Raw genomic sequence first — 140,840 nt, 5'->3', positions numbered from 1 at the left:
GGATATGGACCGCGGTCCGCCATTTGAGTAGCCCTGCTATACTCTAAGAAAGGGACGTTGATGGGATTTGTTCACTGTAATAAAGTGGGGTCCGTAAAAAAAGTCGTTTAACCTTTCCTTGCAAAAACTTTTGGGGACTTGCCTTGACTCGAACCACTAATGACTTGACTTGACTTGAGACTCGACTAAAAGGACTTGTTACCCAACCCTGGGGCAGGGCCCTGTAGAGTAGAAACATGTGTTGGTACAAGACATTTTCTGGGCCCCTACTTAAACACTAGTCAGAACTAGAATGGCCACATCAAAAGTAAGAGAAAATGTAAGTACGTTACGCAGCCAAAATCATCAAAAAGTACGCTACGCGACCCCATTCTTATACCGTACTGGTTATAACAGTGGTTCTCAAACTTTTTTGACCGCGATCCAAATCTGAGCTTTATGAACATCTTGCGACCCAAGCCTCAAACAACAAAAAATTATTTTTGTATTTTTGTATGAATTGTTATCAACGCTAACTGTTACTTTCCAAGTTCAGTTTCGTATGATTAACCTCCTATCATTCCCCGTGCTAACGTGTTACAATCGCCGTGTGCGTAATAGAAAATTGGAAGGCTATTGTCTGCATGTTATAATCTGATTGGTTCATTTTGCTGTATAGCGTTGTCGAGTGAGGCTGTTTTGGCTACGGTGCTATCAAAACTCTCAGAAAACCATTTACTTATGCTGCACTACTCCAAGGTTACTAAGATAAAGCCACATAAAATTCCTATGATACTGTAGCGGTTGCGACATAGTTTGTGCAAACTTTGCAATATTTGTTTACCAAAATAGCTCGGTTTTGACTCGCTAGCTCAAAAGCTGCGAGGAAGTTAAAATGTATAGCAACCAAATCTCACTGTATTGACAAATCGTGTTCGGACTTTGTAATATTTCCTGTCGCAGTTAATTAAGATGCAGATGAAACTTTGTGATCTGGTGTTTGCCAGCTTTTGCCGTATGTTTTGTCTCGTGGCTTGATTGGACACTGCTTTGTGTGGGAATTTGTGCAAGAGTCAATCGCAAGAGCACATGTGTACGATTTAACGTCTTTATCCGTAGTATATATAAAACCGCACTCGTTCATTTCGCTCTCTTGTCTCTTTTCTATCCCTTTCCCTTCTCCTGTAAACAAACGAACCGAAGTGCAAGACACGTGTGTGGAGTTTCCAGGACTCCGGTCCTGACAAGCTCAGGAGCTTGGGAGGTTAAGGACGGTGGTATAGGCTACCTTTCTAATTTGTAGTGACGCGGTTGTAACCTTGAGACTCATCAGCGAACATTTGTAGTGACTCGGTTTATAGCTTGTACCGAGACAACTCATATTGATCACTACAATACAATAATTCAGTCAGGACTGAGAATTAAAAATACTTGAAAATTGAAATGAACAAAGTTCGTTTGGGCAGAATTGAATCACCACAGAGCGACCCATTTTGTGACCCTGCGCGACCCATGTTTGGGTCGCGACCCATACTTTGAGAACCACTGGGTTATAAAATAAGTTTTGATGAAAAAGTCTTTTTGGGATCGTTTCCATTTGCAAAAAAAATTGAAATTTTTCAAAACTTGCTATCTGTTGATCACATGATCTTATTTCAGTGTCATTGCACCAAAACAGTAGTCAAAAAAGTCGATGACGTCACTGCTTTATATTTTGTGCTTACGTGGGTTATCGCTGTGTAAAAAGTGGGTTACAAGGACCTTATTGATGCAGTGCACCGACTGAACTCCCCTCTCGTGGGGTCTTGACACAAATGCGCAGGTTGGTAGCTTGTTGCGTTGATTGGTTTTTCGGATGAATTGCCTGTGACATGCCGAATAACCATTTTTAACTCTGATTGGGTACTGTTTTGTAATCCTTATCATAGTCTGATTATGTAAGCTGTTTGTGACATTTTTCTCCCCATTTTATCTTAATTGTTTACACAGACATCTTATATTGTCGTCAAAATGGGGGATTTTTTTACAACAACACGCCGTTCATCACATTTTCCAAGCGATTGTTGTTTTTATTAGACTTTGTTACGAACTGTCTAAAGTTAATACACTGTGTAAAAGATATGTGTTTCTCAAAACCTCTTTGTAGTTTGGAAGTGCGAACACTTAAGTTAAGCTTTAAACTCTACAGTTTCAGGCTAACTACTATATTCTGGCTTGTTGTTTTAAAACATTTCAAAAAAACTTAAACTAAAAATGACATATTTTATTATCACATAGAATCACAGACATTGTAGATGATGGCAGCTGTTTATCAGATGTATTTAAGAACAGTTGTTAATCAAATTGCAAATCAAAAGAGTTTAACTCGACAGGTCTGTATTGCTGTTTCACAACAGTCCGATAACTTCACTGCCCAAAACCGACTAGATCTGCATCAAATTAAAAGCAATAGGCATTATGCTGACGATGCAAAGTCCAGACTTAAACCTCAAGTTACTCTTTCAACCAAAAGAAACTTACAGGAAGTATGAAAGTTAAACTTTTAAATGTTCAATGAATGCTTAGCTAAACAAGTAGAAACTAAAACCTAAATTACCCTAATTACTTTGCTAGTATATGTACAAAACAAACAAAAAAGTGTGATTAAATGAAACCATTTTTGATGGTTTGCATTTCTGCAGTACCCTTGTAGTTTCATGTTTAACAGCATGAATTTTTTCAATGAACATGAAATATGAAATCAATGAATATGCATGTTTAGACCAAAAAATGAAGGTGTTAATCCTTGTATCAGAAAATAAAAAGGTGGTAAATCCCTTTGTTTTACAGAAAAAAATTGATCCCGATTTAGAAAATAATAAAATAGAAGGAGACCAAGACAAGGTATGCGGCTAAGAAATGAATGATTACATGACTTGTATGTATAAATTCGCTGCATTTTAACATGTTTGATGCAATAAAAATACCACAGCAATGTTGAAAATAAATACACAATTATATACCATGTTCATATTTGTAAAAACCATAGACAGAAGTTCTGGTTAGTTGCATGGAAAAATTGGAATGGTCAAGTTGTAAAACTAGTGCCAATTTAGAACAATAAAAAGCAAAGTTCTAATAGGTAATGGCACTTAGTATGTCTAAATTAGAATGGATTTGAAGAAAGGAAAGTTACTGTTGCCCTAAATCTACAATAAGGCTTTTTCCTATTTTTGTGGTTGGATCTTAAAAAGTTTATATTGGCCTATTCAGACAAACATGTTAATTTGAAACACTATATACGGATCTGTTCATAAGTTTATAGGTTGCCGAAACATTTGAAGTATAAAGCATGTCGCATTTTACGTTTATTTGGGCCATTATTTTCTCCATTAAACATGTTAATGTTAAATGATTTTTGCACCAGCGCTAAATTGTTGCACATACTAATATAGTCTGCCTAAGTGCTTTGTAAAGTTAGTTAAGATAAACTATAAGTATTAAAAAGGTTTTAAACATATACAATCTTAGGATGAAATGACCAAAAGCAAAGAGCAGACTCAGCAAACTCGCAAGGTATGTAGAAGAATTGTCTAGTATTTATAATATTACTCAAAAATTTTCAAACATAATTGCATCATCTGTAGTTACATATATTTGATTTTTAGGCCAATCCTAAAAACAAGACAAAAACTTATGACAAGCTGATTGAGGTAAATATGTTTTGTGTCCATATATAATTAGTTCTTATTAAATATGTTGCTGTCTTCATATAAACTTTAGTTTGCAAAAACAATCATATGTGTAGATCAAATGATGTGTATAAATTTAAAAATGGTAAACAGGATATATGAAGAATATATAAATTAGAAGTATTTTAGAAGGCCACCTTTTCAGTTAAATACAGTTCTGTTTTCACGTTAAACTCAAAAATGATGCAGAATGTGGGCAAAGAAATCTACCCCAAAGCAGAACAATCGAAAGCAAGAAGCACAATGAAATCTGAAATTATGTCCAGAATATCTAAAATTGAACACTCAAAAGCATCGAGTACCACCAGTTTTGTTGAGTAAGTTTTATTTTATGCAATACCTGTGTACTTTGTCAAGAAGTATGTTATAGATGAATACTTTTCGGGTATAAGTACCATCTAAAATTCAAAGCCTGCTTTACTCACACATAACTTGGAGTGTTACTTTAACCATGTGCGTTTGCAAAAAAGTCTGAAATACTATAATTAGGATGCAGTGGCAGGCACTAAGTAGGTTGTAGACCAAATAAGCATGTAATAATAGATGTAGCTGCATATGTTGTTTGTTTTGTTGCCAGTTGTGTTTATACCTATATCCCTATTGGTTGCCCTAGAATGCTACATGCCTCGAATAACTTGGAAAGTTACTACAATATTTAATAAACCTTTTATATTGCTGAATGTAGTGTTGTTGCCAGGTATATTTCATAAACTTTTTTTTGACTCAACCGGCAAACATATTTAAATGTTGGTGTTTGGTAAAGTTTCAAATTCACTTTTCTCCACTAATTGAAGCTTAAACTTGCACTTACTAGCATAAAATATCAACAACAAAACTACATGTGTAAGGGGTCTAAGTTTTGCAATAAACCACAAAGGTAACCATGGCAACAAGTTTAGAAAGATAAAAAAATTCTTTGTTTACCAGCTTGTATCAATCTCCAGCAGTGATTACCAAACAGTGGTATGCAAAGCCTTTGCAGGATTACACAAACTTTGTTCAGTTTACAAAACTTATGTCAAAAATAAATATGTTGTGCATTATAGTGTCATAATTAGTTTTATTTTAAGCAATACATAAACTTCTTACATGCAAAAAGTTTTGGAATCACTGATTTATGACATGTATAATCTATATTTTTAGATCCATGTTTGAAAACACTACGTACAAACCATCTCCAATGCAGGGGGAACAGAAACGCACAACAAATCAAACCAGGTTATTTTATTCATGACCTGTCTTGTCAGTTGCACTTATTCAAACTAAAAATTTTGTAATGGTAACTTTACTGTATGGCACCATTTTTCACTTGGGTTGATAATTTATTGATATTTATTGATGATTTACTGATATTATGGATTCCCTGAAGCTGTCCAAGCCCAGTTATTCGAAACAATTTGTTAATGCAAAATATCTTCTTAATTGGTCAGTATCTGTTAAAGATTAAATTCCCAGAAGATTGAAGGTATGCCCCTTTTTTAGCAGTGTTGTTGCTAGATATATTTCATAAACTTTCCATTTTGCTTTACTGACAAATATAGGTAACTTGAATGTTTGAGTTTTATGTACTACAATATATATTTTCAGATCCATGTTTGAAAACACTGCTTACAAATCATCTCAAATGCAGGAAGAACAGAAACGCACAGCAAATCTAACCAGGTAATTATATACATGTCCAACCATGTGTAATGTTAACTTTACTGCATGATTCCACTTTTTACTTCGGTTGCTAATTTACTGATATTACAGGTGCCCTGAATCTGTCCAAGGCCTATTAATCGAAGAATGATTTGTTAAAAATGACATTGCTGCAAAACATCTTCTTTTTTTCCAGTGTCTGTAATACTGTCTGTTTTTGTTTTTGGAAATTTTTTTAACTGTTTTTAAACTGGCCTTGGACAGCCGTAATGAAGTCAATGCTAGAAAATAAATTCTCAGATGATTGGAAGTATTACCACCCTTTTTTCTACTTTTGTGAATATAGGACAATATAATGGAAAAAAATGTATCAAACATTTTAAAGTTTGGGTTGATGCTTTCTACTAATTTGTCCTTAAAAATCTAAAAATAATTGCACCATTATTACCAAAACCAATTTACAGAAGTGACCCATTCGTTTTTGCTTGCAAAAATTATGTGGTGTGTTTAGTAAATTGTTAAATAGGATGTAGAATGTAAAAATGGAAATATACAGAAAAGCCACTTTTCTAGTTTTAGTAAGTTTGGTTGTACTTGTACTGTATATAATGTAAGTTTGGCAATGTTCGCCTCACAATTTATAACCTAAAATAGAACTTTTAGGATTTAAAGTTTTCCCATATTACGCAAATATTTAATGACCAGTCAAAAACTTTTTATTAGTGCTATTTAACAATACTTTTTTATATTTTAGACCAGGTCCCATGCAACAGAATGCAGTGGATGCATCAGAAGAAAAAACATTCAAGTAAACAATTCATTCAGTAAACTTTTAAGTTTAAAAACTGAGTAGTCAACTACATGGCATTTAGCTTGTTTAAGATTTAATAATCTGGCAAATATATTTAATACTAGCTAAACTATACTAGCTAATTTCAGCACTACCCACTGACATGCCTAAATTAATAACATTTCATCCTTTAAGCAGAAAAAAATAATACCAAGTTCTTTTAACATTTTTAATATGAAACAGTAATTATGGGTCCCCTTTCCTGAAGGTCAACTTGTAGGCAATACAACACAGTTAAGAATTTTTCGTCATAACGTATCTTCGTTATTTTTGACAAATCAATTCAAGAATTAGTACTTAAGTCATGTATAAATTAGGCAAAACGGTATTGTTGAACACTAAGGACTACATGCTGTTAAAAACAGTGTCAAAAGGCCATTAAACGGTCGTTTTTGCGAAACAAAGTTAAGTGAAAAACGAGTTGTTATGTATACCTTTGTAGCAAACGACTTTTTTTATTTAGTTCCTAATGTAACAGTTAAGGCTTTCTAGTAAAATTTGTGTTTAAAAACAGAACTTGAATGACAATATCAAGGTCAAAGCAAGAGATTAAATTGAAAGTATTTTCACCGATTTTTTGTAATTATATGACAATAATGATACAAAAAGAATACGGACGAAAACATTTAAAGTTAAGTTGACGCTTTGTGAAAAATTTGTCCTTAAGAATCTAAAAATAACCGCAACGTAAGTTTACCGTAAATACGCACAAACACGCGGGCGGGGACCCATTCGTTTATATAAATTGTGTGTAGTATAGTAGATAAAATTGTGTGTAGTATAGTAAATTGATAAATATCGTATAGAATATATAAAATGGAAGTATATCAGAATGCCACTTTTCTAGTATTTTTTTACTATTTCCGCAAATAAATTGAAGTATTTTTTTACCACAATCTAAGTAACTAAAGTCATAATAAACTATACCCAAACCAAAATCTTATGTTTTACAGATTTGACTTGGAGTCTGCTGGAAGGTTGGACGTCTTTCCTAAAAGGTCTGCTTTAAAGGAATCACCATCAATGGTATGTGATTTTATCTAAGTAGGATTTTTAAATCACTTCTTTTAACATGAGTGTGGGTATAAGCATTTCAGCCATGGTACCAAGACTCTTTAAACCTGTGTGCAGCTAATCTCTATGGTTGCATGTAACTCACAGGGTTTTTGCTTTTCTGTGTTTAGGATGAGATAGTGAAAAATGTTTTTGTTTTTGCCGGCATTAAATTTTCTGTTTTACGTCTTGCAAATATCTAATTCTAAAGTGCGTTATGAAGATTAAAGAGCACTGCTGTAGATAATTAAAGTCATTTGGACATTTTAAGATATCCAGAAAACCTTGGTTTAACATGGTTCGGTTAATCTGGATCTTCGCCTAATTCGGATCATACTTTAGGTGTTTGTAATGTGGTAAGGCTTTAAATAAGTGGTTCTCAAACTTTTTTATTGTCGGGGCTAAATGGTATTTTTTAAGTGTGTAGGGAGCCGCAAAAAAACGAAACCTTGAGAAAATCACTAAAGAAGATGACTTTGAAAGCTAAAATAGCAATGTTTGGTGGTTTTCTGAGGTCTGTTGCGAGCCGCAAAATAAGTAGTTTGGAGCCGCATGCGGCCCCGAAAACCGAGTTTGAGAACCACTGCTTTAAATGATCAACATTGGTTAATCTGTATCTTCAGCTACTCCGGATAGCTTTTTTGATCCAAACAGGTCCAGATTAACCGACGTTTACTGTACATTGCTTAGCACAGTGGATTTGACATTAAAAAAATTGCAGTATCAATTGTTTCCCTTTTATTGCCAATTTTCATTGAACGATGAAATTAACCCATTTGTGTGTTTTAGCCAGTACCATCTGACACGGAAAAGTGGACAGCACTAGACTGGTTTAATAAATATCAAGATGATGTAAGAGCGAAGCTAGTTAAAGACAAAGAGATAACAAATCAATTTCAGGAATATATTCAGCTGACAAATGAAGGAAAATTATGGACATTTCCAATTAACAATGAAGAGGGTAACTGAAACTTTTACTTTGATGATATTTCTTTATTGCTTAAAGCAGCACCATCTGTGTGGGTGCACCATGAACCCCAGGGTGTGATAACCCATTTTTTCAAAGATTCGGTTTAGGCTGATTACTTTGTTGCGCCAGAGTTGTAAGTCGGACCGGGCTTTTCGGGCCGGGTTCGGGCATAGCTTTCTTGAAAAAAACGGGCCTGAATTTACACTCCTATTGTGAAACAGCTCTAAACGCCTTGTTTAAGTCCAAATTGTTTATTGTGTTTGTTGTCTTGGTCTTTCCTAGGGCTTTAATGTCTGGGCATATTAATGAAACTTTCGGACTTAAACAGGCTTCTCAAAAACAAATCGCGTTGGGGCGGGTTTCGGGCTTGTACTTTCGGGTTCGGGCTCCAGTTTCAGGCCCGTTTATAGCTCTGTGTTGCCGTCTGGCCGAAATCGAATCTTTTACGAACACAAATTTAAAGCACATGGCGTGTCTTTTTTGGTTAATAAGGTAAATACCTGTACACCCTTTCAACTACGCCCTAACTAAAGTCACGTAAACTATTATGACTTGTGAAAATTATCGTTTTTCGCACTCATGATAAAAATGAAACATAAATATTCTGTTGTGTAGCACCACAGTCTGCCTGGTAGAAAAACGTTTTTATGTCAAACGCGTAGTGTACGACTATGCGTGAGATCATAAATGATTCGGTTAATTCGGTGCATCATTTAAAATAGCTTTTGTTCCCTTGAAAAGTGGTTTTGTTGCTCAGCCTTGTCATTTTATGTCTGTAAACTGGCAAAACTAAATCAACGTTAATTGTTACCTCAGTCACACGGGCACAGAAACTCCAGCATTGGTTATACAAAGAGTACATAATAGAAAAAAAATTAGGACTACTGCTTCAATGGATTATTGTGGCTTTTGAGTTAAAAAATACAATACTTGAGTAGTGCTGTAAACACTTACTGAATCTAATAATTGATGCATTTTATGAACCATTTTACCCGCATTGAATGAAAGATCTGTTTTTGCTGCTTTATTGTCCTAATGTGTGTTCTAAATAGATATTATGACAAATTTGAAACGTTTCTTGCAATTTGGAATTGAAAAAATAGCATTCTAAATAATTACAGAAGAATCGATTTAATCACATTATCAATTTGCCAAGTTTATTGTGCAATTACCCAGAAGATTTTCTTAACAAATGGCTGCCGATGAAATGTACGACCCCCAATGCGATTAACCAAATTTGATATTTGTTTTGCAATCAGGAATGGAAAAGGAGCAAGAGGTCCCATTTTATTCCCATGTCTTTCTGGAAGACCGGCTAGAGGATTGGTGTCCGAAATCCGGCCCTTTGCGACTCTTCATGAACGCAGTGACCATGTCCCTTTCTCTCAACGGAGACTTAACGTTGGAAGAAAAGCACGAACACATAGACTGGTTTAGACAGTATTTTGAAGAAAAAATGAAAGTTTTGCAACACTTGGGCATAGTTGCTACTTAATTGTCAAAAACATTGATTGTGTTTCTGTAACGTTAATAAAAATAATAGATGCTGAAAAGACTGTCGTATTATTTGCATGATAGGTGTTATGAAACATGTTTGCATTTCGATTTTAACAGCAAACACATTCTTTACAAAAGAGAGACATCACATTGGTATCGTGGTAAATAATCTTTCCACAGTTGACTCATAGGGCTTAAAAAGTTGATACTGTTCCGGTTGTTGTTACATATCAAAACACGTTGTTATGGGGATCCCCTTCCCTAAATGGGTACAGTTATTGCCTTTTGTCTGTATTTTTCTGTCTAAATTTGGTTTGTTCCATGCGCTTGGTTAAGAAAGGGTACTTCAAACCTATTCAAATGTACATAGATGCTAGTCCAAATTTGTTAACCTCTTCTGGCAAATTTTTTTATTTCGGCGTCCCGAACCGGAGTTGAACCCCATATTTTGTATGGCGTTGGACCCGAACCGGAACCGAACGAGTAAAAAAATGCAGCCTGTATTAGTTTATTGATTTTTCCTACACAACAACTTATACAGTTTTATTTTATTCTCAACTCAGTAAAGAAACTACATAACTATGCGCCTAAGTAGTTTCTACAGTAATACAAAATAAAACCACATAAATATGCGCTTATAAGCAGCCTCTACCATCAGTATTATTATCAAAAAACAAGCTACGCTTCCAAAAATTTAAATTTGGAACTTCTACGCGTACGCCTGCGAAAAATTTAAAATCAGTTAGTCGCCTGGTAGTCACGCACCGCGTGTTGTCTGATTGGTCAAAGACAAGGTGTCCTCTGATTGGTTTGGATTAGTAAAGCGGCGGTTAAGAGGAGACCTGTGATTGGTTGAAAAAGCCCCATATGCGAAATAGATTACATTTTGGAAATAAGCGAACCGGAACCGAACCAGTAAAAAATCTAGTCTGTTACATATATTTTTTGAAACAGCGCTCTGAAGAATACGCGAGATAACACTTATTGGGCGTGTCAAAAATAACAGTGCAAGAGCAAAATGCTTTTGGAGTTTGATAAGGCGAGGTAGATGGTGGGTAGAATTAAATTAAAATGAATACAAATTTGAACCGGTTTAAAAACCGCAAACCAGTTCAGACCGGAACAAAACCCGAACCCGAAAATATACATGTTTAAAAACCTGAACCGAACCCGAACCCTTAAAAACAAAACGAAGTGAACCCGAACCGAACCTGAACCCATATGACAAGCGGTTCGACTCTCTGCTATATTCTACCCAAAACTATCCTTTCCAGAATTGGATTGATTTAATGTTTCAAGTTGTTGCATTTTTATATGAACCTACAGGAGGTAAGAAAATTTGCGTCATATAATATATACGGTTTAACGGAAGGTCATATACTACCTACTAGGCTATATTTGTCGTGTCAAGGCTGTTTTTTTTTTCAGTCAGTGCATCGGGGCCAGTGAGAGTTTGAGGGCCCCATAAATTACAGTATTTACGCGATTGTAAGCCGCGGCTTATATTGTTTTTTTAGCCGCCGTTTGTGCGGCTTATAATCGAGGGCGACTTACAATCGAGGGCGGCTTAGGCTACATTTTAATTTTATACTGAAATTATTTCTACACTCCAACATTTTAAATTATTTGGGGTTGAAAACATGTATGCGTGTACAGATTATACGTCGATATACGTTCTGTTGGGTACAGTTATTAACGTAACTAACAGATATGGGCAAATAGTCATACCATATAACAACAGAAAGATGTATTAAGAAACAATCGTATCTAAAATTTCAGCGTTACAATCGAGGGCGGCTTGCATTATTTTTTTAACACCTCAACATGCGGCTTACAATCGAGGTCGGCTTATAAACGAGAGCGGCTTACAATCGAGTAAATACGGTATAGCATTTTGGTTTTCTGTTTGTGAAAAAAACTAATATTAGAAAAGTTTATTAGATGCGATGCCTAGTCCCAGCGCATTGTTTTCCTTCCCAGTAGCACCGATATTTATTACGACAGTGTAAAAGTCTCTTTGAACGGGCGTACCAAATTTACGAATAATGCAGTAGTTCTCAAACTGTGCGTCGCGACGCCCTGGTGCGTTGTTTCAAATTTCCAAGGGCGTCGCAGAATAGTTCCGTTTTGTGACTTTTTGTTCTTGTATCAATAAACACAACTTTAAAAATAAGTTTCCGTAATAAATGTTATTTGCTGGTGCGTCGCAAGTCCAGAAAACTTTTCCAGGGGCGTCGCAACACAAAAAAGTTTGAGAACCACTGCAATAATGTATTGTTTTTGTGCTGAATCACAAAAAAATGCTGATTCATCACAATTTTTTAAAAACGTGACGATAAAAAAGCAGAACTCAGTTGTCACTTGGCGGGGGAAACTAGCTTTTGCGAAAATAAGTGCTATTGTGATGTTTGTAACAACAATAGTCATTATTCTTGTACAAAGTACCACTTGTAAATGCGCAAGCTTTTTGAAAAATTGGTTTGCACTTTTCACCAGGTGGCCATTTTTGCATGCTTGGTTATGTTATGTCCATAAAAGTTATATATAGCCCTATATAATTTACTTAGTATAGCATTTCGTAACTATTATAATAGTTACGAAATGCTATACTAAGTAAATACTATAATAGTGATTTAAATAATAATATGATAAATTAAGTGAAATTTGTAAGTGCACAAACAAAAAAGGATTAAACGCTTTAGCTGTATACTTTCTGTTCTTGGTTTGATTGATGCAACTATAATTTCTGCAGAAAGTTAACTGTGGTATATAAAAGATGTAGTAATTATAGAAGAAACACTACAGTACCATAAATACTGAAGCATAAAATTACCAGTGTGCATATTCTGACATCTTGGGTGTGCAGTCAGAAGCATATGTCGGATATGTCCCATTTGTGCACATTCTCTAAGTCCATGTGAAAGATCAATTATAGCGGGAAAAGTGCAAGTGAAAAACAAGACCAGGCACTTTATGCAAAATTTCCACATGCAAAAAAATGGTGTGCAAAAAAACAACAACTTGCAGGTACAACTGCCATACTTTTTAGACTGGTCAAATTACAGCTCCTGTTGTGTTGCATGATAATTGATAACATATATTTGATTACTTTGTCTGACATTCATGATTTTGACAGAATGTTATTTATATTTTTGTACATAACTGGGAATAGAAAATGATTTCAAAGTAACAGAATCAGTCTAAGAATTTTTATGAAAGATATATATTTCACCTAACTAGTATTTTTGTACATTGTATTACTTTTAACAAAATCATTTTGCAGGGGATTACTTACAGAATTCAAATTTAGAATAGTGTCTGTGATAAAATATGCCCCGTGGTTATGCTCACGGAACATCATTCAGAAAGTTTGGTGGTCCAGAAAAGCGTCTTAACCTGCTTCGGACCCTAGTTAATGTGCTCATTAAGCATGAGCGAATAGAGACAACCTTCGCTAAGGCACACGAAGCACAGAAGTATACAAACAGACTGATTGAAATTGCTAAGCGTGGAACAGATGATGCTTATTCAAGAGACATGATCAAATTTTGGGCACCTCGCGAAGAAATTCAAAGCAAATTGTTAAATGACTTGGTACCAAGATTTAAGGAAAACAAAAGTGACTTCACAAGGCTAGCTGTTTTGTCCAAACAATACTGCGCAGAACCACGTCAGTCATTTCACAGATATGCTGTTTTGGAATTAAAAGGAAACCCTTTGCCACCATTGCCTATTCAAGAAAAGAACCCACATACCTTGCAAAATGTTCTCATTGCTGCTGCACAAGAAGAAATGTTCAACAAAAAAGAAAGCTAATTTTGATCCAAATTACTTTTCATAGTTGTCATCGCAATGTAATTCATTATCATCTTAAAAAACTCTATGTTAGCAAAAAGCTGTTTATGTAGAGCTTCCACATGGTTTTAAACTTGTTAGCAGTAAATTTTTCTTCTATTTTGCATAAATCGGGTAATTGAACATGATTGCTTTTATAGTGTATTGTTCCTGGCTAAACTGACATTTTTTGTTTTGACAGGTTGCTTGTTAATTAACCCTTAAACATGTTTATTTTTGAGATATAAACTGTTGAGACATGGAAGAACATTGGAAACTACCTTACACCAAAGAGTTGGAAGATGCTATTTCAGCAAATGAAGTCTGTGTAGTTGGCGTGTTTGGAAAAAGTACTTGGGGTCACACTTCAAAAGGATGCGTTATCAACAACCTAACAAATTCAGCATCCTTCAATCCCCATTATCCAGATTATTTAAGGAAAAACGGAGTTTATCATACACCCAATGTGGAGACTCTTATTCCCAATATTGAATGCAGCTTTGACCAACAGAAAAAGGTTTTATTTTTGCATCTAACAACAACCTATGATACAGCAGAACTGGTCAGAGCTTGTGCTATGATGAGAAACCACCTCGACAACCACAGTGACTTTCATGACTTTTGGAAAAATCAAGAGGTTGAAATTGCTTTTTCACTCTTATACCTTTTCTCTGTGTGTCATGTTTTGATTTTAGTCCACCCAGTATCAATTTTTGACATCAGCTATGACAAACTGTTTCACCATATGACCAATTTAAGAACCAAAGTACTTCCACATATAAAAGATGTCCTAAAAGGATGCTCAGTTGGTCGAGATTGGTGGGTCAATGGACGGCCCTGCCCCCCAAGACTATTGTTTGTTATGCAGAGGTGCCATTTATCAAATCTACAAGTGGAAAGTTCCGGTGCAGAACATTCAACAAAGAAAAAGAAACCCCCATTGAAAAGGCTACAACACACAATAGAGGATCAAATATACAAAATTCTAAGAAACAGTAGAGTTTTAACTAACAGTGCTGTTAATTGTCTTTTCACTGTGCCACCTAACCAGGCATTTGTTCATATTATGACAGAGCAGTTTGAAAAAGTCAAAACAGAAGAAGATCCTATTCGAAGCATGCTAAAACTGCTTCGAAGCTCTTGTGAAACTCATCGTGATCCAACTGCTCGCTCCAGAGCATATCGCTTGCTTACAAATCCTCCAACACAATGGAGAGATGAGGAAGAAGATGAAATTGAAGATGCTTCCAACCCACTGTGGGCCTTTTTATCACAGCACACTGACTTGCTTTTAAGTAAAAAGGGTTTCAAAGATAGTGTGGGTAGAAATGCGTTGCCTACACATTTTGAAGTACCAAGCCTGAAGCAATGGTTGAAAGTGGCTAACAACTTGTATGATTTGTTTTTCATGAAGGTCAAAAAAGTAGAGACTGTTGATGAAACTAAACCTGACATTAATGAGAAAATTTTGGAGATGCGACAGGAACTACATGCTCAAATTGATCCAGAATCCCGGTTTAGTGAGGCAAGATGTAGTAAGTTGGTTTCCTTGGCCAGTGCAGCTTACCAAAGCAATTTACCAATGCACTACACCAGCAAAGTTCACAACAACCAATTGGGACAAGCACTTTCTACCTATGCTCTGCATGCAAGAGGCCCTGCCCGGGATAAGTATGAGGCTTGTGTGCAGGCAGAGTGTGAGGCATTTTGGAATGATGGTCGTCGATTGTGTGAGGTGCATTCTCTAACAGGCCGCCATTGTGTTCATCGCTTTCACGATCTACCCACAGATGGGAAATCGCAGCCTGATGCAAACCCGCCAAAAATGGCCCACTCTTCAAGGTCTCGTACTATTGCTGCAAGCAGTTGTGGCCGAATTCAGGGTCCCAGGGATGACCCATTTACGCTACAGGAGGCAAACTATGACTTCTACTTAAGGATGGATGTTCAGGCTCTCCCAGTTATCTCAGATGCAGACACTTTTAAGTTTCCTGTTCATGAAAGAAATGACAAACAGTCTATGGTTTCCCCAGAGCTACATTGCCTTGTTGAGCAGCTGCATTTAGGTTCTGATTCCAGCTCCAGCGAAAAGGATGTAGCTGCGAGAATTCGCCATAGAACTGTAAGTGGGGAAAGTGACTGCCAGACTTCAACACAGGAAAGTGATTCGGAAGAGCAACTTGATGAAGCCAAGCCATTGCCTGCTGACGACAGACAACGAACAACATCTGCCAACTATGAGTTTAGTTTAAATTCTGAGACAATGCCTGAGGTACAAAGCGTGGATTATGCTGATGATATGCCACAAAAACTGACTTACACAGAAGGGATGATGCATTCAGGGCTTGCTGAGGACATTTTGCCTCTTTTCTCATCATGGAGTCTTGTTCGCTTGGGGGCATTTTCATCCTACATTCCTGCTCATGGTTTAGAAATGCCAGGGTTTTTGCCAGGAACAAGTTTTTTAGTGCCATGGGACATTTCATTACAAGGTGAAGACACTGGTGCCACCCACTGGCCAGTCCCAGGCGAAGCTCGTAAACTGTCATTAAAAGAGACTAAACTAATGCAACAGGATATGACCAAAGCATATGTGGGATATGAATATGAGACTCCAAGAGGACAAAGATTTATCTGCTCTGCTCCAGACAAGGCAGTAAAAACAAGCGGCAATGGAATTGTTAGGGACCCCATACAACCGCTCCTGGATATGGACATGCCTCTTTATTGTACAAGCCCAGTATCAGCAAGATCTGGAAAACCATTACTCGGACAATTAATGAGAGTATATGTCGCCACACCACCTGAAAGTAATGCAAATATCACCCTCAAACCTAAAGTGGTTCCAGGCCCTTCACCAACTCCAACATTTTCTCCAAGTCAGAATGAAATTGTTTTGCGACCTAATTCGTTGTGGGTGCTCCGCTTTCCGTATGTCTATGTTAGTGATTCTGGTCCACATTTGCAACCCAAAGATTTAAGCCAACTCAGTGCATGGAGAGTTCTCAAAATGATATCAGTTGACATTGATCATTAAATTTGCTAGTTTTTTTATTATTATTTCCCAATGATATGATAATAGTTTAAATGAGAAAACCAAAATGAAATTAAGAAATCCTGATAGAACAGTAAACCATGGTTAATCCGGACCTATTTGGACAAAAAATTTGCTTGTTAGGCAAAGATCAGGACTAACTGATGTCGATTAGTTAAAGCCTTACCACATTACAAATCGTTTGTACCTCAAGTTTTGTCCGAATTAGGCAAAGATCTGGTTTAACCAAGGTTTACTGTAGTTGCCTACTTTTTTCAATTTACGGTTCCAAACAAAATTATATTTGCTCTGTTGTCAATCGATGTTAATTCTAGGTATACCTTGGTTTGGTGTTAAATTTATTGTGTTTTGTTGTCTAGCAAGAGAAAGTGTTTATAAAGGTAGGCCTCAATATGGCTGAATGTTTAGCATTTGTGTCGCAAAAGATGAGCCGGGTTCGATGGCAACCTGTAACGTCGAGTTTGCAGAAACCTGACACTTTTGTCAGTGGAAGTTATGATGACACAGTAAGTACAGTATATTTTTTTGATTACACAAACTGGCAGTGTTTCGCAAGCGGGAGGAATTTACTTTAAATAATTTGTACATGTGGTTTGTAAATAAACACTTCAGCTCTGGGAATATAAGCTGTGAAGTTGATAAAATAACCATGTTTAAATAATCTTTGTACGGTTTACTGTGAAGTCTATTGGGGAGGAACGAAAATGTTTTGAATTGTTAAGGAAGGAATTTGTCGATAAAGGCTGGGAACCACTGGTTTATCCAACAAACAGTGTTGAAATATTTTTGTTATATTTGCAAAGTAAAGAATTTGTTAGTTACATATCATGTTACAAAATTGCATCAATGTTAAGCATACAAAACTCACCTAAAAACAGCTTTACACATGTTATTGTTTTATTAGGCAAATCTAGGCAACCAATTAGTTGTTAAAATTGATGTAATTGTTTTAGCCAAATATTTGTGATCATGAATAAAACTCCTGTGGACAGTTTCATATTCTGTACATGCACCAAAAGGCTTCAATTTGTACAAAATGTTTTGCTTTATATTTTATCCCAAACTTTACAATGGCACAGTGGTATGGTAACTGACAAGCTGTAAAATTTCAAGGCAGTTTGTTATATCTGTTCATAGTTTTAAATGGGACAAATATCGTTGTAATGGATGTAATGTTTATCTGAAGTCAGCTGCACTTGTCTCTGCAACAATATTGTTTGAAATCAGGTAAACAACATATCTGTGTGGGGAGTCGGTCACATGACACGCACCAGCAACCAACAAGCTGACAATTATATGGATGATATTGAAAGCAGTCAACCAAAGAAACTTCTGGAATGCCAAACCAAAGGTCTGTTGTGTAAACTTGATACAGGACATTGAAAAAAAAAATGATGTTTTGTTTCCATAGGAAGCGTTGCTGGCATGGAATATGTTGATCAAAAAAGTGTTGCTGTTGGATTAAGCTCAGGAACTGTTTCTCTTTTTAAGTACAATGTTGAAATGCAGGTAAGGTTGCCATGGTAACCATGTGGTTACTTATTTGTTAAACAAATTCTTTCATACAAACACATTTTGTTTAGTGATGAATAGTCTTTTTCTTGAGAAAAACAAACATGATTTTTTAATTGAAACCAATAACTTGGAGAAACAAACTTGCTATACTAAATAAATTGCCATGATATTTTGTACAGAGCCTTGCTATGCAACAGATGTGGCCCACACTTCATTCACTTAGTGGAGTTACTGATGTAGCAGCTAAAAACCCTGATCTAGCATCAGTTGGAGAGGACGGAACAATTAATATGATGAGAGTTGACTGCAAACAGCCATTGAGATGCATGGGTAAATTGTAAATATTTTGTCTAGGTTAAACAGCACTGTTTTTCAGTTAAAGTATATTACTGCAAAAAAGAACATGTCATGACCATAATTTAAACCAGTGGTTTTGGGGAAGAATTCCTACCAAGGGAGACTTGTTGGGAAGAATTTACTAATTTTTACACAGGGTTTGTAAATGGACACTTAAGCTCTGGTGATATTGCCAGTGAAGTTCACAAAGGACCAATTTTGTTGAGCATTTTCTATGTAGTGTATTAGGAAGGAAGGAAAATGTTGCAAATTGTTAACGATGGTATTTGTCGTAAAAGGTTGGGAACCAGTGATTAATACCATAACTGCAAATACTTCTAAAATCACAAGTTTTACAAAATTACTTATTATTTTATTTGTTTATAGTTGGAGTGGATAGCAGTCCAATCACATCTGTGCACATGGTAACAAGCACAGAAGTTTGTACAACAAACATGGCAGGACAGTTGCGAATGTACGATGCCCGCTCGCCAAGCGACTCACCCTCTCGCATAATGATATCAAGTGAAACTTTAGTGGGTTTATGTTCAGTTGATCACCATCCAACACAGGGTCACATATTAGCCACTGGTGGAGCTGACGGATGTGTTGTCTTATTCGATGCCAGAAAAGAATGCACACCTGTTTCTAAACTACAGATTCATGAACAAGATGGTAAGTCATATTTATTTTCTCACTGAAGGACTTCATTCAGTGTATTCAGTGTCATAAACAAGCCTAATTCACAAGTCATTTTGTCAAGTCAGTCATTCAAATAAGGAACTATAGGACAAGTCAATTTTTTGCAGTAATGTTGATGCTGCATGTGCTGTTGCAGCCAGTTAGGTCAAGTACAATTTTTTTCAAAGAATTTTTTTAAGTTTACTAAGGGAAAAAATCAAACATGTTGTGAATAAACTTAACCTTATATTGTATGGTAGAAAAAAAAACTGTAGTAAAATTGCACCAAAGCAATCATTAAACCTGTAAATCATTGTTAAAACTTATGCCATGTTGCTCTTTGTGTTAAATCAACTCAAGAGTTATTGTAACACTGGTAATAATTATGGGCCCTCTTTCCTGAAGTTTCATATAGTTTTTTATGGGCCCTCTTTCCCGAAGTTTCATATAGTTTTTTGTCTGTGTTTTTTTTTCTGTCTAACGCTGTTTTTTTAACCATTTGGTCAAGAAAAGTTCTTCCAACTTAATCAAATTTACACATGTGATAGTTAGTTATCCGAAACTGACCCTCCTAGTTCGATGGCCAAGCCGTTCACTCACAGGTCTCCAAAATCTAAAATTTTAAAAATTTCTGTTTTTACTAAACTACCTAATCAAAGAGTTTTATACTTTTCTAGGTCTCCAAAATCTAAAATTTTAAAAATTTCTGTTTTTACTAAACTACCTAATCAAAGAGTTTTATACTTTTCTGGTTGGAGGTTGGTACATTATAAATCATTTCATTTTTCAAACTTGTTTTTTAGTTTGGGAGCTTCGATTCCATAAAACATCCCCAGAACATCTCTTTACCTGTTCACAAGACGGTACTGTGCGCAGATTGGACACAACTTTTGACACAAAGACATTATCAAGCGAATTAAGTGGCACTTCGCCCATAGAAGTTTCAGAATTACTTCCGGAATGTGGAACATCTATAAATTCTCTAGATCCAAGTGGAAATCTTTTACTTTGCTCCAGTGATGCTGAAGCTATTTATATAATTGACAATGCAGTATGATAACTCAAGTTATGTTGGAAGAAGTCATAAAATCGAAAGAAACCCATGGTAGTTGGTAGCGACCATGAGATGTGCTAAGAATCACATTCTTACATAGCTTGATGAGTTTTGGGCTGTTGGAAAAGTGTTTTGTTTGTTCGTTATTAAAATAACGTTGCTTACTATGTGGCGAAGTACGTCTAACGTCAGTATTCTCGCTTACAGCGTTTGAGCAAGGCATTTTTCCGCGTTTTCGAATTGCAAACTGCCTTTTTCAAATTGCCTGTTTAACTTACAATACAACATCCCAAGTTCGGTTGTATGACTGCTGACTACAAATTAGAGACAAAAAGCAGCATTTGGCCCTGGGGTGGGCAACCTGCGGCCCGCGGGCCACATGCGGCCCTTGATTAAAGATTGTGCGGCCCGCAGAGACACTTGGATTTCAAATGTACTGGCAAACGAGTCCAATTATTATGTATTTTTGAGCAGATTAGTGCGCCTGGTGCTATTTTTCTGTGACCTGACAATATGCTGCGAGAATCAAATGCGAATCATACTTGTAGTAAGGCATTTTTGGTATGCAACGAAGTAAAATCACCTTGTGTCATATAAAGGTGCGGCCCACCATCAAATTTTTGCAATTGCATTTGGCCCCACAGTGACAAAGGTTGCCCACCCCTGATTTGGCCTATATCGAACAGTGATACTAATCGTTAAACGTCGGGGTCACCAACTAATTGACCGCAAAGCAAAAGTGAGACTAAGTTTAAACTTTTAACGATCTGTGTGGTGTTCAGCATGATTACATATATTGCATGTAGGCTAAAGCAGTGCTTGTCAACCTTTTTTTGAAACGGTACACACTTTTAACGTTTACTCAAAAATTTGTACATCCCAGTCAAAAAAAGAATAAGGATGTATACAATGTAAATCCTTTAACATCATTTTATGGCAAACTCAGTGAAAACTGTAAGTTGTAATTCACTTTATACTGCAAAAAGAACCATCACCAAAGTGTACCATGTGCTACACACTCCTGCCAGCCTGGTTTAAAACGTAAACCTACCTGTTGTGATACCTGGTCATAGATGTGTCTATTGATCTGGTACACCCTTTAAAAATTATGGTACACCCTTTGCTGTTCGGCGTACGCTACACCCGGTTGAAAAGCACTGCAATCAACTCATGCTTGCAAACACTTGTCAACCAAAATTTGTCACAAATACAGCAATATGACGTCACACAGCCTTTACCCAATAATCGGTTTCATGGTAACTTTCAACTTTTTGAGCATTTTTCGTCAAAAGCGAAATGAAAACCGGTTGTGCATTTACATGCTCTGACAAAATGGCAAGTTTATATCCCTATTGGAAAAAATGTGGCAACGAGGAAGGAATTTTCATTCCTGTACGTACCGTGGAGATGCAGAAAGAGAGGTAAGAGATAGAAAAATGTGTATTATTGGTTATTGCATGTTTTTATCTGCAACTGTGCTTTTTACAGGTGCCTTGACCTGAGAGTTTGGTCATTTTCGATGCAGGTAATAAGGGTTTAATGTCATAACTGCTGCTTGATTGACCTATTACATAAAAACTATATGTCTACCAACACGTTATTGTTTTCAAGTTAATATTAATCACACCAGTACAGCTTGTAGAAAAATAATTATAACTAACCGATGTATTTCCACAAACAGGATTGTGGATCAGTTGTTAAACGAATTTTCAACTTTCCTGTTTCGCTGAACTCCTCTATAATTGGTATGTTTTCTTATGAAAATTTACGTAAGACTTACCTCGTGGTATGCCAAAATCAATCAACGTTTCACTCTGTACGTAGAAACCAATTTGGAGAATTCCAAACACGCAGTTGGACGTAGTCCTTTATCATCTCCCGAAAAGATAAACATAAAAGGTACCACACAAACATAATAATATTATCAAACAAGCGCATCAGATCCCGATTTTAACAATAAAAAAATTCAATTCGAAAATATTTTGTTTTTAACAGGTGGCATCATAGCAAGTCATCATCTTGGATGCTGGTTCTTAAGACAGACGGTTGACAACAGATATATAAAGTTGCACCCTAGAGATGTAGTGCTGTTCCAAACAGGGCGCCCAGTTCGCCCGCTTTCAGCTCACATTGAATCCGGTGTTTACGGGAAAGATATTGCTGCAGTTTGGAAACTTGTTTTGGCAGCTCGAACCTCTTCCTTAGTAAAACCGGAATGGGTGAAAAATATGTGTTCAATTCTTTTAAATGACACGGGATGGATGCAGGTCGATAACTTACTTCGTAGCAATGCAAAGCAGTTTAAAAATTACTCCACAACTGTTATTGTAAGAGATTCGACTACCCAAACCCCGGCATTGAAACCTCAAAGACGTAAACTTCAACAAAGTGAAGTTGTTCAAGTTACTGCTATACCCTTACCAGCAAGTCAACCGTATCGAAGAGTTCGAAGGTGGCCTGATCCCTGGAAACCATACGCTGCTACGACCAAAACATCCACCAGCTTGAGAACAGAAATGCAATGTGTTCAAGAATGCCATGAGCACAATCAATCTACAATCACTGACCCAGATGTATTAAGAGGTGCAACCGTAGTGTCATGGGACACATCACACTTGACTGAAAGTGGTCAAACTGACAGAGCGTCACCCATGCACCGTGATCAAGCGATATCTTTAAATTCTGCTGTGATTTCATCTGTTGTTGACCTTGCAAAGAAATCAAACATAAACAGATTTCAATATGGCCCACGTTTGGTCTTACCATTTGCATGTAATGAGGTTGAAGATAGAGGCACAGTGCGGAATTCCAGCACCCAAACTCCGCCACCAAAACCACCCAGAAGAAAGCTATTGGAACAAAACTTAAAAACTGCAGAGGTTTTTGTTTTTGCAGCGACTCCTCCTGCAAGTCTGGCAGTCACGCCTCGACCTCGTAGAAGGAAAAATAGATTGAATAGTCGAGATAGATCAAGAATAGAAATTAATGATCAAGCGACAAAACAAAATACGGCAAGTCAAATATACTATGCTGATACTACGGGAAAACCGGAAACTGAAAATGCATTGAAGCAATCAACAAAAGTAAAAGAAGAATTTCCAACAGAGGTGCAAAACGAGGATCAATCGAGTTGGCCCGTTGTACAGCAGACATCCGTAGATTCCGAACATCAGACAAATAAATTCAAACCAACTGTTCCTCTGAAAGATAAAGTCCTTGCTATTGAGCATACAAACGAGAAACCCACAAAAATTGTCAAAAAAGAGTCGAAGGGCAACCACGAGAAAGGTTCTCTAATTCAATCAATGGACGTTTCTTCCGAGCTGGCTCACAATGACACACTGAGGGGTGTTTCAGACAGTACAAAGCCTAAACGTAAAAAACGAAAGCGATTTAGAATTAATTGTTGTGTATCGTAAACGGATTCAACGGACATTGTTCGTCATAGGCTGCCTTTACGAGTTAGAATGCTCTGGTCCAAGTCAACCATATTTTTGGCAAACACTAACTTACAATTTCCAAACAAGGAAACAAATGTTTTTTGTTGTCATATTTTCACGATTGCTCTTTTGTGCCCCTTTTTGCTTTTTGAATCATTGTTTATCGTATGTATTTGTATCGCAATAAAAATACACATAGGGTTTGTGTAAAATTTCTTGTTAATATTTGACCGAGATCCAAAATATGCGCAGTATTTACTCGCATCTAATTCGCATAATTTTGAGTCTTGTTGCTAGATATATCATTTGTAATGCTAAATAACTTTGTAATGCGAAATATCAACTTGCCAAATGTAGTGTCAAAAAATGGTAAATTGGCAAAAGTGCTGTGAAATCATTATCTTTTAAGAGTTAACGGTGATACTTATATGTAAGGTATTGATATTTTAGGTTAAGAGTAGTTGTCCTTTGCGATAAATGAAATAGGCTGATAGAAAATGCCATGTAGGCTATGCCATTGTTCCTTCAGGACGAGGACGTAAAAAATAAATTTGAAAATTCGTTTCTGGTTCAGTCATCGATTAAAACAGAGCGAAACAAATGGTAAAACGAAAGGGGATACGGTTATGCAATATACAACACAACAGTCATATTTTTCAGCCGGTTTTGTTACAAAAAGTTTATTGACAGTAACCAGTAGGCTAGCCTAATGCTGACCGTTTCGCGGATCTTATACAATTTCGTGAGACGGTTGAACCGGTGCGAACCGGCTGAATCCAATCACTGGTTGTAACGCGACAAGTGGTAGTGGTCTTGCTTCCTTTCAGAGCAGGGGTTCCCAACCAGGGGTACTCGTACCCCTTGGGGGTACGAGATTGAACATCAAGGGGTACGAAGATCCTTGGGCCACAGAGCACCATTTCAAAAAGATTTTACAGTACAGTTTTATTTTGGAATTGTAAATGATATTATTACTGTCTTATTTGCTTTGAAAAAAAAACCAATTATCTTTAAATAATTGTTTCAAAACAAGCCTCATTGTCTCATAACAATGCAACAAATATCTCACTGAGAAGTGACAAACAAAATAACTGACATTTAATTTCTTTTTTGATTTTTGCATTTTTGTGTGAAATACCGCTTTAACGTTTAATTGAGCTATAAGATCAATTTGATTTAGCAATATATATCTGAAAAAATCCATCAGAAATTTTTGGGGGGTACGAAGAAGGCTCTGACCTGCCAAAGGGGTACGAGCAGCAAAAAAGGTTGGGAACCCCTGTTTCAGAGATAAGGAGACGTTGACATTTTTGCAAATGGTTATAAAGTTAAGATTTCACTGCATTTGTATGAAACACAAACTTAATCATGGTTCAACAGAATTAGCCTCACGCTGGGATGTTCGATACTGTTGCTTCATAATAAATCGTTCTGTATTTTTGCCCATGTTTGTTAGTCAAGTCGATAACTGTACCCAACAGAACGTATATCGACGTATAATCTGGACGTGCAAAAGAGCTTCAAACGCGAAATAACGGTAAATAGTAAATATGGTAATGTTTTGTTGCATGACAAACCAGTTGTCAGTATTTGACACGATTAGGTTGAAGGGATCAAGGTTGAATATAAGGTTATAAGCCCTAATTAGGAACTGAGAAAGGTGAAGGACTTTCCGACTTTCTGCCAATGACGCAGATGAGGAAGCGACGTGACGACAAATAAACTTCTATATTTTGATTTCTATGACATGACGTTGTGAGTTGTGACCTCAGTTTCGCGGACGGTTGTAAACAAACTTGTAAAACAAGTAAAAAGGCTATATTATACGGAATTTCTGATTGTTTAAATTATTAACATGTTAAATGTAAAGGCATGGCATTGATTAGTAAACAAACTGTTAAAAAATTATTTTTAATAAAGATTTGTATGAATGTTTTTAGTTTTTTATTTATTGCAAAATCTATAGCTAAAATCTTTTGTCAGCAATGTCAGCTGGTCAGGTAGTAAAAAAGGTTTCGCGCAAAGTATTTTTAAAGCTGCTTTATAAACTGGACTAAATATTTACCCTAAAGGTATTTAATGCCCCAAACCTAAAACAGTGTCATTTGCTTGTAGATAATAACTGTTAATGTCCGAAATAAAAAAATTATAAATAAAATTTATGTATGTGTAATTGTGTTTTTAGATCTTTATCATCAAAACCTCTGTTGTGTACATAAATGTGTATTATAGTGTGTAAATATTGCTATGCATTTTAATAAAACCCAACAAAAATCGCTGAGAATCGGAAACGAACAGAATGATGGGTCGGAGATACAAGCAGCACAAAAATGAGATGGAGTTTAACTTTAATTTTAGGTATATGTTTGTTTAGACTGTAGATTAGCTCTTCCGGCAGTTTTTATTTTAATATGCCAACATTTCGATTTCCCATACGAAACACCTTCATCAGGGTAATGACAAAAAAGTGCAAACACAAGTTATTATAAAGCGAAAGAGGTGGCGAAACACACACACAAAATAGGCGATGGTAAAAAATGCAGTCCGCACTAATGGTCGAGTGCCCAACATGATGAACGTTAAAACGGACGTTCTAATGCCGATAACTTATTCGTCGCTTTTGCACCATTGAGCTAGGTGTTATCACTTGACCATTGGTGTGCACTGCGTTTTTTACCACCGCCTATTTTGTGTGTGTGTTTCGCCGCCCTTTTCGCTTTATCATAACTTGTGTTTGCAATTTACGTCATTACCATTTATGTCATTGAAGGTGTTTCTTATGGGACATCAAAACGTTGGCATGTTAGAATAAAAACTGCCGGAAGAGCTAAAATTTTGTTGATAAATTTAAGAAACATTAGCTCAACAAAAGGTTGTGTTTTAAAAATAGGGGAATGTAAAAATTTTACTGGACAAAAAAATACTTACATGGACTTACGTTGCCATTTACTGTACCTTATTTTGCTTGTATCCAGAATTCTTAGTTATTTTTTTGTGGCTGATCCATACATATTTTTTTGTTTTAGTGTAACTGTTCGAAGTGATGGAATAAAACATGAGCAATTAGACTTCCCGGTGAATGGTAAGTTCTGCAATATATCAAGAACGGTAGATTAAATTTTACAACTCAACAATTCTCTGTATTCCAGAAAATGCTAAAAGAGAAGTGTATCGTATAGCTTCGTTCAAGAAATGTCAAAAGAAAATGCCAGCTATTCAACTTGCCCTCGCTGGTTTTTATTATATAAGCCCTGGGGACAGGGTCCAGTGTTTTAGGTATGTATACATATGTTAACCTTTACAAACTTTGTTGTAGTCACAAACTAGGGTCCTTCTCAAGAAATTCTCGTAGAATCTCAAAAAATACTGGCGAGAAATTATGTCACATATCATAAACAAAAAGTAAATGCGATAACTCTTATTATGTGTATTTTTTATTTCAACTCCATCTAAAGCACACTGTGCACATTACTTTCTTCCTTTGCTCCCAAATCGGATATTTACGCCTGTAAACTTTCACCTTTTCTAAGTAGTAGTTAGTTGCGTTATATATATCACATGGACCTACTGTCGCTTCAGTTTACTAGGGAACCCCTACTCTTTTGCTGGTTTTCTAGCAAACCGCAATCATTAACAGAAATAAAAAAGTGTACAATCTGAATTTTTTGTTTGTTTTTGTTAGAAAATCTGCTTAAATGAAAATTTTGAGGCTCTTGAGATTTTTGAGAAATGGGTTTTTAATTTCTCATTTCTCAAGAAACTAGAAAGTTAGAAAATAGAGGAACCCTAACACAAACAATTTTTTTTTTGTTAAGCTGTGCAATGGTTGTGGAAGACTTCCAGATTGTAGACAGTCCCCTCTCTATGAAATGGCACAAACCAAGTTGTTTATTTATTGGTGGTGGTGGAAACTCTGGAAACATCTCACTTAGTAAGTTTGAAACCAAACAAATAAAATTAAAGTAGTGTGTTGTTGTATTTGTGTCTACAAAACCTTTTCATAACATCACTAAATTGCTTTGGCCATCCACTGCACGACCTTATGTTTAGGGCAGTCAAGTTGTACATACCCATTGTTTTTTGCAATTATGATAACAGTTTGCACATACCTACTGCTTGTTTAGTGGTTAGTACTAGTAAGGCTGTGTGAGTCTATTAGCAGAAAACTAATCTAATTTCTAACAGACTTGTCATTGCCCAGAAATAAACATAATAGTCACACACAGAAAAATGAAAATGTTGGAAATGATATTGCAGCAGTTGTTTTGGCAAATAATTTGAATTTAAAACAAAACAGCATAAATTAACCACTTGCGGTCACAACAAAGACTGTTCCACTTACGTCAGCAACTTTCGTGTCGTAACTACGGAATATATGTTGCCACATGTTTGGCGTGTGAAGAACAATATGTCGGCCAAACTAAAAATAAGTTTTCGACCCGATGGAATTCACATCGAGCTGTTTGGCGGACGTCCGACATAAGTGTAGGGGGTGACCGCGCGGCCCTTCTTCAGCACTACCACAATAAACATTTCCGACTTTTCCAAAAAAAGTTAGGTATTGCACAATGCTATAATGTGGTTTTTGTAGAGGAACCTCGGACTGAAAATTTGGACGTTTGTGAAAACAAATGGCTAATTTTAACGGGCGCCACAATAAATGTTCAAGCTATGGTCCTTCCTGCGGTTTGTTGACTGCAATCGCTTTGTTGCTACAATCGTGTTTGTTTTTTCGTTTTGCGCCCTTATCTTTTCCTCGCCTTTTTTCGTGGTTTTAATCAGCGCCATACCTGCCGGTCTGCATTTGCAGTCCTGTAAGACAGAGGAAAGGCTTTTTGTGGTTGGTCTGGGTGTGCGTGCTGTTTGTATTTTTGTTTGTTTGTAAAACATAGCGACAGATTTAGTGGTTTTTCACACTGAATTTTCTTCATAAATTAACCACATGACAAAAAACAGCATAATGCAATGAGCAAATCTGACTTTAGGCAATTATAGCACGTTAATAAATCAGACAGGGTAATCAACAACAAAAAAACAATCATTCAGGGTAATCAATAAGAAGAAATGGTTTATAATTATGGGTCCCCTTCCCTGTAGGGGACACATATTGATTTTACTTGAATTGTTTGTTTGTTTTTCTTTTTTTTCTTCCTTTTTTTTCTTCCCAAAGTTTGTCCGACTCGTTTTTCCATCAAATGTTTGATGGATTTGGCTGAAATTTACACAGATGGTAGATATAGTTATGTAGATGTGCATCCCACTTTGTTTTTGTTGATAACCCCAGTATTTACCCCGCTCACCCCCTAAAATGGGTGTTTTTACCCAAAGTTTGTCCGACTTGTTTTTCCATCAAATGTTTGATGGATTTGGCTGAAATTTACACAGATGGTAGATATATTCATGTAGATGTGCATTCCACTTTGTTTTTGTTGATAACTCCAGTATTTACCCCGCTAGCCCCCTAAAATGGGTGAGTTTTTAAACAGTGTCAGAATTGGCTGAAATTTGGGTTTCTTGTATAGTATACCATTTATAGGTGTCGATTGTTGTGTTCAACCCTGTAGTCCTAACATTTACCCCACAAGCCCCTAAAGTGTAAAACGTATTTGTATGTTACTGGGCACCACAAACGAAAGATTTCTTTGGAGCAATAGTGTTACAAGGGCAACCAGTTGTATGTTGCTCGTTGGTGGGTTGCTTGGTGGTCGTTTTTGCGCCATGGCAGTTAGGGGCTTGTTAACAGCCCTATGACGTCAGAAACATTAACGGTTGTTGCTCAAAACACCTCTAGTGGTCGAAATTTTAAACATTGGTGGATTTGGCTGAAATTTTGCAGTACTATTGATTGAGTCATTGTGGTTTTTATATATTTTTTAGTTTGTGTGTCGCACCCAATTAGTTACCCTACTAGCCCCCTAAAATGGGTCAGTTTTTTAAAACGTTAAATAGGACATACTTCAAACAATATCTGGGGTGAATCTAATTTTATAGTTTGTATTCTACATAGTATTATTATTTAAGCCCAGTGCCGATCACTGTGTTTTACCTTACAACACCCGACTTTCTCATGGTTATCTCTTGAATTGCATTATTTTCAACTTTGCATGTGTGGGGACCCATGAGTTTTTGCCTGCAGAAACGACTTAAAGTTATAAAAGACGATGGCTAATATGGGACCCAATACAAAATAAGCATAGGAAATATATTTATGTTTTAAAATAGGTTATAGTGTATATGCAAGGGCAATATGTGCTAAGCCACCCTTCTAGTTGCTTTATTAGTTTACTTTTTGTTGCCTTCGCATCTGAATGAAAACCTGTCAAGTTATCAATCTTTATCACAAGCGCTGATTTAAGACCCATCTGCTTCTGATTGTAGAAAGTCCTGTGTTGAAAAATAGGCACCCAATGTATTGTAGATTTAAAAATATATACAAGTTTTATCTATGGTATATATATATGTAGATAATTTGCAGATTTTTTTTCAGATGAAAGCTCTTCAATTTCACTCCCATCATCCAGTGAAAGTGCATCATCTTCAGAGTTACAAAAAATTAAATCCAATGAGGTAGAAGTTTTCTTGTAACTTAATCATTAAATTGGGAGTTTTCTGTAATTCTCTTGGATATGAGGAAAAAGTTATATACTGCAGAAAAACGATGTTGACTTTGAGTAAATGCCTGTGCCAAAACTAAAATGGGCTTGTTTTACTTTGTGATAAATGTTTTATTTTAACAGAAGCAAAAAAAAATGGTTAATAAGATTTGCATTTTTTTTGCAGGCAAAGAAATATTTGCTGATAGAATGGATTTCTGAAATTCACAAAATTTTATTGTCTTCTCTAAATTTGTACAAAGAAATCGATCGAAGGTAAAAATTCACTTTTTAATAAACCAGTATTGTCTTTACTATTTGCAATATTTTAACTTTAAAGTTATGATTTTTTTAGGCTATGTTTCAGAATGGGTCACATATTGTTTACATAAATTGTTGCTGCGAAGCATAATACATAGACTAAATAATTCTTTCAAATGTATTATTTTAACTATTGTTTCGTCACTGTGGGTCACCTTCATTAGGATAATTACCCATGCCATCAAGCATTGAAAGATAATTAACCTGCTAAAGCCTAAATAGGACATTGAAACCACCATTTAACAAACACATTTGTCATACTATTTAGTTTAAATATTGTTATTTTTTCTCTTTGCTTCAAAATATGTAACATGACAAGAGTTTTTTTAAATTTCTTTAAATTGGACACTTAACGTTGCAGGCTGACAATTTTTAGCAACTATTGGACACTGTCACAAATGATGTTTTTAACAGTCGTTTGTAATTTAGACAAACCTTTACATCTGATTGGAACTTTTACCATGAGGTTTCATTCACAAACTCTGTAGCCCATTATGGCTTTTACTATCTGGGCAATGGCAGCAAGACCCAGTGCATCTCTTGTGGTGTAATTTGCCAGTTTTGGTCCACTGAAGTTGATGCAAATGAGGTGCATAGGAATGCTCAACCAATCTGCAGGTACTTTTCATTTTTTTGCTAAACCCAAGTTAATTTTTAGCTGGCCAAACCTCTAGTTCAGTGTTTCCCTATGGGTTACAACCCAAAGTTTGGTCACCTGTTTTTGAAACAAGGCATTTACATCCTAAATCTGTTTTGTAGGATTTTATGAACTGCTGCATCATAATAATTTCAGTGCATGTTTCTTTTACATGATAATGGTTGATTTTAATCAGATTGCATACATTATTTGTCAACTAAAGTGTTGTTTGGCAGATAATTCATAGAATCTGATCTAAAGACCAAATAGGAATTTTGGTTAACAAAAAAATAATGTCTGCTTGACTCTCCCAAACTAGCATAGTAATTTTCAATAAAACCCAAGTTGGGAAACCACTGCTCTAGTTTGTTTCCAATATTTGATATTTTCTTGTTTATCAGACTATTCTTTATATGAAAAGTAGAATTTTAAATACCTGCAGCAATAACTAATCCATCTCAATTTTAAACTAACTTTAAATCACATTTGTTTGCGAAATTTATTTATGATTTATCAAAAAAGTTTGATTGTATTGACATACTTACTTAACCCAATATCTAAATCCAAAAGTGTTTTTTATGTATTTTAATTGCATCACTTACATTACAGTTTATTAAAAATACTTTGTAGGTTGTTAAACAACGAAGACACAAGCAACATTCCTATCACTGATGCTTCCACTAATGACCGGTTTGTGTGAAATAGTTTTTTTGTAGGCTTCAAAAACTTGAGAATAAAATCAGCTTTGAATTGCCTCATTGTTCTACCAAGTTATAGCAAGGCTTTGGAGCACTATACACAGATTTGTTTATCAGTTTATTAAGGAGAATAACGACCCAAATAGCAAGGCTGTTCTAAAAATACATTTTCGATTGATGGGTAATTTTAAATGCAGTAAACAGAAAATGAATAGGGCTTAAGAGTACGAAAGGTTACAGAATGATGATTAATAACCATTTAACACAAGGGGACTTTTTATCCAGCTCACACAATAGCATATGAAATTCCTTTGTAGTTTATAGGAAAGCATTTGGAAAACACTCAGGACACCAATTTTTCTCAGTATTTTGTAAAAATAATTAAAACTTATTCAATATTACAGTATTTAAAGCCAGTGCTTTTGATATTTTAGTGATTTGTATGGACCACCACCATCAGGAAATGAAAGATATGTTAAAATGGGAATACCTGAGCTTTACCCAGCATCTGCTAAAGTCAACATCAGGTAAACAATTGTTTTTTTCAGCGAAGTTGGACAAAACGAAAATTTCATAAATTTTACATTTGGAGTCACTCAAACTCTTTTTTTTGCTAGTATTGCTAAATCCTGATTATGTTGTGGTTATAATGTATGGTCATCGGCGCTGCGTTTTACAAAAATGCAAGGTGGAAACATTAAATTTAGCTAAACTTGACGTCACTGAAGCAAAGAATGACAAGAATGCTTTTACTGAAATAACCATTTATAACCACACATTTGCATTGTTATGGTCATTGATTTACTGGAAATAATCGTCATTGAATTACTGGAAAACAACAGTGTGATTTGCGTCATAAGCAATATTAAGGCACTAGCCAAAGCAAGTTGCCTTTTTAAAGGCATGTTTTGTTGCCAAGATTTTACAAATTTTCGAACAAAATTATACAAACTAACCAAAATATCTTCTATAACCGCCACCAGGCTTAAAAACCCAAGGTGACCCCACCACCAGCCTGTCACCATCTACTTGGCGCCTACGTATATGTTGTTGTAAGGTGTAGGTAGCCTGTTTTCTATAATACCTGTTTTACTGTATTACTCCACAGGAAACAGACTGCTGCGTCATCCCATGATGATATCCAAATTAATATGATGATGTCGGCAAATATCCCAGGGCCAAGCAGGGCATCGAGAGAAAATACATTTGTAAAGACTGCACTATCTTCTGGTCCCATCAGTTCCTACTTAAGTACAGTCAGTTTTCCCCAAGCAGAGGTTACAGCAAGATCTACAACACAGAACAAGCCATCGGAAATTGATTCTGAATTTAACAAGTTAGAGATATCAAGTTCTATTAGTGATAGAGGTTACTTGGGTGGGTTAAAAGGCAGTGAAGAATATTCTTCTTCTAGCAGTTCAGTTTTAGAACCTGAAATATCTTTGGAATCTCTAGGAACTGTCCTTACAAAAAAAGACCAAACCTTTGGTAAACAAATACAAAAATCCCAACCTACTAAACCAAAGGTTTTGAATCTACCAAGTTACCCACCTTTGAAGACCAAGGACAGAATGACACCCCAAGAGAGCACTGATAAAGCACCATCTAATTCTCTAATGCAGTCATTTCTTGGACAAACTGCTGCTAAAACTGCTAGCGTTGTAGTCCCTAAAATGATTGTAAGCAATGTTCCTGTAACAGAAGGGATACAAGGTTATAAAATTTCGAAATCTGTACCGGTCTCTCCTGTTCGAGGCTTTCGCCCAATCAAGCCCTCTGGCAGTGAGGTGCAAACCACCATTAGTAACTACCCAAAACGATCTTTTTCAACAGTTTTCACTCAACCACTCAGTACACCCCATATTTTATCTCCCAATATTACCAGTTATACTGCAAACGCTGGTGGCTTGCAGCTTATTTCACCAACTGTCCAAAAAGTACATCCACTTGATCTCTCAGAACACTCGGGCTTGGGACAACTTGGCATATCGTCCAGTTTAGGCCAGACTCCCATCTTAAATCAACCACAATCGTCGACCTTTGCCCCTAAAATAATCAGTCCAGGGCCATCTACTACAGGACAAGGATTATTTGAACAAGCTGCACAAAGCAGTGTTTCATCCGGCAATGACCCATATGCATTATCTGTTAGCCAACCACCAAAGCTTAAGAAAATCATTCCAGGCCAAACGTCAAAGCCCAAATTATCAGAGTCAACACTTAATGAAGTAATAGATTTCCTTGATCCATACAAATCCAGTGAACATGTAGGTTCATCTCAAAGAGATATTAATTTCACCCGAACCAAGACCCCTGAGTTGGATGTTGGAAATTATATAATGGAACCAGAGAAGTCTTTGCTCAAAGAAATATATCCATGTTCGTCTCCTCTTCATCCTGATAGGTGCACAATGAATATTCGTGTAGACACTTTTCCGCCAACTTTTCCTGTGTATGCCAGTTGTGCAAGTATATCTGACATCGCTGAAGCTGGATTTTTCTCAATAGGTGAGTTCTTGTACAATAAATCCATGCCCTAAAGATTGTGTTTTTAACAAAGAAGTGGTCCACAAAATATGTATTGTTTACCATGCAATTGTGCTGGCACTAAAATGCCTTTGGTTTTCTAGTCATAACTTGGACTGGGTTTGGTTAATGGTGTTTACAACCTTAACCAAGCACTAGCTTAAAATCCGGTCATTATCCATGTTGCTGTGCCTCCAAAAAAATCAGTAGTAAATGTTCATGGGTCTCTTTCCATGACGCTTTCAGGTTTTATTCAATTCTATTAATTTGTCCTATTGAATCTAAAGATATTCGCACTGTATTAGTACTGTTTCTAATTTGCATACACCTGTTTAAATATATGGTAGGTCAAATGGTGCATATAGTAATGTTTAAAAATGATGTTAAACATATACAATGGCAATGTAAAGAAAAGCCACATTTCTAGTTTTTTTTGTATAAACTCCTTGTATATTTAGGAAGCCATGATGAAATATGTTGTTGGTATTGTGGAATGTCAGCAGCTGGTTGGTGTACAAGTTTGGATCCGTGGGTAAAACACTGTCTTGAGTCGCCAAGCTGTGAGTTCTTGTTAAGAAACAGGGGAAAAGAATTTGTGAAAAATGTGTGTAAGGATCCTACATGGCTCAGTGCTAATCGATCCAAACATCATGTAAAGCAATATGCTCCACCCACTGTTCGGACCAATTTAAGTGATGGCGAATATAGGTAGGTTTGCTGAAAACCAAGGTTTGTTATCTGTACATCTGTTTTACAAATTTAAATATATTTTGTGACTAACATTGCCTTTTTTGTACCTCATTTTTTACTTTTTGCTTTGAATTTAAGAACTGTTTAGTTCTTAAAAGGACGGTCAGTGAAGCACAATGTGCCCATGTAGTAACATAGTTAAGGGCACCTATGCATATCAAAGACTGTAATACATAAAGTATCAGTACACATAACTGCCAATTTGATCAAATGTAATCATCAAATTTGGTAAAATGGGTATGGGTTTAAAATGGGTTTAAGGTTGGCATTCACCTATAATTAAGCAACTTGATAAACCATGATTTTTTTACAATGCTCCATGTAAGTTTGTATGACATGTTTGAAAGGGACAGAATAGATTTTAGGTCTATTTTTTCATTGTTAAAATTACCTTTTTTTCTTTTAAAGGTTAATTTTAGCTGAAAGTCTACAAACGGACTTGGTCAGAAATTTGCTTTCAATGGGATTCGAAAACAAAGTTATTATTCAGTTGATGAAAGAACGTGTAATGAGATTAGGAGAAGGTTACACTGAAATCGAGGATGCTTTGGATGACTTGGAACGATTGGATCCAGATCTTATGGACTTAATTACTGATGTAGAAGAAATGTTGTGTAAGTGCCTTAAGTTGATTTGAGCCCAAGTCTGTCTGAGATGTTACAATTTGTAAGGAAGGTTGTTATACAGTTAAAAAATAAATAAATAAAATATATTCTGCCCGCAAATCTACTCTTTGAAATTCTTTGACTGCACTCACCAAAAATATTACATAATATAACTCTCACTCAACCAAAAGTTAAGTTTGTTTGTTACCCTTGCAAAAACTGTTTTTGACACATTGGCCTGTCCGGAAAATATCACTATTCAACTCCATGATATAAAAAACACCTATGACTCCACACATTTAAAAGATGTGACCCCTAGGACTCTGGAGTCAACTCTATTTGTAAGACCCGCTGTTATTTATGTGATTTGGGAGTCTGAAATTATCTCAAACTTAGTTTCCTAATACCTACACAAAACATCATCTAACTTGATTTTGTTTAGATTCTAGGGCCACCTTGAATAATCCCACTGACGTTCCCCCATTTGTGTTATACTCACTTCACAGTGGGTCAAACTCTTCAATACTCCTGCCACATAACAGTTCATAATAGGGCACAGGTACAAGGGCATTTAATCATGATCCACCAATTGGGCCCTCCACTGTTTTGTACTCAACATTTTTAGGTTGCGCAGATATTTCCAACCTGGTGATTGTTCGGTGCAATTGCGCTATGTGTTTTTTCACCAAGCAAAATAAACTCAATTTAATTTATTGTTTGTGTAATATATGTAATATCACACTTTTCACCTATATTGCTATGTGTAGTACCTAGACCAGCCACACCAGAACCTGTGAGGGAACCAGTTGTAGAAGAACCAACCGAGCCTGAACCAGAAACCAGCGAACCATCTCACACTGAACCAGAACCTCAGCCGCATCACTCAAGAATGGAAAGCCCCTGGAGGTCACGGTTGAGCGAGCAGGAGGAGAAGGACATGCGCAGAGAGCTGAAGAGGCTGAAAGAGGAAAAAAGATGCAAAGTGTGTCTCGATCGTGATTCGTGTATGATCTTTACCCCTTGTGGTCACATATGTGCGTGTGCTGACTGCACGAAGTCGTTGCGAAAGTGTCCCATATGTAGGCAACGTATTGAGAGGTCGTACCATACTTACTCGTCGTAATGTTCTCTGTTATTGAGGTTAACTTTAGGATGTTCTGTGTTGCTTTAGCTTTAGATATGTCGTTTTATTATTGTTTGTAAATCTATTGATTACTAAAACCTTTGAAGTATTTCAAGGCACAGAGGTGCAGCAAAAAGCTGATGATTCCTTGAGAAATCGATAACAAATTAGTGCACGCGTAAATATTAGGACTGAATAAATTGTGATTTTTTTGCTTGAATTGTATTAGCAGTATCATGCTTTTTCAGTTTAGTACTTGTAATCTTGTTTTACGCGAAATTTAAAGTCGTTTAATTGGGCTTATCTGATTTTGTATACCAGTCTTAATAGCATTATTTTATGAGAAAAAATGTTCTTCAGATGCTGTTCCTACTGTTTTCTATTGGTTTAACATGCTATTTTTACCAAAAAATCTCTTTTGCACTGTTTGTGGATGTTTCAATCTTACCATTTTCTCATTTAGGTGTTTTTTTACTTGATTATTCTTGTCATGTGCCGTTGATTTTTACATTTGAAGTTTTTATACTTGATTTTGTCTCTTCAAATTGTTTCAACCTGATTCTGTTCAAATTGTTTCAACCTGAGTCGTGAAATGCTAGAAAGGTATTGCATTCACGACTGTCTTTTTCTTTGCTATGTTATAAGAAAAGCGTTTTTTCAACGGATTGGACCTGTGTCGACAACCGAAGATGTCCAGCCGCTGGCGCTCGGCGCAAGGGCAAGAGAAGGCCCCCTTTGGGATTTCAATGTACCTCAAATTTAACATATTTGGTCGAAAAACCTGACGAATGAAAAATGATCATGTTCAAAGTCAGGCGCAAAATGTGGTGCATTGCAGGAATAGAAATGTAGATTTTTTTTTCTTGTGATAAGTTTTGATGATACGGATAAAATCATCACGAGTTGGGTTGCGTCTTTGCGACCCCTCAAAAAGTGCTTCGAGAGTCGAGACCCATTGTGGGGTCGCGACCCCCAGGTTGAGAAACACTGATATAGAGCAATCCTGGATCATACGGTCCTGCTGTGCCGCCAAGTTTATCACGTGATTAATCTGATCTTAATAAATGGTCTGGATGCCGTCGGCTTTGTTAAACTTTTAAATTTATCAAAAGGTCCATTTGGTAGCAGCTCACCATGCTTTGCATTTAAGTTACGCTAAGTTCAACCTCGCTTACATGTAGTGAGTTTTGTTTCTATGAGATAGCTACACGCGCCAAGATTAAACCGGTGTAGCTGCAGCTCGTTTAATCATGATCCACCAATTGTGCCCTCATTTTTTTTGGGTCCCACAACGTCTTAACGTTGCGCAGCTATTTCCGGCTTGGTGATTGTTCAGTGCAATTGTGTCGCTACGTGTTCTTACACCAAGCGAAATGAACTCAACTCAACCGAAATTTTAGGCGTTTGGCGTTGCCAGGTGAAGCAAAGTGACAAAGCCCACATTTTTGAACCCATAACTCGGCGATTGAAAGGTCTAACCCAGGGGTGGGGAACCTGCGGCCTAAAGGCATGCGACCTTTTGGGGCAGTAAGTACGGCCTTCGATATCAAAATCTCTTTAAAGACCTTGACATAGCACGCTGCATCAGACGCAAAGAAATATGCGGAAATGCTATTTCATGCACCTTTATTTCCTTTCTTAGATTACTATAAGACAGTAGTTCTCAAACTGTGCGTCGCGACGCCCTGGTGCGCCGTTTCAATTTTCCAAGAGCGTCGCAGAATAGTTCCGTTTCGTTGCTTTTTGCGGTTGTATCAATAAACACAACTTTAAAAATAAGTTTCCTCATTAACTTTTATTTGCTGGTGCGTCGCAAGACCAGAAACCTTTCCAGAGGAGTCGCAACAAAAAAAAGTTTGAGAACCACTGCTATAAGAGCCTCTGGCTCAACAATCTTTTTGTGGCAATTAACCAATTGTTTGCGCATAATGCAATATTTTAGATTTGTCTGTGATGTAACAAACTTCTCTTAGAATATAGATCATTAATAAGCTTAAAAACAATTCTGTTGGTGAAATAAATCCTGAATGTGGTAGTGGGTAATTTATAGTGATGTACCGAATCGGCTAAATTTCGATTCGGCCGAAACCGAATATTCGGCGGTTTTGCCGAATAAATTCGGCCGAATCATTTATGACGTCACGCGAAGTCGTACGCTACGCGTTTGAAGTGAAAAAAATGTTTAGGCTATCTACCAGGCAGCCAGTGCAAAATAGTTGTGTTTCGTCCTTATTTCAGTTCTGTGGGGTTTAAAATTGCCTTAAGCATGATTGGCAACCTGCCAATGAATTACTAATTTTTTTTACTACCGTGGGAAAAACGATAATGTGTTGAAAAAGATTAACATTGACGCAATTTTCGTTATGTTTGGGCTTTTGAAAGATTGCGTGGACCTTAATAAGCAGAAAAGACACGTAAAATTTGTGTTCGTAAAAGATTCGGTTTCGGCCGAATCGCAACAAATTATTCGACCGAAACCGAATCTTTGCAAAAATTATCGATTCGGCCGAATAAATTCGGCAAACCGAATATTCGGTACATCTCTAGTAATTTATGTAGGTTCAACATTGCATTCAGCTTGAACGGTGCTATTCGGAGAGATCACGAAGCGAACAGTAAGTAAATCAAATGTTTGGAAACCAAAACCTGAGAAATAGTCGATGCGTCCTAGACGAATTTCGACACGACTTTGGGCGGCCTTTATGAATCAAAAGGTTCCCCACCCCTGGTCTAACCAGTACCACACTGCCACGCACTTAACAAACTCTGCTCTTTGGCCTCGCTTAGTGGTCGGAAAGCACTGGTTGTTTAAAGAGATCAGTGCCGGAAACCAGAGGTGTACGGAGTCAAAATTTTTAGACTCCGACTCCAATCTGACTCCGTAAAAATTAACTCCGACTCCAGTCCTGCTCCTGATAAAAGACCTAAAATCGGACTCCGACTCCTGATAATACTCCGGTGTCACGAACGATTCCTGTTCCTACATTTTAAGTTAATATTACCAATAACACCTGAAAATAAATGATTATTTAAACTGAACAGAACAAGGAATAAAACTAGTTGCAAAGGTAATTGAAGGTAAAAATCATTGTGGTAGTATCCATAGGCGTCGATTTAGGGGTGACATGTCTCCCCTCCTGAAAAAACAGGGGTGACAACATATGTATTGTCTCCCCTGTTTTTGTTTGAAATAAAGTATTGCCAGAAAGACCACATACACGTCTATACCGTAAAGTAGTTGAAACCGGCTGTTTGTAAGATTGAAGGTCACAATCAATGACAAACGCAAGTGTCTCGTGGTTTGTTACGCAACGTAACAATGGTTGCACTAACAATCGGCATTGTTATGTGATTGTTTTATTCCCAGTACTGGCTGGTTGTTCAAGTATCTTATATTTGCTTTATGTTAACTGCAGGAATGACTAGTCAAACAAATATTATAGGCATTTTTGCAGCCAAAACGCAAGCAACCCTCGAATAAGACGTTGCCAGTTTAATGTTGAGTTGTTTAAAATTCGTCACATACAATGTAAATGAACATCTTGAACAATGTTTAATTAATTCCTGTGGCAACTTCACTATCTGTCTGTGCGGAAGTTTGCTATATCTGCAAACTTTGTTTCGTTTGTTTAACCCAGGGGTCACCAAACTACGGCCCACATTTTTTTGGATTCATAGGATTACAACGCCCAAAATAGACCACAACCAATTTGTTACGTCACAGACGAGACTACAAGTGTTAATTGTGCGCGAACAATTGCATTCTTTTGTTACTTGTGACGTAATATACGAGCATTGCTCGTTAGTTGATGCTAACTATACAATTTAACAGTCGGATCACCAGATTTTAAATGGGATTGTAGAAAGACCAAATTTTGGCCCACCTATGAAAATCGCATCGCGGGCTAAGTATGGAAAGACGGCGCTAGAACATGTTAACTATGCGGCTCGCGCGAATCGTTATTAAAGTTATCCGGCCCGCAGTGTAAAACGTTTAGTGACCCCTGGTTTAACCGAATAAGGGTCATAACTTAGATCGTGCGCTCGCCAGGACAACGGAGCAGTTAACGCAACTGCATTGTGTTCCTAAGATTGTGGGTTTGAACGGCTGATGGATGTTTCCAAAACATGGAAAGGTCTCCCCTAAAATTTTGCAAATAATTAAAAAATCGACGCCTATGGTAGTATCCAAGCAAAACAAAACAGTTATGACAAAAAACTTTTTTTCTTTTAAGTTATTAATAACAAAAAGACCTGAAAACAAATAAACATTGAAACTAAAAGGAACTGAATAGAAAGAATAAGTAACGCTCTTTGCAATATGTTTCGCAATTGAAAGTAGAAAAACCCATCCAGTATTGAGAAAAATAAAACATTCCTGACAAAAATCCTGGTTCAGTGTAAATGGTAAGTAAACATTGGCAGTAGCAATGACAAGACAGTGCATTCACTGCTTTGTAAGACATTCATGGAAAAAAACATACATAAGGAGGATAATGAAAAAACTTACTGGGGTAGCATTTTCATTTACGATACTGTTTTACAGACACATTAAACTACTTTAGGCACTTATTTTTCAATGCATAGGTCTTTTCCAGCACTATTTAATACTATTAATGCCACTCAGGATGAAAGTTAATTTGATCTTTTTTTGCATATAGTGTTTCCACAAAAACTAAAAGAACGTTCACTTGATGCACGAGATAAGCCATGTATTTAATATATATATATATATTTTAAAGCCTATGTAGAGGCAAACTTTGATGCTACACTGTACACTGACACTCCAAACTGCAGTCAAAACAATTGTGTGAATGTGAAAGCAATGTATTTGTAATGCGTTAGCAAGGTTTAAGTTCAAATACATATATCCTATGAGGGCAAACAAAAACATTAAAAAGATAAGCAGAACCTTAGTTATTTGTTTTAGCAAGACGTTGATGAAAGTAAAATAGAATCCGGCTCCGGCTCCGGCTCCTGCTCCGGCTAATTTAAAATGACGCAAACTCCGGCTCCGGATAGACTCCGGCAAATTTTGGCAAACTCCGGCTCCGGACACTCCGGTACTCCGGTTCGTGTACACCTCTGCCGGAAACCACCGGGCGATGCAGGTCCGTGAGGTGTTCGTTAGCGGACCGTAAAGTTTTTCTGGTTGAATGCTTTGCAACATGTTTGTAGAACTCCTTGCATACGGTCGTGTTGCCAAGTCGAAACATATAACTTATATGATCTGTAATAAATTTATATTGCTAAACAAAAGGCCGGCACACGATAGAATTTTAGTTTAAAAACTGTCCGCAATGCAAGAAAGGTTCCTGACCCCTGGTCTAACCGACAACATGTTTGTACGAATCTAACAATTTAATTAAATGCCAGTTTCTGCGCAACTGTTTTTTCATTTTAGTTTTTGTTATCTCTTTGTCTGTACTTCTTGTGTGAATAAAAGAAAATGTTTGTCGAATCGTGGCACATCGAAATAAGATGTCAGAATTCTTGAAACAGTGTGTCGTTAATCCAAGCCAAGAGTTGAAGTTGAAAGGTCACAAAGCTAAGCGGTTCTCAGGTCCGTGTGTTGTGTGCCTTTGGTTTATCGTTTTAACTCTGTGTTAATCGCGAAAACTAACCATGAATTAGTTACGAAAATCAGTCTAGATCCACCAAAAGGCGACGAAACAATTACTTTCTGGATTAGACGTTGGTAAGTGTTTTGTTTTTATACTTGACAGGTGCAACCGCGTTGTAATTTTGCAGCCTATGTCTGCGGGTTTGTAAACAGCGTATGGCTCGATGCTATTAAGTATAAAGCTGTTCTATGATGTGAACTTTTATCACCTTGGCATTTTCAACAAGATTTTGTTTTTCCAGACACCCAATCAGCACCATGGAAGCTGTCAAATCATTTAATGAAGAGGTATGCTTTAGAATTAAAAGAAACAAATTTCAAGGCAAAAAACCAATCGTTTGTTAAATTTCTGTATTTATCTAGCTTTCTGGCATCTATGAAACGAAGCCCCCAATCTCAAGGGCCAAAATGACAACCTTGACAAAGAAGGCAATCAAGGGAATAAAGTTTTATAAACACATTGTGCAAAGTGTTGAAAAATTTATCCAAAAGGTACGTGAAAGTGGCATGTAGTATTTATTGAATTGTTTGATGACCCTTGCAAACAATGTTGCCAGATTTTTTTCATCAAACCATTTATTTGGAGCTGTATGGTGTTAAGATGTTTTTAATTGTTAATTTACACTCACCAATTATTACTACATGTTATAAATATGCATTGTAACAAAGACTGTTTATAAATATAACTTGTGTTTCTTACAGTGTCGACCAGAGTATAAAGTGCCTGGTCTTTATGTGGTCGATTCAGTTGTCCGCCAGTCCCGACATCAGTTTGGTCCAGAAAAAGATGTGTTCATGCCTAGACTATGCAAAAACATTCTCACCACATTTCAACACATCTACAAGTGCCCATCAGAAGATAAGGTAAATCTGCAAACAATGATTTCTTTAACCCAGTCTGCGAAATATGACATTTCCAGATGAGATCTGAGACCTGCAGACACTATGTCTTGTGTGCACTTTTTGCTAATTTTTGGAGTAAAAAAGGGCATGCAAAATTTGTCTTTCAAAAACCACTTAGGCGTGCATCTGCTATACTATGCAGACCACCATTTCCTTTATTCTGTTTTTTTTTCAAGATTAGATACTAAATTTTCACATGTAAGTCAAGAAGTTGACCTTCTACATTAATAAAACATTATCCCAAATTTCCAGCTAGCTAATTGGCTGCACAAAAAGGTGTATATTTTAAACTTTAAATGTTTTTCAGCCTCGCGTTTTGCGAGTTTTAAACTTGTGGCAGAAGAACAATGTATTTCCACCTGAGATTGTTCAACAACTTATGGTGATGGGAGGAGCACCTACTCCTGGAGGATCTGCTGGTGCCTCTGGTGTAACCAGTGTTAAAGTAGAGGTAAACACTATAGATAGGGAAGTGTTCTATTCATTCTACTACTTATCACACAATTTATGCTAATTTTGATTGCCCTGGGAATCTATACATATTTTATAAATTTTGTAATAGTTGCTGCAATGTCAGACATTTGATACTGATCTGGTGTGAACTGCTCCTAGTTAACATTTTTCACTGCATTATTAAAGAAAACAATCAATAGAAGTTTGTCAATCATGGTATGTAAGTTTGAATCTTACCATGGGCTAGATTTTTGTAGCCCACTTTATGCCACATAGGAATGCTGGGTGACAGGCTGATTCAGTATAACGCCTTCAGTGGGCCTGGCATACTGTGATTTATATATGAGCATGATTGTTGGTCTGCATGGACACTTTAGGCTGATCCCAGTTATAATTTAGGTGCATCTTGACTGGTTAAAAGTAGTTTGTTAGGTTTCTTTGAAAAAGCTACAATTATTTGCTCAGTTCATGAATTTTCATAGTTTACCCTAAATATTGTAAACAAAACATATTTTTGACTGAAATTTCTTTTTTTAATGTTACAGAAACCAGGAGGTGCAGATGCTGCTAACCTGACTAACATTCTTGCAAACCTGATTGCCAATCCTGATTCAAGTAAAGTTCAGAGTCTAGCTGGTCTTCTGTCTTCTTCGCAGCAAAACCAACTCCAAGACCTCCTTCATCAAGTTAAAGGCTCGGAACAGGTAAATTTGGCCTGGTAAATAATTGTTGAGGACTTGTTGAATTCTGTCATATTTCTTTGCAGCTGGAAATTAAAGAAGAAATTGTCGAGGAGTACATAGATGAGGTGTGATTACTTTACACCTTGCAGTTTTTGTGTGACTAATAGTAACAAATATGGGCACAATTTGTGGTTTACTGTGATAGGGGGCTTGGGAAAAAAAGGGTAACAGACATTATGTTGTCAGGAGATACACGGTTTTACTTTTTAAGTGCACATTAGTGTCTCACTTAAAGAAAGAATACTTTTACAGTGCATAAACAAGCTGCTGCTTTTAGCCTGTAATTTGTTTCGATGTTTTTTTTACAAATATATTTTTTTTACATATTGTGTGTACATATGTTTTTTGGAAACTTTTGTTTTTGCATCTATTGTTAAAAGAGAATATACAAGTATGTTTTTTGCAGGTTGAAATTAAGGAAGAAGTAATAGAGGAATACGTTCTACCTGAGGTATGTCCTGATTTTTTTGTTACATCTTACTTAATTTAATGTTTGTGCACATGATGATGAAAGCTTTCATATGACATTGTTTTGGATGATGCTTTTGTATTAGCTGCTGAATGTGCAATAAGGCTCTTCGTAGTCTAATTTTCAGTTTTATCCCAACATTTGGTCATACATTTATTTCTACTTACACTGTGCTTTTGTAGCTAAAATTCATTTAATTATCAACATATGAACTACAAAATTTGCAACAGCTCCTTGTTAGAATTATTAAATTTTTAAACAATTTATGAATATCAATGCAGTGAATGCATATCCAACGGCCATTGCCAAAAATACTTTGCCAATTCGAAAAATATAGAATATGCCAAAAAATTTATCCAACCCTTTTCTGGCAATTAATTGTGGTTAAAAAATAAGATGTAGACAGTGCACAATGTTTCGACCTATTGGTCTCATCATTACAACTGGTGGTGAGAGATCAGAAAATTAACTTTGAAACAAAACTGCAATTTCTCCGATGAACAGGCAAACAATATTCAATCTGGGACTGACAAAATAAAACAGGAAGCAACATTTCACCCACACATCCAATCTACATCGCGACACCTTCCTTTCTTACAATCACAGGCAAGTTAAACAAGAATTATTTATTGTTTCCCAATGATGATGCTAAGATAGGGACAACTGATCCATCTTGATTATTTATCTTTTCTGAGGGAATTAGTACCACAACTTAACTGTTCGTATATGACTTATACATACAACTTGAATTTATATTGTTTCTTGTCACAGAACATGGCAATGCATGATCAGAAGCCTGCGTTTAACAGAGCTGTGTTGGATTTTGATTATAGCGATGACGAACAGACACCACCAAATCATAATGCACAGCAGCAGCATAAACCTGGAATGTATGTAAAATTACCTTACTTGCATTGCAACAATTAACATAATATTAACAAGAGTTATTCTCCCCCTCATTTTTTAATGTTTGGTCCATTAGTTAGCGTAAAAAATAATACTGGTTCATAAAAAAATTATTGTATAAATACTGGCATAATCTATTTCGATAAAGTGTTATCTGTCAAGTTCACCCTAGTATAATGAGTTCACCCAAGTTTTTACTAAAATGTAGTTATTTTCAGTGATCCAGCCTTGCTTGCAAAACTCCCCACTCCTGACCAGATTCAACAACTGACGATCGGGAATGGAGTGTTGCAACAAAGGATGGATCCTGAGATGGAAAGAAGAAGAAGATTGGAAGAAGAACAGGAAAACTTCAACAAACAAATTCAAGAGTAAGTTCTTGCATTACGAACTAGAGAAAACTTTTTGTTGTATTTGCCACTCAGGTGATCTTGCCGAGCTATTCTTGTGGTTGCACACATTAGTGATGTCACAATCAGTTGAATTTAATATTATGTCCGCTACCTTGCATTTTTGTAAAACTCTGTGCCTATGTGTGTATCTATAAATATTTTGGCCTAAAATAACATAACTAATACTAATGTTGCACAATAAATCATGCAACTGCAATAAATAATGCAGCAACAAAAACAAATATACTATAACATTACAACTTTTTTGTTGTATATCTTCAGTAGAGAAAATATGTAAACTCACCTATATTTTAGCTATCTTTTCAAACAAAAAACTTATTGTTTAGGATGTCAACTACTATGAGGGACAGGAGTGAGAGTTCACAAAGAAGTGCCCACAAACGACGCCGAAGTCGTTCAAGGTGCAGTTTTTCCCAAATCCAAATTGCACCTAACAATTTTAAAAACAAGTTATCAGTTTATAATGCCGTGTTTTATTTCCTTGTTTAGTTACAAATTTTTTTTCCACTAAAAACAGTGGCAAAAAATATGACAAATTAGGCAATGATCAACTATTATTATTTTCCCCTAAACTCTAAATTAGCCAACATGAGAATTAAACAAGCAAATTCCCTTTAGTGACTTTGCCCACACAAAAACAATTAACCTGATAGCATTTCATTCTAGACATGGTTGCTTCAAAACTCATTAAACCCAAATCTTACTCTATACTGATATAGGAAAAAGAATTGTTTCATAACAAATAAACTTTCGAAAACCTAGTTTCAACTCAATATCACATAAGACCATTTATACACATAAGTGCAGATGAAACACAGCATACAGACAAACTTACTACCTAGCTCCGACATAACTAAAAATAAACTTGGTATATGGTTGAAAAATTATTGTGAAGGTTATTGCTTTTCAGATCAAAAGAGCGACGACATCGACACAGACGTTCACATTCAAAAGAACGTGGGCATCGATCCAGGAGATCAAGATCTCGGTCCCGTGATCGAAGTAGGAAATCACAAAGGTCGCGCTCACAATCACGTGAGCGTAGAAGAGAAAATGACAAGGGTTTTCCACCACAGAAGTTTGGCTGCATCAGTGGTAAATTCATCTTTAACATTCTGACGAAACAAAACACAGAAAATTTTAGAAAATTTGCAATAAACAATAAACAAAAAGTGTCTTACGTCATAACCAATCTATCTTGCTGTTTTGCCAACATGCTAAGACGGTGGTTCCAAAACTTTTTTCTTTTAAGGCGCATTTTAGAAAAGAAAAAAATTATTTGGCGCACTTTGAACATTTGAATAAAAATATATTGGAATTTTTTTTATTTCAGTTTAAAATGGCACAGCAAATTAGCTGACAAAGGCACTAACTATGAGGTCATAAAGCCACTATACAGGTCACTCTCATAGTTAATTAGCCTAGTGGAACATCTTAAAGACGTGGTGCATGTTGGCCTAGTGGTCTAAGCACCTGGTACTACTACTCTACTTGATTGATTTTAATTTCAATATTTTTTGCGGCACACCTAATGACATCTCGCGGGACACCAGTGTGCCGTGGCGCATAGTTTGGGAACCACTGTGCTAAGAGGAGTCTTAGTGTCGAAATGAATGGTTTCATTCAAGTTCACTTCCTTTTAGGGATGCGCCGAGCCGCGCCAGAACCCGAGTACTCGGTACCGAGCATCGCTGTTTTTAATGCTCGGTGCTCGGCCGAGCAGTTGCACAATCTGACCCAAACGTTAAATTTGCATATTCATGCACTGCTAACATATGTAACTAGTGTTCTAAAGGGTGTCTTTAAACAAAAACGAATGATTTTTCAAATGGACTAGATGGTGGAAAACGCGTACTTTATGGGCATGTACAGCTTAATAAAACACCGCCGGTGACGTAAGAGGCCTTGTAGAGCTAAAACGTAGAAAGGGGATTTTTTTGTGACGTCATAGTGCACCGAGCGTGCTCGGTCGAGCACCGAGCATTAAAGTGAGATGCTCGGTGCTCGACCAAACAGAACATTTGCAGTTTTGGCACATCCCTACTTCCTTTAGTTGTTTTTTGCACATCATGATGAAAGTTTTGATATGACAGTATATTGGATGAATCTTTGTATTAGCTGCTGAATGTGCAAATTCAAAATATTCCCAAGATATGTTTCAGCATACCATGCCACTTTACTCAAGTAAGACTGTATATGTATTTGTCTTTCAGTGTGCACAACCACTTTGTGGATTGGCAACATTTCGTCGAAAGTTATGCAACATGAACTGCAAGCGTTGGTAGAAGAACATGGAAAAGTTGAATCAATTAATGTAAGTTGAAATTTGGTGACTTATTTCGCACCGGGCAAAGTGTGCTTAACGAAACATTGTTAAAAAAGACTGGAAAAAGAAAAAAATGTACAGTAAACCCCAGTTAAACCAGATTTTTTAGCCAAATAATTTTTTAGGTTTGTTGAAGATCTGGATTAACCGATGTCATTTAGTTCAAGCATTGGCATATTACATATCATACCTAGACTTTCCCATGAATTAGGTGAAGTTTGAGATTGACCAAATGTGGTTTAACTGACGCTTACTGTACTTATAGCATAAAATTGTTGTTGTGAATTAGGAAGCTTATTGCGATATTTTTTAGATGATTCCACCAAGAGGATGTGCATACATATGCATGAAAGAAAGAGCAGAAGCATCGAAAGCACTTTACAAAATTCGACATGTTCGACTTGCTGGAAAGGTGACCATAAATCTTAGCACCTAAATGTTGTTGATAAAATGTCAACTTGATCCAGAATGGTTTCCAAGCTCTTAAAACATGTGCACCATTCATAAAATCTGTATAGTTTACCACTTTAAAACAGAAAAGCAATAAAACTGATCAAAACAACAAGATAGGAAGTTAACATATGACAAACACTAAGCCAACAATTGAAAAAAAACTACAGGAAGACACAGCTCCAATGCTATCATCTGTCCCATAGCACTGTAAAAAATGTTTCTCTGTGGATAAAAATAGCTATGACACATTAAACCACACTGCCCAATTCAAAACTGATCACTAATTTTACTATTTTTGCTCTTTAAGTAGCATATTGCATTTAATCTAGCATACCATCTAAATACCTTGCATACAACTATTACCGCAGGTTATGAATTACGGAGAATATGCAATATCTAAAACAAGCTGTATACATGTTCGTTGTTATCAAACCTAAAAACTTAAAAAATATGTATGCACTCAAGTTTTACCTTTTTTTGTAAGAGATAAGTGGACTCTTTGTGATTTAACATATTTTATTTGCAGTCATTAAAATGCGATTGGGCACCAAGCAAAGAGATGCCAGAGGAGCAGAAAGCAACGTGGGTGAAGGAACATGGTGTCAATTATGTCCCGGTGTCACCTGACCCAAACCAGCTAAGACAATTAACAACATGGGGCTTTCTGGACCCTGATTCGGTTCCTTTGAATAAGAAAGGTTGGTTATGTCTTATATATATGAATTTGTCTATTTTTTTGGATTTTTAGTCAGTGTGTTATGATGAGACTAAGATAGGGACATATGAATGTCACTGATTATTTATCCATCTCTGAACACACTAAAAAAACTATTTTATTACAAGGACTATGAATCAATTGTGGTTTATCACCAGTTAAATTGAAATCCAAAACTATTTAAATTAAGTGTGTTTGGTGGTAGCAAATTGCAAGAAATACTGCAAATGTTATGTTTGGTCTCTGGTTAGCACACTCTGTGCATTGTGATCAAACATTTCCAATTCCATGTTAGTTTAGCTTTCCAAGTTGCCTTACATCACAAGGGGCGTATTTATCTGTACTGGTCCCAAAAGTACACATTTTTCCACCATCTAATGCATTTATTAAAACAGTCATTTTTGTTCTTGAATACCCTTTTGAACACTAGTTTCATATGTTAGCAGGGCATGAATATGCAAATTTAATGCTCGTGTCAGTTTGTGCAACTGCTCGACCAAGCCAAGAGCATCAAAAACAGCAATGCTCGGTACCAAGTACTCTTTTTTTTCAGCTCAGCCCATCCCTAGTAAATTGTTAATTAGGATTTTGTTGAAAAAATACACATAAGTTGGTAACGTTGTTGTTTTCCCAGATGAGCTGGCAAGAATTACCAACCCCAATGAAGCTATGCCAAGCACAGAACCTCAGGCGGCCATCCACCCAATGGCCCAAATGTTGGGTCAACCAGGTCAACCACCCCAAATGGGCTTTGGGGTTATTCCAAATATGCAGGGAATGCAGATGGCCCCACGCCCACAGATGCCGATGTTAGTACGGCCAGGATTTCAGATGGCTGGTATGACTCCATTTGGTGGTATGTAGAAGTTAAAATGTTTTTGAAAATCGATTTGTGTATAAAGTAGAGGCTCGTCAAGCCAGACAGTATGTGTCAAAAAGTCGCTCCATTGATTCTTAATAAAACTGTCCGGAAGATAAATTCTACCAAAAGATAAACATTTTGTTTTGGTATTTACAGTAATTTTAAGCTGTCGCAGCCTGTGCGTAAATTGTGTTTGGTAATGAGTAAAAACTGAAAAACTGATATAGTTATGCCATGTAAAGTAGCAAAACCTTCTAAAGTGGCAAAAGAAACCAACACAAGGAAAAACTTGATACCAAGACCAATCTTTACAATATAATTCTTGCCCCTGTTTAATTTTTCATATCACAAAATTAACCAGCGAAAGTAAAGACTGAAAAAAATAATACAGATTTGACATGCAACGGTGCTTGTGATTCAAATTTTGGCTGGTTCTCCACTGGGGTGTGTACCACAGGTAGTGATGGGACGAGTACCCGGTACTCGGTATCGAACGATTTTAGTGGTATCGAAATATTTAACCTGTGGTCCACAGTGCTGAATGTCGTATATGCCATTTACACTAATGCAATCTTCATTTTCCAGTCCCTCGTAGCATGGCACTTTCTCAACCCACCAACATTCAGCAAGCCAGGCCTGAGTTAAAAGAACCTGGTGAAACCACACCTACAAGGGATGAACAAATGGAAGACCGACCTCCTCAAACTATCCAACCTCAGTTCCAATCCCCATTTGGCGGTGTTTCCGTTGCTCAACGATTTCCTGGGCAAATGCCAGTTCATATTCGCATGATGCCAGGTAGGTTCAAAAAGTTTTTGGTTGTTTAAGCATGGAAAAGAAATCTTTTTTTACTGATTTCTGCAACATAGTATACAGTAAGCCTCGGTTAAACTGGGTTTTGTTAATCCGGATTTTTGCCTAATTCAGGCAAGCCTCTCAGTACAAATGATTTGCTATGTGAGAAAGGTTTAACTTATGGACATTGGTTAATCTGAATCTTTGCCTAATCTGGACAGATTTGATTAACTAGGTTGTACTACAACAGCGTTCTTATAATCCCTTTAAATTTAACTTTGCAAAGTTAGGTATCACTTTCCCCCAAAAAATTCCAAACATGAAAAAACGACCTGAATGCCTTGCTGTAACAATGTTCCACTTCTGTATGCATAATTTATAAGCGGCTACACCATAAAATAAGTCACATACTTGGCATATTGATTTCTGTCAGGCATGATGCAACCTCGCATGGGAGTTATGCCAATCAGAATGGGAGTTCCCATGCAACTGAGACCAGGATTCCACCCAGCTATGGGAGCAAGGTATTTGTTTTAATATACAACATTTGTTTACATAAAAAAAGTACAACGTAAAAAGCCAATGGATGTTTCGATTTATCGGTACAATCTAGTTTTTACACTTGTTGTGAAAGGCCATCCTTGACATTTTTGTATTTTTCCTTTTCAGAATGCCTTTGGCTGGTGGACCCGGTATGGTCCCAAATGCAATACATCCTCAACTGCGACAAGTTACACAGGTAAATATCACAATCATACGTAATCCTTGTTTCAACCTAAAATGTAACACTTTTATGTCAATATAAATCCAACGCTTAAATATGCCTGTAGCTGAGATCATTTTACATTTCCATTTCTGTAAGATTTAGAACAGTGGTTCTCATACTGTGGTACCCGTACCACTATTGATATGCTGAATTTTTTTAGGTGGTACGCAAGCAGCTTACTGTCGTACTTAATTCAAATCATATCAATAATTGCATCTGACTGAACTGCTAGTCTGGTCGAGAAAAATGGGCCTTAATGGTCTACCTATTTAAACTAGGTTTAGGTGGTACATAGCGAAAAAGAAAAGTCAGGTGGTACGTGCTCCATAAAAGGTTGAGAACCACGGATTTACAATAATAAATTAGTCTGTTTTTTAGCTTTCCAAGAGCAGGATTTTGAACACTAAATTAAACTTTATTTTACAGCTTCCCCAGCAGACTCCGGTATCAGGCATACCGGGTGGAATGCACTTGAGAATGGCTCCTCCTCCCACTGAGTTGCCACAACAACAACCAATAACTATTCCACCACCAATTATTCCCAACCAGAATGATGGCGAAAGAGAAGTTGCCCAAGAAAGGTTGGTTCGGCTTGGAAATGGTTATCACACCTTTTTTGACAAAAATGGTTGAAACTCACAGCACCATTCTTTGAGAAATACATTACATTAAGTGTGGTGTACGAAAAAAATTTCAAACTGCACATTTTTGGTCCAATTGCAACAATGATGAAACTATCTAACATGAACCACCGTGAGTGTTTGATCGATAGGACTGAGTTGCAAAACTACAATGACCGAAATATGTATGTGTTATATTGGGATATGTGATCTAGAGATAGACCGATCAACCCCGATATTCGGCATATTGCCGATTATTATCAGTATCGCCCCTTTTTTCATCGGTATGTCGATAAACAGTATACGTTTGGAACTATGTTTTTTTGCTCATCTCTACTGTGTCTCGCTTTAAGTATTACCACTGATCGGTGTCAAGGAAATCAACGTTCAAAGCTTTGATGCTCTGGCACGACTTGGGTTGGTTCCGTTTTACACAGTTACGTTCGTTTTTACACATAGCGAAGCACGTCCTTTCAATTACAATTATTTGTTACTTTGTTGTACAATCACCCAACGTTGGCGCTTTAAACAAGTTTTTTGACGTGTATAAGGTACAAATTTAGGCTTTTTACTGCAAATAAAGTATCAGTTATCGGCCTACTTTAGTACAGGTAATCGGTATCGGCCTTAAAAACAAATCTGTCTATCTGTAAAGTAAGGACATGTAAATAAAAGTTACATTACACAAATGTATTTTACAGACCTATTGACATGCCCAACCCCCGAGAACGTTCTCGAAGCCGTGAACGCGAAGATCGAAATTCCCGTCGTCCTGACGACTTCCCACACCCACGTGATGTACCCCCTAAAGACTTCGACCGTGCACCCCCTAACTTTGACCGACAACGAAGCTTCGAAGCCGAAGGTGGAAATTTTGACCGCGGTCGGCCTCCCATGAACCGTGACAGAGGGTACGACCGTGACCGTGAGCGGAACCACGATCGTGATCGAAACATGGGCCGTGATAGGGGCAGGGACAGAAGTGATGACCGGCCTAGGGGTTATGGCCGCTTCCCTAGGGACCGTGAAATGGGCCGTGGACCACCAAGGGATTTTGACCGTGGACCAAGAGACCGCGGAAGGTATGTGTCTGTTCGTAAGTTGGTATCATGACGACTTTAATTTAACGTAAAAATACGTTTGTATCTTGTTGATAATAATAGCTGTGGAAAACTTTAACATTTTGGCATGCAAAGAAAATTGATTATACGTAATACGCATATTAATATTATACAAACAGTAACCTAACAAGCCAAGTGGCAGTTTTAAATGTATCAAACTTAAAAAAAGGCAAGACAAAAAATAGTTGACAAGTTCGCGTAAAATGCGACGGCACCATTTTACGGCCACCGTAGTTATTTTGAGACTGTAAAATATAAATACAAAGAAAGACAAATCATGAATTAAAGTACTTTGTTTTCAATGCAGGGATTTTGACCGGGATCGTAGAATGCCACCACGAGACTTTGAACGACGCGACAGGGGTGATCGTGGCCCCCCACCATGGGGTTTTCGGGGTCGTGATGATAGGGGAAGACGTGGAGGTTTTGACCGAGGTTTCTCTGGTGGGTTTTTGTGGACAAAATTTCGTTTGGATAAACAACTGATTTTTTTACGTAACTGTTGAAATAGGGTCGGTGTAGCTTTGTTGCTACAGAAAAACGACAGGTTGTAAATATAGAACAAAGGAATAAAAGCAGGTTTCATGTCAAAACCACCATTGGCACCATTTTATGGGCGATTTTAAAAGCGTAACAAATTACAAATGTGACAAGTTTTGCGAGCTAGAAGATACACGTTTGGTCCGTCTTGTACTTTATCTCAATACTTCAGTTGTTGATCAGCAGCAAGTAAAATGAGGTGCTCTGCAAAAAAAAATTTTTTGAAGTAGATTTTACGCTTGTGGCATACAAGTAGACCATGGTAAAACCAGGCAATGTTTTACTGTGGGGAACATGTGATGCAAAAGTATCGAAAGGTTTCTGTGTGCAAACTGTAATGAAGTTTTGCCAGCCCAAACCTCTAACAGTAGACCAAAGCCTTTTTTCTGATGCGACCAAGTATTGTTCTGAGAACGCATATGTTGCCAGTGAACTACAAGCCGAGACTTCCCAAGTACTTTGTACAGTGCATTTCCAATTTTCATGTTGTTTACTTGAAAATTCTATACTCTTAATAGCGATAACCGTACGTTACAAATATCTCCAGTTCTAAGCTTTGTTAAATATACATCATAGGGCGACGTACCTGTGGTTACGTTCAACTTGTGAGGCGTAATTTCGGAAACCGACTAGGGAAACATTCAAACGTTTGCATCCTATACCGGGATCTTGTGCAACGCCATATCTTTCTGACACTATGAAAGGCCACAAAAGCCTAGTACTAAACGCTTCAAAATTTCAGCATGGTTTTTTGACACGAACTCACAATAGCATCTTTTGTAGGTCGTGGAGGCCCTAGAGGTCAATGGGGCCGTGAAGAGCGTCGCAGATCGCCCGTTCTTGATCCAGAAGAAGAGGAATACCAACGCAAAAGACAGGAGACTTTGCGGAAAAGGAGAGATAATGAAGAAGTGGATTATGTGGCGGAGGAAGTTGACCTTTCGTCTTTCGGTCTACCTAGCGGTTTTGGGGACAGTTTACCGTCAGAAGGTTAGTGCTTTTGTGGCTGTCTTGGATTCTATGAGATGTGACGAAGTGTCAATTTAGTTTATACTGAATTCTAATCTTATTAAAGCACTTTGGCTAGTGTGATTTAGGCATGTACCTAAATTTTCATGCATGATAAAACTGGGCAATGTATTAACCTAAATTATACAGAATCAACCTATTCAAGCGCTTTGTCCAGTGTGATTTGGACATTTAATTATTCATCATAACAAAACTGTCTTTTGCAACTGATCTCTGAAAACATTACAGCTAACAACATGCGCAATTGTATCTTTGTTTTCGATTTGAAAGTTATCTTGTGTGTTTGTTGTCTCACGTTTTTTACTTTTTGTTTTTAGATGTACCACCTACAAGCCCAAACGTAGAGCACAAAAACGTAAGTTGTATCATTGTAGTATATCCTTTCCACCTTTTGTCCTATGTTTTTCAAAGTTGGTAAAATAATGAAGTTTTTTTCAAGTAAACTGAAACTAGTGCATTTCTTTTTACAGCGCGATTTGCCAGAAGAAAACTTCGAACCACCGCCGCAACGGAGAGAGTAAGTATAATCCTGATAGTTTTTCGAAAGATTAAGGTGATTATTTACTGGAAATGGCATACAAGTAGACCACGGTGAAACCTGCCAATGTTTTACTGTGGGGAACATGTGATGCAAAAATATCTTACTGGTTTCTGTGTGCAAAACCGTACTGACATTTTGCCAGCCCAAACCATTCACAGATTAGCGTAACAACCCGGTTTTAAGTTCCAAAATAACTTGGTGGAAAAACAGCTTGAAAAACGTACAAAAAAACTATTTTACCTACAAAAAAGTCATTTAACAAAGCTCACCATTAACATTCTTGGATATTATTTGTTCACACCAGATCGTTCTCTCCTAATCGTGAAATAAAGCGGGAAATAAAGGAAGAATACAATCCTGAAATCAAGTTAGAGCCCGAATCCTGTAATGAGGAACATACATCACAAGAGTCCGCCGATGGTAAGTGTAAATAAAACGACCAGGAAATGCTGGTGTCAAGGATTTGTTCAACTAGTTTGTGCGGTTAATTTCAATGCGACCACGACAAGCATCGGTCACTGCTGCAAATATTACATATGATTATTGTTCACGCAACATAGTTTATTTTAACCATACACATAATTTACGGCCCTGGCTTACTAAGTTGATCGTCCAAATAGAGGATTTCAAAGAATATTTTCCGAGCTATCACAAATATAGAATAGGAAATGATGATGCCATTTTTTACTGGATCAAGTATACTGAGAGCTTTAATTACAACGCTGTCATGGTGTTGTGCTTTTGACGATGTGTTAATCTAAGCTTGTTTTGAAACTGCTTCAGATCACTACGTCCCTGAGATCAAGGAGGAACTGAATGAGCTGAGTCACCAGCCGGATGACGATCAGCTGAATCACGAAGTCGCACTTAGCCCAAAGCGGGAATACGTAGCAATAAAAAACAGTCCTGGAACACCCACAGTGGATGAACATGCAAAACTCGATGTACCAAGTGAAGACTCTTTTAATGCGCCAACAGATATAAAAGGCGAATTTTCGGAATCCATAAACGATCATCCCGAAGATCCGCCGCAAGAATGCAGCTAAAATGTCCGCAAGTTTTTATTATTCCATAGTCCTTTGTTACTGCCAAGTGCTATTTTGGCATTGTTTTCTTACAATAAATTAAAAATCAGGCTACCTCAGTTTGAGTGTTTTATTCACTACAAACTTCAAACTAGAAAAGAATATAGGTACCACAAGATCTTGCTGGAATGCCTGTTTGTGCCGTTTGGTAATAATTATTGAACATTTATTTAATAGAGCGTGCTCGGCAAATGGCTTGAGTGAAGACGATATGGATCACCAAAAAGTCCAAACAAATCGTTTGGCAACTAAACTGTGTGCTCTGCAAATGGCTAGAGCGAAGACGCAAAAAACTATTTGATTTCAAGCGTAAGCCCAACAAAGTGTTGGTGAAGACTTCGCTTAAAAGCCCAGGCAAATGGTCTGGCAATATTCTGCATGTACATTTGTATATATTTGCAATCTCGTTCAACCTTGCTTGTTTATAATATTCGTTAAGTGGTGTAGTGTACCATGAACCATATTCAAGCATATTGACACAAACTACTCGAAGCATTTGAAAGCATGATCTTCAACTATTGATCAATGCGACCAAATCAAATGCAAATTTATATCCACCGTGTATCGCTCCTGGTTTAAAAATCTCAAGGCATTGGGGAGTTCAAAAGGTGTACCTTCTTTGCATGTGTTTCGTGGATTTTGAGACGACATAATTCTACAGCTTTGCAATAAACGGTTTCTGGTGTAGCCTGTTGTAAAGAAAACAACCTTGCTGTAAAATTGGAAATTGGTTAACATGGAATATGAATGAATTGTAAAATTCCTTGCTTTCTTAGTTCAAGCGCGGTATGAATGACAAAGCTTGTGTCCGAGTCAAAGTCTGATAAACTTGTCACAAAAAATGTGGCCTAAAACAGTGATCCGAAACTGGTGAGCTACAGAGTTACAGATACCAGGCCTAAAGTAGTCAAACATTGGTTAGATTCCTTAGCTGCAATTCTGTAGATATTCGAATGATTCATAGTTGCGAAGTGTTGGACCTACATAAACGACGTACAACAATGCCCTACAACACGTGGAAGCATTTGCTAGGGCAATGGGTAAAAGGTAGACCAGACCAAAGAAAAATTTGGACCAGTGGCGCTGTGGATATGTGGTATTTTTGAAAACAATAAAATCATTATTTAAAGGTAGAAACATGATTTTCATTTTAAACTACCTTTAAACCACACGTCCCCATCCTCCCGGAAGAGGAATGGAAGCAAGATGAACTTTACATTCATCAACCCCATGTAAATCCTATCAAACTCATTGTTAGATAACAAATTATACATCATCTGAAAGGTATTTAAAATATCTTTCGTTTGGTGTAAGTTTCATACACGAGCAAAGATGTTAAGACAGCGAAAACGCAGGAAAACTGACAAAAAATCCTCCTCATCAATGATCGGAGCAGGAAAAGACCACCTATACCTCCATTTTTATCATAAAATACAACATATCCACAGCGCTACAAGGCGACACTGGTCCAAGTTTTTCTTTGGTCTGGTCTGGTCTACCTTTTACCCATTGCCATTTGCTAGTGAATTTCAAAAAGGAACCTGAATCAGGAATTGTAATTGAATTACAGCATGAGTATTTCCAAATACCAATTTGTCATACAAGAATTTTACCGGATACTTACTTGCACAGCAAAAAAATGACGCTTTGCAATGTAAACAATAGCTTTTACTAGCTCTACAAACCAACGTTAACTCCACGGCACGTTTATTTACGATACCGCAACCGCGCTAAATTTTTATTTTTAAATAGCAGCAATAAAGCATAGGTATGTGTGTGGTAGTCCAGGAATACGGCAGTGGTACAGTTTACACATTAATATCATACCTTTCCCAAATGATGGCAAACAATATTGCTTTTCAACGACAAACATGGGGCAAACTCCAAACTACGTGTTTTGTTGATAAGTCCCAAATATGGCAGCAAAAATCGCGGGAAGTTTAATTCACTTGGATTCATGTGCTCAAAATCTTATCAACCAAACAAGCACGATTCTGCCCCGAATCAATGAAATGATTTAAAAAATATTTTCAAATAAATGCAACAGTTTTCTTAACCATGTTTTGTTCTTTGATTGATAAAGTTGTCTTTGAACGCAGTTTACACTCACGTTTGGAACAAAATAGAAGTGGTAAAATATGTTATAGTTTTAGTTTTTTAGTGTTTTAAATGTAGTTTTCAGTCTAAAAGTTACAGATTATGCTGCTCCTATGTCTGCTGCAGCTGATTTAACTCAATTTAAAATCTTGTTTTGTAAAAATTGTGAATTATTACGTCAAACACCATACACGCGGGACTTCGGGTCAAAGGTGAGTATTTCGGAAGTCAACCACGTTGAGCTGCAGTTCAGAAAAAACTGGAAACAGGAAAGCGAGGTATTTGCAGTTCGTCATTTTAGTCTATAACCCAGTCATATTGGTCAACATGAATAAGATCTATATCGGAAACTTGCCGCAAGACATCGAACAACAGTCACTCTGCGACGCATTTATGGAGCATTGTAACGTAGAACTGACCGGCGTGGTTGTCAACCAAAAAGGCTTTGCATTCGCCGATTGCAAAGATCCAGTTGCCGCGGACCGCGCAATCGAGCATATGAACGGCTTTGCGTTTAACGGGGGCAAAGAAATGAGTGTGGAGCATTCGGTTCCACGCGGCTCTCGCAGCAGAAAGGTTCAGGTCCGCCACATTCCATCGCATCTTAACTGGGAAGAGCTTGACAAGCTACTTGCCGAGTTTGGAACCGTTGACAACTGTGAGCAGGTCTCCACAGAATCTGATACAGCCACTGTAAAGGTTACCTACAGCACGCGTGCGGAGGCTCAAGCAGCAATCCGTGATCTCAATGGAAAATCTGTTGAGGGAAGCATTCTGAAAGTCACTCTGCTACCGGATTCATATGATGCCATTCGTCAAAATAGAGGAGCACGCTTTAGCAATGGTGGCAATTTTCACAACGGCCCATTTAATAACAACCAAAATTATGCCAACCGACCAAAAAGTGTCCCAGAGTTACCCACACGAATGTTAGTTCCCAGCCAGTTAGTGGGAGCTATTATTGGAAAGGGTGGTGAATCTATTCGGGCAATCACACAGAAAACACATGCGCGAATCGACGTCCACCGCAAGGACAACCCTGGTGCTACAGAAAAGGCTATAACCATTAATGGATCCACTGAAGCATGTGGAGCTGCTGTTGCTGCTATTTTGGAAATAGTTCGTGAAGAGGATCGCAATGCCAGAATGGCTGCTGGAACATGGGATGATAATGAAATTCCATTGAAAATTCTAGCTCACAACTCTTTAATTGGTCGCTTGATAGGCAAAGAAGGTCGCAACCTCAAAGCAATTCAAGAAAAAGTTGATGCTAAAATTGCTATCTCCAATAGTATGGCTGACATGCAACAATACAACGTGGAGCGTACCATTGCGATTTATGGTGACAATGAAAAATGTGCTGCTGCAGAAGTGCTGCTTATGGAAAAACTCCGATCCTGCTATGAAAATGACATGATGGCTGCTTACCAGCAACCCCAACATTACCCAGGCTTGAACATGAACCAACTTAACATGTTTCCTGGGCTCCATGGAGGTTATCCACAACGCGATCCTATTTATGGCATGAACAACAACTACATGAATGCCCCAGGATACCGCAATACTCCAGGGTTTAATGGTGAAGGTAGAGGACAGGAAAGTGAAACCTGTACCCTGTATATTCCATCTGAATCTGTTGGGGCCATGATTGGAACCAAAGGCAGCCACATTCGCAATATCTCCCGCATTGCTAATGCTTCGATCAAAATTGTTCCACCAGAGGAGGGTGATGATGAAAAACAAAGAAGAGTTACCATCATGGGAAATCCGGAGGGCCAGTGGAAGTCACAGTTCTGCATTTTTGACAAATTGAAGCAGGAAGGTTTTTTTAATGAGCAAGATGAAAAGCTTACTTCAGAGATGACCATTCCAGCATCGATAGTTGGACGAGTCATTGGCAAAGGAGGCAATAATGTGCGTGAGTTGCAACGGCTCACCAGCTCTGAGGTTGTGATACCTCGTCAAAGTGAAACAGAAGGCTTGGAGGAGGTTCCAGTCAAAATAGTTGGTCATTTCTTTGCAATTCAGTCAGCGCAGCGCAAAATTCGTGAGCTTCTGGTCAAAGCAAAAGAGGCTGAAAGAGTTGGAAAAATGCGACCCAACAACATCGCACCACCCCCTGTCACCAATTAAAGAAATGGACACAACCACAACTGCTTGTACAAAAACAACCTTGAACAATTTGATGTGTATCTTAGTTACTAACTGTCCCACATGCCATTAATTTAGTCACATAACCACATTTGTTAGCTCGGACCAGTAAAAGCTTGTGTCACAAGGAGCTGTTAACTTGCCGGTTATGTTCTAGTGCTTCTCGGTGTACCCTGTCAGAATATCAAACAAATTTGCATGCATTGCTGTCAAACGTAATTATCTGTGTATTACCAGCACACTTGATCGGACTTTAACAACTGGCGATGGTTTATTTTGCATGAAATGAAGTATGGTCAGCGCAACATCACTGAAAATGCTGCTATTTTTCACTTTGTGGGTTTCAAAAGTTCCTTTCCGTCAAAATTACATGTAAAATAATTGGTGAGTATTGGCCATTGTTTGAGGTAAAGCATAAGAAAGTCTCTTATGTTCTACCTCTTTCGTATAAGTTTTTACTTCTTTTAATATTCCTTTACGGGGGGGTTGTAACTTTGCAGTTGTAGCTTTTTTTCTCTTTTTTTTATTTTTTATGTTTTGAAGCTAGTGGTTTTCATGCTGCCAGTGGACTCTTTGTGTGCCTGTTTGTCTTTTGCCAAAATTACATCATGGCAATGTTTCGTTTTCATAATAATCGACTCAGTTCCCTTAGTTTCGATCGAACTTTAAGCCCACAAGTGGTGACAATGCAACCGAGCGAGACTGATCCATCAAGCGACCAAGCACAGTTGTTGCCATGTGCTCCACATTTTGAAATGAAGATCTTTGACAAAGCATTTTCTGACCATATGTTTCAAAGGTGTCACTTGTTTCACACACACACCAAAATTTGTGGTGACTGTTTTGCGTGCTTCGTAACTTTGTTTTGTGTGTTTTCAACAAAAACGTTCATTAAAATGTTTCTTTCTGCTTTTGTTTCCTGTTTTTGGCTTTCTGCAGCTTTGATATATTTGGTTAAGATCTCAAAAATCAGCGAATAGTTTCAAACTTCAGTATGAGTTCTAATTGGGATTGTTGTGTTGTATGTGTTCATAGATGTAGGCTGTTAGTATAATACTGGGTAATATCAAGTATGCAAAAACAAAGAAAAGGTTGCACAAGTCACCAAACGCCGCAAATAAAGATTTAAAAGCAGGTGATTTTTGCCATGATTATTGAATTAATCATTCTTAAACATGTGAGTATTAACCAAAGTTTAAAGAAAAATTGTAGTACTTATTGCATGCACTCAGCCAAACTCAACATTAACAATAACAACATTGGCAGCTTGAATAATTGCTTCAAACTATATCTAAATTTCATCATATCAAACCATAATAAGCCCTTTCCTTCACTTTTTTGAGCAAAATTTAACAATTTGTTAAATGAAAACAATTTCTAGTAACTCTCAATTTTGAGACGACATGCTGTTGTCAATGTTTTCCACTCCAGACACTGCCTGATAATTTTGTTTGACTTTATACTAGCAGGGAGATAATATCAGACTTTTATAAGTAGTGTATTGTGTTACAAGGCCCCAATAAAACCGCAAGATAAGGTTTTGTGATTATGCTTAAAACAGGATTTGACTAGGCGATAAATAGCTTAAAAAAAACCTTAAAAAGCATTTCACGTAAAGCTAAGTATTTTTGCCCATCACTTTGTACACAACTATCACATATTACATTACTGTAGACATTGTAAAGAGCAAGCTATGTCATCCAATGCTCTTCTTAACTGGACTGGATCAAGTGATGAAGATGACAATGAAGGTGGTGCTGTACTCATGTCATCATTGCATGAGTATGATGTTGATGAAGATGATACAAGTCAACTGTTGAACTATAGAGTTGAAAATCGAACACGGTATTTTTTGCATTCATTCTTAAACTTATCAAAGCGTGTAGATTTGTGTTCATTTGCCATCGTGGGGAGTAGCATTCACTGTGTCTCTGTAATGTTATTTATGTCTTAATCAATGCATATTGAGTTGTTTGTATGTATAATGAGGTAACAAACTAAAACTATTGAACACTATATATGGATCTGTTTATCATTTGATGATGAAAATAATAGGCAAATAGATGTAAAAAGCGACATGCTTTATTGTTCAAACATTTTATGTGACTCACATGGATATAAACGGGTGTAATTAATGTGGCCCTTCATATCACTGATAATGGCATGAACATTTGCCGAAAGAATGAAACATCTCACTTTTTACTTATGTTTGGGCCATTACTTCCATTAAAATAAAATTAATTTCTTAAATACCATCACCATAACTCACTAATATAATGGATATGTTTGTATTAGGTAATATTCTCTTTCAAAATCCTTTCCAACCCAAGGTGCTGTGCATAACTACCAATCTGTTGTGGTATTGTAAGTTGTTAAACCAAGCGAAGGATGAGACACATGGCTACACACATGGGTTGCCACCCTTAGCAAACAAGCACTGATAGTCTACTCTAGGTTACCATGTGTTTGCCATGCGTTGACAAACCAGCTAACCTGTAATAGTATCAGGTCAAATAGTGTGAAAGTTTGCTGACTAAAATATTTTTGATGTGAGTTAAAGAGACTTTGATATTGCTGAAATATTGTAATGTTAAATGCTGATCATTTGTGTGTTAGTGCATTTTACAGTGCTTAGACTCCAATCTAGTAAGAATGAATTGTATATCGAAAAAGGTTGCATAGGAAATGCCCTTTGTTCTCTGTGTGATTTAAACCTTTGCGGTAGCAAATTTTGTCAGTCCATACATTTGTACAATTTGACTAGATATGGATTTAAGGCAACGTTTTTTTCGGTAAGCTGCACTGTGTTATCAAAGAAAAAATATGAACAGAAAAAAAACATTTTCTAGAAGCAATTTGTTAAATTAAAGATTAGAGGAATTAAGTGTTTGATTTAAGCATAAATTACCATAGTTTTACAAGTGTGTTAGTTGTATTTTCAAATTATGCTTAAGTAATCATTGAAAATATTTCGTTCTTAGCGGAACATAATCAGTTGCTCATATTCTTTATCCAGAAATCGGAATCCTATTCCACTTTCCTCATCAGCTTTGGAGAGGATTAAGGAAGAAAAAAAGTACAAATATTCTCTTGTTTCTGTTCTCATAATTGGGGTGTGTTTGCTTCTCATGGTTAATATAGGTCTTGGTTATAGAAAATGTGAAGGTAAGGCTTTTATCACAACTACTGTTATGTGTTGAGTTTTGTAAAAAAAGCTATTTTTTTCTAACTTCATGTAAAACTATACTTGATGTATTGGTTCTGAGAATTTCATAGACATATTTTTTGAAGAAAATTACAAATATATAGGAGGCATTGCATGTTTGCTTAAATTGCTTACAAAGGTAGAAAAGATGCAAGTACTCATAGCCAATAGATTTGTTCTTCATTTACATTTTTTCTTTATTCTCTTGGCTCCTATGCCTTAACTATCGTTTTGTCTAGATTTGACCAAAATTGCTTTATTCCCCATATATTTTTGCTGTTGGCACACACAGTGGTAAAGACAAAGTAAAGACACTTTTTGAATTTGACTACAAACCTGTTTCCATAGATAAACACAAACACATTTTGTGTTAGTATATATACATTTGTTATAGACAGCAAGAAAGCATGCTACTTACAGTTCTAATAAGCCATCCATTTCAATCATATAAATGTCTTTAATGACGAATATAACAGCCCAAATAGACGTAAAAAGCAAAATGCTTCATTATTCAAACATTTTGGTAAATGCTCATGCCATCATGATATGAAGGGCCACATCAGCCGTTTATAACCACAACGTTTAAACGGTAAGCATGGCGCTTATAAAAGTCCATTTGGGCCATTATATCCATCATGAAACTTGTTAATAGATCCGTGTATAGTGTTTCAAAATACAAATGTACTTTTAACTGTAAGTTTATTTTTATTATAAGGTCAAGATGGAACATCAAAGCATAAAGTTTTGAAACCAAAACCTCAAGCTACTGTTTGTCGAGACAACATCACCAAAGTGATATTTCCATGGCAACAGTACAGGTCAGAAAAAGTTATCTATGTCGAGATCTGCCTAAAATTTTTACATCCCAGTGGATTTAATTTCTACAATAAAAGATCATTCCTAATTTTGTTGCCACTCTTGGTTTGTCAGCTATTCCATCTTAATCAAATTCTAAGGAAAAAAATCAATACCCAGAGTCTGGCTGTTGCAAATGGGTTTACCTCTGCATTAGTTGCTAGAAAATCATTTTTTGTGTAAATAACACGGGATTGGTGCCTAATACATTTAAAGCAATAATTTATATCTTAAATTATTTCTTTTGAAACTGTTTACCAATTTTCCTTTTTAAGCACATACATTCTAAACAAAGCTTACTTTAAAATGTTGCAGAGTAAAAACACACCTTTTTGATACAGAAAGGAAGAAATAATTGTGTTTTTATCTAATAAAAATTGTCACTTCTTGTCTTTACAGATTGCCTTCAGCAATAAAACCACATGTTTACAGTATATTTCTGCATCCAAATTTGACAACATTTGACTGCACTGGTCACATCAATATCACCTTTGAAGTCCAAGAAGAAACCAACCATATTATTTTTCATTCTGGAGCAAAACTACAACTATTTGACATTTATATTGTCTTGCCAAACAAAAAACATATAAAACCAACAAGCAAGCTTTATTGTGAAAAAAATGAAATGGTGGCCCTGAAATTTTCCAATTCTCTTGCTAAACGTTCCCATTATTTATTACACATCAAGTTTTCATATAAGCTGGACTTTTCACTGAAAGGGTTTTATCTCAGTCGATACAAGAAATCCAATGGAAAGGAAATGGTTATTGCAACAACCCAATTTGAAACTGTTGATGCAAGAAAGGCTTTTCCTTGTTTTGATGAACCAATATTTAAGGTATGTATTGTGTTTAAACAACTGATACACAGACAAAGTTATCAGTCGGCACAATTTTCTATTTTGTTTTGTGATTTTTTTTATTTATCCTATTTTACCCATAGTTTAAAGGGTAACATTTATTAGTTTGCATAGTTAAAAGGTGTTTTAACATATATATATAATAATTCTTTTTAAATCATATAGCAGAGTAGATTTTGTAATAATCATGGCTTGTTTTGCCATCATGCTCTGGCAAAAATTATCGAACCACACCCCTTAAGTTTCCTAATGCAGTATAACGTCACTAGCTCAGGACATCAATAATTCACGATGTGGTCATGGCTGCTAAGCTTTAGTTGTATTATTCTTTATGCACTAAAACACCTTCCTTGGAACAAAAGCCCTAAACATGACTTTATAGGCACATCAGTTTTTCTATTTTTGTTGTTTAATAATGTTTGACTTTTACTGCATTTTAAACAACACAAAACACTCACTAAACCAGTGCTTGTGAACCTTTTTTTTAAATCGTACACCCTTTTAACGTTTACTCAGACCTTGTACACACCCAAAACTGTAACTTGTTCTTAACTTTTTAATGCAAAAATAACCATGACTAACAAGAGAAGAATTAAATTATGTCGTCCCAAATGGAATTTAGTAATCTACTGACTATGTACACTTGAGATACAGTTGTACCATGTATTGTACACTCTGCTCTAAAACACAAATCTGCCTGTTGTGATACTTCATCATATAGGTGTATTACATATGCCTATATGGTACACCCCAGTACACCCCATCACAGTGGTACACCCTTTAAAAATTATGGTACACCCTGGGGTGTATGATATAGCCGGTTGAAAGGCACTGCACTAAACTACCTAATAAAAGTTATGTTTCTACTGGAAAGACAGGGACACAGGTTATGTTTGTTGAATGTCTCTTTAACTTTTAGTTAAGTATCTGATGCTATCGCTTTGTTTTGTGAGTATCTCTACAATAACATTATTTTTCTGTCGGTTTAAAATGTGCTTTCGGTTTAAAAGTTTAGTCTATTCATTTTATGACAATCATGAAAAACCACAAAAAACAGAATCAGTTAATCCGTATCTTTGTCTAATTTTGACAAAACTTGAGGTACAAATGATTTGTAATGTGGGAAGGCTTTAACTTTTCAAAATCGGTTAATCGAGGCTTATGCCTAATCTGGACAACTTTTTTGGTTCAAACGTGTCCAGGTTAACTGAGATTTACTGTATATCTTTTTTTACTGAAAATTGAACTGAAATTAATTACCGTACTAATTTATAATACAAAATTTTTCAGGTGAATGTATCTTTACAAATGGTGAGAGATAAGCATTACCAAACACTTTTCAACATGCCTTTAAAATCTACTGCTTCCATCAGCAACAATCTTGAGATAGATGACTTTTATGCAACCCCTAAAATGAGTTCCTATCTTATTGCATTCATTGTTTCGGACTTCCAGAGCGTTACAAACTCCACGCCAAGCGGGATAAAGGTAAATTGATGAATTATGAATGAGTCTCCAGGGCATGCATTGATGGGTACATTGCATGGAAAATTGTTTCAAAAATGTAAAATGAAAAGAAAAAGGGTAGAAAAGTTTTATCTGCAAACCCTAAAAGTGTTCTTTAGACCAGTGGTTCCCAACCTGGGGTCCGCGGACCCCCAATGGGTCCGTGAGATGGTTTTAGGGGGTCCGTGGAAGCAAACATTAGTAGTACCATTAACCAACAGTAAAATATTTGTAAGTTTTTAAACCATTTCTGCAATCCTGCATATGAGTGCAGATTGTTTATTAAACCTTTGTATCAGGAAATATTACATTTTTGTGATTGTTATCTCCATTGTGACATCACAACACACATCAACAATGAATTTTATAGTGCTTTGTTTCATGTTTTGTACACTAGAAAATTTATCTCTTTGTTGGATTGACTTCTACAGTACATAATGTCATTGAGACTGTGAAGGTTGATTTAAATGCTGCCTAAAAACGATAATATATGTATAATACAAGAAACAAAGAAAGACTTCCGGTAAAATACATTGGGGGTCCGCAGGCGTATAAAATTTACAAAAGGGGTCCGTGACTACAAAAAGGTTGGGAACCACTGCTTTAGACTGTTCAATGTTAATTTACAACAGCAATAAAAACCATGTTTTCTAAACAAACGCTCACAAGTTCCCAAATTTGAATGCATTTTTCTGTGTGTTTTAGTGCTTTATCATACTAATAAGATTTTACTTAAACCTGTACTAATAGGTATCTGTCTATGCATCTGCTGACAAAATGGGACAGCTAGATTTTGCACTGAAAACGGCTGTAAATGTGTTGGACTTTTATGAAAAGTTTTTCAAAATACCTTTTCCTCTTGAGAAAATGGATCTAGTTGCAATACCGGACTTTGCTGCAGGTGGTGAAAATGCATATCTTTGCTTTTGTTACATATTTCCAACATAATAATATATTTTCTCTGTAAATACTGCATAAAAAATGTAAATACTTTATGAGTATATCACAAATTTGGAAACATTTGTTTCAAGGCTGAAATCAGCTAGCTTTAGTATAAAAAACATATATATTTCCATTATGCAAGCATCTTTAGTGTCTTATTCAAATAGAATCATTTAAGTAGATATTTTAATGTATCAGAAATGGATCAATTTGATTTCACTGCTAAATAAGTTTCATTTTGTTCAAAGATTTTGTAAATACATCCTAATTGAACTGTAATCTAGCAGTTAACTTTATGTTTTTATACAATAGGTGCAATGGAGAACTGGGGTCTTATAACATACAGGGAAACAGCAATTTTATATGACCCCATTACATCAGGAATTTCTGATAAGGAGTGGGTTGCTATAGTGATTGCACATGAAATATCTCATCAGTGGTTTGGAAACTTAGTTACCATGGAATGGTGGAACGACCTCTGGTTAAATGAAGGTGACTCATTTTTATGTTTAATCACAACCTAAATGATTTTATACCTACAATTATGGTTAAAACTTAAGCAATCATTGAAAATGTTTTGTTCTTACTGGAACACAACAATTGCTTGTATTTTTTATCCAGAAATCAGAAACCCATTACAGTATTTTCAAAGCAGTGTTTTTATTTGCTTTGTATATAACAGTGGCTTTTACTTAACCTCATACTGATCATGTACCTACTCATAACTCTTCCTATTGCCGTGTACCACCCAAAAATTCTGTTTAGATGGGTATAACAAGAGCTAGGCCTAATCTTCTTCACTAAGCTTGCATATTCTGAAATGAGACATCCAGAGGAATGCACAAGACACTAGTTGCATTTCATAATCTGACTTAAATTAAGTATAGTGGAAAGCTACTTGCATACCACTATAAAACTCCAGTTTACCACTAAGAGAGATCCCGGTATACACAAACCTCAAAACCTGGGGTGTGCAACATTTTTTGTCGTTGGGCTATTTAACCAATTTCAGACATCAAGCGAGGACCACACAATTTTTTTTCATGTGCACAATAAATTTGAGATTCTTCCCAAGATTCAATACATTTATTTTCTAAAACATACAGTTTCACCGCAACACTGGCTTTCACAACAAAATAATTGTTCACTAGCCAAAGGGAATTACTGCGCCACATTCGGTAAAGTACTTGCAAACTGCTGTATAGCCCACCGGTTGCAAAACCCTTTTTTAGCTTATACTTGTTACATATAGTATAGCAACTTAAAAGATTTACCAAAAACTAGTGGAAGATTTTGCTGAATTCCCAGAGGAAATGAATTCCCATTTTTTCTCTGAATCAATGTGTTGGTGAGGACCACACTAAATAGCTTGGTGGCCCGGATTGTAGTCCATGGGCTGCATGTTGCACACCTCTGCTCTAAACTGACACTTTAACCACTATGTGTACTGTTGGATGTACATGCTGTGGTTCACATATAAGTTTATGTGCAGTGAGAGATTTTATTGTTAGCTGGTAATGTACAAGCATTGCCCAGATCTGTTTACATCAAACATTTGAATATATAAGTGCCAATGTGTTTACCCCATATTGTAATGTTCAATTTGTGTTTAAGTGCTCAACAACTCTAGTAATATTAAAACTGTGTAACCCTGCACAAAAATTAGCAACCAAATGTTACCTTCTAGGTTTCGCCACATATATGGAGTATTTTGGCACCAATGGAATTTATCCACGGTGGAACATTATGAGCGAATTTCCAGTGAAAGAAATCTATGCAGCAATGGGCACGGATGTTTCTCGTTATACCCACCCAATTTCTGTTACGGTTGACAGTTCTGAAGAGACTCGAGAAATCTTTGATGTGATTTCATATGAGAAAGGTATTTTTGTGAAAATTTACAGACAAATGTTTTGTTTAGGGCACCTAATTTTTTTTTCTATAATTGCATACCACCTAAACCCTGTTTAGGTTGGTAGACCAAGAAATAGGCTTATACCTTTTGAATATGATAGCATATTTCTAAAACCAGCAAGGTTAGCAATTCCAAAGGAATGTCCAATACACAAGTTTCATACAAAATAAGGGCTGATCAGTGGGTTGCAATTTTTGAACTTACCTGAATTAGAAACATGCTTGCAGAAAGCTCTTTGCATACCACCTTGCACTAGTCCAGAGATGGAGAACCACTGACCCGCGGGTCACAAAGTGGCCTGCCACATGAACTTTAGCAGGGTTCCTGCGGGTATGGAAAACCTGGAAAAGTTATGAAATTTAGAAAAGTTTTGAAAAAACCCTTTTGCAAAAGTCCTTGTATGGAATTTGGCACCTGTTTTATCGTGAAAATGCCAGATAGAGATAGGAATTTCAAATTACGCAACATTTGCATATTTGTTGCAAGTCAAGCATATTATGGTAAATTGGCAGCATATAGCAAAGCCTTTTTACGAGTTTTACGATGGGAATTGCTAGATTTAAAAAAAATAAGGTTGTGGAAATTTGGGTGTTTTTTCTTGAAAAGTTTTGGAAAAGTCATGGAATTTATAAATGAAAATTGCACGGGAACCCTGTTTTAGTGACCCACTTTTAGTTTCAAAAATTTATACTGATTACTATAGGTAGGGTTACCAGACTTCCAAGATTAAAAAGCAACACAACAGTTAACTGCAAGCCCTTTGCCAGATTGTGTATTGTCTTAAAACACAGATTGTTGAGTCAATTTTGAGGCAACAGATATGTTTATTTAAACATACAACTTGAAATGATTTGTTTTACCTTTGTTGACGCTGTTCAGTTCCACATATTCAGCGAATCCTTGTTTTAAGCTGAAAACTACCTAGGATTGCAAAACTTGCAGAGAAGATGCAGCAACAAGCTTCTCATTGACATTGACATTTAATAAAATATGTGACCCACTTTGTTTTTGTTTTCCGAGTTATGATCTCATGTATGACCCATTCAACTAAAAAGGTTCGCCATCCCTGCAGTAGTGGTTAGCGTACCACAGGTTAAGAACTACTGTTTTAGGGCAACTAAAACTTTGCCTAAATACCATAAACAGACCAATTTGGTTAATTGCATGACCGATTTTGCCGTTTCATGAGGTCAACCGGATTATGTGATGAACTGAGCAATTTTTTTAAAATAGTAGCCACAGTCTGAATTTCCTATGCTATTAAACGGATTTTGCAATTAACATGATCTATAATTTATAGCAGTAAACAATGTATTATTTGATACAGTAATTTTGTACAGTTTGGTTATCATCTAGGGCAGGGGTGCATGACCTTTTTTGACTCAAGGCCGACATTTGAGGTATTCAAACTTTCGGGATCTACCATTCCAATACAAATTATTTATGTGCTGATAGCAAAGCATAACTTGCATTTGTTCCACCCCAGTTTTACGTTTTTGTCATGGTTTGGGTATGATTTTTTTTACATTGCAATGAGCATTATTCGTAAGCTTGATCCAAAACTGATCTTTAAAATACAGTATTAAGAAAAAAAATGGAGGAAAACACCTATTTAAATTTGAAAAAAGAGCAACTACCAGTACAGAACAAAGTAAAAATTACCACTGTAACTATTACTTTTGTGACATAACAATGCACCAGAGTATTTGTGGTGTGAACATATCCGGATATTTTAATGATTAATTCTTACAATAAGATCACCCATGCACAGCAACATTCTTTAAAACCATGATACAAAACAACTATATATTTTATATTATATTATTGTATTATATCTGCATTCCTCACGATCGACTTGATATGAGTCCGAGGTTGAGCACCTCTGATCTATGGTATTAGGACAAAAACTTCCAAATACAGTGTTGGGACAAACTCAAACAAGTCCTGGTGTTTGACAAAGTTATATCACTTTTTACAGGTGGCAGCTTAATATCAATGATGAGTGATTTTTTCGGTGAAGCATTTTTCCAGGGAGTGACAGCATATTTGAATGCACATGCTTATGGAAATGCGGGAAACCAAGACCTGATTGCATCTGTTGCCAATGCAGCTGCCAATTCCAAAGTTAATGTCCAGGTATGTACAAGTACAGTGTACATTCTAACCAGCAAAACAAATGTTTGAAATATGATAGTCTTGTCTGAAAAACTGTAAACAATATTATTCTTTGCTGTTTTAAACTCTTTTGCAATTTTAATTATTCATATCATAGTATGTCAGGCTTTTTGAAGGCAATAAACTGAGTGTGCATGAACTTTACTGGGCTGATTTCATTATGAATAGTCATCTTAACAAAAGTGTCTGATTCTTATGCAAGTTTGTTTTGTGGAGAAAAATGTTAAGCTTATTTTGATTTATATCAGAAGGTTATTCTATCACTTGACTGTTGTAGGCAATGATGGACACATGGACAATTCAACCAGGCTTCCCTGTGGTAACAGTGACATCTAGTGGACATGGAAAGGTAGCAATATGCTTTGTTTTATGAAAGATTTTTGTTTTGGCTTATACCGTTATACCCAAAATTTAATCCTGTATCTGGGAACAACAATATTATTAAAAAACTAAAATTTATCTAAGCCTGGTTTCCACAAATCTTGAGGACCTTTACTTGCTACCTATTTTAGGAAAGCAGTTCTGTCCAAACTGGAAAACAAAGTTTAATGATAGCTGCCAAAATAGCCGTTGTAGATGTCATTAGACTCATGAACAGATATCATGTTCCAAGTGACTTTCTGGCAGTCTTAAAAATTGACAGTATGCACTTGTTTTTTAGGTAACAGTTTCACAAAAGAGATTTTTGTACACAATTGGGACAAATGAACAGCAGAGCAAAGAAATGTGGCAAATTCCCTTGTCTTACATTTCAGACAAAAATACAAATGATGTTGGCCACTTTGTGCTGGACAAGAAGTTAGACTCTATTGAAGTGGATTTCAAATCATGGATAAAATTTAATCATAACGAAACTGGCTACTACCTGGTAAGTAACTGAATCTTGACTCTACTGCTCAAATGTTTTAGGAGCCTAAAATGCCGTATGGTTGGCACAACCACTTTGTATTCACAAGGTTGTGAGTTTTAATCCCATCTTGAACACTTGTTACTTTCTTGAGCAGAAAGCCTAATCGGCATTGCTCCATATCAGAGCAGCCTGATAGGTTGAACTAAATTCGAGTCCCGAAGTCCAAAAATTTAAATACAAAATAATTTAAAAGACTTGCACAAAAACAACGAGATCGTTGCACTCATTGTGAACAAAACAGTCAGACATTGCCCACTCAACGAGAATAAAATAAACTATGGTGTCAATAACATTTTTCTAACACGCTTAGGGTTTGTGGCCAAATAGGAGAGTTTTCTGTTATTTTGTTGACCAATGTTTGAACAATTTGTACGTCAAAACTGATTTTTTATAGCATTTGGAGAGTTTCTTTGTGGATCGATGAAAATGAAGTTATTTTACCCATGTATACAAAAAATTTAAAACCAAAGCACTAACGTATAGGCAAATATGGAAATGAATCCTGATTAGTGTTTTTCCTAATATGTTCATACACTAAAAACAATAACACAAAGACAAATTTGTGCTCATTGTATATTACAGGTGACATATGATAAGAAGCTATGGAAAAGCCTAACTCAGCAGCTCAAATCAGATCCCACTGTTTTCACACCAAATGACAGAGTAGGGCTGCTGGGTGATTCCTTTGCTGCAGCTCACAGTGGACAACTCACTTATGATGAGTTGTTTGATCTTGTTCAGTTTGTCAGGGGTGAATCCGAGTATGTGGTTCTGTATAAAGCATTGGGAAGCCTAACATACATCAAGGATACACTCAAGTGAGTATGGAAAATACAGGTCTTGACTAACAAGATCTGCAAACTTTACAAAGAAGTTTTTGATGCTAGTTTCTTATTTAACAAATTTGTCGTTCAACTGGTGTGATGCTAAACAAATACTAATTGTTTTTCAAAAGCTTGTAGTTTTGCTGATGAATGACAAATTTGTTAAATATGCAACGTGTTGGATGAAATGCCTGTTCAGTATTTGATAGTTTCTTACTCTAAAAAATATGAAATCTTAATGATGTACTTTTAAAAATTTTTGTATTTTTTAGCATATCTAGTATGTATATTTTAAACACACCACCATTTAGCTTTTTGTTTGATTGTCACTGTACGATAAATTGCAGTTTGGAGTTTCAATGTTATACTTGTTATTTCATCCTTGAAATTTTGTCCAAGGAATTGATGATTGTTTTCGTGTGTTAGGTTTCATTTAGATGAATCATCTCACTCTTTGATGAAATCATTTCTAATATATTTACTGCAACCAATATATGACAAAATTGCTTGGAAAGATGCATCCAAACTGACTAGAGAGGAAAATAAACTAAAAACCATGATAACTGATGATATGTGCAAGTATGAAAATAGCGTACAATTTTGTTTAATATTTGTTCTTGTTTGAGCGGTTTGCAACCCACCAAGGCACAGAAGCTATCCTACTACTGTGTGACAAAGGATAGTGTTGCGAAGAAATTGCAAATGAAAAAACATATATTTTACTTGTTCCACGTTTAATTTAAGTTACTTTGGTTTATTTCTTTTGAGTAAATTTTATAGGTGATTAGTACAAACTTAAGACATTATTTTTTTACAAACCCATACAAACCCTTAGTATAAACAGAGCAATAAGAATTTTTATTGTAGTTGTGCCATATAATTAGCATCAAGTGTCTAAAAATGTTTGGAACAAACTTTTTTTTCATACCACACAAATATTTTTAAATAATAATTTTTGTGATATCTTGAAATTTTTGAGATGACATATACCTGATAAGTATTTTTGTCGCATTTTTCTCCATAACTGAATAAGCTTTTCTAAAATGTCGCTGTGAAAGTGAAAACTAGTGTGTCTTTTTCAGCTGAGATTATTTGCCTATTTGACTAAAAATTCCGTTTTGGTCCAAAATTTTGAAGCAAGTTTGATTTTTTTTACAGCCCGAATTGTCACATTGCAAACTAAACAACATTAACATGTTAACAATTTGTCATGAAATTATTGATACACAACACGTTTAAGCCATTTCCAATATGAAAACAAAGTTACAAAGTAGATGTCCTTGTTACCAAAACAGGTGACCCAACTTTGTGCTTTGCACCATAATTTTTAATAAAGATTTGAATCGCATGCTGCAGTAAGAGAAAAAACTGCATTCAGATTGCAATGTGACATATTAGCTTAACTCAGATTAACTGTTTGTTTTAATTCCTGTTTTGCAGAAATGAACACCAGCCTTGTATTGTTAAGGCACTTCAATTGTTTGATACTTGGAAACAAAATCACACAGCTGTTTCTCCAAATGATTTGGAGACTATATTCTATGCAGGTTCTGTTACTTAAATACTGTTGTTATTTGATACTTTTTTCCAATTATGAAAAGAAAGTATATTTAATGTATACATAAAAAACCAGCAACTATTTTAAAAATACCTAATGTTTAATTTTTTGTGCCTACTTCTGACCATTTTTAAAATAGATTTGTTTTTTTCCAGCTGTGGCCCATGGGCCTTCGGCCAATTGGAATTATTTGTGGAACTTGTATGTGAACTCAACCAACCCTGGTTTAAAACGCAAAATTCTTGGCGCTTTGACTTCATCAAATGAAGTTGATCATGTGCTTTCTCTGCAGGGTGAAACTCTTACAACAACCAATATCAGAAGTCAAGTGAGTGAGACATGCCATGTATTTTGTTGTTGAAAAGGGGCAATTGGCTACAAATAACAAATATTTTCAAGAAAACTGTTTTCTATTTATTTGGCAATTTTTGCTATCTGTATATGCCGTAAAACATTTTTAACAACCAACTATTTCTAAGCTGAAGTAAAGGCTGAAACACTTTTGTTATGTAAGGAATCTCATGTAGACAATAGAATGTAAAAAATAATGATTTTTGCTTTGAATCATTTGAATATTTAGACTGTTTCATAAAAAACATGTACAAACCATAAATCTAAAGTAAATGTCATGACAATTTTGTTGGCTGTCTTAGTGTCTTTACGTAATATGTTTTTTTTCCCTTTTAATAAATGTAGTGATAATTCATATATTTTTTCAGGACAGTGACAAAGCTTTAGCAGGCCTTGCCCAGAACTTGGTTGGTTCGGCTTTAACTTGGAAGTTTGTCAGGCAAAATTGGGATGAACTTTTAAAGTTAAATCCTGTTTCAAGCTACAACATGCAACGCATAATTAAAAGTTGCCTACGTAAGCAGAGTTGTTTCATTTGTTTGCAATGTTTTATGAGTTTGGTGAAAAGGGCAACAATTTTTTTCAGCAAAAAATTTTGTTTCTACTATTTTTATAAAAACCTAATGTGCCTAATAAAGGCCTTCAACAATTTTAATTACCATGTAAAAATGGCCTTTTTCAATTAAGTTAAATTGTCTTTAAGTATCATCATATTATTTGCTTTTTTATTTGCAGGTACATTAACAGATGAAAATGACATTTCAGCAGCCAAAGGCTTCTTTAAAGCTCAAGGCATCAGTGATATGAAATTTGTTAAAAGGGATTTGGAATCCGTTCAAATAAATATTCACTGGCTTCAGAACTATCACAGCCCTGTTAAATCTTGGCTTGGGTCCAACAAGCATCAATGGCAAAATACTGCATAATTGCTGTTGGTATATTTTTTGTTTGTCAAGTCTAATCTGGGCAAATTTTTAGGTCCAAATGGGTCAGCATTAAATGAGGTTTGCTGCATATACTAAAAATTCTGTTTGTTTAGTTGCGTTTTTTTGCGGTTCAATCCATCCATGGTATATTGTACATTGCATACATATTGATTTTGGTTGTGGCTGGATAAAATTGTTGTGTTTTAGAGTATTGCTTTTGTGCAACCACCAGTGGCAATGACTTAAAATTGTTACTGGTTTTGAAAAATTATTCAACTGTTTAGAATTACTTGGATTCTCTTTGTTTGTAGTACATGTTTTTTGTGACAAAAAACCTTCCATTGTGTCGCACATTTAAAATGTTATTCCATAATTATGTTGTACCTTTTGAACCACTTTGCATGTATTCTGTCCTGTATTAATGATGTATTTCTATTTTGTACATTTTTGCACAGATTCTGTTTTTTCAAAATGTAGGATTTTTTAACATTATAATTTATGAAATAATGCTGCCTTTATTCTTTATTGAGTATTGTCAATTTTCATACACAATCTCTTCACTTGTGTTGTGTCTTAAATGTACAAATGCTTTTTGTGGGAAGTGTCAGCCTTACAAATTGAAGCAATTTCTACTTTATACAACAAGTTAGTGCAATTCACCTGTTTGCATTCCATGTTTGTATTCTGCACTAAAGGTAAAGTTACTACCACCTCTTTACAATGTTACCAACTGCGTGGTAGGGTAGAAAACAGTAAATAATGCAACATGTTAAAATGTAGAGAAAGGTGCAAACAAAAGATAAAGAGTACACCAGTATAACAATACAATAAATTTATTAAACTGACAGTGACAATAAATTTATTAAAATATTTAAAAAAATGATAGACAATAAATCATAAATATTTTGTTTCTATGTACAAACACTCTGCAAATTATTCTTGAAAACTGCGCTTTATTGCGATTTGTGGGTGATTTTGGCGCAGGGAGTTAACTATTTCTTCTGGAAAAGCATAGCAAAATGATAGGTCAATGAAGTGGAGATCTGGACATTTGTAGATTAGGTTTTCTATAGCAAGACGAGTGACAAGTCTTGTGCCCAGTATATCCAATTGTCTGAAGAAACAGTATTTGTTTTAATGGAATACAGGTGAACAAATTTTAAAGAACTTTAGATAAATTTATAATGTCAATGATTTTTTAAGCATCACGGTATGCCAGGCCCATTTAAGGCGTCATACCGAATCAGTGGGTCAACAAGGCGTCATACCGAATCAGTGGGTCAACAATAGACTAGAAAAATCTAGCTTGAGTTAAAATTCAAACCAATGATAATAGTCTTTCCGGGACTCGCGTTCTACCAACTGAGCTACAAAGGCTTAGCCTTGACCCTGTCGAAAGTTGAGCACAAGCACCAATGATATGCTGCACATGTCAGCTTCATAGTAGGCTTCAGGGCTGATAGCAGTTCAGAATTTATGTTTATCTGGACTGTTTTTTGAGCATATGACATTATATATGCAGTCTGTGAGACTACCACATACATCTCTCCTTAAAAGGATTAAAATCCTGCAACTAATATTACACTTGCGCTTTTTACAAATTTTTAGTTAAAAAATCATGTTAATCCTCCCAAAACTTAAAGTTGAGATGCATAGTTTAAAGGTCCGTGGCCAAATGTTGTCAAAATATTTAAGGTCCGTGGTCAAATACTGTGAAATAATTATTGTTTTAAATACCTGAGTTTTCTGCAATGCTTAGCAAGAAGATTAATTTCATTGTCAGATATTGTTCGATTTGCTGTCACAAACAGTTTCTTTAGGTTTGGTGAGTTTCGGGCAAGACTGGCAAAACACCCTGAGCTGCTCTGGAGAGTTCCACACCTGAAAGTTACACAAATATTGCCAAAACTTTTTGCAATGATACGTAACTTATCACTGTGTAGATGGCTTACATAAAGGTACCAAAAATACTTTGTTAAGTTTAATGATTAAAATAACAGCATAAAAAGTGGCATGCTTAATTTTTTCAACTGTTTCGATAAATGTTTCAACTGTTTCCATCATTACATCACTGATTTTCATTAAACTCATTAAACTTCATCATAAAACTTATGAACATATCCGTATATAGTGCTTCATTAAAAATTACTGTTGTTATTTTCTGTCAAACACCCAAGAGAAATGTTAAATGTACTAAGATGTATTGGCATCTTTTCAAAAGATAACAAAAACACCACAAAGTGTTGAAATGTAAAGAAAGTAAATTTTACCACCCAAGATCCAGTTCTTCAAGACATTTGCAGTTTGACGTAAGGGCATTGAGGCCGATGCTGGTTAGACTTTTTGCTCTCCATGTGTCTAGGGAACGTATTTGCTTACAATGTATAGATAACTCCTGAAGAACTCTAAAAACAAAAGAAACATTGATTGTATTTTCTTCAAAAACATGGTGTTTTGTCAAAATTAGAGCCAATGAGAATTATTTTACTCCATCGAAAATGACGGCAATCTTTTATACTACATTTTAGTGTAATGTAATATAAAAGGTAAGTATGCGACTCGAGTGTTTATAAACGGGTGTAACTAATGTTGCACGTCATCAGGCCCTTCACATCACGAATGATGCATAAACATTTGTTGAAATGTTTGAAGAATAAAGCATGTCGCTTTTTACGCCTATTTGGGTCATTATTTTCTTATTCGGTTGAGTATAGTATATAAGTCTCAGCTAAAACTGTATTATAATGAAAAAGGCCAATATAACTGTAACTCTATGGTCTTATGCAGTGGTGGGATTCAAATTTTTTGTCAGCCAGTTCTATCACAAAAGTCATATTTTTCAGCCGGTTCTGTGACAAAAAGTACATTGACAGTAACCAGTAATGCTAACCGGTTCGCTGATCTCATAAAATTTTGTGAGACGGTTGTATAAAACCAGCTGAATCCCACCACTGGTCTTGTGTACCCAGATAGAAAGCCAGGGCCTCTCAGGACAAAAATAACTGCTTTAAAATTCAAAATTTCCATGATAACTAAGCTTTTTAATGCATTGCCAACCTGTCATAATCAGTTATCATAGGACAACTTCCAATATTTAGATGTCGCAATTCTGGATTTGCATGAATGATGCAAATTATTCCCGCATCATCTACCTAAAAAAGAAAAAATGCAATTTTAACCAAGCAGTTGATAAAATTGAATATTTATGAATCAAATAGGAATTTTGCACACCTTTGTTCTGTACACATTCAGTGTTTGGAGATTTTGCATCTTGTGTAACATTCTTAGTGCCTGTGGAGTCAGTTTGTCACATGATTCAATGTTCAAATACTGAAGCATTGGGGCTACTCGCGTTAAAGTAGCCAAGACATGGTCGGTCAGGCAAAAAGACGAACCAAGATCGAGGAATGAAAGGCTTTTGAAGTTGCAAGAATGAAAAAATAGGTCTAACTGCAACGGAGCTATAATATCACCTCCCCCTAACCATTTCATATTAAGAGTTTTTAGTACTGGTGGACCTGGGTTAATTTCTTCATCACCGCATCGCACTTGTATACTTTCAAGTGCTCTTTCATTGATCATGTGCCAATATGGTTGAAGATCTAGGTGTACCAATTGGTTGGGATTATAACTGTGCTCTTTAAAGAGGTGACAAACACGAGCAGCACGGCAAAAGTCTGGGAATGGAAGATAATTGAATATTTTGCTTAAAATCTCTGGTGGTAAAAGACTAAAATATCCATCAGGGTATAAGTTAGTTTCAAGTTGGGTTTCCGAAACATCATTGCCACTTGAAACTTGTGTTACTGGCCCATCAACGCTTGTAGATTTGTAGTCAACTTTTGATTCAAGATAAGCAAGATCTTCAGTGCTGGATGAAGGTGCAATGGAGTCGGATTGGGCAATTGAAAGCAGTTGAAGTTCCTCCAAGGGTGGATCAACAGAGGATGATGCATTGTATGAAAGGGTTCCTGAACACATAAAAAAACGTAACTTAGGTATGTAACATCAAAGTTTTCAAAAACAGGTAAAACAAGAGGATTGGGTAACTTTGACATGTATTTTTTGGCCATTTCAACACCTTACCAAGGTGCACATGTTTTTTGTCGAAACATGCATCAAAAACCCAACAAACATATTTTATAATCAAATCACCAAATTGCAGGTGCAACCAATTGTTAAGCGCATGCTCTCAATCACATATACTATATTTGACAAACTTAAAAAGCACAAAAAACTATGTCATGTTTTATTGTTAGGACTATGTCATGTTTTTATTGGTATGTTGTTGAAAATTAAATCATATCCTTCATCTAAATCACAACTGCACAATGGTGATTTAATTACTTTGGGACATCGCCTTTTGCCGAAATTCCATAGGTGTGGGAAGGCCTGTAAGGTACACATTTTAAAGTTATCAAAATCATGTTCATCCAAACTCTATTTTTTTGTTAAAACAATTTGTAAAACTGACCGGTCAATTCAACTGCATCAAGCTCTGTGTAGTAATCAAGGTGGGAGTGCGAGAATTCCAAACGAATTATCCTGCTTCTTTTATTGATTTCCCTTAATATAGGTGCAAACATCCGAGCTTCTCTGGGTAAATTTTGTTGTGGGTTAGTATTTTCCCAAAGAACTTCCCAACTTGTGAAGCCGTACACTGGAATTGGAACTGCCTTGCCACATATATCTGGGTCAACTCCATCTTGATTGTCGTTACTAAAAATTAAGGTTTGTTTTGCATAGGAGCTTTCTACAGGGAATATTTGGCGAGCCTGCAGGTTTAGCGGTGGCATGTGTCTGTTTGAGTTGAGTTTTTTTTTTTTTTTCGTTTGGTGAAAGACAACATAACACTAAAACAATCACCAAGTCAGGAATAGCTGCCCACTGTTAAAAAAGTGGATGGCACAATTGGTGGATAATGGCTGAATGTGCTACAGCGAAAATTGGGTTTATGTCTTAAATGAAACGCCTTAAAAACCATTTTCGTAATACTTTTGTATAGCCATTTTTTCGTAATACTTTTGTTTCGCCATATTTGTTTGTAATTATGTATAGTTTGTGTACTTGTTCTTTCGTTTCAGCATTACTTAAAACATTTTTCTCAGTGTTGATAAAAATGGGGTCGCATGCAAATTCTGATTTCATTTTCCCTTAAATTGGGGTCGCCTATAAAAAAGGTTGAAGACCACTGTGCTACAGGTACATCATATTATAAAGCAATTAAAGCATCCAAGAAAGTGTGTGTGGCGCACAGTGAGTATGTAGGTGTATGTATTGTGTGCCTAATAGCCATACAATTGATCTGTTAAATAATAATTGTACAAAATGATAACACATGCAAAATTTTGTTCGTGATAACAAGTAGCTATAGGCAATTCTCTACTTATTGGAATAGCAGGTAAATAAGAAACTGCATGCTTAGAAAATTAAGATAAAAACAGGTACAGACATTTTCCCCTAAATATATACATGTGCAAGGCAGGCTTGGATACACATTGGGATGTGATGAAACAGAAGATAAAAGTACCGTATTTTACGGACCATAAAACCCGATTATAAGGCGCACTGTCAATAAATTGCTTCGATTAGTTTTTTGTTCATACATAAGGCGCACCGGGCTGTAGAACGCAACGTATTTTAAGGAGTATGGGTTATAAAAGTTTACTTGTTACGTAATAAATGTAAGCAAGTCACAATAGTACAATGAGCAAAAGAAGTGAATATCACAGTTGCTAGTTGCTTTTACCGTAGTTTGTTGTGTAAGACGGTGGTTTATTTATGTAATAATTGTATCGGTACTGGAGTGTAGGCAATAAAGCACTACTTGATCCATACATTAGGCGCACCGGCTTATAAGGCGCACGATCAATTTATGAGGGAAAAAAAGGATTTAAATTGCGCCTTATGGTCCGTAAAAGAGCAACACTTCCAAATATTTTGAACACAGCTAAAACCTAATGCATGTGCATTTTTATGTTACAGCTCGTTGTGGTGTGTAGTAATCATGACTACAACAGGAAATGCATTACGTATCTATGACTTCCCATACGCTTCAGTGGAGGTTGATGACAACATAAAAACAAAAGCATTATCTGCAATTCTCATAACCAAGAACACTAAAGCACCACCTCTGCAATTATTTTATTCTACAGTCAGCAACCAAGCTTAACACGCAAGGTTATTATTCATAACACCGAACTTTAGTGATTCAGAATTTCATGTTTATGTACATTTTAATCATATGTGTTTGTTATGATGTGATAAACCGAATACAGCCTTCACGTAAAAATTATGTTTGCTTTCTGAATACTGCTTACATTATCTCATACACACCTCAATAAACACAAAATGTTGATGTTCAAAGTCATTATAGTTTTGCTATAAATATAAAATTGGCATGTGGCGTTCAAAACTTTGTCAAGTTGTTGCTATTATTCTTACCCTGGTGTTTTCTGATTAGGAAATTCTTGGCACAATGCCAGGATTCGCACCAAAGCTCCTGGATTGTAGGTTTCATAAATCGCTATGGACCAAGGGTAAACAGCTTTGTCAAAGACAACATCAATGTAGTCTTGGCTTTGAAACTTTAAAGACCTGAATGGGAGATAAAATAATTAATGAAAATAAAAATAAATGCTTAAACATACTGTCTTACTAGTGTTTTGAAATGCAAACAGGTATTGTATTATTAAAAATGTACAGTTGCTTTTAAAATTATTCAAAAAGCAGTATTAGGTTTAAACTGTAAGTCAGTTAGTTATGCAACTCTTTATTTCTCATGCAAATTACTGACAATCAAACACAGGTAAATATACACATTAAACCGAAAGTCAGGGTAAATCGCACTTTGGCAGGAATATACTTATTTCAGATGAAACGTTTTGCTGAAATGTGCCTTTTTATTGTTGAAAAACTTAGCTATTTATAGCCTGTAAAAAATAAAACTGGAAAATTTTGAATTAGTCAAGTCTTTACCGTGGTCTTGTATCTCTTAAAGCAGGTTGTGTGTGATCCCACCAACCACCATATGTCCGCATCACAGCAGCTTGCGTAAAGTCCCCATATTTTGGAAATATTTTTGGTTCTCCAATAATATTGCTTACAGAATAGGAAAAACTTCGCTGACTTTCACCACCATACTGTGAGCTAAAGTCAATGATGCCAACGGCATACTGTTTGATATATTTTGGCTGATTGGGTCTCATAATTTTTCACAAGTATGCACAAGTATTTACAAGACAATATGTACACAGAGCTGAACCAAGGCTTACTAGAAAACAAGCCTCTCAGTTCATGCTAGGGCAAATCTAAAATAAATGCCAATTGGGTTTAAGGTCAAAATATTTTCTTCTTGAATAGATACTCAACCCTGAATATCATTCCTACATGTTATCACATTTAACATCACAAAATTTAGACACTTTTGTACATCACTTAACCTAAAAAATGTCACAAACTTTGGCAACATATCATAAACATGAATACAAAATAATACACAAGTATAAAGTAATGCAAATTCAACGGCACGCAATGAAAACTTTAGCGGAGTTGATAAACAGAACAAAAACATTATTACAATTCCAAACACAAATATTAAAACATCATTCTCGTAACTTAACTCAAATGCAAACTGAAAAGTATCAAACAATACCACAGTTTGTCTCAATCTGCCATTTTGTTACGTACATGTAATGCAGCGTTACTTGACCCTGCCCCTCAACTAAATCACCTTGTAAAATCTCGTTCATACACGTATGCGAGTCTTTGCGAAGCAATTTGCACGCTGACGTCAGAACTACAGCTCGCAGCAGTTTGTTATTGTTGTTGTGATGCCGTGTGACGTCACGACCAGCTGATCAGTTGTTAAAGGTAAACTTGCAAAAGAATTGAAATCATACATTTATAAATTTATTTTCGTTTGTTATATTTTGTTGCACAATATTTACTATATGCCAATAACGACTAATACAGGAAAATAGCAATTTCAAATGGTTTGTTTGACAGTGCGTGGAAAATGCGTTAATCGCAAAAACGCACAAAATAATCCCTAAACAGAAACAAATTACGTGTGACATCTTGTCAAATAATCTGTTATACTTTATTTTTGTTTTAATTACCTGTTTGGTGTTAGTCAAGATGTTTTGTCACACAACCTTTATGTTTTGTCACGCCTCAGCACGTATCCATTTCTTCATGGTTCATGGTTCATGCACCTTTTCACAACTGCACCTTCGCCATGCAAAACATGTGCACTGTGCAGTTGGGTACTGGAGATTTGTAGCAATGCGCCAGAAAAACAGACATCTAGAAAGTACATTTGGGTCAGGCGTACTTTTTGTCACAAATGTAAAATGTATGTGGTAAACATTTCTGGTATTTTAAATGTTAATTTGAGAGAGATAGCACTCGCACTCCACTTACTATTTTAAAATGTCTTAAGTATGTATCTTATGGTAATGAAGTAGAAAACTTGGTACTATTTCAAGGGTGCATGTAAAATATACAGGATCACTTGGATCGCTTGGTGCATTATTATCACCGTTTAGCGCACTGTTATAATACTTGGCGCACCTTTACATCGCTTGGTGCACCTTTCATCGTTTGGTGCATCTTCATATTGCTTGGTGCACGTTAGTACCGCGTGGTGCACCTTAACATTGGTCGATGTGCGTTTATATCACTTGGTGCACTCTTATATCATCTGGCAAAAGTGCACCTGACATTATACAGGTCAAGGTGCACCATCAAGCAATGTAAAGTTGCACCAAGCAGAATAAAGCTGCACCAAGTGATATAAATGTGCACCAAGCATTATGAAAGTGATGTTACCGTGCACCAAGTGTTCCAAGGGATCCTTTATTTTTTAGAAGCACCGCATTTCAAAACATGATAAAATAGTCCAGTTTTTCAAGCATTTTGGGCATAATTGTCAAAAACGTATTTTCATCAAATTACAGGAAACGTGTTTTCTGAAATTGTGGTGTTTTATTCATACAATGTAGTTTTAGGTTTTCACAACACTTCATATAGGCTGTGAAAAAATGACAGTATTAAGCAAACCACAAGTTCCACACAGGATTTCATTCTTCGACAGCGTCCCTTACACTTGTTATGAAGTTGCACACACCTGGGAACCAAGCTGCACTTATTCATTCTTGCATACAGTTCGTGATTCTTTCAAGTTTTCTCTTCAAGTGTATCTTGCATTTTACCTGGTAAATAAAATTCTAAACTATATGGATATAATCCCCAGCATTCAGAGTATATAGCCAATTTTATTTGACTGCACGCATTAAATTTTGGATAAAGTATTGCCTGGTTGTGTTTATCACTTGAGTTGTACCCAATAAATATGGTCTTGCACCCAGACTTAGGGGTAATGCTCGAACACACACAGGACATAGTGATCCTACACACACTGGATCTCGTCAAGAAATGTCATATTCTGCAGACTGATATATTCCATTGTGATGTTAATAATATACTTTTCATGTTTACAGTAGTGTTTCTCTACCTTTTTGGGTGATGGACTAGTTTACCTTCACCAACCATTTACAACTTGGATAACTATGGCAAATACTAAAAACAGAAAGTTTTTTTTATACTAAAACCATTCTTAAACTCGTCTAACACTCAAAATAACCTCTTTATAAAAACTAGTTTGCTGTATCTGATTATGGTGTAGATTGCATATTATAAAGTTGCTTATTATGGGTCCCCTTCCCTGAAGGGGACACATATTGTTTTTGTCCGTATTTTTTTTTTCTTTTTTTCTTTTTTCTTTTTTCTTTTTTCTGTCTAACGCTGGTTTGTAACGCTCGTTTGGTCAAGAAAGAGTGCTTCAAATTTATTCAAATTTGGACATATGTTAGATATTAATCCAAACTTGGTCCACCTGAAGTTTGACCCCAAATTACCCAGCGGTTCACCCACAGGCCCCCGAAACGTAAAATTTTTAACGCTGGTCTGTAACGCTCGTTTAGTGAAGAAAGCGTGCTTTAAATTTATTGAAATTTGGACATATGTTAGATATTAATTCAAACTTGGTCCACCAGAAGTTTGACCCCAAATTACCCAGCGGTTCACCCACAGGCCCCCGAGACGTAAAATTTTTAACGCTGGTTTGTAACGCTTGTTTAGTAAAGAAAGAGTGCTTCAAATTTATTGAAATTTGGACATATGTTACATATTAATCTGAACTTGGTCCACCTGAAGTTTGACCCCGAATGACCCAGCGACACACCCACAGGCCCCCGAAACGTAAATGTGTCTAACGCTCGTTTGGTCAAGAAAGACACTGTAGGCAGAAGTCCCAAGAGAGTACGTTTACGAATAATAGGGCAGAGCGGGAGGGCTCAGCTTGACGTCGGACAGACGTTTTACGAGACGTCGTTTCGGTGATTAGAAATCAGCTGTTTTGCACAGCAATGCTATGTCGTTTTATTAAGTTATCACTCACATTTTCAGTTTTGGCAAAGGTTTCACACATATGACGCGATTTAAACCTAATAAGCGTGCTTCGGTTTCGTATAATGTCAAGCAAAACTTTGTTAAACAAACTAAATATGAAAAAATAAACTTGACTTTTTTGCAAGATAAAAGTTTTTTAAATGCTCGTTGTCAGGTTGGCCGCGGGTTACTTAAGGTCAATTAGTAGGTATTACTAACACAGTTCAGAACTTTCTTTCGCCATAACGTAGCGTTTTTTTTTTGTTTTTTTTTAATCAAATACTCAAGGCATGTATAAATTAGGTCAAACGGTGTTGTTGAACACCAAGGACGGCGTGCTATTGAAAACGGTGTCAAAAGGTCAAACAGTCGTTTGGTGTGTGCACCCTAAAGGTTCCTACAGGTCAATGGTACTCATTTTGCGAAACAAAGTTAAATGAAAAACTCGTTTTGCGAAACAAAGTTAAATGATGTATACACTTGCGGCAAATCGCTTTTTAATTGTCTGTAACACAACTGTTACAGCTTTCTAGAAAAAATTGTGTTTAAAACCCGACCTTGGACGACAATATCTGGGTCAAAGCAAGAGATTAAATTGAAAGTATTTGTTTCGTTCTTTTTTAATGTTTTTGTAATTATACGACAATAATAGTGCCAAAAAATACAACAAAATTTTTCATTGTTGTGTTAACGCTTTCTAAAAATTTGTTCTTAAGAATTTAAAAATCACCGCAACATTTGTTTACCGTAACTCCGCACAAACACGCATGTGGGGACCCATTAGTTTTTGTTTACAAAAACAATCATATGTGTAGATCAAATGATGTGTATAGTAAATTGGTAAATATCGTATAAAATATATAAAATGGAAGTATATCAGAAAGCCACCATTCTAGTTATTAGATATATAGACACTACCTAAATACAACCTCTACCACTTTTTTAGGTGACAACACTACCAAAACTTCGGAAAAAGAAAAATAGAAATTTCAAAACAATCTTAAAGTTTATTCGTGAAGTTTTGCAGTCATCTATGTTTTTATGTGCCAATGGAAGTGTGTTTCTTGGATCTTTCTGTGTGTTAAGGTAAACACTGTATTTTATTCTATTTTTGCACAACTATATATATTGTTATCAAACAATAACAACTTTAACTTAAAATCCTGATGTGACTCATTTTTTTGTATTTTTTAAATGTTAACTCATTTCCTGGAGACATGTCTGTTGCATATGGTGCACGAAAAGCTAAATTCCAAACACATATTATCAAGTTTTTTAGCATAAATATATTTTAAAGACAAAGGAGCTAATGCAAAAAAGAAATTCATTTTGATTTTCATTAAATCATACAATTTATAAAAAAAATCTGAATCTAGTAACTTTTTTAAATTAAGTGAAAGAATTTGTTCTTTTTCAATGTCGACTTCTACAAACAGTACTAAACGCATGGTTGGTACTAAGTAGTTGAAACACTATTGTTTCTTCAACAGAACAATTTTTGGCAAGTTTTATGGATGGCATGGAATTCTTGCTGGATTTTTTGCTGGTTATATATCTATTATACTTGAAAGAAAATCTAGGTTTGTAACATCAAGTGTCATATCATAACAACAGGGTTCCTGCGGGCATGGAAAACCTGGAAAAGTTTTGAAAAAGTCCAACTTTTGCTAAAGTCCTTGAAAAAGTATGGAAGTTGGCGACTGCTTTACCCTGAAAATACCAGATAGAGATAGGAATTTCAAATTTCGTAACATATGAATATTCGTTGCAAGTATGGTAAATTGGCTGCATCTACCAAAGCCTCTTTGCTAGTTTCACGATGGGAATTGCTCGATTTTTTTCGAATAAGGTTATGCGAATTTTTTTTTTCCTTGAAAAGGTTTGAAAAAGTCATGGAATTTATAAATGAAAATTGCGTGGGAACCCTGTAACAAAGTTAAAATTAAGATTTAAATTTTTTTCATGTTTGCACTTTTTTGTTTTATAGAAGAGGAGCACTTGCCTTATACATAACCAATTTGGTAGGTTCTTGCATCAATGTTGTAGTACTTTTTGTTGTTGATTACAAGTCTTTTGTTCTAATTTACAGGCGACAGAAACATTATTTCATATGGCTGTTTCCAGAGGGCTGGTTACTGCTGTTCCCAACGGAGAGGTAATATTGGCAACAGTCTTTGAAAGGCAGCATTTCAACAAACTAGCTTATTTTTATAAAGTTATTTTACAAAGCAACATTGAGCATGCCCAGTTGTGGCATCACACAGACTAGGTGATGCATGGGGTTGTACCCTGTTGCTCACCACAAACTGGAGTGCCGTTGGATGGCTACACTAGCCAATACGACCAATCTCTCGTCACCAGCTGCACTGATGAGACCTTATAGGTCGAAACAGTGTGCACTGTCTGTAGCTTATCATTTATTGGCTCTATGCTTTTACATTAACATTGAGCAGTCTTACTATTTTTAGAAATTCCTTTAAACAAGCCTTGTTGTTGTATCATTTTGACCACAAGAAACTTTTTATTTTTAGGTCATGTTGCTTTGTTTAGCCAGTGCTGGATTCATGAGCTTATATAGGTAAGTGTTTGTTAAAAAAAAACAATTTTATTAGTTTTGTGTAGTGGTGGGGACTTGTGGGTGTTTATCTATTAATATTTAGACAAATTTAGACATTTTTATGCTGTAGTTACATTATCATTTAGACTCCATCCTTCTGTGATATTGTTGTTGGTCATTTCTCTTTTTTTAAGGAGGAGAAATGAAATTCAGTTGTTTTTTTCAGGGTTAAGAATATACTACTGGTTTAATGGGTTACCTTTTTATATTTTTGCCAGAACTCCTGGAGCATTATCTGAAAGTATGCGCACACCTGTTGCATATCTTGTTGGAAAGTGTGAAGCTGGTACTGAAGAAAGTCCTACGCAAGGATTAAATCCTTTCCTACAGTGGTACATAGAATTAAACTCTTAGACATTTTAAGATTTTAGTTTTCTTTTAATAATTATAACTTTGGTTGCTATGGATTTACTGAAATTTATTAATTGAAAAAAATATTCATACTGCTGTTTTTTAGGATTAAGCAACTTACACCAAAACACCGTACTTGCAAACATGCTCACAGCTGTATATATTATATTGCGGAGGTGAGTCCTTTCTATAAATCATGTGTTTCTAACATGGTACCCTAATATGATTGTTGTATCTTCCAAAGGTTAACAACGTAGGACAACATTAATTGTCCTTTTTTTCTTATTGTAACTGTATAAATCTTTTTTTTTCATATATGAAAACAAGTTTTTTTATCACATTTATTGCCTTGTGTCGGACATATCGTGTCATGTGCAAACCTAAAACCAATGCATAGTGGTTATTACAAATAATGTGAAAAAAATGAAATAAATATAGTGTTATTAACTGCCACATTAAAGTTCACTAATACCCACAAGCACTTTGATATAAATTCCTATATATTTGAAAAGAATACAAAGAATGTTGTGTTGGAAAGTCTTTAAACACGGGAGCTAAAAAAACACCTAATGAAAATATTCACACTGAGAGATACATAAAGAAATGAAACTTTTTTTAACACAAACTTGAACCATACTTTAATACGAAACAAAGAAATCAAATATGAAATTTAAATAACTTAGTAAACTAAAGCTTTCAGTACACCTAAATCAATCCGTGATTTTGTTGTTGCAATGTATTGTAAATAAATAATATCGATTTCGACGATATAATGGCATCCTCAGTTCTAAGCAAGAAATAAAATAAAGTTATTTAGGCAATAAAAGATGTAAAAATAATAATAATAAATATTATTATTTATTTACAATACATTGCAACACGAAAATCACGGATTGATTTAGGTGTACTGAAAGCTTCAGTTTACTAAGTTATGATTATCCGCAACTTGAATCATCTGTATTGAGCGCACGTTGATTCAGGAAGATTTCTGTAAAAGCACAGTTTTATGAAATTTAAATGTAGCAATTTTTTAAATTCAGTTCTCAATTATAGGTCACATGCTTAACTGTGATTATTTTCTTTTAGGGTGGATGCAAACAGTTTGCACTTGGTTATTTGATTGAATTATTTTTAAACTGCTTGAAAATGGCACGAAGGAAAGCTCCAACCAACAAGCTTGCTATGTTTATCAATAGTACAAGTCTTGCATACTTCTTAGGAGGCTATACAGCTTTGTTTAGGGTATGTAGTGTCTTATTAAGCCTAAAATGTTTTGTCAAATTGGCGGTGTTCATTCTTGACCCATTCCCAGCTAAAGATTTTAACAGCGTTGTTTTTAGTTATTTGTTTACAAGCATTTTGGGTAATTTAAATTTATAGAACTAAAGATGTTATATTTGTATGGGTTTTCAGTAACACGCCCAACAGTATATAAACCAGTGGTTCTCAACCTTTCGTGGACCGTGGACCCCTAAAAGTAACTTTTTGACCTCGTGACCCCCTTCAAGTAACCCTATAGGACCTGTGGCCCCCTTAAAAAATGTAAATGGCAATCTCATGTTGGAATTCGGTACAAATTTCGGTCGAATTCAATAAACAGGAATCCGTAATCGTAAAAAACCTCAATATAGACAAATGGTATGTGAAATAGTCGATTAAATTAGGGATTAAAGTTTAAAAGGAAATGGATTTTAGTAGGTGTTTCTGGTGAATCTACACCCGTGGCCCCCCGGAACACAGCTTGTGACCCCCCTGGGGGACCATGGGCCCTGGTTGAGCACCACTGATATAAACTGTAATTAACTTCTTGTTTTGTTGTTTAGGCATGCAATTGTATTTTAAGATGGATTTTTAACCAAGACAAGCCCACTTTATTTGGTGGGGCTGCTGGTGCGGTAGCTGGCATTTCTTCTTGGTTTTACAAAAGCTCTTCAATTTCACTTTTCTTACTTTTTAAACTGGCGGAGGTTAGAAATGCACTGAACTTTAAATTAATGAGGCTAAAGCAATTCTATGTATACTAAGATTTGTCAACATATTTAGAACTAAAAAATAGTTTATATATCTGAAATATTGCACATGGACAGAATCTTGAACAACAACTTTGATCCAATGTCAGTTAAAACATTTTACAAAAATGCAAGCACAAAATCAATATGCAAAAAACTGGTGCACTCAGAACCTAAACTTAATTTGGTCATTCAGCGTTAACAAATATTTGTCTTAATCTTTGACCTATTCCAGGCATAATACTGTTTGCATTGTCTGGTTGGCCTATAGGTTTGTGTGTTCATTGAGTTCGTGCATTTTGCTCCAAACAGTTACCTGTGCAATAACATGTGTTATGTGGTGAAAATGATACAAGATGTATCAATTTTAGTAGCATAGAAAAAGAACATACATTATAGTCTGGTTAAAACTTACATAATTTAACTTCTTGCTAAACTCTCAGTTCTTCCAAGCACCTAGATTTGTAAAAAAAATACAAGACAGTACTAAGTCTTTTGTTAAAGCTGTTGAGACTTATGCAATGTGTACTTTCATTTGTCATTACATTAAAAAACTTTTTTTCTGAATATGACTGTTAAATATAAATAAAGTCATTTCATGCATCATAACTTATCATGCTGCAATTCTGATGTTTGTAGTGGATTCTTTTCTTGTTTTTTTGTAGGAGATGATGTTTAAAAGTATCGGTGCAGGTTACTTACCACACATTCCAGACATGGACTGTTATATCTATGCAATGTCTCTCGCACTAATTTTGCATGTGGTAAGTCAACTATATGCAGACGCAGTATACCTTTATATGTGCAGTACAACTTTTTTGTTTCGAATTTGTTTTTTCGATGCAGCAAAGAGCTATAAAAGTGACATTTTAAGGCAGTGGTGCCACAGCAAATCAAGATCATGTTATAATTAAATCAATTAAAGTTGTTAAACACAGTTTAGGGCTGTGCATTTTACAGCTTGAGGCAAGTTAACATCATTTTGCACATTTATCTGTACAAAAACACAAATGTGATGACTTTTTTAACAACTAAAACCAAATTCTCCCAATATTGATGGTTAATAGAGAAAGAGTTTTGCACCCTTGTTCTAAAATCTAAACTATGATACGAGCCTCTTCAAAACTGAATATTTCTTGTCAGACTTTTACATTTCTTACCTTGCTTCAGTGTGTCGCTGCCCCAACTTTAAGAATCACTAGTTGAAAGTGATAACTAAACTGAAATATATAATCGTTGTACAGGCATGTGTTGAGCCTCACAATATTCGGTCTGGATACTGGAATTTTCTGTGTAACGTCAGTGGAAGAAAGTAAGTCATTCCATGTATCTGAACAAATCAATAAATTAATGTTTGCAAAGAAATGTTTAGACCAGGTGCTTTTTGGAGGTATGTGTGTGTACAGATTTCTAAGTATCACAAAATAAAACCCATAACCATATGCATTTTGTCCAAAAATTAGCTCAAAACCGCAAAAACAATCTGCTTGTAGCGGCCTCTCTTGCTACCGTTATCGTGTGCTTTTATACTACAGCGAACCGGACAGATTGCCTTCTTTCTTTGACTCTTGTCTTATGCGGCGTATTCACACATTGTATTATTCTATTACAATGTACCTCGAATAAACACCTCGATACATTGGTGACCCCAAGGTTTATACCAGTGGTTCTCCAACCTTATGTACAAATTCCTCTCATACTGATTCAAAATCTTTTTATTCCTCCCCTAAGATACTACATTGTAGATGCTAAAGTAAACCATACAAAATCATTAAAAATTGGGTATTTTATCAACTTCACAGCTTATATTCCCAAAGCTAAAATGTAAATTTGCAAACCACATGTAAGTTACAAAAATGTAAAAAGTAAATTCCTCACCTCAAGTTTTGAAAATCCTCCACGGTTGAAACCTCTGGTTTAGACTTCAAATTAAACTGCCACGGCTAGGCCTTTTCGGCCATTGCAACACAAAGTTTACAGGCCCAGAAAGCATGTTATTCGACTTCATCTAGTAGTACCCTAGTTTGTGTGTCTTTATCGCACCATGTGGTACATTCCATTTACTGTCATAACAATCTAAACCTTGTTTGTAGATTCCCAGGAATGTTCCGGAAAATGTTGGACTGTTTTGGCACCAATGCTTCAACCCTATATCCAGACTTTATACCTCCCCTTGACCCTAAGTTTGCCACATCGCCAGATGTTATCAAAGTTATGATTGCCAGTGGCAAATGGAGTGTATGACCTACTATATCTTATCTATGCATACTAAATGCCAAATGTATAGATTCCTGAACATCTCGGCGTGGAACCAATCAGTGTTTGCTCTTATGAAAATTGTTGCAATTTTTGAACGGCATCTCATAATCCTTGCATGGGATATATTGAGTATCACCAAGTACAAAGCAAACGCTCTTGATTATGGCCTAATCTTACCAAACCTTTGACCACTCACAACGGCTTTTCAAGGCAAGTGCCAAAAATACGTTCATCGACTAACAGAAACACTCATAATGTCTTGTGTTGCTTGTGGAAACAACATATTTTGTGGTACAGCCCTCAGGTTTTCACATGCAAACATGTTACCAAAAGAATGCTGTTGCCTATTTAATTTCCCTTGTTGGAGCGAAACGTGCAAAATGTGTTTTGTTAAATATTTTCTATGCAATTTCCACCATGTACGACTACTTCTATATACTGTAACCTGTGGCGGATTTCAAATTTTTTTTCAGGCGGTTCTATCACAAAAGTCATATTTTTCAGCCGGTTCTGTTCCAAAAAGTCCATGGACAGTAACCAGTAATGCTAGCCGGTTAGCTGCTCTCACAAAATTTCGTGAGACGGTTCTATAGAACCGGTGCGAACCGGGTGAATTCCACCACTGACTGTAACCCGCATTCACTTGTACTGAGGAAATTCGAGCATAAATTGGTTTACCGCAATTTTCTTAATTCATACAAATTAGAATAACGCTGTAAATGGGACTGGATTGTAATACTTAAGTTGATGGTGTTCGTTGCACTTTTCGGGCCTTGTGAAAAAGTAAGCAAGTGTTTTCTTAAAGTAAAAGTAGTTTAATGCCCAATTGAATTGTATGGTATCTCAACAAGCCTGAACACAACAGAACATTTTGCGTTTGACTCTGTATTTACTAGTGATGCATCGAACCCACCATAAAAGGTATTAGCCGAAACCGAATAATTTTGGCGGAACCTAAAATGCTGCCTGTAATGAATGTTTTGAAGAAAGAATATGTTGGAAGTGTAAGTTAACACTTTTTTTTAAAAAAAACATACAGTTTACGATGTTACCCACACCCAATTTTTGTGCAGATAATAGGCTTTTGTAAAACTATTTTTATTCTTTACATTTTGATCTGTCGGTTGTTCAACTTTAGGCTGATATTTCACACAATAAAAAAGTTCGGTTTTGGCCGAATTTAAAAAAAACTTCGGGCCAAAACTGCATATTCGGCCAAAATATTTCGACAAACCGAAATTTCGGTGCATCACTAGATTTCTACTTTCCTTTTTCATGATCATTGCTGCAATCGAAATTTACTGCCAAGGTCTCGTTGTTCCAGCATAGGCTTAAGGTTACATGTGGTACGTTGATACGTGTTATATTTCCTCGAACAGCTATATGAGCAACGCTAATCCAAGCTATGACAGTAAATATTGATAATAAACATGGTAAAACAGATGGTTTAAAACCCACTTCAAAATCTGGTAACTTTTGCATCAAACTCAATGATTTTCGTTTTCATTGGATTGTGCAATTTTGAAGGTTGCTTAAACTATTGATTATTTTCTGTCCAGCAAATCTCGTTAAACTTATTGCAATGTGATAGTCGCCATGGTTTAGTAAGATCTGAAATAATTTTGTAATTGCATTTTTGAAGTGCCAACCTTCGAATTTTGTGATTACGATATTCGTCGTTCTGTTCATTGACTTTAATCGGAATAAAACTGTGCAAAAATACAAACCAGTCGTAAAATATTCAATACGGAATGTTCCATTTTCAAACTGCTTTTGACTGGTGCCAGAAACCGGCCAGAACCAGTTTGAAACTGGAATCCGGTTTTGGGTGAGTTTTGGTTCCAGCCAGTTTTAGCCTACTACCAACCCCCCAACCGGTTTGAACCGGAATCGAAAACCCGAAATTTTGACCCGATTTTTGAAAAAACCCTAAGGCTATAGCCCTTCCGTTTTTTCGGTTTTCGGGGGTCAAAAAATTGAAGAAAAATTCGGTTTTGTGTAGCTTTTCGCCGGAATGTTCCAGTCTCAAACTGGTTTAGACCGGTTTCTGTCTCCTACCGAACCTCCAAACCGGTTTATTCGAAAATCGGGTCAAAATTTTGTCTCTCTGATTCCGTTTTAAACCGGTTTGGAGGTTCGGTAGGAGGCAGAAACTGGTCTAAACCAGTTTGAGACTGGAATATTTCCGGCGAAAAGCCACCAAAAACCGAATTTTTCTTCATTTTTTTGATCCCGAAAACCGAAAAAAAGAGTAGCTATATACTTAGGGTTTATTCGAAAATCGGGTCAAAATTTTGTCTTTCTAATTCCGGTTTCAACCGGTTTGGAGGTTCGGAAGCAGGCAGAAACAGATCTAAACCAGTTTGAAATTGGAATATTCCGGCGAAAACCCACCCAAAACCCTAAGGCTATGGCTACTCTGTTTTTTCTGTTTTCGGGAGTCAAAAAATTGAAAAAAAATCCGGTTTTGGATGGCTTTTCGCCGGAATATTCCAGTTTTGAACTGGTTTAGACTGGTTTCTGCCTCCTACCGAACCCCCAAACCGGTTTAAACCGGAATCAAAGAGACAAAATTTTGACTCGATTTTTGAAAAAAACCTAAGGCTGTAGCCTTTCCGTTTTTTCGATTTTTAGGGGTAAAAAATTGAAGAAAAATCCGGTTTTGGGTGGCTTTTCGCCGGAATATTCTAGTTTCAAACTGGTTTAGACCGGTTTCTGCCTCCTTCCAAACCTCCAAACCGATTTATACCTGAATCAGAGAGACAAAATTTTGACCCGATTTTTGAAAAACCCCGAAGTTTTTCCGATTTTTGGAGTCAAAAAAATGAAAAAAAATCCGGATTTGTGTGGGTAAAAATAAAAAAACTTTTTCCGTGTTTTACGTGTCATAAAAGGAAGAAAAATCTACTTTTGTCTGAGCAGTGGTTCTAAACCTCTCACTAAAGTCAACCACCAACTTCAAATTCCCCCCTCTGTTATTTTTATAATGATGCTTTGTGCCCTACGTTAACAAAAAAAATATTCTTTGATCGAAATAATTTTGTGAAGCGATTTGGTCTGGAACCCCAAAGGTACTGCAATCTTATTTAGTTTAAATAGTGCTTTGTGAGAGATTAAAGTTTTTGGAATATTAAAGAGTCTCCTCTGCTTGCAATAGTCATTTATTGCATCACAATCAACAAAGGAAGAGCTTTTATTCACGCACAATAGCATAGTCATTGATACTTTTTAGTCTTCTCTGTGATGTAACAAACGGCCTTGGGATTTGTATGTGTCTTGTAAGCCTTGCTGAAATCAATCTTACATGTTGTTGCGGAAAATGTTAGGAAAGTTACTTTTAACGATTAATTTAAAGCCGGGTTCGACCCTCCGGCCCGAGTTTGGTTACCTGATTACATAATTTCCCTCTGAAAACATTGAATTTCCCACTGGTTAAGAACCACTGCACTAGAGAGTGCCGAAGATGGAGACAACAGTTGCTTTTATAACGGACTGGAAACTTTTATAAATCTGTCATTTATCATTTTTTATAGTTATCTGGCTTTTAACTAGTTTTAATTGATTTCTACCCTCTACCAAAAATAGGTTTGAACCAGGAATCGGAAAAGCAAAATTGTAACCTCTTTTTTGTAATTGTTGGTAAAAATATCAAAAAGTAAATCAAAAGGATCAAAAAGTGAAAAACAATCTAGTTTTTTGTTGATAAACACTGCGCTTTTTTGTGAGAGAATCTGCCAAATAGGAAAGTCAACGTCCTTCTTGAGACTGTTAAATTGCAAGCATACCTTGTATTTTGTTCATATTTATTGCAAGAGTAAAATTATATTTAGTACAAAATATGAATTACGCTGTTAACAAAATACTGGAACTATAGACACCATTAACTGTATTATACATCTGTGTGTGAAAGACGATAGCCTACCTCAATAAGCTTTTAATGAACAAAACAATATCATCTAAGATGTGGTGCAATCGGGGAGTGTATTAGCCAGCAGACGTTTGAAATAATATGTCCCATTTTAGATAAAAACAAGCTATTACTCCGCTGTTGTAGATATTATTCACAATAGTTTTTGCTTAGGTTGATAAATGCTAAGTTATTTTCGAAGCAATGGTCGTTTGTTAAACTAATGTGAAACGAACATCTGATAAAGCAGGACAAAATATTTTTTCCAGGCCAATGTCGGAAACATGTTCCGTGCATAACTTTAAGCGTTTAGTTTTTCTCAAAATCCAGTTGTAGTGGATCGGGACTACCAATTATACCGAGTATTAAGTCAAGCGGTTCTGCACACCTGATCATCTTGGTGACGTCACGAAACAGGTACGAAACAAAAATCACAAATCTTTAGCAACGTATGAACGGGACATGGTGGATATATAATAGAGAACTGTACACAGACAAAACAAAACAGTACGAACTATAAAGAATAAGTGCTCAAGGCAGTCAGAATGCAACTAATCAGCGTCAAAAGCATCATCGAAGTCGGAACAGTTGATCCTGCAAATAAAACATTTTCGTTCAGCCTGTCTCTTTATAAGCAACCCCAAAAAAAGGAGAACCGAAAAATTAAATGTTCATAAGAAACAAAACAAACGTTTCTACACAAATCTTTGCATTTATACGAGGTATGAGACATGTCACATGTGATATTTTTTGCCAGAAACAATCTGTTTCAGCAAAGGCTTGATCGTAGAAAATACTTCTCAGGACAACTCAGGTCTATAGGTTTGCTTTTACTTGTAGCAGGGATTTGACTTGTAATTGTTGAAAATCAGACAAAAGGATTGAAGTAAAAAACAAGGACATTTCTTAGAAATAAGGACGGTATGACAACCCTGCATATAAGTTACTTTTTTTCCTTGAATAAAAAATATGGATTTGGGTAATTTTGGTTTCAGCCGGAATATAGAATTCATAAGTGGTTTTTGTTGGTTGTTTAAATTAGAATTAGGAATATGACACATCCACCCGATAAAAAAACATGTAGGAAATTGTTTGTTCTGTTGGGTTGTCGCTGTAATAATTTTGTTTCAGATTGGTTTTGGTCGGTTTAAGCATTGCGCGTGTTACAATTGTATTTGCATTGCAAGTGTTACAATAGTATTTACTTACCGCAAGTTAAACTATCTTGATCTGGAGGAAGTCCATACGTGCAATAACATTGGTAGTCGTTGCTCGTTCCGGTTACATAAGGAACTCCATAATAATACTGCACATAAATGGAAAGAATGAAGCTATACATTAGGTTTACAGCTGCTGCGAGTTTTGCAGTATTTGCTTTTTCCCATAAAAACAATGCAACGATGGGATTGGCCTAAATAGCAAACGCAAAAGTGTCACCTGTGAGATGCAAAGTTTTACTTTTGCCGTCGGCGCAAAAAACTACTTTTAACCCATAATTAAGTGTTACATACAAATGTAAAGACAAATTAAACTAAACCACTAATTTGACACATCTCAAGGGTGTTAAACAAAGCCTGAAGACTTACCACAGGAACATTCATGCCATTCTCGTCGACTTCATCAGCACTTTTAAATCCACACGGTGCACATAAGGTATCTGCGTTGTACGAGCTCAGGTAAATCTAAAAAATACATTTGCGTTACAACTATCACTTTGCAGTGTGTCAGGCTTGTACTTTTTCGTGTTCCACTCTAGGTATACTAAACAAGTAACCTATGCTCCAACTAACATTATTGTTTTGCACAAATATGTCGTCAAACCTCGACACAGCAACCAACAAATCGTAAGATCAAACCGAAATTTGAACTACAGAATTTGGATGTTGGTGTAGCCTATTTTTTTTCAGTCAAAAGATTAGAATCCAAGCAAATCACTTACATTAATTGCTTGATCAATGAAATCTGCAACATTTTGTTGTCGGGTGCGGTTGCTGAAGGGAATAGATGGGGATGACATCAGACTGAAAAGAAAAATGTAACTGTTTTGTACTGTTCTTCTCATGCATCGTTGTAATATTATCCAATATGGCACAATTATTTACATACCTTGAGATCTTCTGCAGCCTGAATTGGTCGGTGTTTAGAACTGGTCCATTGGTGATAGTTTGCACCCATGAGTCCCAGGTCGACTTCCTGCCACAAATGTTTACAACTTATACCTCCAGTGGAAAAAAGTGTTCAATAAAAAAGGTTCAAATACTAAGAATTTCAGTTAGCCTCAACGTTACCTTAAATATGTTTTAGGTTCAACGATTGATTTTATTCGGAAATATTCGTATAGGAAGAGTGGAGTAAAAAAAGTAACACGGTAGGTCAGTAACGTGTTTATTTAACTTTCAATTGATTCCTGGTCCCTTGGCTAAAGTCAAGTTGAGTCATTATAGCAACTTAATTAAGTTCTTGAACAGAAAATGACAACACTAAAATACAACTTTTCACGATTAATTGTGCCACCATAGTTACTCTAGTAAATGTTAAGGGTAAATACACTTACGAGAAGGAAAACTTTAGGTTAGACGAGGTTACAATGCTTCCGCCACGAACGCTGATCACCTTGTCTTCCATCTCATCTTGTAGGTAACTTGTGACTGTGGCTATGTGTGAACACAACAGCAGATAACAGAATGTCAACATAAATCAGCAGGCGACGCCCTAATGCTGCACAGGCTAGTGTTTGCAAAGTCGTTTCAAGATAACCTTTTAATTTTCCATTATGAGATCTTAAAATTTGACAAGAACCAAATTAAATCCACGCCATGTAATCGCATTGTCTTCGGCTCTGACTGTAATTTAAACAACATTTAGGCCATGCTAGTATCAGAAAAATGGTGTCCACGAAACATGCGGTGGCGTTTGTTGTACAGTGCGCAGAATTTGTGTGAAAGTTTAATGCGTCGAGTAGAACCGCCCAGTTTCAATCGGGCGGTTTTATCGGGTTCGGTTTCAGGCCAGGTTCGGACTAACAAATGTGCTTGATTTGGAACTGACTTCACATTCGGTGTCAATATGCTGAAAACTAATTATCCAGCTAAGTGGCTAGTTGCTGAACTTACTCTAATGTCCTACAGCCCTAAAACGCCGGGTTTAAGTCGTCGTTTATTAGTTGGAAGGGGTATACCTTTATCCAATAGCGCATACAAGGCTGTTTATTTTGTGACAAATGGCTGTTCTTCTTACCAGATTGTTGTGACATGCAGTTTGATGTGAAAGAAGAAGTGTTGGGACTAAGGTTGTAGTAGAAACCTTGTCGCGTACAATCTACCAGATTCGATTTCCAGGTTGTGCTACTGTAGGCTTCATAATCTTTGCTGTCCAACCAACATCTGGCAAAAAACAACAACAAATGTATGTTATACAACTGAAAAGTTTTTTACGGTATGATCAATATTATAATTTCCCCTAAACTGTTGGAAAAATCATTTAAATCATTTTTTCGCATCTCACGGAGTTTCATAGTAGGAAACAAATTTCAAATTATTTATTGAAGGCAAATTGACTCTCGAATTAAAATGGCTCGGAATATAATGCCTTTGGACCACAAACATTGAAATAAAGATCAATACTCTCCCTGGGTTTATTCTGCCTGGTCTTTACAAAATTCCTAAATTTCGCTTTGCGTTGGTCGTTCATAAAAGTATGTGTATATTGCAGTGGTTCTTAACCTTTTTTCCTTGCTGCACCCCTTTCAAATCACAAACCAATTTTCGCACCCCCTTTCAAATCACTAACCAATTTTCGCTCCCCCTTCTGTAATTGCTTAAATAGAATAGACCTAACCAACCTTAATGGGTCAGCATCCCCGCACCCCCTAGGAACAGTTCTCGCACCCCTTGGGGGTGCGTGCACCCCAGGTTAAGAACCCCTGGTATATTGGGTGGGGCATCGTAAATCTTATCAAACCACAATTAACTAAGGAATGAATATATTTCCCATAAAGTTATCCCTGCTTGTTTCATAAAGCCAAAAACAGAACCAAGCCTGTCGCACTACTTTTAAGGCAGAATATGTAACGGTTAACAATTGGAAATCGTAGTCATACTGACCAAGTAGTAGCTGGTTAAAATATGCCAGACAATAATCGATGGAATTTTAATTTGATGTCAAACATTTCTGCACCTAATTTAGTTGGTCAACAGTCAAACAAACATTGTTGCCCTTTCGGACATACCTCGCAAAGTAGATTGTATAAGACATGACATTAAACAAGTTATATTTTAAATCAGATTTTCATGCGATTTGTGGTGTAACAACAGATAAGTTTTCAGGTAAAGGTTAGTAATTAGGTGGGGCTTTGACGTGCGATCGTAATATAAGCGTTTACTTTGGATATGAGGCTCGTTACTACGACCAATTGGGTAAATTATAATTAGGTTACCAAAGACAAATTTGTGCCCGTAAACGTTCCCCAATCTAGACAGCTCAAACTGAAGAAACGTGAGAAGAAGCAGATCCGTCGGCTATATACCGAGCCTTTATATTTTAAAAGATGGGTTCAAAATGAACCGAAGTTAAAATAAAGCAAGTCCGAAGTTACGTGTCACGAATCATCAAACACCTTTTCCCCCTTGCAACCAACTAGTTTCGTTGTACAACCCCTTCGATCAATCGAAAAGCAGTGAAAAGTACCTCCAACAATGTATTGTTACATTATAATAACCAGGGTTGCCAAACCGTCCTTATTTCTAAAATTTGTCCTTGTTTCGAAGGGCGATGTCTTGGACAAGTTCATTGTCCTTATTTCCAAGAAATGTCCTTAATATTGACTTGAGTCCTTCTTTTGTCTTATTTTTAACAATTACTAGCCATACACCTGGTACAAGTAAATACAAACCTAGACCTGAGCTGTTTTGAGATGCACGAATTGTTTCTACGAACAAGGAGTTGCTGGAACAGATTGTCTCTGGCCAACATATTGCATATGATATGTCATGACTCGTATAAATGCAAAGATTTGTTCAAAAACGTTTGTTTCGCTTCGTATGAAAATTTAATTTACAGTCGTACTTATTTTTGGTTTCAAGTCGACGGCAACCCTAATTACAACCTACAACCAATGTCCAAGATACACTTGACCTAGGTTCAACTTATCACACCACCATAACCACTTGTGACGTCACACAGCAGGGCTTATACCTCGAGTAGATGTTGGTTTCTTGGTATTCTCCGCCCAGTTTCGATTCCGCAACGTAGTGAGTGCCGTAGTCCCTAATAAGACTCAAGTACTGCGAGTAGCTGAAGGTTTCGTAGGGGAGTTTCATAACACGGGAGATGAACGCAGTGCTCAATTCCAGTTCGCTTGGACTTTGTAGGGTAGCCTAGGAAAACGGTTTGGAAATCAATTAACATTTTAAACTATGACATAAGAAATACGAGTGAAGCTTTGATTAAAAACGTTATTTATTGTGCAAAACCGAAATAAGTACTGAAGTATGAATATCATCTGAAATATGAAGATCAGAATAAATTTGAACAAGATACGAAAAATAACATGTTGGACAAAATGATCTGAGTCTCAATGTCTATTTTTTACAGAACCGGTTCAAACTTGTCCTAATGGCACGTGTATAAGTCAACAACAAGTAGAAATCCAGCACTCACGACTTACGAACATTTTACGTGTCCAATGCGGTCTTACTGCTAGATGTAGTACACATGCTGGCTGGTAAAATGATATGCAGGCCACAGGGTTGTTGCAAGTCAGAGTGCAATACCTCATTACACAGAGCTAGAGTTGTACATTAGTTGGACAAACTTTATCAGATCAAAACCCGGTAAAATCGATTTACAAACATAACGTTTTAGATAAAGTAAGTTCAAACCACAAGCTAATTGAACTTTAAAAGGCGTAGTGTAGCGTTTATTTTATATCTTTATATCGTTAATCATTGATAATTAATAGCACATCATCCAAAGTCATGTAAGTGACGTACATTGAAGATTCAAGTGGTTTTAAGTTTAAATTTGCTAATCAAAGTCCAAGTGGTCAAAAATGCACTTTTAAGGATACAACTTGAGTAAACACGACTAAGTTTATCTATGCCGGTACCCTTACATGCTTGAGATGTATATAACTATACTAAAATACACCAGTGACATGCAAAGCGAGAATCAGCAAAAACAAAAGTAGGTAATAATAATGCTCGGTTCTTAAAGCACGATCGACTATTGTGATGTCACACCTAAAGAACTTAATTTTAGATTATCACTGGCCAACACAATTTTTGGTGTCTTTAATGTTAAAACTGATATTGACTAATTTTGGGGTGCTGATTTTAAAAATCATTACGGTTTTCTTCAATCAGATCAACTTTTTAAGTTATTTACAAAATCAAAATTTATGACCATATTGATTCCATGACTTTAAAATCATGCTTTTATGTGTTTGTTAAAGTTTTGTTACATTATACACATCAATTTTCTACAGTGTAGTCAGTTTTATAGCATGAATATGCGTTCTATGCTTATGCTCTGTCTAAAAATGATTGGTGCAGGCTAGCGGTAACTTTAAACTATACGTGTTTTATGGAGTGATTTTCAGGCTAGTAAAGCAAGGTGGTAAAACTAAAATTAATAGTGGCTAGGTCATCTATAAGGTGTTGCATTAATTAACAAGATGTTTTATGCTACATTACTGGTGAATACCCATACAACACAACTAAAAAGATAAAAAAACGATCTGTATCAAATGTGCATATCTTGCACACTTCGATGTGGCTTTGGGGGTTTAGGACAAGCAATGGGCTCCACTTACCTAATGTTGACTGGAATATTGCAGTAATGGACAAAAACAGTAGAAAGGGACTAAATTTATTAGAAAGAGTACATAACTAAGTTATTAAGAGATCTGAAAAATTTGGTACGAAAATGAGTATAAAGCTACACTTCCCTTAAAATGTAGGGGATATAAATGATGAGTGTTACATCTCCACGTTCAGTTACGCATGATTAACTTGTCTCATTATTCCCCTGCTATGACGTTACAATCGCCATGTGCGTAACAGTAAAATTAGAAGGCCTTTGTCTGTATGTTGCAATGATTAGTTCATTTTACTGTACAACGTGGTCGAGTAAGGTGATTTATTACTGCATTAAGTAAATTCGTTTGTGTTGCATTTTTAGAGACGAATAAGGCTAAATTAAATATTGTGACGACTGACTAATTAATCTTCAAGTGAAGGCTGTTTACCGTGATTGTCGGTGAGTGTTTAATTCGATTTGTGACCTAAATTAATTCATGGCTTTGTGTGTGACTTATGGCATGCTGTATTTCCTATAGTGATTGCAGCGATTGTTTCATCGTCTTGCAACTGTTGATACGTGTACTGTACCTGTTGACCTGTGTCGCAAAATAGTTGGTAAGTTAGTCATTGGCATTTTTGTGCGTTGGCATATGTCAATGTGTTTCGTTTTCTTGTTTAGAAAACCGTTCCCGTCCCAGTCTCCGTTTCGTTCTCAACCCTGTTTCTGTCCGTTCCTGATTGTGTAGGACGTTGTGGTTGTTGCCGCTGTTGTCGCTGTGGATTATTACACGAGATTCGGGAAGTGTGACTTGTGTGGGAAAGGGCGGGGCGTGTTTCAACGTGACAAACCCCTTTGTGAGGCTCAGCCTTGCAGGTCGGCCGTTCAGAGTCTACAATGAGAATTAAGCTGAAAGGTTCCAACAGGATATCAGTAAAACGAAACTTGTCTAAATAATGTGGTCCTGGCTAACTGCCGTTGGTCAATTAAACGGGACGATATTGCTCCCAGTCATTTCCGAAAGTTACAGAAGTACATGTGTAGGCCTATATCCGATATACCTAAAAACTTACAAATTTGAAACCATTTTTTTGTTTTATGTGTTGAATTTTGTTGGTTAGAAGTGTCCACCTGTTACATTTAAAATTAAATTCAAAATTTTGTTCTTGCAATAATGTTAATTCGAAATAAAATACTCAAAACCAGTTTCACTATAGTGTATACATATGGATTGTTTTTCAAACGTGGATGTACCGTAACAGGAAAACTAGACGTGATACAGATAAACCGATTGCATTTTTGAAATCAGGGCACTAGAATTAGTCAAAATCAGTTAAAACATTACAGACACCAGAAAAAAAATATTTTTTTGTTGCCCAGTGTTATTTGCTGTGTTTTTGAATTGGGCCTTAAACGATCGTTAGTTTGACCTTTGGGATGATGTTATGAATAATGTAGCTATTTATTTGCCACTTTTCTTTGTTTAACAAGCACAGGGTATAAAAATGAGACATGCTATAGGTTCGCTTTGTTTTAAATTGGCTTGCTGTTATATCCCAAATAAACAACTTGGGTGGAAATTGCCTTTTGTATCAACGCATTACACCACTAATACAACATTAGATAACGCAATTCGATACTTGAAAGAAGGGTGATTTCCAAGAAGCAGTGCACTATAGCAGTTTAACCTGTACATGCAACATGAGCAGCACCATAAAAGGAACACACCACATTGCTGGAATTCCCATTCAATTTTTAAGCACCAGTTTTACAATGCTCAAATATTGCACATCATTTAGCGCTAAATGCCACACAATAAAATCGGTGCAATATGCTTGACACATTTAAAGCCAAACCTCGAAATCGTGTGAAGCTTAATAATTTATTAGGTTATAGGGGAATGCCAAGCAAACAAAGATTTCTAACTCCTAGTACACTTACCTCGGCAGTGCTGACAAATGCCGCTTGCGTGACGTAGGTCCTCTCTTCGTCATTGTTTATGTTATACTGCACCGAATCCCGGGTAAAAGTGTTCTGGCTTAAACCCGTTTGCCCAGTCAAGTTCAAAAGACTCCCTCCGAAGTTCAAGTTGTACATTAAATTTGTTTTGGTGTTGTTTAAAATAGCGGCTGCACTGTCCAAAACCTGTAGATCAGGGGATCATTAGAAAATGGGATAAGCAATAAACAGAGTAGCCTAAAGACGTATTTTGTTGGGTCAATTACTTTACGTCATAACATAGAAGTGTATATTTCAAGCAACACAGTAAATGTAATTGATTTTATCAGATATGTTTTTTTAATTATACCTTTTTGATTATATTGATTCAAACCTAATGCTGAAATTCGGATTATACATTGAAAAAGAACAACAACAACAAAGACAATGTTTTTAATCCGGATATGTAATTTTTAGAGAATTGTCTATAACTGCTCTATACATGGGCTACACTGTGATGATCGTTTTTTATTTCATTAGTTGAAAAACAAAGCTATAAAATAAATTAAAACTAAAAATTTAGCACAAAACCTATTTCCAACATAAATATTGTTTGCCGTTAGTTCTGCGAAATTGTAAAATATTTTATGACTAAAATTACCAGAAAAAAATGAAATAACTGATCCAAGTTTTCTCAATCAACACGCGAACTTGGATAAACTCGAACTCGGGTTCTGGCATAAATAAAATTACTGCACAAATTAGTGAATACAAAAGCAACAAGACTGTGTCAAGAAAGATTCGTCTTGAAAAGTCATTTTAACTCTGAAATTTGTTTAGTGCCAAGATCAACACGGTCGTTTCATCAATTATAACACAGACAGAAATCAAACAGTCGCTTCCCATAACTACATGCGCTTATTCTTTCGGTCGTTTTTAATATTTTTTGGTTCACAAAAGGACATTCAAGTATTTCACAATCCAACAGCCTATTAAGTATGTTAAAGATTTCTAAAAAAAGTTCTAACCTTAACGCTTGTCAACGTGACATCATAGATTTGACGAAATGATGCAATATTTTTGGGTATTCTGTAATACGTGTCAGTCATTCCACTGATCAAGGTTCGGCGGCAAGACCCATGGGGTGACATGGACAAAACTCCACTGCGAAATTCACCTGCACATAAAATTTGGGTTTGATTAAAACACATTTATTTCTAAATAAAATTATACTTCAATTGTGTAAATTTATTGCCAAACTTTGTAACCTCAGAAGAGTAGGCTACAATGAGCGTTTTGCTGGGACGAACCTGATCAAACCTCAGGAACTGATATCGATCGTTATTTATGTTTCAAGAGTTACTTGGGCCTATTGTTATCTTCTATACAGTAAAAAATAAATAACTTCATTCCAAATCGACTCTGCGATACTTGTGTAAGACTATAAAAAACTTAAAAGAAGCAATGCATTTTTTTGTGTCAAGGTTATGCTGTGTAACAATACTGGCATATCGATTTTTTGTAATATAAAAGTGAAAAAAAGTATACATACAAGCTAATATAAACTGAACTCACCCGTCAAAATATCGAATCCAGATGCAAATTCTCCAATTCCCGGTATTCCTGTCAAAAATCTTTCCCCAATCGGTGTGAGGCTACCAGTGCCGGGCATTTGTGACATACCACAAACGTATACCCCCATCTTAAATGAGATAAAAAAATGTAAAATTACAGAAAAATATATTACATGACATAAACTAGTAAAGATGACCGAGTAATTGTTACACTTGTACCTTCCATATTAAACTCTTTAAAATTTGCAGAATTCAAACAACACTTACAAATGTTCGCCGAAAGGCGTACCCAACCTGATGTATATGTAGTAGGCTAAATAGGTTTATTGCATTTTCGTATTTAGACGTAGTGGTGGTGTTTAAATTTATTGATTTTTACAAGTTAAAACAAGTTGGTGAGTTATAGGTAAGTTATTATGAAAAAAAATTTTTTTCAGGTAGTTTGACTGCCTACTTACATTTGTACAGTTTTTACTGCCATCTGTATTGACGATGGGATACTCGTCACTGGCATCTCCACAATCGTCGTCGCCATTGCAAGTGTATTTTTTATTAATACACCTTCCGTTCGCACAACGATATTTGCCAGCACAGTCTGGAAACATTAAAGTACCTTTTTAATGCTATATCAATTTATTAAAATATTTTTTAATATGCCGTAGTTAATACAAGATTCAGAAACTTTTCAAAAGTAAATAAATAGTAGCTTAACAAGACGATGTTATCAAAGGTAGAGCTACTAACACAAGAACTCACACTAGAAATGGTTTGCGAAATACCGATTGATGGCGTAAATAGCGCAGTTATTTAAATTAACAATGAGACTGGGATAAGGTGAGGGACTAATTTTAACATAAAGAACTGCGTTTTCAAATTGATTTTTTTGCTATTATTATAAAATCTCAGACGTACCCTAATAACCCTAACCTTCAGCATTTATCACACAAACTGCATTTAAAATATTTGAGCGCCTCAATTACTGGACATTAGCCAACCAGTTTAGTGTGAGTGTTAATAGCTCTACTGTTATCATATGTCTAAGTATACCATCAAAGTCAACATAAGCACGGACTTTTTTAGCTGTTCCCGATTAAGCTTAATTAACTCACACCTACGAACTGTATCAAACTTTTCTTGTAAAGTACCTGACAAAGTAGGATCTGAAAGATCATCTATAACTGCAGTGGTTGTGCAGGGCCGCGTTTGAGTCTCCAATACAGAGTAAGGCAACATACAAGGAATAGAGGCATTCGCTTGACTTGGCTCCATTACAAACCACCGCTCCTGTACAAAAATCGTCAATGTAAATAATAAAGTGACCCTTTTTTGAAAAATCGTGCAACCCATAATATTTTTAATGTAGCACACAAAATCCAACGCAACGTTATCAAAACCAACTTGTACGAAAAACATGGAAAAATTTTAGAACTGACAACTGAAATTCCCCAGAGCTTGCTGATGTTAAACTGGTTTAAATATATATACCACAATGACATTTACAATTAGCCTACCACAACGAGGTATTTTGGGCTAAGCAACAAAATTGTAAATGTTTTTCGGTACATAAACAACAGCAGTTAATTGTTGTAGCAATTATTACTGGATTTAAACAAAACTTATACACATTTTAAGAAATATCAATCAATTATTATAAATATTCGATCACCTTGCAAACTGTCTGTTATTAAACCATGTGGTATTTTTACGGTTGTTGCATCAGGCGCATAAAATATCAATGATTATCAAATTAACAGTAGGCTATAGTTTACCTGAAAACCCTGTGAGTCTGAAGTTGTCCCGGGAAAACATCCTGACCATGAAGTCCATGCGCCGGTGCACGTGTCATTTCCAGTCAACGCTGAAACTGCAATACAAACGATTCTGTTTTCTGCTATTGGATGACATAAAGGGACAAAACGTTTACGATATAATGCATATGCATGTAAGACAGTGGTTCCCAAACTTTTTCATATTTTTTTCAAAACGGTCCCTTTGCCATTATTTCAAGGGCTCGCGGTCCTTAAGCCTGAATGTGTATTTCAAAAAAACGAAAGTTGATTGCAGGATTTTAGCTAGTTATGCAAAATTGCGCATAACAATCATCCAAAGACAGCTTGTGACATCACAAACAGGACAAAAAACATTGCAATTGTGCGCAAACAATTGCTTTTATGATAGTTGTCATTCAATAAAGATCATTGTTTAGCAATGGAGACAGTAGATTCTCAATTCTACTTTGATTTAAACTTATTCAGTGGCACAATCTGACGCCAAATAAGATTATAGAATTGCTTCAACCGCTTCGCGGTCCCCCCAAAATTGCCTCACGGACCCCTAAAGGACCGCGGACCCCAGTTTGGGAACCGCTGATGTAAGACATATATTTTCCGGTATTTGCTTTTTCAATATTCCTATTTTTAGAAATCCGGTTTTGATCTCCAAAAATTCACATCTACTGATTATATTGACCAATATCTAAGATTTCACTTTAGATACCTAGATTTAAAGTATTATTTTGATTTATGTCAAAAACATTCGCTTTTGAATTTTTGTATTGCTGTACTCGGTTATTGCCTTTCTTGTAAAGACTGTGAATGGGCAATAAATAGTACAAACACAGCACTCAATAAAACAGTCGGAGTGGAGGCATGAGTTTTTTGTTTGAGATGCGACAAACTTTTTTTCATATAACTAACCCCATTGTGAATTCTAAAGCTTTGCATATGGTAAGACAGAAATTAATCTCAAAACTACGTTTCATTGTTTTATGGCAGTTTATAGGCTTACTGATAAAGCCACACATTTTGGTAACTTACCTCCTGTGACCAGTGCAAATGCCAAACAGAGTGTGATCTGGAAAAATAAAAACAAATGCGATTAAAATGTTTGTAAGCCTATTTTCACGCAAGAATTTGTTACTATTACATATTATACACTTCCCATACATGGATGTGCACAAATTCATTCAGTACCATGGTGCGTGACAATCAAAGCATTTTCGGGAAAAATTATGCATTGATGTCTCCGTTTAATAATCATTTGGCTGGTACAGTTAAAAATTTTATTTCTGGCAATTCAAACGACCGTATCGTTTTATCCACTGTTGTACAAACAAAATAACTGTTTTAAGTTATTATTATGTTTTCACAGACAATTTGTCCCCACCCCCCTACAATTTGCCGAAATATTGTGTAACTTGAATTGATATGAAAAGTTCAACGCCAATGTAATCGGCAAATACGCATCTAAAAATAGGGGGGAAATTCCTAACCTTGCCTAAACGTAGCAACGCGAACTTTTTTATTGCTCCAACAATAAAACTGGGAAAGAGTATGCTGGTGTAGAGCCAATTTTGAAACGAAAGTGGTTGCACCAAACTCGCAGTAGTAAATATCGATACAAAGGGTATATTTACTAAACGGTACTGGATTTTCCGTGGGTGAGAGTAACGATTGATATTAATTGTTGGCTGAAATCGCTGAAGGAATATTTTGAGGTGGAGATTTTCAACATGTTTAAAATCTGCACCGCACCCTACATGCAATTTGCCTTAAATGTTTGATTCAAATGTTTAAAGCAGGGTCAAATTAAGTGTTTTGTCAAAACGTGTGTTCCCTGTTTTAAATCTGTTTAGAGTTTCACAAGTTGTCCAATACCTTTATTTTGTGTGTTCTATTGGTGTTTTTTCAGACTTAAACAATAACCCGACATTACAACTTGGCAGTAATTGAATATCGGAAAATTGGCTACAAAAGTCTTTTTTGCCTAATGATAAAACAAAGAACATCGGTCGGTTCGATTGACCTGGACAAGGTTTGTCCAAAAACACAGCTTTGACAGCGAATGTAGCGAGTCATGGAACAGTCAATATTTGCTGCCAGCGAGCCCGAACAAACATTGCTCATGCTATCTCCTAACGGGCCACTTTGTTTTCGTGATAAATTGCCACACGGGACGTTTTAAACAACGGTCTTCCGACGACGGCCGTGCATTTACGAACTGAAATTCCGCAAGTTTCTCCTCTAAAACTTACATAAACGACCTTTCTGAACTACTAGTAAAGCTTATACAGAAGCAATATAAGCACATTCTAACCACGCCTTTGAACAAACAATTCCACGCGGTGATAAGATTTAACAATCGTTATGACGTCACGGGCGCCCACTGGTCAGTTTCATTTGCTGACGTCATTGCAAACTGACTAGTCGAAAAACATTCCGACTGTTTAATCTCGTCTAATGATAGTTGGTGATAATATATACTGTCAGAAACGTAGAAAATCAAACCTCTAATTAGAAAAGGTTTAGTTAAGCTTTTAATGTAGGCTATAAAGAGGGGAAACGCAATAAAATTACCTTGAATTGAAGTTCCATGTTTCTTTTTGTAGCGAAAACCGATTTCGCGCCTTTGTATACCAAACTCCACAGAGACACCCAATTTTTGCAAGGCCTGAACACAAAAACGATTAAGTGGTAAAATTGCTTATGTCTGCTGTTTTAATACGACAGATTTGAAGATCACTGTTATAGCGCCTTGTTGAACTGCCCTCTGAACAACTTCATATCTCAGCAGGCAAAAGGCTGAATGTCATAACAAGGCTAAAACTTTTTTAAGTTTTTGTAAACTGCTGCTGCTCACAGCAAATACATGTTTTACCGAGATAAAGCATATTTTATGCGATCTATCACAGCTATAGCTATAGTAGTTGTAACTACTTTTATGCGTTAGCGGCCTCCTACACAGTGATGTTTGGCAACAGCACTTAAGTTGTGTGGAACTGGGAATGAAAAAATGTTTTCCATTTTACAGAATCATTCAAAGAATTTACATTGAACAACTATATTTCGCTTAACTGGCATCTTCAGTTCCTTATGCAAATATTAGTTATTGTTCAGTATAATCAATCTCAGTTCAAGTTGTGTGGAATGTTCGTTAGTTATAAATAGGTGTAGACGGAAAGTTTTCAACATGTTTCAGTGAAACTTTTCGTCAAAACAAAACATTTTGACAGCGCCTAGCCTCAGCGCATTTAAACATGCTGCTTTTGTTTAAAACAACGGAACCACAACACTCCCCATATGACTGCCTGTGTACATTAAGTTATGTATCAAAATCTATCACAGAGCGATTAAAGTTCTCGAACCAGTCTTTTTTAAAAGATCTACGAACTAAAAACTAAATCTGATTAGGTCAAAACATGAACCGACGTAAAACTTGAACTACAGATTCGTTAGAGCGAAACTAAAAAGACTTTCAAACTTGTTTTGTCTCCTCTTTTTAATGCCCTTCTTTCAATAGCCTACACTTGTCTGTTAGAGACGAAAGAACTGAGCTCCGTCAGCCAAAATTCAATTAATGTTTCACCAAGCTAAATATTGCGCGTCGCTTTATTGCGAAAGTAGACCACCGCCTCTACGTCACAGGGTGGATTTGCACAGCCAGGTTGAAGAGGGTCACGTGGACATACCAAGTTGTCGGGCAACGAAATATAAACGTTGCCAGCGAAATTTTCTAATCTGCTACGAAAACCTGCACAAACTTAGGTAAAAACATCCCTGTACTTTAAAAAATTAGAACACAAACAAAAGGCTCCCTTGTACATGATGTATCAAGATGTTGAGTGTATCCAACCTCTTTTAAGCATACTTTAAACTTTTTTTACAGTTCACATTTATAGATGACTTCTGGCGCAACGCTTTAGCGAGGAAAATATTAACAATACGCTGACAGTAGGACCTAGTCCCCGTGTATGCGTATTGGAAAGTCCCATGAAACAACTTGTACAAACAAACACGCGGTTCAAGGATGCCTTTCAATGGAGCTTTTCAAAACTTTTAGCTTTAACAAAACCAGTTTCATTCTTAGTTTCGTAGAGTGTGACAGGAATTTCATCATGTAAGCATAAGTATGTAGATCTGTGTTTTTTAACTTGGGTTCGGTGACGCTGGTTCAGGGGTTCAACGACGGTCTTTTGAAAGACAAATACTCGGCAAACGTTTTATTCAAACTATAAGGGTAAATAGTAGCTAAAGATGCCAATTTTTATTTGCTAGATGGCAAAACATTCGAAGGTTGCAACTAGGTTATATTTGACGTAACAAAGAAGACTGTGCGCGTTGGTTGTAAGCAGCAAAACAACGAATCTTTGTTGGCAGCAAAAACGTATAAGTCAAAAGCACAAAATGAGTTTGAAACCTAGGATGTAACTTAAAGGGGTTCGACCAAAAGCTGAAAAATATCCTGCGGTTTCGGCTAAGAACCACTGATATAGCTATATATCACACGAAGTTTAATTTTCCACACGTATATTGATCTTGACGGTGTGGTCCACTTGTCATTTATTGTGCGAAGTACCGACGTCATATCTCAAGTACCCGGGCTGAACGAATCCCAAATCTAAATACACGAATAGTTGCTTGGTCTGTTTGTTTAAGTTTCATGCGTTTGTGCACTTCAATCCTGCGTCTCAGTTTTGATACATTAGGTATAACTGTAAACCTGAATATTTCGGTCCTCTATCTATATGCATGGGGTTGGATTAGAAACTTTGAAACAAATCACATTAATATGTAAGTGTCATCCAGTAAAAATGTAAGTTTGTAAAAGTTTTTCTTCAGAAACCTTCACCAAAGCTTGTGCATTACAATCATGACAAACAAGTAAAATAACTTGAAGTCCAAAGAAGTTAGAAACTCTAAACAAAGAAATTTGCCGTCGAAACAAGAACATGTAACTTTTGATTGAACTTAATTATGACCGGGTTCGTGAAACAAACAGAAGGTTACACAATTTTAGGGATTTTTTTCAGTCAAAAAGTCTCATCTTGAACGCAAACTCAGTCATTATGTTGGGTTAGGCGCGTTTTTAACAGTCGCTGTTCATATTAAAACAACGAAAACTTCAGTTATCATTCCAAACCGCTCTACCACTACTTTTAATTATTATCGCTACTGCCGCATGCGGTCAAAAACGGGAAAATGAGATTTTCATATTAGTTGAAGCTTGTATGTTTTAAAAGCCTTTAAAACAGTTGCAAAGACACTTGATGATGGTGTCGTTTTTCAATACATTACAATCCACATAACCAGCCCCTTACAACCAATAAGTTTGACTGATTGAGGGCGCGAAGATTGTACGCAAACTTACAAGCGGATAATCTTGCAACCAAACGTACAAGTTTCGTGTTAACCGGCTGCTTAACAAGTGTCGATAACACACTGTTTCAACTTCTGCAGCCTGCAAATCGCAGAGGGCCCTGATGTTTGCATCGGCTTTACGACAATCGTTTTGGCATGAAGTCGACGAGGGTTTCCTCTGAGCTGTAAAACAATTGCTTTATGGAGTGGTTAGATAGCTATGACAGACTGCCACGCCGTGCAGGTTGTTAGTTAATTGGCCATTTCGATTTTACTAGGTATCTGTTTATTAAGGTAAGTGGGGAGTTAGACGAAAGTTCAAAGGTCATGCAGGATATATGTAACATACATATTCAAAGTAGTAAGGTAACAACATGTTTTTTTATAACTTGTAACATACCTTGGCGTAAGTATAGCCTTGTATGCTACTGTGTATTGTGGCAATCTTCAAATAATCAACGTTACAATACATTGATTTGACAGTTCTAGAAAAAAGAGAGAGAAAAAAACGAATCTGTTTTTGAGACCAGCTTGATTTATTAAATATATTTGACCCCAAACTAATTTTGTCATAGGTCACGAACCTATGTTGAGAATTATAAGTTTGAAGTTATATTGAGGATTAAAAACTACTGTTTGTAGCCTTTCGTATACTTTACCACGGGCTAAATAACAAGAGGAATTTTGACATTTGATAACATTTTTCGTGTGTGGTCCGTTTCGCTTCCATACTAGTTTTATATCTTAAAGCCATACTAAAAGCATTCCAATGGCGCGAAAAGTATATAAATTGTGAACATTTAAAAAAATTCCTAATCCTAGTTGCCGCAGTGTATAGTCGGGATGAGGAAAAACATGTGATAAACAAGTGCAGTACTTTATAATCGAACAGAATTAGGGTGTATAGACCACAAGCGTTGCAGGATATTATAACTCCCGTCTTGTAAAGTACAAGAAAAAACAAAGTGTAATAACAAGCTGTATCCGTGCACGGTCTTAACAATTAGGAAGTTTCCAATTAACAGTTGTTGGAGCAAACCGCCAAAAGTGAAAGACGTTTGTCGAAATACGAAGGAAAAAAACAGCGACTAATAGTTGCTCTAATGAGGTTTTGCTTAAGATCTGATAAGGCATACAGTCAGTGGTGGGATTCAATTTTTTTGTCAGCCGGTTCTATCACAAAAATCATATTTTTCAGCTGGATCTGGTACAAAACGTCCATTGACAGTAACTAGTAATGCTAACATGTTGGCTGATCTCATAAAATTTCGTGAGACGGTTCTATAGAACCGGTGCGAACCGGCTGAATCCCACCATTGCATACAGTGCATAACAAAGTTTAGTATAATTTGGTCATCCCCGCATGGAAATAATATAACTTTCTGAAAATAAAATATTACTTTAATATTTACAGAGTACAGCGCGTTTTTACTGCTTAATTTAACAAACTACATCAACCCGATGCTTGGATTATATTTTCTTCGCATCGCTTTGCTATCCGGAATTTTCATCAATGTTGTTACTTCTGACGATCTTGAAACATCCCTAGAAAGTAAGTTAATGAACTATATCGTTTCTATTGCATAAACTTCAGGCACTACAACCAATACGATCATGGCGTCGTCCTTCAAAGCGCTGGAAATACCAGCTAAATTTAGAACCGGAAAGTATTAACGCTTTTTATAGTATTGGCCCCTTGTTATTAGAGCTATGGTGCATGAGAATGTTGGGTATTGGCGTTTTTTTTAAGTTTATTTTTTCCGGACCTTTATGTACAATAAACCAGCGCAGAATGGTAGTTTTAAAAAGATACGCAAGCGATACTTTCAATGTCAAAATGTATGGAGTTTACTGACCATCCAAAATAATATTAAAACACGGCATATATAAAAGTTATATTTAAAAACGGCATAGTAACATAATTGTCAAAATTTACCACACACAAGTGATTCAGAAGCGTTACTGTTTTTTGAAGTGTATAAAACTAGATTTGTTTAAAGGAGGGGGCATGCAAAACGTTTGCAAATTATATTTTACATTACTTAAGTGCATTCGAGCGCTTGTAAGTTTATCTTTGATTAATAGATGATACACATATTGTTAGAAATACAACCAATACCTAATGAGTACAAGGCATTGTTATTTAGCCAGGAAGCATCTGACTTCCTTTGTGCTGAGGTATATGTTGGCATCCATTGTTATGATTATAGTAACGTGGCAATCCCAGCATATACGTGTACAAAACACTATTACATCCAAAAACATGGACTGCCTAAGTAATATTGTCGAAGAAACTTTTTACACAATCACACTTGTTTATTAGCGTTAGAATCGTATTTCACACCAAGTTTGATGAGAAATCACAATTTAGATTGGAAAATATTCCAGTTTTTGTCCTTATATCTTGACACGATGTTTTACTTAGGCTCCCACCACAATCCTACTTTCTATGAACTTTTACTCGTTACTCGTGATGCAAACGGATTGAGGCTTCTGGCGATTATAAAACAGTATTTGCCCGTTATATTTTGTACAACTGTATTGTAAGACATCGCTACAAGAGCTACTTGGTTTATTGTTGTGTCGCACGGTTTTCAACTTGATTTCTGAACGAATGTGTTCTGAATGTTAAGCGCATGGTCATGAATTTTTTGCTCTCTTGATACAGTTTAACCATTGATGTCTAGTCTCTCTTTGGGCGTATGGAATGGATTTATAGTTTCATAACAGCCCTTACTGCCCTAACTCAGAATGACTCCCATTGTGTCGTCTATTTTGATCCCATCCGTTTTACGGGATTTAGATTGACAACTTCGGTTAACGCCTTACGGTATTTTCACGCAAACGATTCTTCTTATACGGGTTTGCAGGACACTCATATTCTTGCATGATGCTCTATGGTCTATGTATCGAATAAAATCGCCACAACAGCGCCCATTCTCCTTGGCGCGTCTCTTAGAAAGAATCAACTGCTAAGGTTTGCAAGAACTAGGCTGTACATTTCTCTTCCCCGTTTTTTACGTTACAAAAATAAACTTTTATAGAGTTAGAAATTGAGTATTACGTTTATCATATCCTTCAACATATTTGAAGTTTTTTTCACGAGAATCAAATTTAGGATCGTCACCAGCAAGAAGTCGGTTTTGTAATGTTTGTTTGTGAGTTAAAGTTCCATTTGGCCAAGTGCATGTAAAGATTCTTACTGTTTGTCGCACGGTTTTGTAATTAGGCTATATCTGTGCTATATACAGTTAACAAATATCATTCCGAATTCAGAAGTGTTATTGGTGCAACTTAGTTCAACTTGGGTTTATCTCACATTTGTCCACACTTTCAAACATACACACAAACATCCAAAGAACCTGTGTTTAGCATCCTGGTATTAATATTATACAAACACTGTGTGTCATTTCTTCTTCTTGGTATTTTTTAATGGCAAGTTTACTTTTAAAATCCGTCCACAGTTCAGATTATCTCGTAACATGTCAAGGGTTCAGACAATGAAATAAGATCCGCAGGCCATTGGCAAACTGTATTAAAGGTCAACAGCCTTGTTAATATTAAGTTTTACCAACATAAATTGGCTAAACATAGGCACAACCATGGCCGAATATGAAACCAGTAGCGTCAAAAACTGCTAAAACCTAAACCCTAATAAAATCTCTACCAATTGCTTGTAAAACGTCAGCTCTTGTAAGGCTTGTCACAAGCTTCTGGGGCAATCAGATGTGCTATCAGGGCTAGTTGTTGCGAAACAAGTCATTAGAGCGTCATGTTGCACGTTTAGCGCCTCCGTCCACTGAATCAAATTCAAAACAATGGTCGCCCAAACTTCTGCACTGAACAGAAATATGACCGCAAGTCAATCTGGAATTTCTCCGGCCTTGCGACAGTTTTGACAAGGGAAATAGGCTCGTATTGTGAACGGGGTTCCTCTCAATTGGACCCTTATCGAGCCTCGTCAGTTGAAATGGCGCGGAATAAGGAAAACTTGCCGGGCGACTGCGCCTTCAGATCAAGTAGCGTCTTACATGGTGCACAACACGTTATTTGCATTTAGTTACATCCGAAAGCTGCTTCACTCAGGAATATGCTCAAAGGCCATTTGTTGCACAGTTCATTACCACACTTTTGGTAAATTACAACTGAATTGCTGGGATGGTTAGTATTTGAAGTGGAATGGTCTGTTACCACATTCAATTTCGAAATCCAGTGCGCCAACAAAATCTGGCTGGCATTGCCACAAAATAACACACATTGGAATGAATGTTGGTGAGCGGATCAATTTTAAACTCCAGTCCTGTTCCAGTAGAGATTGGTTAAACCTAAATGTCACCAATTGTAAAGACCCTTATTGCATGATTTGCTCGATTGTTCTGCACCCATCGCCAATCATATTTTGGTATGGTGGTTTGAAGCACAAAGTACCAACCGTACATTTGAATTGCACGAAAAATGTTTATATTATATGCAACTATTACCGAGAATTGATACGCCTAAAATTCGATGGAATATTTGTTGTGACTTTGACAGGCAGGAGACGTTTGTGATTGACCCTAAATAGTGCCTTGTCTGTTGCAGCACAAGAGCCAGTTCGATTTCTTGGATTTTACCAACAAACGAATGCCGTACTTTATTGTTCCAAGCTGCCTTGTCAGTACACAGACATTCAGTATTGGTGGACTCATTCCAACTCTGAAAAATTAGTGGTAAGCACGCAAAGTTTTTTTTTAAAGTAAAGCTTAGTCCTTTTTGTACAAAGGTCATGATTTGACACTACCACTTAGGGTTAGTACGACCGCTAACTGAATCGTATCATTCAGTAAAGATTACAGACCATGCACTCTACTGCTTTTTGTAGATCTACCAACACAAAATCGATGTGGCAGAACATGTGATATTTCTTAACCAATTAGACACAAGAAAACCAAACGCATCAAAATTTTGTTTCCAACTTCCTGATGGAATTCAGCATTGTCACGATGTGCAAAGCTCATTAGCAGGTACGACATATGTCGTGTGTGGCGTTAAGCCGTTAGTAACCCGAAGTAACTTTTCTAGGAATTCCTGGCCCGAGTAACGTCACAGCACATTCCAGCAACGTAAACCACACACTCAGGTGGAAACCACCGACAGATAACTACAACAATTATTTTGAAGTAGAAGTCCTTGGGTAAGTCATCCAAAATAGTTTTTCGAAAAATAGGTTTGGTTAATTTCAGTCAAAGTTTACATGACTCGTTTTGCAACTGATGTACTACAACTTTAACGCTTTTTTTGCAAAACACGGTTGGACTGTCATAGAAAAGCACAATTTCATTTAAACTTGCAATGCTTTGCCGAATATCATAGGTTTTATAGCTCTAGTCTAGTGCAAGCAAGTTTAACCGTTAATTTGATGTAAATTGTCCACAACAAGGACTTAGACTTGGACTCAAACCATAATTATCTATTTGTCCAAGTCTGCTTGGACTATACCTAAGTACATGGCATTATTGGCTTGAAACAAAAATATTTTTAACCAGTTAAATCCCAACGAATATATTTATTGAAAATCTCCTATTTGTGCTTAAATTAGATTCGAATCTGTTGTTTAGCTTGATCATAGAAAGTAACGACTGGATAGCGGTCAACAACTGTCACCCGACTAAGGAATCATCATGTCATGTGTACGAGCCTATCCACGATATATTTGACAAGGAATGTCCCGATTACACAAACGAAGGAAAGTTCCATTTTCGTGTGCGGAGTTGCTTGGAATATCAGAAGAAGATATGCAGCGATTGGGAGAAAACAACTACTCCTTTGCAGTTACCAGGTGATTTAAGCCAGGCTTTCATTTTCTTGATACATTTAGTAGTTGTTGATTTAGTTTACCTTTCCAAGTGCATCAAAAATACGTTTGTTGAAATGTCCAAAAAAGCAACTTTCAAGGGCTTAACGATCGTTTTTAAACCTTTTCACATGTCCTCCTTTTATAAGAAAAAAACCAAACAGTCACCTTTTTTCGAATCACCAGCAGGTACAGACCTATACAAGAGGCCTGCAAACGCTTTAAATCTCGTTAAACATGAGGAAAACAATCCAACTGATTGCGTTGTCCTGTGTCACGAATGCCGGCTAACTGCGATAAACACCATGGTGCTATCGCACTAGTAAACATAATGTCTTCCACAGACAAGATACTCCCGCCAAGCTTCGACATTATCGGAGTATTTTCTGAAACGCAACTTCGGATCATGAACAAACCTCATCAGGTTTTGCCGATCAACAAATCACTAAATTGTTACTACGGAGAGGCCTTGTATTATATGATCAGATACTGGTCCACAAATGACTCGAATCAAACTCCAAGGGTAAGAATTTGCTCAACAATTTTTGAAATTGAAATTATCTTGGTGGCCTATATTACGTATCGAAGTTGCATTTAATTCTAACATTCCCAACATAATGTTTTATAGCGTTTTTTTTTTTTTGAAAAAAGCCAGAATCGGGTCCGAAAGTTGGTGATGCCAGGCCCAAGAAGTTTTCAAGTATTTAACAAGAGCACATGAAGCAAACCTTGTCTTTAAAGAAAAATTACGTGTTTAAAATCCTCTCAAAAAGAGCACAATTTGTTGGAGGTCCTTGCGAAACCGAATAAAACCAAAAACAAGCCGTCATTGAAATTCGATTGATTAAGGAACATGTGCGAAGCTCGCAAAGAAAAGTGAAGCATATTTTGCACAAGTTCTAAAATTGACCACCCAGCAATTTACACGTAGCCTACACAAGTTTAACAAAATACCTTGTTACTTCAGGAGAACAAGCAAAGTTTCGATATGACTTTGATTACATTGCCGTTGTTTGAGAAACCGATTCATAACGCTCACATGTGCGTGAAGTTGCGAATCACCGAAGAAACCTACTCCTACGAAAGCGAATGGAGAGAAGTCTGCAAAACTGTGCAGCCAAGCCCTGATATTGCAGGTATATATTGGTTGTTTGGCGGTTTACTATGTGTTGGGAAGTTTTGGGATCGGCGTACGGTTGTTTCAAATGGAAACAACTCTGAGTCTTTGTTTTTGTACTTTTCGAAGTTTAATAGGCTTAAGGGGAAATTGTACCACCGGAAAACAAAAAGGTCTTTCGGCACATCACCTTAACACTATAGAACAGTGGTTCTTAACCGGTGTTCGATCGAACCCCAGGGGTTCGGCAACGCCGAATCAGGGGTTCGACGAAGGTCTTTTTGAAGTACAATACAAATACTCGTTTTTGTCACACTTTAGGCCTTAGGGCAGTGGTTCTTAACCTTTTTTCCTTGCTGCACCCCTTTCCAATCACTAACCAATTTTCGCTCCCCCTTCTGTAATTGCTTAAATAGAATAGACCTAACCAACCTTAATGATTCAGCATCCCCGCACCCCCTAGGAACAGTTCTCGCACCCCTTGGGGGTGCGTGCACCCCAGGTTAAGAACCCCTGCCTTAGGGTCTATAGTCGCTAAAAACAGCAATTTGTATTTGCTCAATATCAAAACACTGGAAGGTTAAACTTAGGCAGGGGTGTTTTAAACTGCTCTAAACAGTTTTTGTGGAACTAAAAAGAGTATTACCAGCCTAATAACCATATGTGTCAGACTTTTTGTACGCCTATTGTGTGCCAACAATGCATGCGAACAAAACAGGTACCACAAGCATCACAATGTAGATTGTGACATCATAAACACTTAAGACTGATCTCCTCGCTGTGCAGCTCAATCTATGCACCGAGCTAGAAATTAATCTGGGCTTTTGGGGCGCTATTAGATGGTAAATACATGATATAAACCAAGTATTTTAAACCAAAAATAAGCAGGTAAATGGCAGCCGTTGGTAAAATAAGAATCTGCGACGCGGCCGTCCTAGCAAAATGGTTGTGCAACCCTGCACTAAGGTTTTCTTTTCTTTTTTTGACGTAACAAAGAGCATTGTTCGCGTTGTTCGTAAGCAGAAAAACAACGAAATTTTGTTGGCAGCAAAAACTTATTACTTCATCTTTTTCATGTTAGTGTACAGATGCTAAAAATACAATGCTTCATTTTGGTAAAAACTAAAAATTGCCGGAATTGAAGCAATCCTGAAACAAGTTGCTTGTATTATATCAGAATTTAACAAAATGACAAACAGTAACTGTTGCCACTACGTTTAAACAAAAACTAATTATGACCCACCAAACAAAATGGGTTAAAAACTTAGGATGTAACTTGGGGTTCGACCAAAGGCTGAAGAATATCGTAGGGGTTCGGCCGTTATAAAAAGGTTAAGAACCACTGATATAGAATGTTTCTTGACTTCAGATTTCATCAAAGAACAAACTGAAAAGTCGCCCATCATTCTTGCTGTGACCTTAACATTGGGCCTGCTGGTTGTGTGCATCGCCATTTACAAGTTAAAGCGGGCGTACGACAACTTCTTTAAAAAAGAAATGGATCTACCAGAAAAACTGGTAACTTTGTAGGCCTAAAAAGAAAGACCTGAAAACGTGTTGGCTACATTTAAAGCCAATGCAAATAAAATTGTTTAAAGCGGATAGACTTCTGAAAATTTTTCAATAATATCTCAAGAGTTCTTATAAACTGGTTTTTAATCTTTTTTGATCGATGTAATTTTGAAACAATTGAAACGAAAAAGCAATCTCCAAATCTTCCAAGTTTTTTCGCGTTTAACTGTTCATCTTGCAAAACAAAACAGGCTGAAATCCTGCAAGAATTTGACAAAAACTTTGGTGAAACATCGAACCCTACCATGTCAAGGTTGGATGAGATTACTGACCACTCAAACGCATCGGAATGCGTTGAAGCGTTTCTTCCCGTCAGAAGCACATCTTCTGCAAACGACACAGGTAAAAAATCACATCCCTGCTTTAAGGAATTCAGGCAGCTAAAATACAACCACTATGAAACGACATATGTGGCAAATCGTCACTTTATCCAGTTTTGCTTTAAGGTCTACATAAAAAAATCAGTTGTTTGACCAAGCGAATCTTCGTGTTTTTTGTTAATGCTTGGTGCCCAAATTTTCAGATAGTGAAGAAGACAAAGACAGCATGGTTGCTATTGCTTCACTCTCAGACACGGAATGTCCGCGACCAGTAGTACCCGATATGTCAAGAGCAGATACTTCTTCACTAAATGACTTTATGTACATCCGTAACGCAGCCAGTGAGGGGTCAAGTCACTACCCGGCGCCTGAGCGCGATATATCCCCCGATGTTTCTATGGTCAACATACACAAAGTAGATGTACACCGAGCAAATAGTTTTGAATCATGTTCGCCATTCACTCAAGATGCTGAGATTGAAAAAGCGCACGAGCACGCCATCTACCGAGAGAATGATGCACGGCCATCAAACTACAACTTTCACACCTCTGAATACACCACCATTGAACATGAACTTGCCCGTAGCTTACAGATGAGAGCTTGTAGAACCACAGTGCTTGAGACATGCGTAGAAGACAAACCAACTGTGTGTCTTGGTAACCTGCATACGTCGCCAAGCTCATCTCTTGACGATGTATTCCTTGACGGGCCAGCTGCCATGACGACCAAGTACGTCAAGAAGCGATGCAGAGCATCGCAGTACGAAGTCGAAAATCCAACGTACAGTCCGCAAACCCATCCGCAAGCCGAAATGGCTGGGACACTAAAACACGCGAAAAGAGTTCCGTTAAACAGATCCAACTCCACTGAGAGTGCTGATAGTTCTCATTTCGTCAGCACATACGTGGCGAAGGCTGAAACGACGGCAACCAGCAGGCCAAAACGTTCATCACTGTATCAAAGGCGCATGCATCGTCGAAGAAGAGTGCATTCATTTGGTTATGAAAGCATTTTTAACACACCTTTGCACATCGAGCACCAACACGGCGCAGCAAACCCATTACCAGCAGTGCAGTATCACACAGGAAGAGATCACCATTACTGTCAAAGACGCAGCGGTTGTTGTTCGCGCTGTTGTTCCCGCATCACTGGGCGTGTTGAACCAGTCAGAAACAGATCTGATTCATGCAGGTCAGCTGACTCAGGTTATCCACTTGATTGGTCTTCGTTTTCTGATGAGTCGCCACCACCTTCGCCATTAGACGTTCTAAACCTTGAGCACAATATGCATGGCTGGCACCAGCGAAAAAGCAACCAAATACGCCATCAGTCACACCCGACCGAAATAAAAATCGGACAGAAAGACTTATCGCGTACCAATAGTCCCCAGCGCACCACAAATACAGCCTGGCCTTTAGAACCATCTTCTCCCTGTGCAGATATTCCAGAAGCGTCCACTGTAAATACCTTTTTTCGTCCAAGTTCAAAGTGCAACTTCGAAAGTTCAAGTTACTTAGAATTGTCCTCCTTGCCACAAATGTTTCCAAAAATTGACCTATAATTTGCGGTTTGTTGTTATGGTTACAAGTTTAGCTGTTTTTCTAGTTGGACTTGCATGAAAAAACGCACATGTGAGCTAGTAAGGTGTATTATGTTCTTTTAGTGGTACAAGTGTATACTTTCAGGTACAAACGTTTCTTTTTTCTGTGGTGCTTGTGTGTAAATACAATATTATTGCCAGTATATTTTTTACACGACGTTTGATGCCCGCTTTGCCAGGAATAGATGCTTTTTATGTCTGTAGCCTAGCCTAGACATGGATCAAGCAGTCTCCCGACAAAAAACAAAATTGAAACAAAACACGACAACCAATGCCAAATACGTTTTAACGGCTTTTGTATAGCAAAGTAGGCTCAACTGTATCTGAGTAAAATAAAGCCAATTCAACAACAAAACCAGTAGTTTTCCTATTCACGATGGTGTCTAATGCAAAGCCATATCTTAGTACACCCGTAAACACTTCCGAATGTGGAAATCAAGGAGTCATACCTCGCAATATTCGCTTAAAGCTTAACCTACTTACCCATATTTGTGAAATAAACTTGTAGTTTTGGCTTCTATAATCTCTTTGCTTATTCCAAGTGGACTGAAGTTCGCTGCTGACCGCAAAAAGGGATTACCGCCAAAAATCCCCGCAATAGAAATCAAAAATACAATCCAAACTTTTTTAAATTCAAAGGTAAACCAAATTCTCGCGTAAAAAAACAAACAAGCATTTCGCTTAAAGTTGGGTAATAGTTCACATTCTTCTCTTTTGAAACAGTTACGGTGTTTGTATTTCTCAAAAAAGGTATATAACTTGAGCAGCAAACAGTCTTGTTCCATTTGGTTGATATATACACAGATCGTAATACCAATGCAGGAAACATTGCTTATTGCAGCAAGATAAAAACATTGGTTCAATCATCTGAATTGCCACAATTTCAGTTTGTAAAATGTGGCTCACATAATTTGCTTTCCAATGTTAGATTTACAGTGCGAACAGTTTTACTGTAGATATGAAAGTCACTCCAAACTCAACATGTCAAGTATGATTTCCTTCGTAAAAACTGAAATTGAACAATCAAATTTGACCTGTAGGCATCATAAAAGATTACATGTGCTTTTAGGCAGATTTCTATGACAAAAAAACACATGAAAAACAATGACAAAAACTTCGCAAAGTAAAAACTGCAAATATGTTCTACAGTCACAAGTACTGAAATGTAAAGTGCATTTTCAATTAGTAAGTTTATTTTTATTCTCGAAGTCTGGCGAGTCTCTGCGAAAGCTCGTCCTGTTCTGTGGATGCTGTGCTTGTGGCTAGTGATGTTGAGGCTGCGCCGGGAATTTCCAAGTTCATTTCAAGCCTAACAAACACAAAAATACACTTATTTAATCATAATTATAAGAATTTTTCATCTACACTTCGGCACAAACAATGACAGTTTAGCAGGTGAAATCATTTTCTTTATTTTGTAGGAACTAAATTAACCAAAACTGATGCATAAACATACCCAGCTTCGTCAGCAGTCTTTTGCATAAGATTTCTAACTTCATCCTCAGGTGCAAATTGTTGTGTGGTTCCACTCATGGCACTTTCCATATATTGAGACTGAATATCCAGGTTTTCAAATTGTTTTTCAAATCGCTCCATGAGTTGTGAAATCTAAAAGGCAAAATTATTTACAATAACTTTAAACAAATGTGTGTTGGTTATAAAACTGTGGTTAAACAAGTTGCTAGTAACCTTTTCTAAGTTCATTGATCTCATTGTTGCCTCCATGTTTTTGGTCACACTTGACATATTTTTGGTAACCTGTGAATAAACAATGTACAAATGTAAAGAGATGAAACTACAGATTCGCAAACAAAACAGTAATGTATATGTGTTTTTATATTCCAAGTAGCAACAACGTTGTAAATTAAGAGCCGTTTATTTTGAGAAACAATGCAATTCTGTTGAAATGTCTATGCCAAAATAGGACCTAAAATTATACTGCTTAGGCAGAACACATTTTTTGGATATCAAGGAAAGGGTGGGGCCGCATAACATATAGCATTGAAAGAGTTGCAAGTTGGTAATCCCAACATAAGGTGAATGTTATATGTTTCAAAATACTTAACATTTTGCTTGTCACAGAATATCGATATTAGTGATGGGACGAGTACTCGGTATCGAACGATTTCAGTGGTATCGATACTCATACTCGGTATCGAAATACTTTGCTCAGTTTGCGATACCGAAGGCTGATTTACACCATAAGAATACGGGCAACTTATTGCCAATATTTGCTTCGGACAGCACAAAGTTGGAAAAAAGTTCCGCCAGTTTACGTATATCTTTTTCGCTATCACGTGGAGAAAACATTTTTCGGCATGTGTGTGTGCACGCCTGTACACCGGCCATGGCAGATAAATTAGCGAGTGATATACAACTAAGTACAACACTACACTTAAGTACTCGGTATCGAAGGTATATACATGTGGTACTCGTACTCTGTATCGGTACTCGCTTCAAAACCTGGTATCATCCCATCACTAATCGGTATGTCATTTTTATCATAAAACTTTTGTGTGCACCCCTTTTTTTCTGATGTTCACACTCTGGTGCATTTCAGTTACAGAAATAAGGAGTAAAAACAGACAATCTAGTAAAAGACAAGGCAAATCTGTACGTACACATAAAATTCAGCAAAATATTTTACCACAAACATTTCTTGCAAGTACCATAACATGGGCAAATAAAAGTGCCTGTAGTCTTGCCACAAAATGCTCATATGATAGCTCTTGGTGTGAATTATATTGGGGATATTACTATTCAAGAAAGGTTTCCAGTACTTGCACCTGGTAAAATTGAATTATTGCCAACCACCAACAACTTGTCAAAAACACAATAGTAGAAAAACACAAAATTATATCTACACATAAGAAATATATAAGTACAAATGTAACTGGCCCCTCATATCACTGATGATGACATTAGCATGTGGAGAAATGTTTGAATAACAAAGCATGACACTTTTTGTATTTTTCGGGCCATTATATTTTTCATCAAACTCCTCACATTGTTTACTGGTAAGTGGAAAACAATACTTACATTTTTCATTTGAATGGCAGTTTGAACACGGGAACTGATGGCATCCACTCTTGCACTCATGCGCAAAAAGTTAAGTGCCTGATTTTTTTGACGAATAGCATTTTCTGCATGAATTTTTGCACCCTGCATATGTTGCATGTATTAAAAAGTCACCAACAGTATCATAGTAATGCATTACAAACAAACACAAAAGCATCAAAAATGTCAACCACTGCAACATGTCAGACCAAATTTAAACTGACTAATGAAGATAAACTGGAAAGTATGTGTAGTTTATTCAATTGTTTGTTATATATATATACAAAAACACATAAACCTGTAAGTACAAAATGTCGTTTACACAAATACTATTGGGTTTTACTAATTGCCTTGCTGTTCTATTCAAATTACATTTCTCACAGTGTAACATACCTCCATGTTATTTTTAGCAATAGCTTGTTTGAGTTTCAATTTTTGTGATTTTTCTTCTTTTTCACATTTTTTGCTCTCTCTCAGGAGACTTTTGGTAGCCATTTTCAGCTCAAAGAGGCATGCTAAAAAAGTATTTGTATACATAGGTTAGTCATATTACTAGGAAATATACACCTTGCAGCATTCTAAGTCTACAACATTATACTTACTTTCCATGTTCGGCATCTTGATGATGTTCTGGAGCAACTCTTATCAAACTACAAAAGTTAGTATACTCTAAAACACACAGAAAAAATATGGTTGTGTGATTTTAGGACAGGTGAATTTGTTCAGCATACACTAGGGAGTATATTGTATTCAGCTTTACCCAATTACGTTTTCTGGATAGCAAATCATGTACAACAAATCCGTGAAAACATTCACGAAAACAATATACCAATATCCACAATACAAATTACAAAAGGGGAATACACGCATCAAACCAAAAAAGTTTCAAAAGAAACACTTTGATAAATCAATACAGCTTGCCTCATAAACACTTGGAATAGTAAAACCAAATGCAAGTCTGTCGCACTAACGAAGTACTTAGCAGCTTACTGCACTCAAAAATAAGAAGTTTTTTCGCTTACTGAAATATAAATTCGTAAGAAAGACCCTTGGTAGGTTTGCTAAGCAGGATAGACACAATGAAATGAAAAATACAAATTACAAATTGAACTTTTCTGACCAAGACTCAGCTGACTTGATGTGACGTAGAATCACTTCTGTTTATGTTTGATCACATGACGTCATACGTCATGATTCATCACGTGAGAGTGTGCCCGTCATGTGTGACGAAAGTTTCAATTTGTTTTTCGTGGTGGAAATCTACCGTTTCAAAAAACACATATGGATTAATTTACGTTGTTTAGTTGCAAAACGTACTATTGAATCTTTACCTGTATATGGCTTGCCTTGTAAATTGTAAAGCAGGGGTCACCAACCTTTTGAAACCCGAGGGCTACCTTAAGATAACCAAATGGCTCGATGGCTACCAGTTCAAAACATAAGTACAAACATGTTGAAGCAATGTGTTCAAATAAAATGTGTTTTGTATCATTGTCAAAGTGATATTGTTCAAACTTACATATGGACGTCAGTGAAATACCTGTTCGGTTGCTGCAATCGCTGAGTCACACACCCATGTCCAGAATTACAGCGTTCTTAGAATATCTGTTAAAGCCAATAAGTGTCTCATACAACCAAGCCGTTGTTCCTGAGTACTGCCGGGACAGTTCTCATTATTTACGTGAACGTTTAAATTGGAAGGACAAGACAACATCAACAATTGAAAAACAACTTGCGGATACGCCTCTGTTTATCGTGACAGCAGATGTCAAATCACTTTACAACAACATGGACCGGTCGCACCTCCATGCGGCGCTTAAAGACGCGCTTGAAACGGAGAGCAACTTCAGCAAACATAGTATAGAAAACCTCATCGAACTAACATTCTTATGTTTGGAAAATGCCATCCTCAAACACGGGGACAATTTTTACACTCAGAAAAAGGGCATCGTAACTGGTGACAACCATTCTGTCTCGCTCGCCAACATTGGCGTTCATTATATCATGGTGCAGGCAGCGTGCTTTATACAAAAGACAGAACTGTTCATGAGGTTCATTGACGATATGATTTATCTCTGTTTTGGCTACGATATCTTCAGAACAACTATTAGGGGTATCGAGAGCGTGTTTGCCACTCACGGTTTGGAAATAACACACAACTACCTAACAACCGCCCAAACCGAGGGGCATATTCCATTTCTGGATGTAAACCACGTCATCAGCCGACAGAATAAATTTAAATTCAAAACAACAGACTACGTCAAAGACACCGCAACCGGCCGACGATTTTTAAACGGATGGTCCCACCACCCTCTTTCCGTTTTTAAGTCCATTATACATGGAGAGTCAAAACGACTACGGCGCTTAAACGAACGGGATGATGATTTCAAAGCCAGCCTTTGCAAACTGCGTATCAAAGCCAAACTATCCTGCTTCCCTACGTCAATGACAAATGACGTCATTGAAAAAGCAAGTATGTGGACAAACAGATTTCCACCCTCGAATGGCAACAGCTCGCAACAGCTCGCAAAAGGCTCTGAATGTTTGGGCAACGAGCTTTCCATCACTACTCCAACCTTCCGCAAAAGACCGAAGTTTGGTAAAAAATATCACAACAACATACAAACGACCACCAACACTCGGAAACCTCCTTACCCGCTACAGGCGGCTAGAGCAAGTCGGGGAAAACAGTTCCATGCCTATTGGGGGCTCATCTGCACCTTGTGGACACTGTGCTTTGTGTGGACACTTTGGAAATCACAAAGGAATGGTTGACTATACCACTAACATACAAAGCAAAAAGGGTGTAACAAAGTTACGGCAAACACTCACATGCCGCAACTATGGCATATATGCTGCCACCTGCACAATATGCCAAAAGCAGTATGTCGGTCAAACGAAAAATAAGTTTTCAGTACGTTGGACGGGACACAAATCTATGTGGAATTCATTCAAACCGGGTGATTATAACGAAAAGGCAGCCCTTTGTCAGCACTATGCCACAGAGCATAGCGCCAATGCCCGTGACCCTATCAGCACGTGTTTACGGGTGCAGTTTTTGGAGCAGCCACCTATCCATCTACTGGACATCTATGAAAGTAAGTGGGCCAGCAAGATTGGAGCTGAAATAAACATACAAAAAATGTTTTTACCCTACATTAAATAACATTTTATTCTTTTATTCCTACGCGCATTTTGTCCGTTCATTTTTTATCAGTGTTTCCGCCATTGTTTTTTACAACGCTTCTGCCGTCCTTATCTACTTTTTTTGCCCCGCGCCACAGATTGAGCGTTTTTCCTTTTCTTTACATCTTTACTAGTGCGTGTTTGGCCGCGCCATCTGCAGGTCCCAGTTCTACCTTACTGTCAGCAGGTTTTAATACGTTTGTTTGTGCTTTATAGTTTAACTTGCATACCATTTTTTAGCGCTGTTTTGTTTTTAGATACTGACGATGCCTATTACTTAGGCGAAATATATATGTCTAATAAAACGGTGGACGACTTCAGACTTATCAAAGTTTTCAGTCTGTCAAACTTACATGTCACGATTTTCATCCAAACGAAAAAACAGAGCCCGATTTCTTTTAAAACATTATTACTCATCTTACTAAGCTGTGCGGTCCTTGGCACTATACTACACTAGGTCGCGACGAAAAATTGTGTCGCTGGTTGGTTCCGTTGGGTTGTCGTTATTAAGGCAACTCATTACGCTAATTTATTGCATATTTGAATTTAAAAGAATCAAGTATTGTAAAAAAAAACAGTTGTCGCAACTTTATCATCATTTTATGCTTGATATTTGTGTGACACGAATTGTGTTTTCTAGAACCAGTCACTGAAAATGATCCAACGGGCAACCAGGTGCCCGCGGGCATAGGGTTGGTGATCCCTGTTGTAAAGAATAACATTCATCTCCCCCCAAAATCAGTTGGGGCGTTTGCGATAGTGTATTAAAATGAATGAAAATTAGGACACTCAATTAAAAAAAATCTGGGCGGTTGAAACATTATGCAGTGAACAAAAATGGACGTTTCTGTTTTAGACGGAAATTGGCTTCTTCCGATTTGATATTTAATTAAATTAACGAACTATAATGTCAGCGTAGTAAATCTTTTCTTATTAATAAAATCTCTTTTCAAGTAAATCAAAGGACTGCAACGATTGAGGGTCATTCTTGTATTTTTTCCTTTTATTTATTGGTTTTATTCCGTTCCTATATATATTGTTTTTAGACACTGATGATCGATGCTTATAAAAGCAAAATGCATTTGTTTTTCTAAAACAAACACTTGAAATACAGCGACCGATTTTCTGATTTACACGCTGAAGTTTATTAATGCCAACGTAAAATGCCTCAATTGCAATTATTGTTTTTATTGAAAAGGATGTAAATTTAATACGCTGTTACGGAAATGGTACAAAAAAGGTTGACACTGCTCAAAGTTTTTCGATATTTTATTGTAAACTATGAGAGAAAACAGAAAACTGCAACAAAATAAGAACAGTTCTAAAATGATTCTGAATGACTATATTAGGGCCTATATAAAAACACGCATTTTAGTTGAACACCAAAACAAAATTCGAAACTCGTGAATTTGCTGACATTATCGGCTATGCATACCATATAGTCTTACTGCTGTATTAAATTCAGCAACATGAAGAATAGCCCAAGTGCCATTAAGTTATAGCCGACGTAAACTTCAGTAGACAACTAAGTGGTATAACGTACAAAACGAATGTTATTTTTGTTATTAATTCCTTTTGTTCAGAATTATTGACAAACACTGTTACTTTGGAACTTTTATTAGGATCAATTAATGACAGGCTACGTTTTCTCAAAATCATCATTCGGTTTCAAATTAACGTTGCAGAAAACATCAAACCAATTTTTGTAATTTACCGCTAGTTCGGCTTGTGTAGGCACCGAATTCTCATACAAATCAAAAATATTTTTCTTTTGTGATCTGGCAAATCAAGTATATTAGGCTTTGGCCTTCAAAGTATGCTGATTAAAAAGATTTCGATATAGGCTACGGCAGCCAATAAGACAGCAAGTTAAGAAGCCCAGAAACAAGCGCAGATGTTATAGCAGGCTGTAGCCTACAGTATACTGTAGGTGGACCCTAGCGTGGGAAGCAATAAGTTGTTATCACTGCAATTGTATGACGCAGTTCCGGGTACAAAAAGAACGATTTACCACGGTTTGAAGTAATTAAAACAAAGTTAGGTAGTCCATATAGTTTTAAGTTTGTTTACAGACTCGGTAGACGCATCAAAGAGGATGTGGTTATCCATAACACCAGTAGAAAATCGATTTAATCAATATCCAAAGTTCGCTAACATTCCCATAGTTTGAGGTCGTTCGCCATTTAGCCATAAGCCTGATTGACAGTCCCCGCAAGAACAAGTCAATGACGTTTAACTTTGGGATAAACAAAATCCAATAAACAGGCAAGCCAAGCATAAAATCGATTGCAATTTAAAAGGTGTGTCGACTTGTGCACGTAATAGAGGATCTCGGCCAAGGTGATTAAGTATTCACTGCATTACAAGACATAGGCTTGTGTGCAAAAAAGCTTATCTAATCGATTTTCAAGGATAGTAACTCATAGCGGATTGTGTAAGCTTTCGAACCCAAAGATCAGTCCCGCTCAAACAATTGGTGGTATAATTGTTTAGCCGCAAGAGTGCGCTAAAGTTCCCAATACGGTCCGGTTTGGTCATTCGTTTTAAATATCTTAGTTTGGAGGATTTTTTATGCAACAACCCTATTTTTCGTGTTTAACAATGGAAAATATAAACGTTGTTATAAACAAAAAAACATGGCTTGCTTGGAGACGTAACAAAAATACCTATAAACTGCACAATAATTTAACATCCACAGTCGTGTTTGAAAAAGGTATTTAATCTGTTTGTGAAATATGATCGGTCTTTTCGTATATTTTTCGCTGAAAACATATTGCCGGCATGCCCGAAAACGTGCCTCCAGATCCAATCGGCAAATTCCTTTCGCAAACCCGGCAGTAGCCAAGGCTCAACACGCACAGTTGGCAAATCTATAGCCAAGCAAACCTCTTTTGGTGCTATCACGTCTTTTGTATAAATTCTCTGCATCTTTATCTGATTGCAAACACGAAAATGCTAGCTGCCCGCAAAATAACCACGACGAGGCGGTGAGATTAACCTTGTGGTTACACCAGGCTTCTACGATAATTCAGTCACAATAACATGAGCATGACTATGCTAAGCACGGTGCAGAGAAGGCCACTAGTTTGGCCGCAACAACGGAACGATGTGTTTGCCAAGGATTTGCTTAAAACACAACGGTGAATCGAAAAGGTGGAGTTAATATGAAAACATGGGCTTGATCGATTGGGTGATGTTTATGTTGACGTGATGTGTAAGTTCTACGTCAACATCTGCCTTTTTTGTACAACGTATTTGTATACAACACAAAATTTCAAATTCTTGTAAAACCATTATACTTCCTGTTTGTGCAGGATCAAATAAAAAGTTCAGGAACAAATCGTACACTATTTAGACATTGTAATCCTTACAAATTTCATCGGATTGGATTTAATTAACCACACTATCTTCGCAAAGTTATGTAACTATAGAAAAGACATCAAAAGAGTCGGTGAAGGAAAGTAATCGGTCATTTGGTCAGCGGTAGTCACAAATTCAGCACATCCAAAAGGTGATGGAGTGACTTTGTATGCAAGACTCCTGTTGTCACAGTTGCAAGTCACTGTTTGGCGTTTCCGGCGGCACGAACGGATTTAAAATTGACACGCTATTGGCGCACCTGACAGGTGATAACAGATGGGGTAAAGCACTGGTCTGGTTTATAAAAGACTTCATCACAAGTTTTATCAAAACCCCAACCGTTTCTGATCAATTATTATCAAGCTGTATAAACCGACGCTTGCATTTCAAGGCGGTTTGTTGGATGACCGCAGCTATGATATAAAGCAGTGCTGACACTTAAATGGATGATCCTACAACAATATAGTGATGTCTTGTTTTGAGGTCACTTTTCAGCGAAAGGAGTCCTTCCGCTTTGGTTTTATAGGTTGAGCGTGGCCTTTAGCTATTACCACGCTACTTCAGGCATTGTATTTGGCGTTAAGGATCCAAACATGTGATCAATCAAAGATTCGCACCTCAAATCTTGGCCGGGGATGCGTTTAGTTTTATCACCGGGTGTTGGCCGAAATAAATACAGCCTCCTTATCGCATATTGCATCAGCTAAGGTGATACGCGGGACCACCGTTTATCTGTATAAGAGTAAGGGTCAGCAGCATGACATTAATTTGAAACATATTAGGGACAGTTGTTCATGTTGGGATGTTCACAATATTTTTCCACTTTGTTGACCATTTTTATGTTTTTCGAAGGATTTACTATAATCCCGGATCAAATAATCATTTTACGCAACGATATAAGTACAATACTTTGGTTTAGGACTCGGAAAATTCAAGTCAAGTAACACTATATTGATATGGAATTACTTGGCTATTAGCAGTGTTATTATTTCTTTTATTTTAGTGTGTTTTTGCTTTAGATTTGTATAAAACAAGACATTTTTACTTCTGACAATCACAGTAGGCCCTACAACTAGTTATTCTTAACCACCTATTAATTTTCCAACAAGCAAATCGCTTCAGATTAAATCAACTTGTAGACAACCGTCGTGCGTTTATTACGCTGTTCTAGTTATTTTAGTACAATATCGTCCATTTAATCTTCTGCTTCGAACCTACTTCTTCTGGTGTTAGTCTTTCGGTGCCAGCTTTACTCTTAAATAGTCTAAAAAATGATTTTAACGTATAAAAACCTTAGTATACAGCGAACTTATTAGTCAACATGTGCATTTACAAACTGATGCAAATCACAATATGCTACGAAAATTTTAAACCAACTTTGTCGTAACCTAATAAAAAAATCAATTTGTTATTCGAGCAAACAACGTCTTAAAAACGTTAGGTTGCAAATGATAATTGTTCAAATGATAAATCTTTTTGGTAAAGTTTTGTAGTAATGCTTAATTTGAAAATAGAACAGGATTAATTATCATTTAGAACTAATGTATCGTTCAAACGTTCCGTACGATCGGTTCGGCGTAAATTGTTTCGACACACATTAATTAAAATATTTTAGGCTTTTCAAAGACTCGATTTTCAACTCGGCGGTAACATTTGTCAAACCTCGTTCTAAATGTTGCTGTTGGGAACAGAATTAAATGGTTCGAGTCAAGGTTATTGTTAAGGTGTATTTTAGGTTCATGAATATATATTGTCACAGTTGTACCTAAAACCCTTAATTTTCCCCAGCGAAAAATAAGACTTACCGTTTGTAAAGATTACAAGCTTTATAGTATGATCGGGGTAAGTTAAAAGCAAATATCAGTTAAAATACGCAGAAAAAGATAGTTTTTGAAAAAAAAATTCTAAAAAAAGTACTTTTTAAGTCAGAAAAAGGTGCAACCTATACCTAAATCACCCAAGGATTTGCCGCCCGCCGTCAAAGTGTGGCGAATAAAATGCTAAGCGTGGAAGCGTGTGATGTTTTGGCATTTCCGGATTAGTGAACATTTTCAGTCAAAGCAATGTGCAGTATCCCGAGAGGCTCGACATACCGATAAAAATCACAAGTCACACTCAGTTCAGCTATAAAATCAATTCCGTCGCCCTACCCTTTAATGATTTTTACTTTATGGGGTCATTTCGGACTGATCTGGCATTATAAGTTAGTCAAGTGTGCGTTTATGTCGCAAGTCTTCAGATTCAATGTGACATAACCTGAAGTTTGGTATTTTCGAAATTTTACGCTGTCGCAACGTCAGCTTCATCCCATCAATAAAAATATTCAAAACTTGTCAAACCAGAAAATAAAAAAAATGAATTTGGAACTCTTTGCGGGTGAGTCGCTTAACGCACGTAACATTTTATTATAAGTTACTCTTTATTAGGTCTAAAACAAACTAAAATAAATAAGTCACGGCCACCACACAGTTTTCAAAATTACAGTATGGTAGATTTCAGGTTAAATTTTAGTTAAAAAATGGTTTTAAAAAAATTCCAAAGATTTTTCCAATACCGTTGTAAATTAAGCTTGTTCTTTAAATCACGTATTGGCCCTTGTGATTGTGTTAAAGGGCCGTGTCACATTCCCATATTTTTGCAAACATCCTAGCTACTATGACCATGCAGGTGGTCCATGTATCTGTGCTTCAGTGTCACCCTCGATATTTGGGAAACACGGGCTGCAGTAAGGTCAAGAGCACAGATTCCGATCGCTGATCGAAGTGGTAATGAGAAAGTCACCTTTCGCGGCAACGTTGATGCGGAACAACAAACAATTAAACACACAAAAGATGCGCAACTGAACATAAAATTTCCTATACTTGCCCAGATTTAAAATAACTTAACTCAAGTTGACAATGCTAACCTCACGTTTTGGTTAATGGACACTTGTAATGCGAAAACATTGATCATTACAAAATGTAGTGTTATTACGTTGAGGAGAGTGCAATAATTTTTTTTTTAACATTTTTAGTCACGGCTAGAAGGAAATGTCAGTAAAATAAGTCAATAGGTGATACTACACACTCAAAAAAGTGAAGCACATGTCACCCAAATTCATTTGTAGAGACTATCACGCTTTCTTAACATTCAAATTGACATTTCACTGACGTTTGTGGCGAATTTGCGGCAAGGACCGGGTACTCAAAATGTCGCTGTTTGTGGGCGCAGTTTTACATGGTCTTTCGCCGCAAAGAGATATTTTTAACTGTGCGCTTGGGTTGCATTATCATTCACATATTTTGCCCAAGCCGCAAGGACCGGATTGTGGAAAAACAGTTTCAAATTTCGACACCCTCAAATAAGGGCAAAGTCTTCTACTAATTGCGCTATGGCGATAACTCGTTTGGCACAAAGTGCATTCGATGCTTGTGGTATTTCCCAAATGGCGCGCCTTCGTAAGCCTGGTGTTGTTTGTTTGCAAGGCGCTTTCGAAAATTCGAGAGAATCTGACCGCCAATATACGCAACACCACTGTTCCCTTTTTCCTCGACTCTTTAGCCGGGAAAAAGTTCAGACACGATCCTCTCAACTGCACACGGTTATTTGGCCGCAAAGCAATTAAACAGGCTGTATGGACTGGAGTCATCGCACCTGAGTTGCCCGTAACTTAAGATGAATTTACAGATATTGGCAACTGGCTTCTAAGAACGCGCTCCGTTGATGTTCTGATTAGCTGCATGACGGTTGCGGTTTGGAATGCAATACGCAAGCTGTTGTTGACGAGGTTCAGTAGTTGCGGTGCCCAGGGTAATTATTACATCAATTTAGAGGACTTACATGTTGGCTGGCGCGCTGGCTTGCCGGTTTGCCAGCTTTAATGGTCGAGCAATTGGCGACACATCAGCTACGACGAGGCAAGCAGGGTCGAATCGGGGCAAAGAAACGTTTTCTCGTCTTGCCGTCGCTTTGTAGATTTAAATAGGACGTGCTGGTTGTGAATTCAGTTCAGAACAGCGGTATCCGACTTTACGTGTACCTTGCCCTATATTAACATAGCGAATCGTTCGATTTTTTATAAGTTAAGTACACACAGATAGACTGTTGTCAAAAAGTATCGAAAGTTGCATTGGCAATTCCAAATCAACTTGGAAATAGTCAGACAGACATTTTAGTTAGTTGTATGAACTAAGCTTGCCTGGTACACCTAAAGTATCTTTTTACCATTGCAATTACCTCAAAAACTGAT

General features: G+C 36.5%; 13 protein-coding genes and 2 long non-coding RNA genes across 24 annotated transcripts; 11 read left to right on the top strand and 4 right to left on the bottom strand.

The window, feature by feature from the left end:
* The first annotated feature begins 2,260 nt into the window (after window positions 1–2,260).
* LOC145233755 (uncharacterized) lies at window positions 2,261–9,777 on the top strand. Of its 3 annotated transcripts, XM_080098533.1 has the most exons (11): window positions 2,261–2,504; window positions 2,809–2,862; window positions 3,490–3,534; window positions 3,627–3,671; window positions 3,900–4,027; window positions 4,854–4,928; window positions 5,298–5,372; window positions 6,106–6,159; window positions 7,155–7,227; window positions 8,044–8,215; window positions 9,484–9,777. In XM_080098533.1, exons 1-11 carry the CDS (start codon window positions 2,274–2,276, stop codon window positions 9,717–9,719), a joined length of 1,188 nt encoding a protein of 395 aa, XP_079954659.1. In that variant the 5' UTR covers window positions 2,261–2,273; the 3' UTR covers window positions 9,720–9,777. The 3 variants fall into 3 exon arrangements, with proteins under 3 accessions (XP_079954659.1, XP_079954660.1, XP_079954661.1); XM_080098534.1 differs by lacking the exon at window positions 2,809–2,862; XM_080098535.1 differs by lacking the exon at window positions 4,854–4,928.
* A 3,204-nt stretch (window positions 9,778–12,981) lies between these two features.
* On the top strand, window positions 12,982–13,757 carry LOC145233118 (large ribosomal subunit protein bL17m-like). Its single transcript, XM_080097778.1, has one exon. It carries the CDS (start codon window positions 13,052–13,054, stop codon window positions 13,535–13,537), a length of 486 nt encoding a protein of 161 aa, XP_079953904.1. The 5' UTR covers window positions 12,982–13,051; the 3' UTR covers window positions 13,538–13,757.
* Window positions 13,758–13,811: 54 nt separating this feature from the next.
* LOC145233116 (nonsense-mediated mRNA decay factor SMG8-like) lies at window positions 13,812–16,969 on the top strand. The gene has a single exon (XM_080097776.1). The coding sequence runs from the start codon at window positions 13,815–13,817 to the stop codon at window positions 16,590–16,592; it is 2,778 nt and encodes a 925-aa protein (XP_079953902.1). The 5' UTR covers window positions 13,812–13,814; the 3' UTR covers window positions 16,593–16,969.
* A 28-nt stretch (window positions 16,970–16,997) lies between these two features.
* On the top strand, window positions 16,998–20,494 carry LOC145233117 (nucleoporin Nup43-like). The gene is made up of 6 exons (XM_080097777.1): window positions 16,998–17,116; window positions 17,838–17,961; window positions 18,022–18,119; window positions 18,305–18,455; window positions 18,849–19,136; window positions 19,946–20,494. Exons 1-6 carry the CDS (start codon window positions 17,003–17,005, stop codon window positions 20,197–20,199), a joined length of 1,029 nt encoding a protein of 342 aa, XP_079953903.1. The 5' UTR covers window positions 16,998–17,002; the 3' UTR covers window positions 20,200–20,494.
* A 5,319-nt stretch (window positions 20,495–25,813) lies between these two features.
* Window positions 25,814–37,982, top strand: LOC145233071 (uncharacterized). Its single transcript, XM_080097732.1, has 13 exons — window positions 25,814–25,994; window positions 26,663–26,718; window positions 26,786–26,912; window positions 27,452–27,567; window positions 30,124–30,203; window positions 30,417–30,505; window positions 30,980–31,168; window positions 31,818–31,877; window positions 32,320–32,412; window positions 32,994–34,393; window positions 34,870–35,119; window positions 35,570–35,775; window positions 36,534–37,982. Exons 1-13 carry the CDS (start codon window positions 25,936–25,938, stop codon window positions 36,887–36,889), a joined length of 3,081 nt encoding a protein of 1,026 aa, XP_079953858.1. The 5' UTR covers window positions 25,814–25,935; the 3' UTR covers window positions 36,890–37,982.
* A 4,423-nt stretch (window positions 37,983–42,405) lies between these two features.
* LOC145232417 (uncharacterized) lies at window positions 42,406–57,939 on the top strand. Of its 4 annotated transcripts, XM_080097030.1 has the most exons (29): window positions 42,406–42,587; window positions 42,755–42,800; window positions 42,876–43,004; window positions 43,215–43,376; window positions 43,723–43,866; window positions 44,414–44,572; window positions 44,635–44,676; window positions 45,018–45,062; window positions 45,585–45,686; window positions 45,852–45,970; window positions 46,205–46,357; window positions 46,726–46,800; window positions 47,310–47,494; window positions 48,613–48,713; window positions 49,039–49,137; window positions 49,705–49,876; window positions 50,528–50,749; window positions 51,341–51,553; window positions 51,984–52,074; window positions 52,220–52,289; window positions 52,743–52,897; window positions 53,638–54,018; window positions 54,365–54,501; window positions 55,381–55,587; window positions 55,944–55,981; window positions 56,097–56,143; window positions 56,472–56,587; window positions 56,951–57,216; window positions 57,430–57,939. In XM_080097030.1, exons 2-28 carry the CDS (start codon window positions 42,771–42,773, stop codon window positions 57,211–57,213), a joined length of 3,657 nt encoding a protein of 1,218 aa, XP_079953156.1. In that variant the 5' UTR covers window positions 42,406–42,587; window positions 42,755–42,770; the 3' UTR covers window positions 57,214–57,216; window positions 57,430–57,939. The 4 variants fall into 4 exon arrangements, with proteins under 4 accessions (XP_079953156.1, XP_079953158.1, XP_079953155.1 ...); XM_080097032.1 differs by lacking the exon at window positions 57,430–57,939 and having other exon boundaries at window positions 50,528–50,731; window positions 56,951–57,306; XM_080097029.1 differs by lacking the exon at window positions 57,430–57,939 and having other exon boundaries at window positions 56,951–57,306.
* Window positions 57,940–59,555: 1,616 nt separating this feature from the next.
* Window positions 59,556–62,409, top strand: LOC145231914 (insulin-like growth factor 2 mRNA-binding protein 1). Its single transcript, XM_080096380.1, has one exon. It carries the CDS (start codon window positions 59,677–59,679, stop codon window positions 61,480–61,482), a length of 1,806 nt encoding a protein of 601 aa, XP_079952506.1. The 5' UTR covers window positions 59,556–59,676; the 3' UTR covers window positions 61,483–62,409.
* A 100-nt stretch (window positions 62,410–62,509) lies between these two features.
* On the top strand, window positions 62,510–78,090 carry LOC145231912 (endoplasmic reticulum aminopeptidase 2-like). 2 transcript variants are annotated; one of them, XM_080096376.1, is made up of 18 exons: window positions 62,510–62,635; window positions 63,175–63,345; window positions 64,517–64,665; window positions 65,421–65,523; window positions 65,960–66,398; window positions 67,710–67,907; window positions 68,676–68,826; window positions 69,180–69,359; window positions 70,555–70,749; window positions 72,761–72,918; window positions 73,235–73,306; window positions 73,619–73,825; window positions 74,450–74,685; window positions 75,118–75,270; window positions 76,132–76,238; window positions 76,405–76,577; window positions 76,969–77,116; window positions 77,336–78,090. In XM_080096376.1, exons 2-18 carry the CDS (start codon window positions 63,194–63,196, stop codon window positions 77,524–77,526), a joined length of 3,012 nt encoding a protein of 1,003 aa, XP_079952502.1. In that variant the 5' UTR covers window positions 62,510–62,635; window positions 63,175–63,193; the 3' UTR covers window positions 77,527–78,090. The 2 variants fall into 2 exon arrangements, with proteins under 2 accessions (XP_079952502.1, XP_079952503.1); XM_080096377.1 differs by having other exon boundaries at window positions 62,510–62,677.
* A 97-nt stretch (window positions 78,091–78,187) lies between these two features.
* LOC145231913 (F-box/LRR-repeat protein 4-like) lies at window positions 78,188–84,854 on the bottom strand. Of its 2 annotated transcripts, XM_080096378.1 has the most exons (9): window positions 84,505–84,854; window positions 83,971–84,123; window positions 82,001–82,245; window positions 81,874–81,918; window positions 80,758–81,497; window positions 80,584–80,678; window positions 79,797–79,931; window positions 79,264–79,407; window positions 78,188–78,640 (listed from the first exon to the last, which is right to left on the bottom strand). In XM_080096378.1, exons 1-9 carry the CDS (start codon window positions 84,732–84,734, stop codon window positions 78,460–78,462), a joined length of 1,968 nt encoding a protein of 655 aa, XP_079952504.1. In that variant the 5' UTR covers window positions 84,735–84,854; the 3' UTR covers window positions 78,188–78,459. The 2 variants fall into 2 exon arrangements, with proteins under 2 accessions (XP_079952504.1, XP_079952505.1); XM_080096379.1 differs by lacking the exon at window positions 81,874–81,918.
* A 1,639-nt stretch (window positions 84,855–86,493) lies between these two features.
* Window positions 86,494–96,940, top strand: LOC145231916 (transmembrane protein 135-like). The gene is made up of 13 exons (XM_080096381.1): window positions 86,494–86,744; window positions 88,925–89,064; window positions 89,469–89,558; window positions 89,966–89,999; window positions 90,068–90,133; window positions 90,510–90,556; window positions 90,814–90,927; window positions 91,053–91,122; window positions 92,033–92,188; window positions 92,770–92,913; window positions 93,621–93,719; window positions 94,200–94,267; window positions 95,049–96,940. Exons 1-13 carry the CDS (start codon window positions 86,571–86,573, stop codon window positions 95,197–95,199), a joined length of 1,353 nt encoding a protein of 450 aa, XP_079952507.1. The 5' UTR covers window positions 86,494–86,570; the 3' UTR covers window positions 95,200–96,940.
* Window positions 91,669–95,054, bottom strand: LOC145231917 (uncharacterized). Of its 2 annotated transcripts, XR_013860790.1 has the most exons (4): window positions 94,834–95,054; window positions 94,116–94,285; window positions 93,371–93,411; window positions 91,669–91,934 (listed from the first exon to the last, which is right to left on the bottom strand). It is a non-coding gene; the product is annotated as an uncharacterized LOC145231917 (long non-coding RNA). The 2 variants fall into 2 exon arrangements; XR_013860789.1 differs by having other exon boundaries at window positions 93,371–94,285.
* A 2,127-nt stretch (window positions 96,941–99,067) lies between the features above and the next one.
* On the bottom strand, window positions 99,068–113,804 carry LOC145234397 (complement component C8 beta chain-like). The gene is made up of 16 exons (XM_080099134.1): window positions 113,787–113,804; window positions 112,248–112,284; window positions 111,201–111,295; window positions 110,577–110,715; window positions 109,890–110,026; window positions 109,433–109,559; window positions 108,886–109,034; window positions 107,861–108,064; window positions 104,315–104,496; window positions 102,359–102,504; window positions 101,676–101,775; window positions 101,228–101,314; window positions 101,061–101,142; window positions 100,708–100,803; window positions 100,331–100,427; window positions 99,068–99,715 (listed from the first exon to the last, which is right to left on the bottom strand). The coding sequence occupies exons 1-16, from the start codon at window positions 113,802–113,804 to the stop codon at window positions 99,636–99,638; spliced, it is 1,776 nt and encodes a 591-aa protein (XP_079955260.1). The 3' UTR covers window positions 99,068–99,635.
* Window positions 106,099–107,103, top strand: LOC145233127 (uncharacterized). The gene is made up of 3 exons (XR_013861027.1): window positions 106,099–106,378; window positions 106,458–106,536; window positions 106,601–107,103. It is a non-coding gene; the product is annotated as an uncharacterized LOC145233127 (long non-coding RNA).
* A 4,160-nt stretch (window positions 113,805–117,964) lies between the features above and the next one.
* On the top strand, window positions 117,965–127,152 carry LOC145232690 (uncharacterized). The gene is made up of 10 exons (XM_080097359.1): window positions 117,965–118,119; window positions 121,149–121,276; window positions 121,429–121,570; window positions 121,629–121,740; window positions 122,165–122,385; window positions 122,745–122,923; window positions 123,368–123,536; window positions 124,887–125,035; window positions 125,281–125,431; window positions 125,613–127,152. The coding sequence occupies exons 1-10, from the start codon at window positions 118,029–118,031 to the stop codon at window positions 126,968–126,970; spliced, it is 2,700 nt and encodes an 899-aa protein (XP_079953485.1). The 5' UTR covers window positions 117,965–118,028; the 3' UTR covers window positions 126,971–127,152.
* Window positions 127,153–127,620: 468 nt separating this feature from the next.
* LOC145232692 (charged multivesicular body protein 1b-like) lies at window positions 127,621–130,754 on the bottom strand. Of its 2 annotated transcripts, XM_080097362.1 has the most exons (6): window positions 130,669–130,754; window positions 130,460–130,581; window positions 130,049–130,171; window positions 128,699–128,767; window positions 128,466–128,617; window positions 127,621–128,318 (listed from the first exon to the last, which is right to left on the bottom strand). In XM_080097362.1, exons 1-6 carry the CDS (start codon window positions 130,682–130,684, stop codon window positions 128,207–128,209), a joined length of 594 nt encoding a protein of 197 aa, XP_079953488.1. In that variant the 5' UTR covers window positions 130,685–130,754; the 3' UTR covers window positions 127,621–128,206. The 2 variants fall into 2 exon arrangements, with proteins under 2 accessions (XP_079953488.1, XP_079953487.1); XM_080097361.1 differs by lacking the exon at window positions 130,669–130,754 and having other exon boundaries at window positions 130,460–130,603.
* Between the last annotated feature and the right edge of the window lie 10,086 nt (window positions 130,755–140,840).

Source organism: Phallusia mammillata, chromosome 6 (genome assembly GCF_965637545.1).
Source record: "Phallusia mammillata chromosome 6, kaPhaMamm4.hap1.1, whole genome shotgun sequence".
Lineage (NCBI taxonomy): Eukaryota > Metazoa > Chordata > Ascidiacea > Phlebobranchia > Ascidiidae > Phallusia > Phallusia mammillata.
Note: the sequence above shows the minus strand (reverse complement) of the source record. Positions and strands in the feature narration are given on the sequence as shown.

What these genes read in the sequence shown, in the direction of transcription:
- LOC145233755 (XM_080098533.1), top strand. Translation starts at nt 2,274, where the DNA reads ATGATGGCAGCTGTTTATCAGATGTATTTAAGAACAGTTGTTAATCAA. An exon ending in CGCACAGCAAATCTAACCAG is followed by an intron (nt 5,373 to 6,105) that starts GTAATTATATAC and finishes TTTATATTTTAG; the next exon opens with ACCAGGTCCCATGCAACAGA. An exon ending in TAAAGGAATCACCATCAATG is followed by an intron (nt 7,228 to 8,043) that starts GTATGTGATTTT and finishes TGTGTGTTTTAG; the next exon opens with CCAGTACCATCTGACACGGA.
- LOC145233118 (XM_080097778.1), top strand. Translation starts at nt 13,052, where the DNA reads ATGCCCCGTGGTTATGCTCACGGAACATCATTCAGAAAGTTTGGTGGT.
- LOC145233116 (XM_080097776.1), top strand. Translation starts at nt 13,815, where the DNA reads ATGGAAGAACATTGGAAACTACCTTACACCAAAGAGTTGGAAGATGCT.
- LOC145233117 (XM_080097777.1), top strand. Translation starts at nt 17,003, where the DNA reads ATGGCTGAATGTTTAGCATTTGTGTCGCAAAAGATGAGCCGGGTTCGA. An exon ending in GTGGAAGTTATGATGACACA is followed by an intron (nt 17,117 to 17,837) that starts GTAAGTACAGTA and finishes GTTTGAAATCAG; the next exon opens with GTAAACAACATATCTGTGTG. An exon ending in ACAGATTCATGAACAAGATG is followed by an intron (nt 19,137 to 19,945) that starts GTAAGTCATATT and finishes CTTGTTTTTTAG; the next exon opens with TTTGGGAGCTTCGATTCCAT.
- LOC145233071 (XM_080097732.1), top strand. Translation starts at nt 25,936, where the DNA reads ATGATGGGTCGGAGATACAAGCAGCACAAAAATGAGATGGAGTTTAAC. An exon ending in ATTAGACTTCCCGGTGAATG is followed by an intron (nt 26,719 to 26,785) that starts GTAAGTTCTGCA and finishes TCTGTATTCCAG; the next exon opens with AAAATGCTAAAAGAGAAGTG. An exon ending in AGCTGGATTTTTCTCAATAG is followed by an intron (nt 34,394 to 34,869) that starts GTGAGTTCTTGT and finishes TTGTATATTTAG; the next exon opens with GAAGCCATGATGAAATATGT.
- LOC145232417 (XM_080097030.1), top strand. Translation starts at nt 42,771, where the DNA reads ATGGAAGCTGTCAAATCATTTAATGAAGAG. An exon ending in CAGCAGCATAAACCTGGAAT is followed by an intron (nt 45,971 to 46,204) that starts GTATGTAAAATT and finishes AGTTATTTTCAG; the next exon opens with TGATCCAGCCTTGCTTGCAA. An exon ending in TTCAACAAACAAATTCAAGA is followed by an intron (nt 46,358 to 46,725) that starts GTAAGTTCTTGC and finishes CTTATTGTTTAG; the next exon opens with GATGTCAACTACTATGAGGG.
- LOC145231914 (XM_080096380.1), top strand. Translation starts at nt 59,677, where the DNA reads ATGAATAAGATCTATATCGGAAACTTGCCGCAAGACATCGAACAACAG.
- LOC145231912 (XM_080096376.1), top strand. Translation starts at nt 63,194, where the DNA reads ATGTCATCCAATGCTCTTCTTAACTGGACTGGATCAAGTGATGAAGAT. An exon ending in ACGAAACTGGCTACTACCTG is followed by an intron (nt 73,826 to 74,449) that starts GTAAGTAACTGA and finishes TGTATATTACAG; the next exon opens with GTGACATATGATAAGAAGCT. An exon ending in CAACCAATATCAGAAGTCAA is followed by an intron (nt 76,578 to 76,968) that starts GTGAGTGAGACA and finishes ATATTTTTTCAG; the next exon opens with GACAGTGACAAAGCTTTAGC.
- LOC145231913 (XM_080096378.1), bottom strand. Translation starts at nt 84,734, where the DNA reads ATGAGACCCAATCAGCCAAAATATATCAAACAGTATGCCGTTGGCATC. An exon ending in TTAAGAGATACAAGACCACG is followed by an intron (nt 84,124 to 84,504) that starts GTAAAGACTTGA and finishes TCTCCCATTCAG; the next exon opens with GTCTTTAAAGTTTCAAAGCC. An exon ending in TGATGCAGTTGAATTGACCG is followed by an intron (nt 81,919 to 82,000) that starts GTCAGTTTTACA and finishes TGTACCTTACAG; the next exon opens with GCCTTCCCACACCTATGGAA.
- LOC145231916 (XM_080096381.1), top strand. Translation starts at nt 86,571, where the DNA reads ATGACAGTATTAAGCAAACCACAAGTTCCACACAGGATTTCATTCTTC. An exon ending in GCTATACAGCTTTGTTTAGG is followed by an intron (nt 92,189 to 92,769) that starts GTATGTAGTGTC and finishes TTTGTTGTTTAG; the next exon opens with GCATGCAATTGTATTTTAAG. An exon ending in TCGCACTAATTTTGCATGTG is followed by an intron (nt 93,720 to 94,199) that starts GTAAGTCAACTA and finishes ATCGTTGTACAG; the next exon opens with GCATGTGTTGAGCCTCACAA.
- LOC145234397 (XM_080099134.1), bottom strand. An exon ending in TGGATTCGATATTTTGACGG is followed by an intron (nt 109,035 to 109,432) that starts GTGAGTTCAGTT and finishes TTTTATGTGCAG; the next exon opens with GTGAATTTCGCAGTGGAGTT. An exon ending in TCACGTTGACAAGCGTTAAG is followed by an intron (nt 108,065 to 108,885) that starts GTTAGAACTTTT and finishes CCTGATCTACAG; the next exon opens with GTTTTGGACAGTGCAGCCGC.
- LOC145232690 (XM_080097359.1), top strand. Translation starts at nt 118,029, where the DNA reads ATGCTTGGATTATATTTTCTTCGCATCGCTTTGCTATCCGGAATTTTC. An exon ending in TTTGAAGTAGAAGTCCTTGG is followed by an intron (nt 121,741 to 122,164) that starts GTAAGTCATCCA and finishes TCTGTTGTTTAG; the next exon opens with CTTGATCATAGAAAGTAACG. An exon ending in TGGATCTACCAGAAAAACTG is followed by an intron (nt 125,036 to 125,280) that starts GTAACTTTGTAG and finishes AAAACAAAACAG; the next exon opens with GCTGAAATCCTGCAAGAATT.
- LOC145232692 (XM_080097361.1), bottom strand. Translation starts at nt 130,603, where the DNA reads ATGTATACAAATACTTTTTTAGCATGCCTCTTTGAGCTGAAAATGGCT. An exon ending in GATCAATGAACTTAGAAAAG is followed by an intron (nt 128,618 to 128,698) that starts GTTACTAGCAAC and finishes TTTGCCTTTTAG; the next exon opens with ATTTCACAACTCATGGAGCG. An exon ending in AAGACTGCTGACGAAGCTGG is followed by an intron (nt 128,319 to 128,465) that starts GTATGTTTATGC and finishes TGTGTTTGTTAG; the next exon opens with GCTTGAAATGAACTTGGAAA.